General features: G+C 44.4%; 6 protein-coding genes and 1 long non-coding RNA gene across 11 annotated transcripts; 3 read left to right on the forward strand and 4 right to left on the reverse strand.

The window, feature by feature from the left end:
- Nucleotides 1-21,161: 21,161 nt before the first annotated feature.
- On the reverse strand, nucleotides 21,162-25,266 carry LOC134524107 (uncharacterized). The gene is made up of 3 exons (XR_010073495.1): nucleotides 24,469-25,266; nucleotides 24,079-24,173; nucleotides 21,162-23,313 (listed from the first exon to the last, which is right to left on the reverse strand). It is a non-coding gene; the product is annotated as an uncharacterized LOC134524107 (long non-coding RNA).
- Nucleotides 25,267-32,572: 7,306 nt separating this feature from the next.
- TTLL10 (tubulin tyrosine ligase like 10) lies at nucleotides 32,573-52,753 on the forward strand. Its single transcript, XM_063354117.1, has 11 exons — nucleotides 32,573-32,878; nucleotides 36,073-36,238; nucleotides 37,164-37,282; nucleotides 38,518-38,638; nucleotides 39,286-39,371; nucleotides 39,589-39,760; nucleotides 42,168-42,339; nucleotides 44,112-44,252; nucleotides 45,555-45,671; nucleotides 51,321-51,414; nucleotides 52,353-52,753. The coding sequence occupies exons 1-11, from the start codon at nucleotides 32,683-32,685 to the stop codon at nucleotides 52,751-52,753; spliced, it is 1,785 nt and encodes a 594-aa protein (XP_063210187.1). The 5' UTR covers nucleotides 32,573-32,682.
- Nucleotides 52,754-53,838: 1,085 nt separating this feature from the next.
- Nucleotides 53,839-62,146, forward strand: LOC134524225 (uncharacterized). Its single transcript, XM_063354058.1, has 11 exons — nucleotides 53,839-54,122; nucleotides 55,340-55,418; nucleotides 55,914-56,060; nucleotides 56,554-56,640; nucleotides 57,060-57,132; nucleotides 57,787-57,923; nucleotides 59,207-59,353; nucleotides 59,930-60,016; nucleotides 60,170-60,245; nucleotides 60,697-60,773; nucleotides 61,781-62,146. The coding sequence occupies exons 1-11, from the start codon at nucleotides 53,905-53,907 to the stop codon at nucleotides 61,853-61,855; spliced, it is 1,203 nt and encodes a 400-aa protein (XP_063210128.1). The 5' UTR covers nucleotides 53,839-53,904; the 3' UTR covers nucleotides 61,856-62,146.
- A 3,048-nt stretch (nucleotides 62,147-65,194) lies between these two features.
- Nucleotides 65,195-73,209, reverse strand: TNFRSF18 (TNF receptor superfamily member 18). 4 transcript variants are annotated; one of them, XR_010073519.1, is made up of 7 exons: nucleotides 72,920-73,209; nucleotides 70,537-70,671; nucleotides 69,928-70,015; nucleotides 69,339-69,427; nucleotides 68,687-68,827; nucleotides 67,843-68,072; nucleotides 65,195-66,160 (listed from the first exon to the last, which is right to left on the reverse strand). XR_010073519.1 is itself a non-coding variant. In XM_063354069.1 (7 exons), exons 1-7 carry the CDS (start codon nucleotides 73,092-73,094, stop codon nucleotides 66,148-66,150), a joined length of 849 nt encoding a protein of 282 aa, XP_063210139.1. In that variant the 5' UTR covers nucleotides 73,095-73,209; the 3' UTR covers nucleotides 65,195-66,147. The 4 variants fall into 4 exon arrangements, 3 of the variants coding, with proteins under 3 accessions (XP_063210139.1, XP_063210138.1, XP_063210141.1); XM_063354069.1 differs by having other exon boundaries at nucleotides 67,843-68,050; XM_063354068.1 differs by having other exon boundaries at nucleotides 65,195-68,050.
- Nucleotides 73,210-80,793: 7,584 nt separating this feature from the next.
- TNFRSF4 (TNF receptor superfamily member 4) lies at nucleotides 80,794-92,793 on the reverse strand. Its single transcript, XM_063353566.1, has 7 exons — nucleotides 88,997-92,793; nucleotides 87,052-87,174; nucleotides 86,583-86,684; nucleotides 86,088-86,154; nucleotides 85,329-85,558; nucleotides 84,898-85,014; nucleotides 80,794-84,167 (listed from the first exon to the last, which is right to left on the reverse strand). Exons 1-7 carry the CDS (start codon nucleotides 89,253-89,255, stop codon nucleotides 84,097-84,099), a joined length of 969 nt encoding a protein of 322 aa, XP_063209636.1. The 5' UTR covers nucleotides 89,256-92,793; the 3' UTR covers nucleotides 80,794-84,096.
- Nucleotides 92,794-94,016: 1,223 nt separating this feature from the next.
- On the reverse strand, nucleotides 94,017-108,178 carry SDF4 (stromal cell derived factor 4). Of its 2 annotated transcripts, none has more exons than XM_063353561.1 (7): nucleotides 107,878-108,178; nucleotides 105,731-106,096; nucleotides 100,470-100,606; nucleotides 99,872-99,985; nucleotides 97,177-97,335; nucleotides 95,889-96,064; nucleotides 94,017-94,263 (listed from the first exon to the last, which is right to left on the reverse strand). In XM_063353561.1, exons 2-7 carry the CDS (start codon nucleotides 106,036-106,038, stop codon nucleotides 94,087-94,089), a joined length of 1,071 nt encoding a protein of 356 aa, XP_063209631.1. In that variant the 5' UTR covers nucleotides 106,039-106,096; nucleotides 107,878-108,178; the 3' UTR covers nucleotides 94,017-94,086. The 2 variants fall into 2 exon arrangements, with proteins under 2 accessions (XP_063209631.1, XP_063209632.1); XM_063353562.1 differs by lacking the exon at nucleotides 107,878-108,178 and adding an exon at nucleotides 107,504-107,659.
- An 83-nt stretch (nucleotides 108,179-108,261) lies between these two features.
- On the forward strand, nucleotides 108,262-114,656 carry B3GALT6 (beta-1,3-galactosyltransferase 6). The gene has a single exon (XM_063353565.1). The coding sequence runs from the start codon at nucleotides 108,562-108,564 to the stop codon at nucleotides 109,603-109,605; it is 1,044 nt and encodes a 347-aa protein (XP_063209635.1). The 5' UTR covers nucleotides 108,262-108,561; the 3' UTR covers nucleotides 109,606-114,656.
- The last annotated feature ends 219 nt before the right edge of the window (nucleotides 114,657-114,875 follow it).

Raw genomic sequence — 114,875 nt, forward strand, 5'->3', positions numbered from 1 at the left:
TATTCTCCTCTCAGCTTAACTTTCTTTAGGACTCTGTCCTCTTTTCTCTTCCTCCTCCTTTCCCCAGGTAGATTAAAGAGGGTTTTGTTATAGGTATCGGGTTTTGTCTGCTCGGAGTTATGGGGGATGGGAGAACAGCGCATGAATTCAAACGTTCATTTTACAACTAGCCAAACCAGTCAGGGCAGGTACGAGCAGAACCGAGAAACTGAATAGGAGGGAGCCAGTGGGGGAAAGCTGGTTTCGCCAAGGTGTCATGGTGAGCTTAGAAAAAAAGACCTCTGCGGAAAAGGTCTATTGTGACTAAAATGAAACGAGTAGAAAATTAAAGAGGACTTTCTGAGAAGAGAATCCTTGCATTTCAAAGAGGATCCAGCTTCGGTACTAACAACAGTGAGGTTTCTAAATGCAAATACGCTATCGGCTCCCTTTCAATTTCTGTGTAATGTTTGCCATTTTTCAGTTAGTTTTTTAATTAACTGGCATTTTAATGTATTTTATTGCAATTGCAAAACGCCCAGTCCTCTAGTTTTAGTTTGTCTACTACTTTGGAGCCAAAATTGATTCCTCAGATAGGGTGCTGGAAGTGAAGGAAACAGATTTGGAATACTGCTTTTGTTTGGACGAAGTGGAAGTCAAGGAAAGATCTTGTTCTGCTTTAGTCGTCGGTTTCCGCTCATGGCATGGAGGAGCCATTTTGGGTTCATTTTGTTTATTCTTTTATTACCTGAGGTTTTTTTTTTTTTTTCCCCTAGTGCATGACAAAATGAGCATAATTAAGTCTTCTCTTCGCTCTCGTGCTAGTTCACTCTCGTTAGGGAGCAAGCCGTGCCAGCTGTGACTAGCCTTTACTTGCGCTGGCTAGTTGGACACCAAAGAGAGAGAGAAGACAAAACAAAGTGGTTTGCTTCATTTTTGAAGTGTGAAGTCTAGTCGTGGGTTGGATGCGATGGCTCTGCTGCTTTCTCAGACTGGGAGATCGAGGTGCCTCAAAAAAAAGCCCCTTCTCGTCTCTTTTAATTTGGTTGGCAGCTGGTAGGTGCTACTGTTGATGTGAGAATTTTGGATGAGGAGTAAGAGGTGTTTTGTAAGCAAGCAGCCTTCTTGTATAATTCATCTGCCCGGATTCAGGAAGAGGCATTAGCCTGGCTTTGTAGACACTGAGGGAGTCAGCAGAAAAATGTTTGCTCACTCCTGCCCTCCACCCCTTTAGTAAAACAGCCTTCTAGAAAGTTCGGCGAGGCACAAAGCTCGAAATAACTTTAGCTTTCAGCTGAAAAAATTTCAGAGTATCTAACTCTTCAGAAACAAGGAGGCAAAGCTAAATACTCTTCCATTTATGTAGTTTCAAGAAGGTCTTTAATAGCTCTTTTCTGAAAAATTTTGTCAGGAATACATGAAATATTGCTAGTTTATTTACCTCATTTTCAGTGAGGTTAGCTCTTGATTTGTCCGCCAATATTTTTTTCTTGTAATTGCAAGTATTTAAATTCAAACAACTTAACTTTTTAATGGAAAAAAACTACGATTTAAAGATAATTTTACTTTATTCTAGACTCCTCTGTAGCAGAAGCTTAGTTTATGCTTGCTTGAATCTCAGAGAACAGCATTAATACCGAAAAATCGTGTGCCGTTCTGTCTGTACGCAAATACCAAAAAACTCAAGGCAGCTAAGAGGTTTGATCGGGAGGACTAAATATTTAATTTCAACTTTGCAAATTCAGGAATGGTCTCAGGCTTTTTAATTGGTTTTGGTACCTTTTTTTAATTTGAACTCACATAGCAGCTCGCAAATGTGGGTGTCTGAAGTTAAGTGCCTACTCGGAGCTGGAGGTGATGCGTGACAAGCCTTTCGAAAGCGCCTTTCCTTTGTGGGTGTCTCAATCGCTCTCAATGTTCATTAATTTAACTACTGAATTGTTATTATTATTATAAATTATTACCGAACGAGAATTTGGGCTGTTAAAAGACTCTGTTTGGTATACGGGCAACTAATTTCAGGCAACCCAAATGTTACAGAATTGTCGAAAATCATAGAAATGCCAGGAATTTGGAAACTGTTAGTTTAACGTGGAGTTCCATCTCCTCTTCCCGTTCCGCATGGCGAGCGATGATCCCAGTGAAGGCACAGGTATTTCTCCCCTGAATTAACTTATTTGCAGTGGGAATCATGAACACAACCTCGGCTATTTTCCTACGTTTCAGGAAAGCTAACAATCAGAACTTAAAAATCTGGCTTCTTACAGAAGTCGCTGAGATCTTGGGGTCACCGGCGTGAAACTCGAAATTCCAGATGCAGCGATGCCGTTCAGTTCTCCGAATGGAGCAGGGGCGAAATTCCTCTGGTGGTTATACTGGGCAGTCCCGGTCTGGAGCTGCCCCTCTTTACCGCTCACTGGAACGTAGGTCCACGCAGTGAATGAGTTCAGAGGAGGGTGAGTCCTGAACCTGACCTGGTGACACAGTTTTACTGGTACGCACTGCCGTATAAAAACGGACTAGTATTTCTTTATTTCAGAAAGACAGGAAGAATCCTCCCTGAAACGATGCTTTTCATTTAATCAGACTCTCAACCAAAACCAATGAAAGGACACATTAAAATATATACCAGTTAATGATGGTGTTTGAAAATTGTTCCAATATAATATTCGTAAAACTTTAACAATTCTCTTAGGCGTCCCCTTTTTTGTGACGGTTTAGTTATGCAGGAAATAGGGTTTTCTTGGCGTCCTTAGTCTAAAAACCATGGAGGAGGGCTGAGGTGATCATTTTCTGTGTTTCTACCAAAAAGGCACATAATGAGATTTAGAATTACAAAAATGCAAGCTGCACATAAAACATACGTGCCATCAGACGTTCATTTGTTAGACATTTTCTTTGCAAAACAAGTTAATTAGAATGTTCTAACCCTACTTTGGGCAGGGGAAAGTGGCCCGAGGAAATTACATTTTACAACTGGGATGCGCATTCCACTTTAATTAGTTGGGGGTTTTTTTGTGGGTTTTTTTTTTTTTTCAAATGGCTCTGTCGTTAGAGCCAGATAAGTCAGTTTTAGGGTCTTACTTTTCTCTAATCTTAGGTTGTGGCAGAAGTAATCATGAATCAATAAGCAGCCTGAACTCTAAAAGAGAACTTAGTTTGCTTTGCTGCTTTTAAGCTTTCAAGTAAGCCTGCCTGTCCTTTCAGACTCCAGGTAGAGCTTTTATCTGATGGAGCTCGAAGATATAAAGGCTTAAGTTTCACATGCTTTGTTCTTTTCTTCGTCGTTGACTGTTGATTAAGGCTCAGCCCTACAGGTTAACTAACCAGTTATTTTTCCCCCCCCACTGGAGCCGCGTTCTTTGTCAGACCTGCAGCTACCTGGGTAAAAACGGGCATCGGGATATTCCCGCTGGCGGGAGAATTGATACCCAATTGTTTTAAGGCTGCTGGAACTTTGTCCTTGTACTTGAGGAGTGAGTGGGGGAGGCAGGTAAGGAAGTAGAAGAGGGGAGGAGAAAGAAAGGTAATATAGGTACAAAGCTAATTACTAGTGCTGTTTAAAAAGAAAAAAAAGTGGGGGTGGGGTTCATTTAAGTTCCTTGTTTTCCACTCCTCTTCAGTCATTCTTTCCTTTTTTCTCAAGGCCTGAACATTGGTAATAATGGTGATGATTAACTAAATGAAGTCGGTAACCTGGGCGACCATTAGGGTGGTTTTATATTTCATGGGTACCGAATCGCCAGAGAAAGCAGACTATTGAGGACTCCGAAAAATGAGATGGGGCGTTTGGGGTATTTTGGTGGTGGGTTTTTTTTGGTTTTTTGGTTGTTTTGTTTTTTTGTTGTTTTTTTTTTTTTTTTTTGCATTGTGGTTTTTTACTTTGCATTTTGTGCCTTGATGTTTCACAACGGTAAGGTTATAACCGCCTTCTTCCATGTCTCCCTTCTTCTCCTGTCTTTTTCATTCCTTTCCTTCCTGACTTGCCACTTTTGAAAGATTCTGCGTGTGACTGAAGGGTAGTTTCCCCCCGCTTGCAGGCCCACCTGGAAAATATTGTCTTGGGGAGAAGAAAGGAGGCGAAAGAGAGGATTTCTTTCTCAGCGTATTAGGTGTATGCTAGATTAATTGGCTTGGAGATTTTATTTTGCTTTTTTATGATGTATCTTAGACTTGTCCTGCTTCTGCCGTAATAACTTAGTGTTATTCTCTCCAGACAAAGCATTTAATTACTTTTAATTGTGTGTTATTGCCACACTTGTATTGAGCGTACTAAAAGCAAGTGTCATCTTCTACGGAACCAGAAATTCTCCTAATTCTCAGGCCTCTGAATTGCATGTTTCACTGGCAATGCTCATGTAAGCGGCAAGCTGGTTGAACAGTTTGCAAATTTTTTTCCTTTTTTTTTTTTTTTTAGCAAATACTAATAATTCCTGTGCTTGCTAGGAATTAAGTACATCTTAAAACAGACCTAATAAATGAGGTGAAATTGCTTATTAGCCCAATGGGAAATAAGCATGCCATCAGCTTTTAACTATTTTTATTTGCTGAACTAAGGTAGAAACAAATATGTGGGATTTAGTATTAAAAAGGCAAAAGCTCTAGAATTACTATTGGGTGTGAAATGAGGATTCGTCTGAGAAATGCGTGCATTAAAAGAGAATGCTTCCATGTGACTTATCTTTACGCAGGTTGAGCCGGTTAATAGAATCCGTAATTCGTGTGTACAGTGTGCCATGCCTTTTGGGGGCTTCTGTGCCTTATCATTTGTCATCGCGAGCAATAGCCCTGGCTAGCAGGTGGCTACGGTATGGTGATTATATAGCGTTGGCTGTGTCTCTGAGTAACCTTCTCGGGGAACACTAGGCAAAGCATTTCCTTAGTTTACGAAATTCTTGGCAGCTCCTGTAGTAAAGAAAAAGAATTGTGAGTGTTCTTTCCATCCTGTGCACAGGGTTGCACATGCTCCATGCACTAAATCTGCGATAAAAAAAAAAAAAAAGTTGTTAGTTTTCTGATCTCAATTTTATCATAAGAGCTATATAAACTCTTTATTTGATTTTGTGGATGTATAGCATCTTATCAGAGAGGAAAGTTTGGTTGTTCGTCTTTTGCCTGTTAATACAAGCAGAAAATTGCCACGTTTTTGTATGGAGTGTAAGTTTTCCTTGAATTTGTTATCTACAGTTAACTTGTTTTATATATAAGCTATATCCTATGGTACTAGCGGGAAAGGAAGTTAAACAGATGCAGTACTGTGCAGAAGATGACACAAAGGCGCTTTCTCTTGTGCTGTGCTCTATTATTGACAGCAGTTAGGCAAACCAAGATTATTATTATTATTATTTCAATGGATTAGCTCTGAAAGAGTTCCAGAAAGAGCCCAATGAAGGGCTTAGGTCTTCTTGGAAACTATTTCACAGTATCTTGCCTGTTACGATGTAAGATTTTAATTTGTTTTGTTGTTGTTTTTCGCAAGAGATGTAATTTCCATCGCACGGTGATGATGGATAGGCCTGAAGTTTTGAAAAGAAAATTCACCAGCCATTGTCAGGTTCTATAATGATTAACGCAACGGCAAGGCGCAAGAATTGCTTATTAGAACTGCATTATGCAACTAAGAAATATGTGCCTTTGTAATTATTGTGGCACGCTACCATTTCCCAGCTTAGATATGAAACCTATGCAGAGGTGGGGGCGCTGGGTTTGGTTTGGTTTGGTTTTGTGGTGGGGTTTTTTGTTTGTCTTTGAGTTCTTGGGGGGGGGGCGTGTTTTGGTTTTGTGTTGTTTTGGTTTTTTACCTCCAGATGCAGGTTCTACTGGTTGATTTAGTCTTCAGGTATTTAGCTCTCATGGAAGTCAATACAGGACAGGGCCTTAAGAAGGGACTGTTGAAGGTCAGTGTAGCACGGGGACGCAGTTCTGGTGCACTGGTGAAGGTGGTGTTTTTAACTCGTTTGGAAGCGGCAGTGTGACCTACGATGTGCTAACCATACTCTCCTGGTACACACTGTACACCAGTAAAGAGTCCGTATTTTCACTGGAAGCAGATTTGGAGGACATTGCAAAGACCATGGTTAATGCCAGGGCTTTCGGGAGCCGCATCTAGGGCAGCCCTAATCCACAGGAATCTTTTGAGAACAGCTCTACCACGGGCCAGACGCGGAGGAAGGACTGGATGACTTGGCAGGTCTGCTCTAACTTCTGATTGCATAATATTCCAGTATTGTCTGTTCATAGTAACCTACTGTGAGTCAAATCCTGCTCTTGGCAGATACACCTGCCATGGCAATGACTTGCATTTTGTATCGGCACTAGCTGTGGAGGCAGAGTGTAATTGGCCAAACCTCCTCGCCCAGTGGTACCGCATCGAGTATTCTGAGTTCTGGACGCAGATTGTGGATGGCCATCTAGCATGCCATCTGCAGAGCAGAATGAATGAGTTGTACACATTTTCAGTGGAGGAGATGGTATATTTTAATTAAAACCACCTTTTTTCCATTCCTACAAGGAGATGTAAGAAACCGAATAATGCACTGAGGCCTTTCACCTTCCTGCAGTGAATTTAATCCAGACTGGTCGGGGTTTTTTTTTGTCTCTCTCTTGGCATGTGTGAAGGGAATTGGCTGATCCAATTTCATTTCTTTTGGAACAGGTGTATTTGTAGCAGCACACCCCCTCACAGGGTACTTAGCCTTTTGTTTGCAATTGCAAAAGGCAAGGTAAGAAATGCAGGAGCTTTAAATGCAGACGGACAACTGTGTTTCTCTCCAGGTCGTTGGAGAACTGCCTGAACACCTGGGCTGAGGGCTACTGACTGTTGTGTAGGACTGATGAAAAATGGCCATTGGCCCCTTCACGTACCTTGTGGGTTTTTTGCAATCAACCCATCTAATGTACTCGCCTTGCTTTATGAAAGAAACTTTGACCTTCCAAACAGCTTTAGTAGAAGGAAGGGCGTTTCTAGTGAGAGCTAGAGTTAAGCTTTGAGCTAATTTGACCTGAAGGGTTTTTCTCTATCACAAAATGTGTCAAAGTCAGGAGCGTGAAAGAGTTCTTAAAAGAAAAGTCCATAAAAAAATTCCTCATTTCCTATCCCTTTAGACTTTCCCTTTTGCCCACACCTACTGTAGAAAGAACCAACACTTTGCTTTCCTATTGAAATATCTCTTTATTTTAGGTGTTTTCCACCTCTGGAGAGCAGGAGGCATGAGAGAGATGGTATAATACTGCTCACTAGGTACCAGAGCACTGGGACAGTTTTGTACATTCTGGACACAGAAAGAGGTGTCCTGTTGAATCTCTTGGCAAGATTTGGATTTTATACCCTTTAAGCTTTAGTTTGTGGCATTTATGTATGTGTGTTTTGGCTTGAACGTGCATCTGGGTCAGTTGAAAGGTTCCCATAGTAGGAAACTGGCTTAAGGTACGATCCCCTGAGAGCCAGGAGGGGCAGGATTGCTGCTGAAGGCCTGAGATTTCTTCGCTTAGAGTCTGTTCCTAGGACAGTGTTCTTCTCGTGCTCATAAAAGCAGGCGATGTCACCTTCTAGCTAGGCCACAGATGAAAATACTATGCATGAGGCTGAAATATTCCTGCAGCACTGGAAAATAGTAGGATCACGCCAGCACCTGTTCCTATTAGGGTTCCTCAGAAATGAAATGGTGATTGCCTTGAGTTGCCCTTATGGCATCTTTGAGATGTCATCAGAAATACTAGATCACAGAAAATGTAGTTTGGGTTGGGCTGATAAAGGTCATCTAGTCTGAGCGAAAGCTAGATCTGGTAGCTCAGGGCCTTTTCCGACTGAGTTCAGAAATCAGCAAGGATGCAGGATTCACAGCTTCTCATCTCGCACTCGGTCTGATAGTCTGTGACACGCTTAGCATCGCTCCGCTCCATGTCACGAGAAGGTGAGGCAATGGCAGTGCACTTCAGTGCTAATGTAAAATATTTTTCCTTTTGCAGTCACTATTTTTAAGTGAGAAACTAGTTTCCTGGCAGCTTTCCAAGGTTACTGTGGTGTAAAATGTTAAGATTAAGCAAAGGCCCTTTTATCAGCTGAAGAGGAAATCTTAGGAAAAAAAACCCAAACCCTTTATGTTCTCTACGCTGACATCTCAGGTATTTTCTACTCCAAATTCAAGGCAGAAACAGTCCCTTGCCCCCCTCAGTTGTAGGAAGCATCGGGGAAACTGTATCCATGCAGCAGCTTCCATTTGCAGCAAAGGGAATTGCACGTTGCATGTGAGGGCAGAACTAGATGGATAAATTCAAGGATACGAGCCCACGCTCACTCTGAAGTGGTGGGATGTATCATGTTATAGTGCATATTCAAGGGACTGAGTTTCATGACTTTAGGCAAATCTATGAACGGATTTTTTGAAGAAGTGGCTTTTGGGGAACAGCATCCTTTGCTGTAAGTCTGTGGTGTAACAGCTCTTGTTTTGGCAGCTCTTGGATCGATGCCCAAACCAAGGAGCTAAAAAAAGCCTTTTTGTCACTTGACAGTGAAAGGGATGGCAAGATTCAAGTGCGGCAACAGTAAAACTGGTGTCTCTTCTGAAACCCCCTCAAAATATCTTATTCACAGAACCGCAAAACTCTCCCAACAGACAGGAGACCTGAATCCACAGTTAGGAGCTCTCCATGTGTTTCTGGCCTGGGCTTCTGCGCCGCCGGATGGACTTTTCCATTCGGTTCCTTTGTTAGGAGTGTCAGGTCTGACAACCCAGGCCTATTTACGTGTGCTCATCACCTTCAGTCCCCAAGCAATTAATGAAAATTCAGCTGTTTAGCCTCCAGTACTGACGCCAAATAGGAAGGAGTCACTTCTCAAGGAATGAAAGACATCTTGTTTGCGCTATTAACAACCTGACATGTCATCACCAATGGGACGCCACCAGAGGATGTCTTTTATATCAATAACTTAATTCTGGTCATTAAGTGAGCCTTGGTATACTCTGGTTCTAGTACAATCATGCAAACATCTACTGGTAATGTACCTACCTTACTTGAACACCATCTGTTAAGATTTAATTTTTCTTTTCATTTGAAAAAGAAAATTGCCAGACTGCAAAGAGACATCCCAGCCAGGAAAGAAAGTGGGGGAGGAAGCCACGAAGCCCTCTAAAACAGAAGTTGAAGCAAGAGAATGAGAACTTCAAACTTCTGGCTGCTTCTGCCAATATGGCAATAAAGAAAAAGGCTCACAAATTTCACCCTAGCATGACACTAGACCACAGGCAAAAAGGGTAAAATTAGGCAGAATCTTAGCTTATTCTCTAAATTATTCTTGTCAGTTGGCTAACATTTCCTAAGTCGTGTGTAATTGAATATTTTTGCTCTAATTATACCTAAGCATCATGGGATTTTTTTTTTATTTTTTGTTTTTCTTTTTGTAAACTGTGATCATTCTAGCAAATTATTATCCTCCATATTAAATGGCTAACAGATCTGGTTGCTATGTATCAAAACAGCGTTTAACACAGCCCGGGGCTTTATTGTCCATTCTGCCTACTTTTGTTTCAGCTACAGCTATCGCATCGACCACGCAGGCTGCGTTAGACAAAGAGCTATTGTCTAATTCTTCTTGTTGACTTTCTTTATGCCATGTTATTGATGTAGAAAGGACGGTTTCTGTTGCAACGGTGAAGTGGAGCATGTCTGCTTGTTAGCGCTGCGTTAGTGGGGCTGATGAGGTTCAGTGTCGTCTTGTTAAAAAAAACAAAACCCAAAAAGCACAAACACACACCCGCCCCCCCCCGACACACACCAGGTTTTCTGTAGTGCTCTACTTAGCTATCTGCAGAACGTCAACCTGAAATGGAGTGGGGACTCAAACCTGCATTCGTATTCACATGCCCCTGTAAGGTCATGGGACGCATTACAGGACTTGAAAAGCAACCCTGGGGGGGGTTGCCTCACGGAACAGCTCTTTTAATATAATTTATTTTCATCAGAATTTGCCTGGAATTTCTCTTAAGTGAATCTTGAGGAGGTTATAGTGACCCAGCTACACTCTCGGGTACTGTACGTAACGCCACGACAGATGTAGGCATCTTAAACCAGGATGAGATTCGAGTTGCAACAAGGGTTTTATTTGTCGTTTCACCCCATTTTGTTCTAGCTGTTTTTCACTTCATTTTCACCGTCTTTTTATTGAAGGCGGTCCTGCTGTTCAAATGGCTCCCGTGCAGCCGAGCAGTCGGGAATGGCCCTCACCTTAGGGCAGTTTTGAAGTCATCAGTGCAAGCAGTCAGGGTGGGTTTGGTCTTGTTGCTTTTGTGAATTAAAACACTCGCTCCCTTTATTCAGCAATTTCGCCCTTTTTGACCTGGAGTTATCTGGAACAGAATGAAAATTTCTCTTCCCGTTTTTTTAGCGGCACTTTTTGCATCCCTCAATGTTTGTTGGGTTGGAGGTCGTTTTATTGTCGTACCCTATCAATCACTGCTCAGAATGGTGCGGGTTTGGTTTAGACGCTCAGCAACTGCGCAGGTAAAGGAGGAAATGGGAGGAGGGAGAGAAGGACGAACACCGTACTGGAGCCACTGGGCTGGGGAAGGTTTATCTGTCAGCAGGGTCTGGCAAACAGAGATTTCCAACGGGTTTCAGAACGCGCTGGAAAGTATCTTTGTCAGGTTCCAAGTCTTTTCTTTTCAAGGGTATTAACTGTCAATGCTGAGTTTCTTTGTGGTGAGCAAATTGTAGTAATTTGTTTAGTTGCTCCGGAGTTGTTTAGAGGACTAGGAGTATTTTTAATGTATATGAGTTAATATCGTAAAAAAAACCACGCATGCAAAAATCTTGTGAACGTTAAGAGATGATGTGAAGAGTACGAGGCTCCAAACATTCTTAGCATTTAAATAGTCGCGGTTTCTTTGTAATAACTCTGCTCTGCAAGATCTTTGGCCTCCCCAAATATAAACCTGATTAAAAAATGATTGAAGGAATCGGCAAATATAAATTGCCTAATAAAAACATAGATAAAGCTTAAATTGTTAGAGGTACTGGAAGAAAGGTAAGAGTTATAGACCCGTGGTGCTTCCTGGATTTTGCATTTCCCCACCTTTTTAATTTGCAGTAGCAGATAGGGCATAAGGGTGGCTGTAATTCCCCAGGCCTCAAATTTTTCAGTTCGTTAGTGTGTTTCGTTAGGTGTGAATATAAATAAGACCACTTCCCGGTAAGTGACGGTTCTGAAGGTGTGCGCAGGGAGGCGGGGATGGTGGGAAGAGCCAGGACTATATGACCCTGTGCAAATATCACTGGGATAATTTTTCAGAACGTTGTTGCTTCCGCCTCTCCCCGATGATAATTGCTGAAGTCACACAGAAGAGGCAGCTACAGGTGGTTATTGTTCCCCCCCCAACACACAGCCTTTTTCTTTCTACTCCAAATAGTCAGGCTTTCTAGCGTGTGGTAGATCTGCTGTTTGTAGACCATGATCCTGAGATGCCATTACCATCTTACTGGGCAGCATTGGATGTTTTCAGTTTTTCTAATACTGCCTGGTAATGATGATTATGGTGTTTCGTGTACAACGTGGAAAAGTTCAACAGCGAATTTGGAGACAGAGGTTAGTGGCCAGCAGAGAAATCCATGCTTGACTGTCCGATCTTCCCAAGCATAAGTAAATTTAAAATTAAATGCTTTGGGTTCTAGAATAGAGGTCAAAAGCAAACGTAAGAAAATCTTATCCTTATTCTAGAATGATAAAATAACGTTAGAGCGAGCCTGTAAATAGAAAAGCGTGCAGAATGGGGATCAGAGCACGTGTTTGACACGGCGACAACAGAATACGTTCAAATGAAAATGTTGTTTTGTAGCAGTAAGATGAACGTAGGAACTCTTCTCCAAACATCTTCTTTTTATTGACTTTTAAACATTGGCTTTCCAGAGAATGAAAAGTAAACACTTTATTGAAATGTAACATTCGGGTTTTCTTGTTCGTAATTTTCTCTCAAAATCAAAATGTTCTTTTCATCTAAAAATACGATAATTTAAGAACTAGACTGCCAAAATGAAAGGTGGAGTTTGTTTTTTCAGCTTTGCTATCGTAACTTACTCTTTTCCTTTTCACAGCAATTTCTCTAGACTGCTCCAGTAGGATGTTCTAATAGCAAAGCCATTGATTTTAAAACTTTCACATTTTTTGCAATGTGTAAACTTTAAATTTTATTTTTATACAGATATACTTTAACACCCGTTTGTCACTTCTCTGGGGGGAGCTGGGGGGAGAGAGGGAGAATGAGACTTCACTCCCATTCCCCTTGATTGTTCCCATTACTTCAGCAGACTGATACTAGAATACGTTTTAAAATATGATGGGCTTGCTTCTTATTCTACGAGGTTTCTTTCCTCGTAGAATCAATTATACTAGTTAAAGTCACCTTGGAAGAACTAGCTCAGTCAAAACGGACTTAGTGGAAGTGAGAATTTTGTCTTAAAAGGTTCACGGAGGCTTTTTGTTCTTTCCTGAGAATTACAGGAAGCTGCATTTCCCAGTTTTCAGATACGGAAGCTACTGTGAATAATGATTTAGGCTATGACTGAGAAAGGGTATTACTGCTGTGAGATGTTTTTCTCTGACACGTGGCTGTGCGCGCAGGCGTTTCAGTGTACCCGGCAGGTGTTAAGCACCCAAATGCAGCAATGGCAGCGTCCTGGGGGGGTCCCTTACCTGCACCCAGGAGGCTGGTTCTTTCCTTGCACCCTGTTCTGAAGCATCAGCCGAATGGCTCACTGCAGCGTAGCTTGGATGAAATGTATTCCTTTACAGTTTAGTTTGACGGAAAGGCTGTATATCTACCACGTGAAATACTGTGCTGGGTCCACAAAGATTTATCTTCTGGCTACGAGAAACGTTATACGCAGTATAACATCACCCACGCAGCGCAGCTCAGCTCAGGGCTCTCTTAAGCTATCGCATCGTGACAGGTCGTGACTACCCCGAGACAGGACTAACAAAAAGGGGTGAAGACAGGAAGACGAAACAAATCAGCCTGGGCCGTGCGGTGGGTCAGGGGCAGAGTCCGAAATCTGGAGTCCCTGGAGTCACAGCCCCACTCAGACTGGCGCAGGGCTCTTGCATGGGGAAAAGCGTGCGCTGGATTTTTACCTTCTCCGTTGCGTGATGCGCTACAGCAAACTTCCCCTTCTGCTGGAAAAAAGGAAAACCAAGCAGAGACAGGTACCTCATCATCTTTATTGTTAGCATTCACTATGCTTAATTACATTACTGTTTAACGACTGCATCCCCAAGTCTGTTGTCACCGTCACTTTTATTTAAGACTCAAATTTGCCTGCACCCCTTAAAATAAAGCCGATACAATAAAGTATTTGTTGTAAAAGCAACCGACTGTGTTGAAGGCAAGGCCATCGTTGTCACTTTTTTGTGCCCTTCTTAGCACTGTTTTCTTGATATCCCAGCTCTCGGTATGTCTTTTTAATGACTTGAATCAGTTGGTATTTTTGTGAATCGAAAGGGAGGAGAGTGAGGAAGCCAAGAACCAAACCACAAGAAATCTTACTGCCTTTACATCATGTTGAAACAGAACTTAACCTTGTGTTTCTATTTTAGATCTTTATTAAATCAACTTTTTACACTATCTTTGTCTCCTGAAATCCACTGTGCTTTTCAAACGGTCCTTTAACATCAAATGTCTTCCTTCTGCCCGTCACATATTTGGTAAATTATTTACACCCCAGTGATGTAGGGCAATCTTTCTCGAGCCATTCCTGTTAGTTTTTATGGAACGCTGACATCCCGAAGAATGCGGAATCATTAATAGATGCTTCATTTCTCCAACTGCTGGACAGACCGTGGTCCTCTGTGGGCATCTTACTAGACAGTGCTGGATTTTTTGGATCTACTCTAACACTGTCTGGTAACGATGTTTAAAGGGTGAACCAAACAACAACATGCCTCAGGAGGAGCTCTCACAGAAAGACACTGTGCCACAATTTAGGCCAAAGTGCAACATTTGGACAAGAGGGTAAGGATGTTGGCTATTGTGTTAATAAATGTATTAGTAAAAGGCTATAATCATAAATACTTCCCAAAAGAAGCTGCTCCGTTAGGTGCTACCCAACCTCCATGTTGCTGTGAAGGAGGCGAGACGGGACTCACAAAACGCGTGTCCTGGCAGAGGCACAGTAACGCGTCCTTCTCTCCAAACAGCGCTCCGAGCTGTGATACCTTTGCGTGGCCCAGCCCTTGCCCAGGGGGCTGAAGGATTGGCTTGTAGGTTGCCGTGCCTGGCCGTGAAAGGTGGCCAAGGCGGGATACTGGCTGTAAAGGTCCTTCTTCCCAATTGCAGTGCAATTATACCTCCATGGTTGAACGGCCTATGAACTCCCAACCTTATACCCTGCCCTGTTACAGGCAGTGCTTTCAGCTTCTAGAACAGGTGGGTTAATCACTCGAATCATTCCACTAAGAAACAAAGGAATTAACCCAGGCAAGGAACAGCCACTGATTGCTTCCCCTGCTCCACCTCACCCAGCAGAGGCACAGGAAGAGCTACCCCCTCACAAGAATTCATTCTAATTGTGCAGCAGCTCCCGCAGGAGTACATCGCTGCACGGAGTGGGAGAATGGATGAGGTTTGGATTAGAAGCTGGGACTCCTTCAGGAAATAAGTACTTCTCTCAAATGCACAGAGCTCAGACTTAAACAAGCCTCCTGGGGTGACAGAGGAGCTTGAGGAGACCGCTTCTTCCTGTAAGAGTATTATCTTCGTGACCCGCCACGTCGTATTGGAGCCAGATGGTCCAGCTCCATCCGCTTTACTGAAAAAGCACAAGTTTCCGCACTGCTAGTGGTAATATTGCTTGCTGTTAAAGATCTGATTCTGCGAGCAGATTCTGGGGTCGCTCAAACAGCGGAAACGAAGCAGGTATTTGCAGGGCAAATTTGGGGACTAAATTGGGTCAAGGCTTGCCCTCCTCTAGTGGCGCTTAATGCCTCCTGCCTGAACCGCACGTACGTATTCAGGGCCAGTCTGTGCTTACCCCACAGGCCTTTCCTACCCCTTGGATTAACCTAAATCAGTATTTTGCAGACAGCCTGGTCCAGCTGTAGAGGACAAGAATTCATAATAACAGTCCACTATACGAGCTGAGATTCATCTTTACACAAGGAGCTGCCTGCACTTCCAAAAGACCACAGAATTTTTAGTTCTTGGAGATCTAACGAGGTGGGACGGTGCCCAGACCTTGTACTGGTTCTTCAGTCTTGTACCCGTCGGTTTTCAGCTCCTTTCCGTGAGAAATGCAAGGCCGTGTTCCACATGCACCCTGACCACACGCGCCTTGCCCCAGAGCTTGAAATGGATCCCAAGGACTGATTTGTGTTGGCGTCCCAGCACCAAAGGGTTTTCCTCACCCTCGACCTCATGTTAATCCCCTCCCTCGCTCCAAAACGGACCTGGCAGAGCAGCACTGGGGTACACAAGCACATTCTGTGTTCTCCGCCTCGGTCACTGGAAATCTCGAAATATTTTTTTCAATACTTTGTAGTAAGCTGGGCGTGTGATTCCTTGCCAAAACCAGTAGGTCACACGCAAGAACAGTAGGAAAAAATGAACCAATTCGGATAGAACTTAAACTTATTCCCATCGCAATGTGTGAGCAGCTTGAAAGGCGCTGGCTGGGCCTGCTTTAGCGCCAACCGGACGAGCTCAGCTTTGTGTTTACCCTTGCAGGTTGTAATTCTCAGGAAAACGAGAGAGAGAGAGAGAGGGAAGAAGCAGAGAAGCGGTCTTTGCTGATTAGCTTCTGCGTTAATAAGTAACTGGTTCACGAGGGTCGGAGGAAATGGTGTGAAATTTGAGTGACTCTGCAAATTGGCTTTTAACAAGCATTTAAGTAAGAGGAATTGGAGCGCACACCCACCACCCATCCATCTTCTCTTCTTAAAGTATGGGTCCTAACCTTGGATGGAGCTGAGTAAATAAATAAAAATAAAAAAAAAAAAAAAGAAGATAACTAATTGAGCATCCATGGCAGGCACAGGAATGTCGCCTTAAAAAGCCGAAATGGAGACCGGGGAAAGTCCCCCTTCCCGCCTCCGTGATGACGTACGCTCAGGAAAATGTCCCTTCAGTCTTGTCTCAGAGAGGGACGGTCACGAGAGCCAGGGGCAACCCAGGAAAATGCCCTTCTGCCTCCGCATCTTTCTCTCCCTCCCCTTCTCCTACTGACTTTCCTCTCGCTTCCATCGGTTTCGCAGGATTTCACTTCCACTGATTCTTAGGACGGGTTAAGAGCTGTCTGAGGCCTGCTCCGCGTCAGACTTAATTCTGGAAAAGTTGTCGGGCTGAGGGGCGGTCGGCTGTTGCCGAGGGCAGAGCCTCTAGAGCCTCTAGAATCAGCCGAGGACGGCTGCGCCCCCGCGGCCACGGGGAGCCATTCCTCGGCGAGGGACGCGGCGGACACAGCTGCTGGTAAGTTCTTTACCATTCATTTATTATTTTTTTTTTTTCAACTCGCATACCAGTGAACTGGAAACAGTTGTGTTTTCATAATTGTACTGCCCCATAATCAGCAAGTATTCCAAGTTAAATATTTACCGGTTATTGCTTTGTCTAAGGGAGAGGCCCTCAGCCTTCCCCTATCTTTTTAGTCCTGGAGCTGGAGAAAGGCCTTTAATGGTGGTGGTTTCCTTTAGCCTGAGCGCCTGCTGATTGCTGTCTTACCAGGCAAAGTTAGATCTAGCTATTTTTGTCTAATACTGTCTGGTAATGCCGTCAATCGCATTGGCAAACCTCTTCGTCTTGAGAGAAATACGGAGAAAAAAAGCTTGCCTTTTTCAGAAGAATCGATGGAGTCTGGTGTCTGGCGCCTTCTCACCGGAGCTTGGGCTTACGCCGAAAGCTTGCGCGCTGGTTCTGCGCCTCGTCAACACCCAGACAGGCCCTGTAATGCCTGCAGGAGCGTAGAGAGAGAGATGAGAAAAGTCAAGAGCTCGCATGTCCATAATACCTAGGTAGGTCAAGATCTGTTTTCTGGACTTGCTTCCGTAAGAAACGAGGCTCCTGCGCTCGTTAGCCGTCTGTACGGCAGTGACTTTGGGACCTAGCGTCAGGCTTCCCTGGAGTCTGATGGGTGCAGACGCAACAACCCAGTAGCTTTGAGAATTACGTCATCCAATTAAACGGGCCAAGCAGAGGCCCTCGTCGCTCCCTACGGTAGTAAGTCTGTAGAGTACGCACGGCTGAAAACGCCCAGCGCCGTGGCATAGGGAGCTGAAAGTTTCTAAATCTTCCAAACTTCATCATACAGAGTTACTCCTATACTCAGTACAGAAAACTCTCAGGCTTTTTTGCTGTTGTTTAAGAAGAAGAGAATTTTCCTGGGTAAACTCGGGCCATTTAGCCGCCTGAGGTTGCCGTCAGTTTAAGTAGCTGCTTCTGTTTGGAAATTATTTGTTAAACGAGCAAAATTCAGCCACAGATCAGTGCGCCCTGTTACTGTATCGAAACTCCGAATGAGGTCTGCTTTATTTTCACACGGACCGAAAAGTACTTTTAAAGGCATCTTATAAAAAGGGAGGGTTTGCAAAGCCCTCAGTTCAGCAGATCTTCTATTTGAGATGCGGTTAGCCGAACCACGCCGGGAGAAGGGCGGCCTCCCCGGGAAGTGCCCGGATTCCCCGCACGTGGCGGCCAGCCCTTACCCTCGCCGTGCCGGGGCGCAGCACCGGCCTTGGCCAGTTGCTGGGTTGAACGGAGCCCCCCCTCCTCGCGCAAGGAGAGGGAGCAGCGTGACGCCGCGTGTTCCCGACCTCCGCTGAGCACCCTGCGCCCCGAGGCGGGGGAACGGAGGTAGCGGCGTTCTCCACGACCAGTCGCACTCAAGTGTCAGGAATTTCCCAGTTAGGAAATCGCCTTGCCCAAAACTCGCTCGGAAGGTGAAGATGGTATCTATGTCCCGCTTAAAATGACTCATGCTGGCAAGTCTCACTTTGCAGGGTCCAAGCGGCAGTCCTTTCCATCGAAAAGTTACGGAAAGGCGCTACTCGGTCTGGTATATTGCCGTGTCTCACCGAGCTACGAGGCCACTACATTTTACGCTTCTCCCCGTGCTGCCCCTGAACTCCAGCTGCTGGGTTCCTTCTGTCCCGTTCCTCTGTACGCCTCCCTCTGTCCAACACTCACCCTTGGGATTTCGCAGAAGCCACAGTCTCTTGCTGGAACCTTCACCTTCTATTTCTGTCTTCGTGAGATGCTCGACATGATGTTCGAGGGTTTTTTGGAGTTAAGGTGTTCCCGGAAATGAAACAAATTTGACCTTTCAGCAACACGTTACGAATTATCTTTAAAAGAAGTGAAAAAACAAGAACTGCGTGCCTTTTGCTGAAATGTTTTTTGGGGAAATTGGTAATAAAAAAAAAAAATTCCGTGAGATGCCCGATGCAATCGATTTTAAAGGGTAGGTATATGCACAAAGCGTTCCCGGGGAAGGCAGAGAGATGAAGCTGTGACTCTAGTCCCTAATGCCGCGGTCAGTAGCTTACAGCTCACTCTCCCACCAGGAGCTTGATGTAATTATTCTGCTGAATATTCTGCTGACACCGTTTTTATCACTGGCACCCACGCGTGTGGACAGGCACCTACGTAGAGATTGTTTTCTTTGTAGAAGCAGGAAGAAGAGTTTCACTCGCTGCTATTGTACAGATACATGTTTATATCTTACACGCCGTTTAATGTGCTATTTCGCTGCCTCATAGCTCACGTTACTCATTTTAGGATTCTAATAAAAAAAACACTCGTATATTTAATAAAAGATGTTGAATCTCAGCCCAGCTCTGAGCTGAATTTATTTTGAAGCAATAGAGATTTCTGAGCGTTTAAACCGAGCCTTCCCCGACGCTGGAGCAGCTCCAGCCCCGGAGCAGTACGTGCTGCCCCGCGCGGCTCTGGGGGGAGCCGGAGCCCAATCCCCGGCGCGTTCCCTGCCCGTCGGGGTGGGATGGGTGGGATGGGGCAGGGGTACGGCGCGGTGCTGGGGCACTCCGGAGCTCTGCTGCTCCCGCGGTCGCTCCCCACGGCCTGGGCTGGGCCGGCACAATTTACAACCAACTCTTCCAAGGGGTCGCGACCGCTGCGAGGCTGAACTGGGGGCCGGACATGGACCATCGATGGAACGCCGCCTTGTCCCTGCCCCGCTCATAAACCTCTACCCAGCCACGTGAGACCGAAACCAACCCAGCAACATTTCGTTATCCTTAACATTGAATATCCTTGATTCCTAAGCGAAGGACCTGCCATCGGGTGGGGTGGGTGGGGAAGGAATTTCTCAATAAGCTCCCACCAAAAAAAAACCCCCTTAATCCAGAAAAAATGGTCCTTAAACAAGCCAGGAGCTGGTGTCTCTCACAGAATACAAGCATTAAACTCCCTTGTAACGCCTCAACATATATATGTGTGTATATGTATATATTTAATGTTACTTGTCCTGCTGATCTGTAGTCTGGAACAAGCCAAGGAGACTTTTGACTTGAAAACCCTCTTATGATCGTGGCAGTAGCAAGGCACATTCCGTCTTCACAAATCCTAAACCACATCCCCCTCCGAGGAGAGCAGCAGGAAGGAAAGAAGCAACATCTATTTCAGCAAAACCAGCGTTTCCCGTCCTTTGACCGACCAGCCAACACTCCGGGCGGGTTTTCCGAACTGAGGAGCAGGAGCAGGAAGAGGCACCGCAACCGGAACGGCCCGGGCTCAGCCGGGGGAGAACTGAAGCAACTCATTGCTGCCCGGTGTAACTGTAGCTCGTGTCGTTGATTGAGGACTTACCGCAAGAGCAAGGCAAGTGGGAACCTTCCGACTACTTGCAGTACCTTCAGCTGGTACTCCACATGGAGTACCGATACCGGCTCTGCTTTCCAGGTACCGCCACAACTTCTTAATCCCTGCTTTCAGTCTTGGTACCTAGTAGAGTATTTAATTTTTTTATTTTTTTTTTTAAACAAACCTTTGTAAGCAAATTATTACATGAGGGGCCAAAAAAAATTGGGCAAACTTTCATTTCGGTCTGCTTCCCTTTTGTTAATCTTAGACTTTGGTACTCAAAATCTGTAAAAGCAGCGCCAAACATTGGCTTTACAGTTGTGAAAAGGATATTTTTTTTCAGCCTTATTTGTTGCTCTGAAACCCTGCGGCCCTTATTTCCACCTTCTAAGGTGAGCACAAGTCAAATATCCTTTTCCCAGCCTACGGCTCGTGCTGTGACGTACAAAATAAGGTCCGGGGACTCTGTCGCGATGCGCTTTACATTCCAGTAGGTAAAATATGGGAGTACGCTCCACACCAGGAGGCAGCGGTCCAGCGCGCCTTTGCACGATCAAGCACAGCGTCAGCGGGGATCGTGTTTTACCAAACAGCCCTCAAATATCTCCTGTTTCCCTGCCTCCCACAACTCCGTAATTAGTATTGATGCTTCCTACTAGGCTGGGTGTCAGAATTGGCTCTGTTTGCTATCGGAATGCTACGTCGCAATGCCACCGGGCTGTTAATGCCTCATCTCACAGCGTCCCTCTCTCCCCCCGCCCCGGCACTTCCCAACCACCATTGGCATTGCAGTCGCGTCGCTGTGTATCACCCACAGGTTAAAATTGGGAAAACTCAGGCACACGCAGAGAAAATAACTCATCCGGGCAGCTGCAGAAGAAAATAACCAAGAGACTTTGCTGTAGACTCCAAGTATTCAGCCTTATTTGTCTTTAACTTACTAACATTAACGTTTAACACACTGGCATGGCAACATATGGCTTTAAAAAAAGAAAAGGTGAGCACCTCCTCTCCTCTCCTCTCCTCTCCTCTCCTCTCCTCTCCTCTCCTCTCCTCTCCTCTCCTCTCCCTCTCCCTCTCCCTCTCCCTCTCCCTCTCCCTCTCCCTCTCCCTCTCCCTCTCCCTCTCCTCTCCTCTCCTCTCCTCTCCTCTCCTCTCCTCTCCTCTCCTCTCCCTCTCCCTCTCCCTCTCCCTCTCCCTCTCCCTCTCCTCTCCTCTCCTCTCCTCTCCTCTCCTCTCTCCTCTCCTCCAATTACCAATTTTAACAACAAGCGAAAAATAAACCAGGGATTTCTAACAGGGAGCTGAGCAGAGACAAAGACAAGACATTTAGCTTTCCCAGTATTTTGCAGAAATCAAAAGATTTAGGGGGGAAAACCAGCTTGAACCCTTCTAAATACTTTATTAGTCGTCATGCAGCAATAAACTCCAGCGCGTTAAACCCACGTCACATCACCTGTACGCAGGACGGAGGCACCATCAATAGGAAGGAGGGTTCTCAACAGGGTTCTTTACAGCTGCAGAATATCAGCCCCAGGTGTCGTGTGGAAGGCGATTTAGATACTTAGATGGTAGGGAAGAAAACCGTAACACCTCCCCCCCTTTACAAACGGCCTGGGAGAAGCTCGTTTCATATTCCTTTGTGGGTTTATTTTAGGCCAGGCGAGGTGGGGGCAGCTCCCAGGGCAGTAAATTTAACAGGCACCTCCTGGCACAGCCCAAACCCGTTCAAGAACAAAGTTCAAGCCGTTTAAACTACAGACATATGAACACATCATTTGATAATAAGCGGATTTAAGTATTAAAGAAGCTGTTTAATGAGTAATATACAATTCTATCAAACTATGTACCTTCTTCAAGGTGGCAGCAGCATTATTTATTTATTTTTTTCCCCGATAGTGTCAATTTGCTTTAAAAGCACCCGGGATCCAAACCGCCACGTTCAGGTTGGAGCATCTTGTGCAACTTCCCTGGCCCCTCCTGAGACCCACGGCACTTTAAAACCCTCATAAACACAGGTCTAAAGGGGGGGTTGGTGGTGGTGCGTGTGTCGGAAGAACCAAGTGGATCTGATATTTGATGAAGATTCCACTTTAATTTTGGTGTCTGAGTGCTTAATAGACTGTATTAAACCATTCCCTCAAGCGGGAGCCACGGGCAGGGAGAGGTTCAGCAAACAGCCAGGAGACGCGACCGCGCTTGGATCGCTCGTGTTATTTGCACGGCAAACACCGCTTTAAACAAACCCACTGCTGTGCGCGAGCTTAACTCGTTATTCACTGCCTGCCGTCTGATGGCCGATTCTGAGCCTGCCCTGTCCATAAACGGAGGCCACGCGAGAGAAAAAGCCTTGTGCGCCCATGAATGAAGGGAAACCTGAAAAACCGGGAGGAGTTAATAACGTGCGGCTCTTTCAGCTCGCTCACTTGTCTTCGGCCCTTATCTCCCGCAGAACGGCTCCCAAAATCAGGGCCATTTTAGAATAAAGGAACTGCCTATAAATATATTTTAAAAAACAGCAAGACCGGGAAAAGTCTGAGCTAACCGTGGTTGTATAGTGACCAAATTGAATTAGACACAGCCGGCATTTAACTCTCTTCCTGATACCTCATCTAAATCTTCCCTCTCTCAGTTTAAAACCATTCCCCCTTGTCCTATGGCTCCCCCACAGAGTCACGGAACGGTGGGGGTGGGAAGGGACCTCTGGAGATCACCCCGTCCCACCCCCTGCCAGAGCAGGGTCACCCACAGCAGGTGGCACAGGAACGCGTCCAGGCGGGGTTGGAATGTCTCCAGAGACGGAGACTCCCCCACCTCTCTGGGCAGCCTGTGCCAGGGCTCTGCCACCCTCACAGCAAAGAAGTTCCTCCTCACGTTTAGGTGGAACTTCCCGTGTTCCAGCTTGTGCCCGTTGCCCCTTGTCCTGTCACCGGGCACTACTGAGAAGCCAAGTTCTGGAGCGCTATGAGGCAAACTTTCCTCATCTGAAGCTATAGCTGGGGGGCATGTAAACACTTGGCCATGCCAAATAAATGGTTAAGTTTGCCGGGTTGCTCTCTGTAGTGATAAAATAAAATAAAAATAGCCAGCAGCATGGCTCCGTGGGATGGTCTTTGTGGTTTATAGAGAACATGACTGACAACACGCATGAAAATTTGGCCCCATCCGATACTGTGAAGCGACCGCGTGTTTGAACGGCAGCACTCGGCCAGGAACTCGCAGCAACGGATGGGGCCCCGTCAGGGTTTGAATGGAGAGAAGTAACCGGAGCGATGCGTATCCCATAGCAATCCGACTGCCAAAATACTGAAACGACAGCCACAGTTTGCCCTCAGACTACTGGAATTTCATCAGAAATTCATTTCTGAGGGCATCTGGGCATCCCTCTCACCTTCCCGAGGAGGGAGACCGCGGGGCCATGGGCGGAGCGTCCCGACTTCTCGGTTCGCTGGCAGCACTTCAGAGTCCCGCAGGCATCCGAGAGACGGGTCCAGGCTTGAGCAGCTGCGGGTTCTGAGATGAACCAAAGGCATTTCTGAAAGAGGACACACATGCCGAGTGAGCCTGACGGGTACGGCCACGGGGAATTTGTTTAAGTCTCAGGCAAAGTCCTGCCAAGCAATGGTTTGTACTTAGAAAGCTTCTGAGACTCTCCCGAAGTTGTGTATGAAATAAAACGCCCGAAGAAAATACCGCGGTAAATAAAAGAAGACTGAACCCCATCTAGGGAGGCAGCGGTACAGAGCTGGGCATGGACGGGGATGGCTTTGGGTCTGTGACAGCCTCAGCCCCTACAGACCGGCTCGCGGCTGGCTCTGCTGCCGACGGCGCGGCTGTGTTTGGGCAGGTCAATAAGGTCACTGCGGTTATTCCAGCTCCACGGGGATGCAGAGGGTGCAGACAGGCCCTGGGAATTTACAGCTGGTGGTCTGGAAAAAAAGCCAAGGCAGCAAAGTGCCCAAATCAAACTGGAATTCAACGGGCTTTGGGTGCTCAGCGCCCCACGACCTTTGAAAATGCCACAAATGATGTGAGAACCTGCACCGCTCCGCTTGTGAATCAGCCCGGGCGGCTGTTTTACCATGGCTTCATGCCCCAATGAGACGGAATTCCAGCCTCACCCCTCCCCTGGAGTCTGACCGCACACATGGAGTGACCAGAGCAAGAAAAGGCAAATGGGGGGGCTTTGAATGACACGGTCACCCTTTGCTGCAGCAACAGGCAAGAGCAACTCCTTGGCAGTAGTTTGTCTTTAAAAAAAAAAAAACAACCAAACAAAACACAACCGTTTTTCACTCACAACTGCTGCTCCTGCTCACGTCCCTCTCGAATTTCCTGCAAGTTCTGGAAGTCGGCTCTGCAGGTACGGAACGGGAGCCAGGGCGAGTGGTTCTCCTGTAAAATCAGAACTTGGGCCTTGTGCCTCACACGGCTTCTTTTTTAATATATTAAATATATATATTTGTATATGTTAATACACTATAATATATATATTATTTTATATATTAAAGACGGTGGGCCAGGAGGACATACACACGGCGAGAGGAGCACCCGTGGATCCAGCGGGAGACGCTCCGGCGGGGCGGCTGCCTCCCGCACGAGGAGCTGCTGGGTCTGGGACTGGGCAGCGGGAAACCCGAGCCGCGGGAAGGACCACGTGCCACGGCTGTTTGCTTTACTCCTCGCTCACCTTTCTTTTTCCCGCCGCCACGCCTCGGACGGTGGGTTGGATGTTGCTGAAGCTGGGATGTAACGTCACTCCGGGGACTCGCCGCTCCTTCAGCTGCAGCTCCAAATCCACACAAGGCAGGAGAACGCAACACCAGAAAGGGTTCAGCACAAAAACAAAGCAGCAAACCCAAATGTTGTGGTTTGGGCACCAAAGCCACGTGAAAAGGGAGAGAAAGGGTGCGCATTTTCTAGGAAACACTCCCAGTTCCCTCAAAATACCGATACAAAGCCAGATGAAACCCTTGGAAGTTTTCCACAGCCTTCACGGGACTTCAGGCCAAATTCCTTTTTCCACGATTGACGGAGCCTCTCCTCTCACGGAGCGACGTGCTCCCGCCTTTCTGCTGATTTCAAGCAGGACTGTAGGTGCTCAGCGACGCCGACAAATGGGCCTGTTTCAGGAGGAACTGGCTTGACGAAATCGCCGCGCGGAGGATTCACCTGCTGCTGGAGGGGCGCGTTGGGCTTGTCTTCTCCTAACGCCACGGCTTCGCTTCCAAATTTGGGGCTTAATCATTAATTTCCACGTGTCTGCGGGCCGCATGCCTGCTGTGCAGTGAGCCAGGGCTGGGCTGATAAACGCCTTGGGAAAGCTGGTGCCTGCCCCCGTGTTCCTACCGCTTTCCCTCTGGTACCGACATCAACCCCCCCCACCACCCGCACTCTGTGTGGGAACCACAACTCGCCACCGGGGAGCCCAAGCACGCATTGTTTAATACACCTATCAAAGCAATTTATAATTATCCATTACCGTTAAAGTCCGCAACATGTAAATGTTGGGGGTTTTTTTTCCATCGCACAGGTGAGTCTCCCCGTCGCTCTCTGTGGCTTTCTTGCAGAGCCAAGGGGAGATGATCCTTCCTGGCCCCTACAGCAGCAAAAAACACGTGTACGTGACGGTGCACGGTCCTTCCGATCTGCCTCCACACGGCCGGTTTCTCCCTCCCTCCCTCTAGAAGCACTCTCCGTAAAAAACACTACTACTGTTGGAAAATGCCGATGCCAAGCTAGGAAAAATACCCTGGAATTGCAAACCCTGGAAAAAGCATTGGAATTGACCTCGTCCCAGCTCCAGAGGCGGTTTGGGAATGACCCCGTTTGTGTGTGGGGGGGGGGGAACAGCCTCCAAATGTGATTAAAACATTGCTCCCTGGGAGACGTGCTGTGCTCACCCTCCCGTTTGCTACGGAAAAGGCCGCTGGGAGCACACGCACCACCGGCACGAGTCACCCCTAAAATATCCTTGAATGAAGGCGATTGCGTAGACAGGGCTGCACTCCCACCGCCAGCACGGGGTGAAACCTCATGGCTGCAGCTGGTACCCAGCCCCGGCCGCGCCGATCCCAGCCCCGAGCGCCGGTTTTGGTTGGAATAGCGCTGCCCACCCCAACACCGGGATGAGCAGCATCAAGACTTTACTGTGTCCAGCTCCGAAGCCCGCAGCACAAGAAGGGCATGGACCTGTTGGAGCAGGGCCAGAGGAGGCCACGGAGATGATCCAAGGGCTGGAGCCCCTCTGCTGTGAGGACAGTCTGAGAGAGCTGGGGGGGTTCAGCCTGGAGAAGAGAAGGCTCCGGGGAGACCTCAGAGCCCCTTCCAGTCCCTGAAGGGGGCTACAAGAAAGCTGGGGAGGGGCTGTTTGCAAGGGCATGGAGCCATAGGACGAGGGCCAATGGTTTAAACTAGAGCAGGGCAGGTTTAGGTGAGACATCAGGAAGAAGTTCTTCACACTGAGGGTGGTGAGACACTGGCCCAGGTTGCCCAGAGAGGTGGGGGAGGCCCCATCCCTGGAGACGTTCAAGGCCAGGCTGGATGAGGCTCTGAGCAACCTGATCTAGTTACAGATGTCCCTGCTGTCTGCAGGGGGGTGGGACGAGATGGCCTTTAGAGGTCCCTTCCAACCCAACACAGTCTATGATTCCATGATTCTAAGACCCACTAAAGCATCTCTCATAAGCCACTGAAACTGTGTTTTCTGTCCTCAAAGCGCATCTATTTATAGAGAGAGACACATCAAAAAGCATCACATACCTGCAGTAAAGCAAAGATTGTTTTCTTCAGCAAGAAAATATTAGCAGGTGTTTACGCAGCTTGCTTCCTTGCGCAGTACGCTGTGTGACATCAAGCCGTCGGGTGGTTACAAAACCTGAGAAAAATTCAGGCCCTGGGAGAGCTGCTGTCTCTTCTACCGGCAGCACTGTCGGCGTGCGACGGGAGCGCTCGATTCCGTTCTTTTCCTGGAATAGCAAGGCTCAGTTGTTTGCTTCAAGGTTCTGCATAAGTAACGATGTAGAACATTTATTTTCTTTTAAAAAGGAATTTTCTGCGGATTAATATTTGAGCTTTCACTAGTTTTTGTTTCATACAGCGCTCCTCGCTTTTGTAGCTTGGATTTCTCGTGAACCTTGAAAAAAGAATTATAAATTTATTATTGCATCTTCTATAGCCAAAATACATTCCTTATATAAATCCTGATATATTTATCGTTTGTTAGACTCGTATTGTGCATGGATCCCATGAGACTTTCAGAAATAGGGAACGCAAATGGGCCTTTCACATCAAAACGTTCCGACTTTGTACACTTAAACAACAGACCAAATGCAGCACTGTCTGACTCCCAACAGAGATGACGCGAATGTTGCTTGTAGAGATAATGAAGTCACAGAAACTCTTTGGCAGAACTACCTTGAATTAAACACGCGCCGTCTCTGGCCGTACCTGTGTTGGCGGTACGCGTTCTTTTTCTATTGCATGTTATTTTTTGAGCCTGGTTTCCCAAGAGAATAAGGATTACACACAAACGTCTTTGGCATTTCTTACTCTAAGGACTTTTAAACCTTTTGGTCAAGTTCTACAACACTTGGTTTTTAGAGGCCTCCTGCATTGGTGCGGGTTTCGGGGGGCTGGGTGGACGACGGGGAGGTGACGAACGCTCCTTCCCCCTCGCCGCCAAGGGAAAACCTTCAGCGGTCTTTGACCGACGCGCTTAGCATTGGGGATTCAAACAGAAAAGGTCAGGAAAATAGGTGTCCAGATAAAATAGAGCTCAAAACACAGGGCGAATACCTAGTTCGGTCTTCTCTGGGAATTCTCTGAGGAATGTCTCATTTCCCTGGATGCAGAGGAATACTGAAAAGCCGCACATTTCGTCGTCTCCGGTGAATGAAACGCCTCCTTTAGCTCTGCAGCTGTCAGCCTCTCCCCTTCTCCAACAATTAGGCAATATTTCCTAGAGGGTGTAACGTTTGCTGAAGGTATTTGCAGTGCCAGTAGGTTGCGACACCGCCGTGTCCTCCCACCCCGGGCTGTTCCCAGTATGACCAGAGAGAGTAGGTTGGGCGGGTTGGCCGGGAGAGGTAATCCAGGAAGGTTGAAGGTAAGGCAAGGACAGGATCCCGACCGGCGCTGCGTGAGCACTGGAGCTAATCGGAGCCATTGTGCACCGACAGGAAAATACGGAGAACGTTCCTGAAGGTCGCCGTGACCGCCGGGGAGGAGTGCCAGGGTATTCACACGGCCTTGGCACGACCACCTTGGGAGGACGCAAGGGCCAACCCAGAGAGAGATTGAAGCGAAGCCAAATTCCGCCTTCCATCAACTTTTCTCACGCCTTTTGGTTGGGGTGGGGAGTTATCACGCACGAAAACACAGGTTTGCTGCTGGGTTTTCATTCTTCCGCCCTTGTAGTTTTAATTGCGATGCCCCTGGCAGGGGATCTCTCTCCTCAGGGAGCAGATTTCAGCATCTCAGGTGCTGCTGGCAGATGTGGCCAAAGTTTTCTGGGTAGGCCAACAATTGGACTGTTTTACCTGCAGTTGGAAGCGTCAAAGCCTGGCAGTAAATGCCGAGTTTTCCAAGCTTTATCTTCTGATGTGAACCCTGGAAACGACCTACTCCCTGTGCATATTCAGCTGAGCTCACCAAAAAAAAAAAAAATCACCTTTATTTTTTTGCTCCTGCAGCTGAAGGACAGAAAATACATAGAGAGAGGAATTTAGGCCTGCATAAATAAGCCTTTCTATCTTTAGATTTTTGACTGGGGCTTCCTAAGTGTCAAAATCCTTTATTATAGCTAGTTCCCCTTCCCTTCCCACAATTAATCCCTGGGTTGTTGTAGACTCAGCTCACCAGTAGCTGCAGCTTAGTGACACAATACAACTATTCAAGGGATTCGATAACCAGTTACAGGCAGTCTGCTAAGAGAAATCGCCGTATTTGGCAGTTATCTCACACTATCACGACCTTATTCCCCCTTTTAAAAATATGTTTGACTTTATGCTTTTTCCCTAAATCAGTGTCATTTTGTATCCGTGTGAGCTGACAGCGTCACCGCTGCCCTCTTCGGTGGCTAGGGGTGAGTTTGCAGGTGTGCTTTTGCTCACATCTGGCAGGCAATTTCCACAGAACCGCCCCGATCGCTGCTCCTCGGGGTGCCCCGGCTCAGCTCTTGGGTGCCCTCTGAGCTCGCAGACTGGATTCTGTCGCGATGGAGCTGAGCTAGGGAAGGCACACACCCTGCCCCACCAGAAACGGGGGGCTCTGGAGACCCGGTGTCCGCAGCACACACGTTACGGGAAAGGCGTCCTCCCTCTCTCTAGAGATCCACTTCTGTTGAACAGATGTATTTGCCGGGGCAGACCTCACCTTGGCACCGAGCAGCTCTGGTGGGCTCCCGAGGGCTGCTGCAGCAGCTGCCTTCGGCCTCCGAGTTGCCCTTCAGAACACCGCAGGAGGAATCGCCGCTGTTCAGTAATGAAACAGAAGGACTTAGGAGGATTTAGGACGCTAATTTTGCCCTGTTACCAGTTTTCACGGTTTGATCGTAGACGCCCCATCCCCAGGTTGGATGGGGCTTTGCGCAACCCGGTCTGGTGGGCGGTAGGTGGGACAGGATGATCGTTGAGGTCCCTTCAAACCTAAACCATTCTGTGATTCTATGATTAATCTGGCAAATTTAACAGTGCACCCTGCACCGGGCCGACTCCCGGACTCGGCATTAACCAAGGCCAACAAAGTACTGAGCTGTGCAAACTCTGCCTCAGAAAGGAAAACTACATTATAGACAAAAATCTATATTTTCATGTCTTTAACCTGTTGGCCTATTGGTGATTGTGCCTCAGAGAGAATGAAACCGGACTCTGTGGTTTGCTCCTCGGGGCGAGTGGGAAGGGTGTCTGCAGCAGACGTGACCTTGAGAAGACTTGAGGAAAGGCGCAGGAGAGGGAGCAAAACTGTGTCAGCCAGCAGACGCTCAGAGAACCGAACTGGTTTTCCCGTTTTTCTGTTACGCAAGCCGACTCGGATCCCCGCGGGCCGCTCTGCTCAGCAGCCCTCCTCTAACACTGCCGTTGGGTGGCTTTATCTGAAAGCGCACACGTTTGCGGAAATCCCGTCGCATTTTTCACACCAGAAGCCCTTGCGTGATTACCAACAGTAGCCAGGCAGCAGTTGCCAGGGGATCAGCCCGTGTTTATAGCGCTGAAGCCTTTCCGAGCCTCCCGGACAGACACAACGCGATCTCGGTATCTATAAAGCAGAAAGAGCCCGGGTTTCTGAGCCTCCGCTTGCCGGTGCGAATCCACCGTGCTTCAGCCGATGGAATAAGGCAGCCTGTGCTCTCCCAGAGCGAAACCAGCTCCAGCGCGGGATGCCGGTTTCTTTAGAAGCTGTTCACGGCCCGACTAGAAGTCAAGTGCAAGTTCTCCAAACCGCAGGCAGGGCAGGGAGCAGTCAAAGCTCTGCCGAAGCATTTAGAAAAACCGCCGAGCGAAGGTTAGAATTTCCATTTCTTTTTTTTTTTAGCTTAAGGTACGGTTTTAGCCCCCGAAAGAAGGGGCTAAAAGGCAAGAAGTCGTGGTTGTACAGAGTGCCTCTCATCTCCGAGGAGATATGGTACAGAGTGATTTTTTTTTCAGTAAAATGCTGAAGTGATTTTGTGTCGTCTAATGCCAGCAGTCACGACTTATAAGCTAACCAGCTATTTGCAGCTATATTATGATATTTGGAGCGAACGTCGCAGGCCCTTTCCCCAGACACGGCCTGGCAAATCCCCTGAGATCTCATCAGATCACCAAAACTGGGCAACCTGCTGCCACCAGATACACCTTGGTAAAAACACTGCACTGTGTTGTTGAGTTGTTGCAGAACAACTACCGCTCCAGACAAACAAGATGACGCCTAAAATGTTATTCTTTGCTGTAAAAGGCTTTACATACATTCTGGGTACGGCAGCACCATCATTATTACCGCCAGCGATCGGTGTCTGTCTTGGTACCTGTTAGTAAGAAGGTGTTACAGAGACACACGTCACTAAACAGACAGGCGTAAGGAGGAGGCTTCTCACTTACTGCAGGCTTTTCTTTCTGCTGTTTTAAAATGCTTTTGCTTTGCCAGGAGAGCGCGTAAAACAGCGTCCGCAGGGCTTGGTATGGGGATGCAAAGGCACACACAGGCTGCGAGGCCACCGTGTGCGCTAATTCCTCACAAGCAGTTGCCGGCTCAGCTCGAGTCCTTCAGCCTCAGGGGACAGTGACGTGTAAGTGCTCAATAATATGGGAAGAGAAACCTCTGAGAAGCATTTATCCTAAAATGAAGCTACAGGAAGAGGCTGGGATAAGAAACAAGCAAACAGCAGAACGCCCGCAGAATGGAAGAGCTGCTTTTGCCTGAGAGGAAGATTTCTGCTTTTGATGTTCACGGCAGGGACAACTGGAAGAGGAACACAAACCTAAGTATCTCCTCAGCGTGATGAGGATTTTTCAATGTGTTTTTCAATTCCATGCTTGAGCCTCACTCCTTTCCTGAGCGGTGCATTCCGAGTGCGGGAGAAAGCAGCAGGAGTAGCAAATGCAAACCCACCTGAACGTCAACCACCCCTGAGGACTCCTGGTCCCCAGTCCTCACGTTGCCTCCACCCAGACACTGACACACGTGTCTGCCTTCCCTGCCGACCCACGCCAACAAATCACCCGGGGAGGACAGTCTTTAATGGGAAATATCCTCTAAATATATCTAACTGTAGAGTCAGTAGCTCAATATTGTAATTCAGCTCGTTGCATTATATCTTCCTACATAAGAATATTTACAGTAACTAGCACTTTCGCATTTGTCCTGCTTACGGACGTTGAACTACACAGTATGCGTGCTCCACTTACGTGGTGTTCTTAGACTATTTGTTACTTTTGCTTGTAAATAAAAGCAGCAAATATCTATTTCCCTCTCTAATTCTAGCTGATGTTTCAGTTGCCCTGTGCTTTCTAAGGTAAGCATCCTTCACAGAATCACAGAACGGTGGGGGTTGGAAGGGACCTCTGGAGATCACCCCGTCCCACCCCCGGCCAGAGCAGGGTCACCCACAGCAGGTGGCACAGGAACGCGTCCAGGCGGGGTTGGAATGTCTCCAGAGACGGAGACTCCCCCACCTCTCTGGGCAGCCTGTGCCAGGGCTCTGCCACCCTCACAGCAAAGAAGTTCCTCCTCGTGTTGAGATGGAACTTCCCGTGGTCAAGTTTGTGCCCGTTACCTCCCGCCCTGTCACTGGGCACCAAGAGGTAACGGGCACAAACTTCCTGCAAAACAGTTGCAGCCTTGACTCAGAACAAATCCTTTTTTCACAACTGATTATTCCAAGCATGAAACTTGCTAAAAACATTCTGCCTATGTCCAACAACTATCCGGCGTTATGGTTTTTGTCTCCAGATAAAATATCTCATTTGTTGTTTTCATATCCATTGCAAAGACAAAAAAAAGAGTCTCGGCTTCCCAGCTTCCTGAAAAGGAGCCTGTCTTTTATCCCGAGGCTGAACAACTGGAGCCTGAAGATGCCATAGACAAAGAATGCCAGCTGTATCTGAGAACAACTCTTGGACACTGCGCCACCACGAGCAGCAGACTTCGGAAAAGCACCTGAATTTATTTACAAGGCAACCCAGGGGCTGCACTGAGCGTTATCGATGGGAAGGAAGCAGAAGGACCACCAAGATTAGATACAAAAGCACGTGGATCCCAACACAGTCCCCAAGAGCTCATCACTAGAGACCACCGAGAAGAAGCTACAGAGGGAAAGTAGAGCCTGTGTATTTCCAGCTAAACAACTAAGTCAAAACAAAGATTCTGAAGAAATGAAAGAACTGCAGAAAATGGTGGAAAATGGCATCTACAATCAACAGAGGAAATGATGACAAAGAGAAAAATACGTCTCACAGACTGTCCCAGAGCATTCCTGACTCGGGCAAAGTGGCTGACGATGGTCTCTCCCTTTGCAGGCTTGGCTGCGACGGCCTTTGTGCCAACCAGGAGGAAAAAGAACATCGAATCCACGATGCGAGGAAGTAACCAACAACGGGCTGGATCCTTATCAGCTGACAGAGGTGAATCTCGTATCCTTGTTTTTCAGCTATTAATTGTGCCAAGTCCTATGAGCGGGTTCTCAGCTGATGCCAGTATCAAGGGATTTGTATCTCCTTATACCTGCCAAAGTGCCGGCCACTCACTCACCTAAAATTACAGTCACATTGCACGTAATTTACACCATTTTCATTTAAACCCTGTGACAATACAAGCCCATCCCTTTGCTTCTAAAATAATTCAAGACAGAAATTATCGATATTGGCTGACAAATATCTAGTGAAATTAATACATTTCACACTAACATTTGAAGTGTTTTGTTGAAGACACGAAGACAAAAATACAAGCAGTTGCTCTGCAAATAGACCGTTACATTTTTATGGAAGAGATAATTTGGCTGAAATGCCACAACCCTCTCAATGACAAAAGGGACAGTATTATTTTTCTGAGGTATTTGTTGTCAAATTCAGCTCTGTGTACCGGCAGCAAAAAATACATTCGTTTCACATGAAAACCTTTTTAATACAGAGGTAACCTTTAGGGCAACCCTTGTCTTTAGAAAGATGATTAGATCATTTCGTTTTCTGAAATGAAAATTTCAGCTAGATTTAAACGCTGGATTCTAGAGAAATCAGTCAGTGACTATTCTGTTAAACCTTCCTTTACGTGGAAAAGGGGAAAAAAAAAAAAGAAGTTCTGTGTTCTAAACTCTGTTGGGTTTTTTTTTTTTTTATTTTTGGTAGGAAATGACACAAAGCAGGCTGCACCTCCCTGCCCGCGCGTTTATCCCCGTGCGTGCTGAAAGCAGAGCTGAGATTAGACGGGGGCTTCTCGCGCAGACACCGCCAACACACCAGTCCCAAAGAAATTAATGAGCCGAACTCAAAATCGTCTCAAGCAATGCAATTTGCTGGCTGCTCCCGGTGCGAAGACGATCTCTGTGTGGGCTCTCTGGAAGGGAATCACGCTGTTTAATTTCATGCTGCTAGTTTACGGGAGGAGTTAGAAGCCCCTTTCCCCAGGGGCTCTCCCCACCTCCCCTCCCGAAATGACTTCGGGGCACTTGTTTTTCACAGGACAACGTAGAACTGAGTTCAGATGCACAAGCTCAGCCTCTGAAATATCCCCTCCTGGCGGCTGATCGGCTCTGCGAGCCAAGCCACCCTGCCTGTTCTTTCCCAAGAGCTCAAGTCCCAACAAGCGGCTAATCCCACCCCTGATGATAAACAAGTGAAAAGGCCTGAAATTTATGCAATCAGGCAACGGGAATAACCCACCCCCCCCACCCTCACCCCCCTCGCATCCCTGTTTCTCCTCGCCTCTTTAATAATTAGCCATGTAAGGATGCAAACCACGCAAACAAATGGAGGCTGAGGGGACTCACGCTTAAATAATACATGTCGAAAGATGCAATGAAATGAAGGTTCGTCTTTAATACTGGGAGATTCCATAATTAGACAGAAAAGAAGATAAAAGGCTCCCACCCCCTGGGTCTCTGTATAAAGATTAGAGAGGGAGAGACAAGTATGTCTTCAGACTAATGGAAGAATATCTTACCAGCACTTCAATCATGGCAGGCTATTTCATGTGTCCATGTCTCGGGATAAATGGGACTGGTTAAAATTAGTTAATTTCTTAGCAATCCAGGCACGGAGGGAGGTGATAAAAGAGGCAAAAGCTCTGGCAGGCAGGAGGTATGAATGAGCAATTAAATGTTAAAAATAGATAAATATTTACATTCCCATATCAAAGAGTAACGAGAGCAGCAGTATAGCACCCCGTGCTGAGGCAGAGGAGAGGGATCAGCCTCCCTCGTGGGAGATGCCAGTAGCCGGAGGGGTGGCACCGCTTTGCGGCACAACCTTTCCAGAAAACACACCGGCTCTAGGGAAGAGTTGAGCTGTGTCGCGCTTTTCTGCGCGTCTTTCAATTTGCCTGACGCTTACGCGTAGTGCATTAACCCTGTCTTCGAGCTGCTTTTGATCTGTTACACTGAGTGGCAAACGACAGTCACTTCTGCAGGAAGAACCCAATTATGTGATGTTTTCGCCCGGTTTGGGTGCTGTGGTGGCAAAATGAGAAGGTGGCCAAGGTGCCCGGCACCACCGGAGACTCCTCCCCATTGCAGCCCTCCCACCGTCCCGCAAGGAGCGAGTGCGGTCTCGGCTCCGCACAACCAGTAACGGGCAGCTTGAAATTTCACGGTGGAAAAAGCTCATTTCCGTGGGTTACGCGACACCGCCGAGGCAGCGTTCTCCACCATGGACATCGTGCCCTGGCTTGTTCCAACTGGTTGTTTCGCATGGTGGGTTTTTTTGGTTTGGTTTGGTTTTAATTTAAGGAGGAAATTCAAGGCAGGAGTCCAGGGGTTAGCACTGATAATGCTGCAGTTTGTAACAACGCTGAGGCTTTTGCTGTCAGAGCCCTTTGGTGCCAAGTACTACCTGACGCAGAAATTTAAAGCAAGTCCCGCCGCAAAGCGTTTGCAATGTGTTCGCTCTATTCCAAAGCAAACGGACCCAGGTGTGGGAGCCTGCTGGGAAATCCAATAACCGTGGGCACACAGTTCCCCCTGGACTGCACCTGTGTTCATGGGTGGAGTGCAGCGAAGACATAAAACAAGGGCTTGTAAAATGAGAGATAACAACGTCCAATACCTTTGCTCCACTTCAGTCAAAAGAGTTTTGTCATTGAGATGGAAGGTTTTACTCATGTGATCACTATAACAAATAACAATAAAAGAACAGTCCAAAGAGTAGACTCTTGTCATCTCCTTGCTTCCTGCTCCCTCCTTCCCTGTTCCCAGTGGGCACAGAACCAGGACGGAGTGGACTTTTTCTTCTATTCACAGGTGCTTTATTGTTGCCAAAAGTTCTGTGCATAACCAAGTTGAAGAGAAACCAGTGGCATAGCTTCGCAGCCCCTGGTAATATTAAGATTTGTATGTTTTCCATAGGTTTGGAGACAGTGATTTGGGTATCGATATCCCAAATGTTAGTTAAATAAGTAGTCATGAGCGCTTAATACCTGCTACCAGGTTACATTAGCAATAGTTTCTGAATTGTTTAAAGACAATGCCCCTAGTGATGGCTATGAAACCAACTGAAGCGGTCCCTTACCTTACAGTATTTTCTTCTGTAACAGCTGTCGTTCTAGATGTGGATTTTATGGAGCAGATCCCGGATCGTCTGAAGTTTCTCAATTTCCAATTGTGCAGGTACTTCTCCCAACTCTGGAGTGGAGCCTGACAAAGCCAAGGCTAATGAGAACAGAACGCAGGGTAAGGCATGCCCTCAAGAAAAACAGCCAGAAGAAGAGACACCAAAAGTACCAATGGGACCAGGACCGTATTTTTATATCAGTGGATCTAATGGAGCGGGGCTGTAAGTAGGTCCTTTTACCGGACTCTTATGAACAGCAGTGTGACCATATACGAAGTCATGCAATGTTATTCATTGCCCTTAATTTTCCTTTGGTGTGCTGTCTTTTTGGAGGGGTACACCTGGGGAACCGTTTAAAGACAATTCAAATAGAAAGCATTGACTGGAAGGCCACCCGTGGTAAAGTAGCTAACTACTCTGTCTTTGCAAAGAATGAAATACTTCTGTTTGTTTAATATAAGTTTCTCTGTCGGGGCTGCTCAGAAATCACTTAGCTACACCATATAGCAAATGTGCCAGCACCATCCCTAGCGCTAGGCACCACCGTTGTTGAATAACATTCTGTTATGCCAAATGTAAAACAAGCGAAAAATAAGAAGAGATTTCTGCCCAGGAAAAACTGTCAGATCAGAAGTTCCATTCCTTCCTTTCTGAGTTCTTTCCAGCATATCGGCATTCTTCTCTAGATGTTGTCACCAGAATCTCTGCTGCAAACAGCACTTTCTTTGCTATGTTTCCATAGTTTTGTCTACAAACAGCTTTTCCTCTCGCTACTTGTCATCTCTCCCTAAACTCCTCCGCAGAGAGGCTCCTTATTAAGACTAGACCCTCAACATTTCTATTCCATGGGTATCAGTTGCATCCTAATTGGACAAACCCTGCTGAATCGGTACAAGTTCTCGGCAGAGCTGCTGAATCACAGTGTTCTTCGCATGCTCAGCTACTCCCCAGCCGCCCTCTCGAGTTCAGACCAGCAGGTCCATCAGCGGCCATCCTAATTAGTGCTCCCCACTTTATCCCCCACCCAGGGGCTTCTGGGCATGTTAGGTCAGGCTCCCAGAGAAAATTATTAGGAGTTCAAGGGATATGCGCTAAGTATTTATTAATAGAAGGGAGGCTACTTTGCTATTTTATTTTCCATGTGCAGTGTGAACATCTATTGCCAGAGCAGAGGCTGGCAGCGTATCTATGACAACAGAAGAGAGGATTATGCACTCAAATGGTGTGAAATCAAGTGCCGAGAGACCTATTACCATTTCAAAGAAGGTAGAGGTGCCCGTGGGCCTTGGGTGGGAGAGGGGAGTGGGAAAAACTTGAGAATGCTGGACTTTTAACTCCCAGGGCTGAGGAGGTCGCCTGGGGGTAGGAGGAGCAGGTAACCTCAACTCCTTGGGAGACCTCAGAGGGGAGGGATATCAGAGCTGGATTGCCGTGGTGATTAAAGAAAGGGGTTTAGACAAGAAAACAGCTTTGGGAGAAAAGATACCATCGAAACGAACTAAGTATAGTAAAATGAGCAGCGTGGAGATTTAAACGCAAACCATCGCAATCACTTTTGAAAGGCCGTCCTCCCTCTTTGAGCGGAGGCTGCAGTAGGATGGACACAGGGCTGTAGCACAGGACCAGCACCCAGCCTGCTCTGGCATCTCTCGAGCGCTACGGAGGGTGCCCTGCAGTTCGAGACGTTCCCACAGTGGAGGTGGGGAGAGGAGAAAGGGAAGGAAGGGTGCACCTGGAGACAGAAGTCGAGTAAGCTCAAGGTGGGTCGCCCCACACACCCCAGGCCCAGCTATCTCCATCTAGGGAGAACAGAGTCACTAAAAAGCCAAACTACTCCACTGTATTAGCCAGCAACTTCTGGAATTGTGCTCTACCCTTCATCTCATCAGTACATCCTGACTTCTCAGGGCCCAGCTTTCCCACCAGAAAAGCATAAAATCAAGGACTCCCAGAGCAATACCTCTGGCTGGCACCCTTGGAGCGGTACAACTCCCAAAGCACAGCCCCTGGCGCCATTCTTTTACTTCTGGGAGGTGGTCAAAACCTGTGCCCTGGCAAGCCTGAGCATCGGGGCACAGACCCGCTGGCTCTCCTGTGGCAGAGGAACGTGTTATCTCTTCCCTACCAGCCCCCTTTCCCCTCCTGCCGGCTCTGATGGCAATGCGGTGGCTGTTTCTGCCAGGCTGCACCATTTACAGCCGTGCAGATGTGTTTCAATGCGATCCTGCAGCTGGAATGGTGTGAGGGCAGTGGCACCTTTGGAGCAGGCAAGGGACGCGCTAATTTACGAAGCCCCATCAGGTCGGTCTGTTCCGCTACAAGGTCAGACAGAAATACATTTACAGCACGTGATTTCACCGCTCTGTGGGTTATCACTACAGCCTTAAAGCAAATTGGTGACAGTCAGTGGTGACAAAGTCAGCTTCATCCTGCAGATTCTGCTGCATGGGACAACGAGGGCAAGCTGCCTTTTTTTTTTTTTTTTCTCCTTTCTCATCCAGGTGAACAGCTTCTCTATCAGATTCCCAACAATGGAGTGCTGACCAGTAAGATAGGGCTTTTATGCTGCCTGAGAGAGCAAGAGCGAGCGAGGAAAAAGATCAGTAGGAGCTCTAATTCCAAGTAAGAACTCTCACCTTTGAGCCTTGACCAGAAACGTGCCAACAGAAAGTGAGAGCACATAAACAAAGGACCAGTTTCTTCTGGACGCGTAACATTACAGAATACGAAGTATTGGGGTTTTATTTCTTTCTTATCTTCCAGAAAAATCACTTTTTTTTTCCAGAAGTACATACATCAAAGACAGAATTTCTTCCTTTTCTGTCTGGAGTCGTAGGAGTGCCAGGTCCCCCGCAGACCATAGACATAGCAATTCCCCTATTTTGGGTACATCGTCCTACTGGAAAGGCCACAGTTTCTTGTGCCACAGACACTGTAAATGTAAGAGAAGTTTATTGCCATTTCTGCTCCTATATTTTTAACTGATCAAAAAACCAAATGGCGATCCTGTACCGTGGTCACCTGCAGCCATCTCAACTGGTTTTCAAAAAACTGAGCATATGAAGAATGTCTTAAGGCTCACATATATTCTTGAAAGCTTATGGAATGAGGTAGCTCAGCAAAAACATACAACAAACACACAACTGTCTAGAAGCAGGAAAAAAAAAAAGGCATTCCTTAAGTTTTTACTCGCACCCATCCTTTCTGAGAGTAACAGAGGAATGAACGTGTTGGATGGGGTTTTCAACTTGTATTTGGTTCTCCCACAGGTTCCTGAAGATGGAAGAATTCTTCCCAGAATCTTTTCGCCTGGACTTAGAAGATGAGAGAAATGCCTTTTTTGAGCTTTGCAAAGGTAGATAGTCTTAATCATGGTGGCAACCAATTTAAATAGCTACATGATCCTCTAAAACGTTCATAGAAGTATACGTAGTAAAAATAATTCATATCTATATGCACGTGTATTTAGGTATGTACACAGTCGCTCAATGAGCAGTTTTCAGAGCCCACTAACGGGCGCATCGGCATTTCCTAGCACACAAATTACTGTAGTGGACTCATTCTCTCTGCAGAAGAACAGATTTGGATCTGCAAACCGAGCTGCTCTAACCAAGGGCGAGGAATTTTCCTGCTTAAAAACCCAGCTTCCGTCAACACCCTTCAAGCCAAGCTCCACAGCGCTGAAGACCACCTCCTCCATAAGAGGGTGCCATACAAGGCTCCCAAGGCAAGGATAGTGCAAAGGTAGAGACTGAAGCCTGGGAACTCACGTGTGAGTAATGTGCTTGATGAAGAACAGCGGCCTCAGCGAGCTGAACTGTTCCCATAGGTACTTAACGTGGTTGCACCACATCTCATCAACCTAGGAGATTTCATTTTGGGGGAGGGAGGCTATTTCTCTGGTTAGTCTCTCTTGCATCCACGCTGCGGTCCTTTCAAAGTGGATCTTTGTCATCAGAAAGATTTGCGTTTCCCTTTGTCTGGAAATTTAAGAATGACTTCAAAAGGCCAGGTCCTGCAGTTCTGTACATGAATGCTAGACAAAAAGCCTTGTGCAAAGCAATTCAAATTAGATATTATCCCAGCTTCTTATACAAAGCTGGCATTTTACAAATTGTACAGCTACAATACCTGTTCCATGCAATCTAGTAAAGCCTCCCAAATATCTTCTTAACTCTTCCTCAATGCTGCAAAAGTCTATACCTCAGTCAACAGGCAGTGGCTAAAAGTCCCTAGAATTTTGGGTTAGGGTTGTTTTCGTTTTTTATTCCTTTCATGAATAAAAGAACCACGATGGTTCTTTGTAGAATACATACCCTCTCAGCCACTGCTAGAACTTTTTGTCGAGTAGCAGAACGAGGAAGGGAAAAATAAGGCAGTAAAAGCCACGAGAACGGTTTCAGCCACTGGACGTTACTTGCATACTCTTACACAAACTCACTTGACTTCCCTTCGCCCCAGTGGCCCTCCCTCAATTGAGGAATGGATTACAATTAAATCACTTCAGTGCTTTGAGATGAGTGAATAAAGAGAGAGACATGCAAAACAGATGTTTTCTGTATTTATCCTAGGAGCTGCAGCTCCCAGATGCCTTTGATGCTGCCTCTGGTGTGCACAGCCAGGCACACGGGGCACTCTGAGGTGCCCGTACATGCATGGCACCGCCTGGCGTTGTCATGACGTGCCAGCAATGACAATGCCATACGCTCGTGACAACGCTGTAGTATTGGCATAGCAAAAGCACATTTTGCTGTGTAGTGATCACTGCGTGGACCTGTTGGAGCAGGTCCAGAGGAGGCCATGAGGATGCTCAGAGGGCTGGAGCCCCTCTGCTGTGAGGACAGGCTGAGAGAGCTGGGGGGGCTCAGCCTGGAGAAGAGAAGGCTCCGGGGAGACCTTCCAGCCCCTTCCAGTCCCTAAAGGGGGCCTACAGAAAGGGCGGCGGGACTCTTAATCACGGAGTGTAATGATAGGATGAGGGGTAACGGTTTCAAACTGAAGGAGGGCAGATTTAGATTGGATATGAGGAAGAAATTCTTTGCTGTGAGGGCGGTGAGCCCCTGGCCCAGGTTGCCCAGAGAAGCTGTGGCTGCCCCATCCCTGGAGGGGTTCAAGGCCAGGTTGGACGGGGCTTGGAGCAACCTGGGCTGGTGGGAGGTGTCCCTGCCCAGGGCAGGGGGGTTGGAATTAGATGATCTTTAAGGTCCCTTCCAACCAAACCATTCTGTGATTCTATCATTCTATGTCCTGGCAAAGCGGTGATACCAATGCCTCACGCTGACCCGGTGCCACTTCCCTGACACTTTGCTGTCATTTGGCGTCTTTGCTTTGCAAGAGAACACAGTGACCTTCCCAAGAGCTGCCCTAGCCAAAACAAGCAATATTCCCTGCTTACATTCATCCAAACATTTCTTTTCATCACAACGGGATGGTGGGCCTCATTGAGAAGGATAAGAGAGATTTGTAAAATGGCAAACTCGAATGATGATCTTAAAATCTTTCAGGAATAGGCTGGACTGTGTTTATGCAGCAGCCAGTATACAGAGCAAAACAACAACTGCCTGACAAAATTAGACCAAGGGACTTCGTTAGACCAATTCTTTGACATGGACAAGCAGCAGTGCCAGGGGAAGAAGTGGTTGGACCCTATCTTAGATGTCACCTTGATTTCTAGTAGAATGGCTTATGCTCTGCAGAACGAGGCTCCATATTCCTTTGAAAACCGTCGTTAGCGTTGATTGTTTTAACAGCATATCCTCGTTATTTATGTAGACATCCAGCAACCTTTGATGATAAAGGGAAACAGTTCCCAGATTACATCACGCTGGCAATAAAAGCAATGGTGCTGTATGAAGGGCTCTTTGTGTTCAGACATAAACTTTGCATATTCTCCAGTAAATATTAGTAAATCTTTAATTACCTCCCGCTCCCAAGACTCATAGCGTCTTTCCCTCTTGAAAGGAGATACTCTTGGCATTTCTAACCTCTCCTATGAGCGCCCTCTGCTGCCATTCACCTTAAAACCAGTGCTGAGAATGGGACAAATAGATGAGTTCTGTGGTGAGACATGAACTGGCTTTTGTGTGAGCTTGGAATTGCCACGTCTTATGGCTACTTCTTGGTGACGCGTGTTGAAATACTGCTCTGACAGGTATATTCAGCAGCCTCTGCTCCTGGAAGGGAAGAAGTTTGACGTCCGGTCTTACCTCCTCATTGCCTGCACAGCGCCCTACGTGTTATTTTTTGCCCAGGGTTATGTCCGGCTGACCTGTGTCAATTATGATGCCGCTTCTGATGATCTGACTGTCCATCTGACCAACCAGGTAAACGAAGCGCACTTAGTTCAGAAGAAAGGGAGGCTGTGGTTAACAGAGGTGGGAAGCAAAAAAGACTTTAGAAAGGCTAAAAATAAATGCCTCGTACAAGCAAAATCCATGCCCCCAGGAAAGGGAGGGGGGCTCATGGTCAGGCACGGCAACAGGAGTGAACAGAAGCAGTACCGGATCAGGTTCCCTTCTCTGCCACGGACCAGTTCTCTGCTTAACCTGACAATTTTTTTTCCCTGGATCTCTTTTTCCTGCTGTTGTTCTCTCATGTATCTACAGATTGTAAGCTTCTTAGGGCAAGAAGCCTTTGATTGCAGCTACCTAGCACAAAGGAGCCTTAATCTTGGCGAAGGATTTTGCGCTTAAACACAATAATCATAACGATGTAAGATGCAGATGTGTTCTTCAAGAGCCGTCATTCCTAAATCTCCATCTTTGCTCGCCTTGCTTCTCAAATGAGAGCTATAACAGAACAAGACTGCTCAGGCTTGTACCCCCGTACATCTTTTATCATACAAAACAGAAGCCTGCCTTGCTCAGGTCTCCCTGCGGTTTTGCTTCAAATGGGGCCCTTCTGTAGTTAGAACTGGCCGTGATGAAAGAGAATTAAAAGAATCAGAAGGAAGAAAGCAGTTTGCTTTTAAAGCCCTTCTCTCCTCCCAGTGTCACACTGTGCTCTGAGAACGAGGGAAATACACATTCGAGAGGTATCAGACAAGCCCACTTCAGTTGGAGTTTTACGGTTCCTCTGGAAGTGCAGTTCAGGACAGCAGATTACAGCTGCTTCCTGCAATATATGCTATTATCACAATATATGCTATTATCACTCTGCCACTTGTTTTCCTGGAATAGTTTGTTTGCTCAGCTAGAGAGCTAGCCACACGGGAATTCAGGTGCTCGGGTAGGATCCCATGGCACAAGTGATATTAAACAAAGGACAGGTGTTTATTAGCAGAACATAAATTACGTGGGTTCCTGCTGGGAGGAGGGAAACAAAATTTACAGGAGTGGCTGGTTATTACCAGACTCCTTCAAATTACAGTTGATTCCGCTCTCGTTCCCTTCCTACCCTTTCATCCCACCTGGAATCAGCCATTCTCCTACTGTATTTCCAAAAGACAAGAGGCAGCATCACTAACCTCGCAGGGACCGTCCCAAAGATGGACGTGCAGCCCAGCCCAGCTGTTTCGCAGGGAAAGGGGACTTGCCTATGACTGAACAATATAAATACCCCATTATTGATAAACTCCAGCTGACATAGGGATTAATGAGACGGTGGAAGAGAGAAGCCCTCACCTTGGTTTCCTATGGAAAACATCCATACACCTCTCCCAGACGCGGTCTCCTCTAGGAGAGGACCAGACACTGGAACTGGATTTAGTTCAAATATCATGACTATGACTTGAAAGCACCTCTCCCTGTCTGCCAGCCACTGGTCCAGATGTGTGATACACACGCACACACACACAGAGAAAACACCGCTTTGACGGTGACCTTGGCAAATTGTCTCTCCAAGGGCCACGTGGGTCAGGCACACTTCTGCCTATGGCACTCTTGTACGATGGGAGTCGGCACATTTCCTCGGGTTTAGCTCCGCTAGTGAGGGGCTCTATTCCCTCCACCCCTATAACTTGATCCTGGGGTTCTCCCCAACTCCAGATGCCTGGAACAAGTGAGGGTGGTTGGATGTCTGCCATGCAAGCTGGTTCCCAGTTGCCCTTCACTGCCAGAAATCTAATGCTCCCTTTGCTCTGTTCCCCACCTCTCAGCACATGCAGAAGAAGAACTCCCTGTACAGCCAGCTGAAAGACGAGACAGTTTGGCGGATGGAGCACTTCAACAGCTACGTTAATGAGAAGTTCAGAAAAACCAATGGCCTCCCCAAAGACTGGGTTTTCACTGTGTTTACCGTAAGTGCAAGCAAGCGCATGGTGTGCTACTCTGCCTAATTAGGGTGACAGAAATAGGGAGAAACCCCGTCAGGTCACCGGAGCCCCCAAGGAAACACATACACCGAGTGAGAAAGTCTTGATGGCCCCATGGTAACCATTTCTCTGCAGATGCTAAACACAGAAGTGAAGACACAAAGAGATTAACTTTAATAAAATGGGTAAACTGCTGACAAAGAGAGTGTGAATGTAAACGCTAGCTACAAAAACGCAATTATGGTCTTCACGTTCCTTGCCTAATGCTGTGATCCTGCGTTAAAAAATAAAGTAGACGTTAGAGAGCTCCCCAGCCTGACAGTCTTAGTCTGAAAAGGGACTGCACTTTCGGTGGTCTCATTCATGTCTGACTTGGTCTCACCCTTCACTTTCCACCTGATTTTGCCACATGAAAACCACGTCAGGGCCTTAGATCTTCTCGTATCATGGAGGAGAGATAAGAAGACTCAACTGGCCTGACTTCTTACCATCTTCCTGTCTCACTGGAGAAACAGAGAAGAAATTACCTGAGTCCCTGAGACTTCATTTCATCAGCCTGAGTCTTAAAAATGCATCAGCTCTCTACATGACTTGCTGGCGTGAAAATGAAAAGGGCAGAGGACACAGCTTTCTCAGGTTAATTTTGGAAATGCTGTAGTTTAAAGTCAATACAAAGAAAAATAAAAAGCTAAAAACTTTGTTAAAATATATTTTTGTTTAGAAAAACAGCTCAGAAGCAAATCTAGTTGTGTTTGCCAAGCTTCTCAGGTGATCAGAAACTTTTCAGCCAGCTTTATGGTATCGCTCTTCATGCAGAAATTCCCCACTGGGCATTTCAACTCCAAATGGAAGGAAACTTAGCATCACCTACCGCAAGTTGCGTAGCTCTTTAAAACACTATGTCCAGCACAGCTGTGAGGGGGTTGCAAGTCATCACTGTCAGAAATGGCTGTGTTCAGCTCACATCTAGGTACCCCCATAGGAGTAAATGAAAGAACACCACTAAAAATTCTTCAGACAGCTCGTTCTGAGTAAGGGACAAGGGCCGAGATTCCTTCACATGCCACCACACCGAGTTCAAGAGGGGGTTTCAATCAACTCAAAGTAGACAGATAGGCGGTCTGCAAAATACAACATCCTCCCAGGTCTAGAGAGGAGCTCTGATGGAGGCAGGGGAAGGAAAAAGCATCCCTAAACCAAGAGGGCACCTATGACTTACAGTCACGCCCATGCCCTTGGCATTCACAACGACCAGCTACCACCACCGTTCCCTCTCTTCCCTTTCAGAAAAGGATGCAGCAGATCATGTTGCAGTGCTTCCTGGCAGCCAAGCACAAACTGGATCGCAAACTGGGCTACTTTGATCTCATCGGCTGTGACTTTTTAATTGATGAAAACTTCAAGGTACGAATGCCATATCGTCAAATACTAAGTGTGATACTGGCCAGATGTCTGACGCCAGCAGTATAGCATGGTTGTCACAGGCTCTGGTGCTAGGAATGGAGTAGAGTACTCAGTCACTCAGGTGTGAAGCGCAGGATTCGATGTTTTTCTCCAGTTCCATATTCCAGCATCAAGACATGGCACCTGCACTGCCTGAGCATTTACTGCACAGAGAAACCCCGGCATTAACAGCTCAGGATGGGAAGAAAAGTATTTACTGCAGCTGAAACTGTTCTGGGCAGAATTTTCACAGGGCAGTGGAGTTCGTAGTCAAAAAAGTATGGGAATTTTTATGCCCACGCAGTTTTTTCTTTCTCCGCAAACCAAACATGCCAGATGATCAGCCAGCATAAATCAGTGTGCAATGCCTTCGACATCACACGAAATACACTGATTTACGCTGGCTGAGTAGCCATCAAAGGCAATGAAGGACCTGCCCTCACCATGCTGAAGATCAGTCATGATCGATTCAGGCGCCAGCATCAGCATCTCCACGTTTGCCGCGGGTTCACCATTTAGCAATAGGTCAGCCCAATGAGTCTATAAAATCTGCTAGAATTACAACTCAAACTTGTAAAGAGTGAATGAAACACAGGCAAGAAAAGCCAGAAGAAAGGGAAAGGAAAATGTTAAACACAGCGATTGAGGTGGTTTCAATGCAGCACAGTCCTTCAAAACCACCTGGCCTGAACATAACAGAAAGCCATCTGGCAGATTCTGCTGTTGCTAAAGCAGAAAGGAACTCAAACATATTCCAGCCAAGGGCAGAGTGGGAACAGCAAACCCTACGAAAGAATGGAATTAATGTATGCAGCAGTGGGTAAGGCACCCGGACAATAGGCTCCTTTGTACAGGAAGTCAATGGCAAGGGAGAGTAAATGGCAAAGACACAGAAACTGGGGCTTCTCAGATTTCAGTGGGAATTGTCTTTTGCAATGTCGGCATGCAAAGCCCTGGCTGTGTAAACTTTAAGTAGAATAGAAGATCCAGTATCACTCTATTGTGGCAATTCCTACTTGGCTAGTTAAAAACTTCGGCATTTAAAGACCATTACGTCCCCATGTATTTTACATATGGAGAGATAAACAAAATCTCTTTCTTGACAGGTATTATTTATAAGAACGATGAGGATTTCTGGACGCTTAGTGGTGACAGAGTCAGTTGGAACCTGGAACTTCCCTTAGAGAGAGACTAATGTGGAAATTTAGGCATTTAGGTTTGTCTATGTTTTCTTGCCCCTGCTGGGGAGCAACAAACCTACTTTTTTCTTGGTGCAGTGCTGCATCGGGAGACACCTGCATACTCCCCGCAGAGGCAGGACTGGCAGCTTCAACCCACAGTTAACACTGGTCGGAGCAGCAAACTCCCCGTTTTCTGTGGGCAATTAGACCCAGAAATTACAATTCCTGGTCTGATGTCCTGCCTTCTCCACCTGTAATACACAACAGCCTTATCCTCCCTGTCATCCTATTTCACAACGCGTGTACAATCTGCTTTATACTGATTTAACACGGTCTTATACATTCAGTCCTATAGCTTATTGTGCCATTCCCTCTTCCTTAGTTGTCTGAGATATAAATGCCCCCAGCATCATTCCTAATAATTCTTGAAGGCCCTGCAGCATCCTGATTCAGTCTTTGGAAGGTGTTTTTCCTGCCTCAGAGTTCTTAGAAGCACAGACTGTGAAAGCAGGGCTTGCTGAGAAACCACAGCTTTCTGCGGAGCTTTGCATATTCACATGTAAACTGAGAAAAGAATGAAGTACTTGAAGAGAAGAGGGAGCAAAAGCGACGGATGTGGTTTTGCTGTTGTTGGCTTTTTTCCTACTGTTTTCTGGAGCTTCCTTGTGCTGCGCTGTAAATGCTGAAGTCACCGCGCAGCTTAGGACAGTGTCATTTAAATGCTCAAGGAACCTGTTTTCAGAAAGCATTGCATCAGCCGAGCAAAAGGCCTTCTCTCCAGAGGTATGCTGGGAAGACAGATGTGTACATTTTTTTATCAGTCATAAAGGGATCCAGCTATCTACCAGCAGAGAACAGACTGAACAGAGATAAGCCATTTGCCAATTTGTGGTGGATGTACATAAATGAAGATAACACTCAAATCCCCAGTGAAAGCAGGGACGGTTCCTTTGATTTGAATGACACAGCTTTTCATTCACCCCGGGAGTAGGAGGTACCACATGGATACTGTAAGATTTGGTTGTGACCACTCCAGGTCACGACGATAAAAAAAATCTGATAAAAGCTTGTTAAGACTGTGGAGAACAGAACCCTGCTGCCTTGGGCTGTGGTCTCCGCTGTCGCTAAGCCGGTCTCTTTCTGGGTCAGCAACATCCGAGCAGCCCTTCCAGGGCTTGGTTTGTGACTGTGCACGTGGCTTCAGCTACGTCCACACAGATGAGGTGATTTTATTCCTATTTCTGACTGGTATTTCAGTGCTGCTTAAAGCTCCAGCCAGAGGTCAGGCTCCCTGGACACCTGCTGCCACACAAATGCAGAACAAGACAGCCCTGCTGTGGATAGCTTTGGGCTTTGAAGCATGGTACAACCATCCCAGGTACAAGTTCTGATGGAGACAGATATAGACATTCCCATTCAGTCTCAGCTATCACGTCAGTCGTCGCCTCTGAGAGCAGGGACCGATGCCCCCTCCCTCTCTGAGACCCCAGCAGGATGTTCAGTGTCCACATGGTGAGCTCCAGCAAAGACCCAGACAGTTAAATAAGCGAAATGCTTTAAACAGAACGAAACTCTGGCTCAGTCATGCATTTCCTGCACACCAAAAAGTCCTACCTCTGCCCGTGTCGGCAGGGAAAGGACCCCTGAGACAAGTCTTATGCTGTTTGTTAGCCACCATGTCAACACTTGACAGAGCCCAGTCTTGTCACCCAACGCTCCTTTGAAAGACATTGAGCTGCTGCTGTAAGGACCAATGAGACTACAATAGTAATTAAACTAGACGAAAATAAAAAGTATGCGGCAGATGCTAATATTGCATCTAACACCATACAAAGAAGAAGAAATGAGACCTCAGATCCCGGTGTAAATGCATGATCCGGTTTCAGTCGGCATGCTGTTCAAGAACCTATGGAAAAATCCTAATATTTAAATGTTTTAAGCCTACCTGTGATGTCTTGACAGAGTGAGTTTAAGATGCGACAGAAGATGGGAGTTGTACTGGCAGGCTGCAGGGAGCAGTAACCTCTTCATCCCCGGGAAACACCCAGAGCAGCACTTCTGCCCAAAGCCACACGGCACTCGTTATTGTTCTCATCACTTGAGATGCCTAAAGGAAAAGGACCATCCATGGTTAGGAAGTCGAGGACAGACATTCTGGATTTTGGTTTCCTTTCTTTTGCTAGGAAATTTTGAGCAAGCGTGGCCTGCATGCCAGATGCAGGGGGAAGCACAGGAATTTTCATTCTACATGAAATTCCTGTGAAATTACTGATATTCACACAGATATGGTGAATCTTGGCCTTGTTCTCTCTTCTCCTCTTATATTTCATTATGCTTATTCTCCGCTCTTCCTGAAATAGAACCAAGGGGATTTATTAACTTGCCCTGGTTGTTGAGAGGTTAAGAACATTTAAAAACTGAGACACACGGTACAATAAATGGGGAACGTAGAGGATGAAGAGCCTGAGAACAGAGAACTTTCTTCCTCCTCTTTGTCAGTTTTAGTTGTTTCAAAGGAGAAGAAACCAAAACCTAATCAAGACAATTATGAAGGTTCACTGAGTTTGTCTGTCAGCACAAAATCTTATGAACTTTTAATAGGAAAAAGAACACATACTCAGAAGATGAATGAGTTTGCCAAGAAAAACGTATGTAACTCAGGTGCCCTCTGTTGGCATCTGCAAAGCAGGTTTTTTTGATCAGATGTTCCAGTTCTCTGGAAAAAAAAAAAAAAGACAATTTACTGTCCTCACTTACCAGTCTTTTCATTTGTTTAATGAAGTATTTCAAAGAAGTGAAAATTATTGTTATATATATCATATTGCCAAAGTATACCAAACACTTAGACTTCATTTCACAGGTACTTGCAAGCAAACTCATTGCTGCTTCAGAAAAAAAAAAAGGCATTTTTTAGAATTATTTTTTTAAAACAATTAAAAGGGAGTAAGATTCTCCCGGGCGCTGTTATAAGATTAAATATCCTTCCTTATAGAACACTGAATAGTTCCTACGTGTGTTATACAGAATCATAGAATTGTCAGGGTTGGAAGGGACCTTAAAGATCATCTGGTTCCAACCCCCCTGCCATGGCCAGGGACACCTCCCACTAGATCAGGTTGCTCAGAGCCCCGTCCAGCCTGGCCTTAAAAACTTCCAGGGATGGGGCTTCCACCACCTCTCTGGGCAACCTGTTCCAGTGTCTCACCGCCTTCATGGTGAAGAACAACTTCCTAAAGTTCAATCTGAATTGACCCATCTCTAGTTTTAATCCATTTCCTCTAGTCCTACCATTACCGGACATCCTAACAAGTCCCTCCCCAGCTTTCTTGTAGGCCCCCTTAAGATACTGGTAGGCCACTAAAAGGTCTCCTCGGATCCTTCTTTTCTCCAGACTGAACAACCCCAACTCTCTCAGTCTGTCCTCCTAGGAGAGGTGCTCCAGCCCTCTGATCATCCTCGTGGCCCTTCTCTGGACATGTTCCAGCACCTCCGTATCTCTCTTGTAGTAGGGGCTCCAGAACTGGATGCAGCACTCCAGGTGGGGTCTCACAAGAGTGGAGTAGAGGGGGAGAATCACCTCCCTCGACCTGCTGGCCACGCTTCTCCTGATGCAGCCCAGGATACGGTTGGCTTTCTGGGCTGCAAGTGCACACTGACGGCTCATGTGGAGCCCCTCGTCTACCAGCACCCCCAAGTCCTTTTCTTCAGGGCTGCTCTCAATATACACGATGCAGCACCATATGGTGGAGGCAGGAAATGAACAGATGAGTTTCTCTCACTACAGGGAAAAGGAAAAGAAATAGTAAACAGCATTACGTGCAAGTCAGTTGTTTGGTTTCACACAGATTGCAACTGGACCACCACGTTCTGCACTTGTTGCTTCAGAGCTCGGCATTTCGAAGGGAAACAGAGATGAGACTAGTATAGATATGGAAAATCATGGCTTCTACCTGAAACTAAAGCTTATCCAGGAAATCAAGGGCAAGGGTTCATTGAAAACTCAGTGCCACGTTTGCTTAGTGTTGATCCCACATCCATCTCAAATCAAAATGATTCCTAGATTCCTTGTAACTTTATTTCATGATATCCAAAAAACTCAACTAGAAATTGTTACGGAAACTCATATGTTAAGAACGACAGTGCCTTTACACACCTATAGAGCAAGAGTTTATTTAAAGAGAATCAGCTGGAGACACAAAGTAATGTGTAGTGTTGTTCTCAAGGGCGTAAATGTATGCAAAAAGGGATTTTGTTTAATTCACCCAGTCCTTATGAAAATTCTGCCCTGCCTGCGCTTTGCGTTATGGGATTTTGTTGGGATTTATTAGCACTCCCACCTCTCAAGGTGCTCACTAAGTCAGTAAAAGGGCATCGCTCTGACTCTGAGGAGATCCAGCCTAGCTTCCTCATTGGCATTCATCTTTCCTAGGTGTGGCTTCTGGAGATGAACGCAAACCCAGCACTGCATACCAACTGCCAAGTCTTGAAAGACATCATCCCAACTGTAGTCTACGAGAGTCTTGGTGAGTGAACAAGTCACGGGGTGGCCAGCAGCAGAAAATCCTATCACTCCATTGCGTGTCAGAGGAAAGACTCCTGTTTATATCAGTTGTAGCTCAAAAGCAGTCTTCAAATAAAGATAACTCGCTGCTGAGTTTGTAAGCGATTTAGAAGGCACTGAAAATTCTAATCCATGCAGACCTGGAAAAGCTACAGTCTTTTTAGCCATGCCCCCATTAGAAAGAAATAAGCGGTTAAATTTTTTTATTATAATTATTTTTAAGAATATTTTCTTACATATTTGCCTACAAAAGGCTAAATCTTAATACGTGACCCTATAAACTGCACCTGCACATTTTTCTCATGCCTGTTGTTCTGAATGTGCGGGAATTTGGGACGGTTTTTACAGCGCGCCTGACACAGCTACACTTCACAAACAGAGCTGGCAGCTCTTATGTGAACTATACAAAGACTGAAAAAATCCTGATGTAGTCTGATATACATTAACTAGAACTGCTCCTGCCTGGAGGGCCAAAATCTCTGATTTTCTGTGATATCCCTGCAAGAAGTAGTAAAGGGAGAGTCTATGTCTGCATGAAGGGGATTAGCAATACCCTACCATGCTTACTTTCATACAGTGACCTCCCTGGGCACATGTATGTTTCTTTTGGGGTTTATTCATATCCTATATGGCACTGTAAGCCATTTTACAATATTTTTCCTACCAATCTCCTAAAATGCTTCCAGTGGAGCTGAAGCTGGCTGAAGTGAATGCAAGAAAAGTGTAGTGTTCTTTTTTTTTTTTTTTTTTTTTTTTTTTTTTTTAAATTGTCTTAATAGCAGTAGTCCCCAGAGGCCACAGATCACAGGTTGGAAACCACTTCCCCTCCCACATGACAGCTCGGGTGTATTTTAGTGTCAGAGCGTTTAGACCATCTCACAACCACATCTTCTTTTCCAGATTTGGTTCTTGAGGTTTTCAAAAAGCGCCTCAAAGGCCAGAGAGTTTTGCCTTTAGAGACGCTCGGCCGTTTTGTGCTTCTTTATCATGAGGATGCTGCAGACCTGGGCCAGAAACAACCCTTGAAGTTCAGAACTGGACCGTGCACAGGCCGATTTCTGAAGCCACAAACCAGCATGACCAGCCCCTTCGGTCAGAGCCCTGCCAAAAGGCTGGAGAACTCTTCCAAGAAGCTTGGTTGCTCTAGAAAAAAAGTTGCCTTCTTGCCCAGAAAGTCAACAAACCGTCCCAACTGCACCACACATGCAGCTCTTCGACCATCATGGAAAAACCCCCGGAACCGTTACAGAGCAAGGGGGCTTTCACAAGTTCAGAAGACAGAAAAAGAAAATAAAAGCTAAACTTGTGTGTGCTGTGCATGTCCAGCTCTTTTTCACCTTAGAGAAACAAAGAGCTATCAATCAACTTCAACTGGAAAACCAGCGACTATTTCTATACATTCTTAGTTCTTCTGTGGAAAGTTAAACTTTAACCAGCCAGCCAGAAATTATAGGAAAGTTACAGAAAATGAGACAACCGTTACCACATGAAAACTCATCCCTTTTAAAAACAATGTTAATCGACCGGTGCAATCCAGAAACAGGCCAGACTCATTACACACAAAGCCCTTATAGAAAAAGGCAGGGAGAGAAGCTGCAAAGACTAAACCTAAGGCTTAGCAGCGGAAATCCCCCCGTTTGTCCCATCATTCGTAGCTGTATGTCATAGAATCACAGAATCGTTTTGGTCAGAAGAGACCTTTAAGATCATCAAGTCCAACCTGTTAACCCAACACTGCCAAGTTACCACTGAACCATGTCCCTCAGCACCGCATCTACACATCTTTTAAATACCTCCAGGGATGGTGACTCCACCACTTCCCCGGGCAGCCTGTTCCAATGCTTGACAACCCTTTCCAGCTCCCTCACTCATAGAATCATAGAATTGTCAGGGTTGGAAGGGACCTTAAAGATCATCTAGTTCCAACCCCCCTGCCATGGCCAGGGACACCTCCCACTAGATCAGGTTGCTCAGAATCCCATCCAGCCTGGCCTTAAAAACTTCCAGGGATGGGGCTTCCACCACCTCTCTAGGCAACCTGTTCCAGTGTCTCACCACCCTCAGGGTGAAGAACAACTTCCTAAAGTTCAATCTGAATTGACCCATCTCTAGTTTTAATCCATTCCCTCTAGTTCTACCATTACCTGACATCCTAAAAAGTCCCTCCCCAGCTTTCTTGTAGGCCCCCTTAAGATCTCGCTAGATCGACTCATTAGATCCTCTGTCCCTTGCACATTTAACCTTGTTATATTAAGACTCTCCTTCATTTTTCATTTGGTTGTGGTGACAGCTGAGCAGCAGCACGTACTTATCGCATCAGGCCACCATCTCAGCAGGAAACCGTGACGCTTGGGGGACCAAGGAGACGGGGAGGGAGGGAGAGAGGTTTAAAACCAACAGGAAATGCTTTTACATCTCAGACACTGCTGCTTCTAACCCAAGAGGCATGTAAATGAGCAGTAAGTTGAAGGGTACATGCGTGTTTCCTTCCTCTCCTGCGCTTACTCTAACTGACCGCAGCTCAGGCACATTCATGCGATCCTGCGACTGCAGCATCAGTTTGAAGCACCTGTGGCCAAGCATGGGATGCTGCGGCCTGAGCGCCGGGCAGGCGGGCTCTGCAGGGGCAGGGCAGGGTGAGCTGGAGCTCCTGGAGACAGGCAGGACCAGGTAGGTAGAGATTTCGGGGGCACGTGAAAAAAGCCAGTCAGCTCCAGCCAAACAGAAAGATACTCGGTGCTGGAGACTGAAACGCAGTGGCTGTGTTTGCTTTCCAAATGTGATTCCCTTCAAGGCAAAGCTTTCTCTTCTTCCCTTTCTCTAGCCAGAATTTACCATAATGCTAAGCGTTAGATTCGTTTAATCTTCTCACTAGAGCCTGCTTACTTCTCCTCAACATATCCCCCCAGGTGTTGCAGTCTTTTAAGATAGAGGGTCAGCATTTGAGAAACCGAAGGTGGAAACATTCCTTCCTGCCCTGGATGTAACTCCGTTTTGGGCGGACAATCACAACTAACTCCTGGGGCTCTGGCAAGCACCGCTCGTGTTTTGTCAGAAATGGATGCTTTCAATCAGACTCTCACATGTCAGAGAGAGATCGGAGGCCTCAAAAGAAGCTCAGGAGGCCTTTAGTCCTGCTTCCACCTCTGCAGCAGCCTCAGCTCTTCCTAAATCTTGCTTGTCAGACTCTTGTCTAACCTGTCCTTGAAAACCTCCAGTGATGAATGTTCTGCAATGTCCCAGGCAAGCTCTTGTTTTTTCCTAATAGCTAATCTTTAACGCAGGTAAGGCCATTGCCTATCTTACACACCACAGGCAAAAAGAAAAAAATCGATCCCCTCCTCTTTCCAGTGGTCTTTTACATATGCGAAGACGATACCACCACTATGTTCTTTACTTCAGACCAAGTGTTGAGCTACATTATGCGTTTCCTTCCACAGTCTCAGCATATTACAAGAAACGGTGTTATTCCTTCTTTGTCCATTAAGGCAGGCACACTGAGAGTGCCTTCATCACCCCTACACTCTTTCCTGTGTAACGCCAGGGGAAAATTAGGAGTCTAAGCGCTCTGCTGAATTTAGGACCTGCTTAATGCGAGGGGGCATTTAGTGGTATGTTGCCCAAAAGTTCAGCTGTGTTATTCCCTGACATGCCTGCTTTCTGATTCCGCATCTGTTACATTTTTTGTCCCCCTAGAGTTCACTGAGCTGTTACCAACCAATATTCCTGTCAAAAATAGCATATTCTAAAATACACCAAATTTATGCCAGAAATCCATACATTTATCTGCTCACTGAGCACTGATATCTCTCTCTCTCTTTTTTTTTTTAAAAATACAACTCACGTAAGTGCTTTTCTGTGCCTTTTCATATTCTTTTCCATTTCAGAATGTGGTCCAACTCAGAAGGCCAGAGTCACGCATCCCTCCATCCTAGGGACCCTGCAATCCCAGCAGAAACAGAAGATGTGAGTATGAGCAGGATCGTGCCAGCAAGGATTTATACATAGAGCCAAGGAAGAAATCAGAGGCCTATTCACCTCCCCCACCACGGCATCATCCTGACGCTGGATCCCATTACAGTAAAGTGCCAGAGGCTGCGACATGCCCTTTGTTTTGAAAGCAAGTAACCAACAGGTCTCTCTGTTTTGAGGCCCAGGTGTAGGTTTTCGGCCGTTGCTCTACAAATTCACATGCAAGGAAGTTTGCCGTCACAAGTCAGTTTGGGATTTTTTCCTGGGACCACGTTTTATCACCATTGTTGAGAGAAGATGCTCAGAGGGAGGGGAAGTGATTTATGCAAATTCACATGGTTGGTCAACATCTGGGCTGCAAAACCACCCCTTCTGTCTTTTACCTAGTGTTACAAATAATTGTTTGGCTCTCGTTTCCATTTTTCCAGGTCTAATTGTCTGGTAAGATTACCAGAAGAAATGCGCGTTAATGTTTTTTTTTTGTTTCAGCCAGACGTACTGTGGGGAAGAACACGGGAGGAACTAGCGAACTTGCTGAGCACACAGCCTGTCAGGGGCTGGGAAGGGATGAGCATTCGCTCTCTTGGGGAAATTATTTGGTCCTCCCTGGTTTTTCTGGGAACTTATTACATGGAGGTAATCATCCTCTTACCATAACCACTGAGTAACACACAAGGGATAAGGTGGGGGTAAATTTGGATTTCACACATCCTGTCCAAATTACTGTTAAATCCTAGGGCTTGACTAAAGCTATAATTTATCCTGACCTTTGTTTTTGAGAGTTAATTCTAATACATTCAACTTTTTTCACCAGTGCCAGCAAAAGCTGAATGGGTTTCATAGCCACTTCCTTGATCAACGTGAATCTTTTCATTCATTCCCTGGGGAAACAAAACCATTTTTTTTTTTTGTCAGGAGTTTTCTGTATTCTCTTCCCCAAAGAGATAAGGACTGGTTATTATGGTTGCAAATTTGTATGTGCAACAATCGAGCCCTCTCCACCGGTGCTGGAGGTGACAGCAGAAAGGAAGGGAAGGTGAAGAACTTTGAGGAAATATAATTTCCCTTTTAAAGGAAAAAAAATTGGAAACATTTTGGAGGGAAGATATAATTGATCTTCTTTCACCAGGAGATGTGTGAATGCTACCTTGTGCTGTCCTCCTTCCACTTGCTGATTCTTTCAGTGGATCGCAGAAATAAGGCATTTGTTTATGAGGTAAACCACGGGAATCCTTTTGTGTCTGTTGCATTCGTGTTTGTATTCAAGATTTCCTAAATATCTATTTGCTCAGAGGAAAGGCAGATGAAAGTCCACCTTGTTCATACAAAGTACTTTTCAACACCAGCCTTGGTCTATTGGTGCCGCTAACTCCTATCTCTCAGAGCACTTTATGAAGGAGGACAGTCATTTTACGGGTAGGGAAACAAGAATAAACTCCCCATTTCCTACGCCTTGAGCCAATGAGCCGAGTGCCATCCCACACAGACTTCCTTAAAGTCAAAGGGTCAAAGGATGGGAAATTCTTTAGCCTTGCTTGCAGAAAAGCATTTCGCTGTGCATCAGAGGGACTGCAGCGGGACACAGAGAAGTCGTCGTTACCAATCAATTTCTAACATAATTCCCTTCCGTACCAGGGTCTCCTTCCTCTTGCTGGGATGCGTCTGAGAGAGATTGCGAGTGCAATCAGCCACACATTTGAAATTTCTGGTAAGCCATTTCCTGAAAGGCCTGTGATAGTCACAAAGCAGGTCACAAGCATGATACCCATGCTCTAGCCTTCAAGGACTGGCCCACATGGCTAGAAGATGAGAGGGGTTACGCAGCCATGCGGAGGACTACTGAACAAGGGACGTGCCTCCGCTCCAACATTCAGCCATGCTGGAGAATATGCCGTGCCTTTCTGCACTGGACTCTCACATGCAGCACACGCTACAGTGGCACAGAGGGATGAGACATAGCTTAGATGGAAGGAATTCAGAATCTTAGTTTTTACAGGTAGACACAACTGCTGCACAGCCTTAAACCAGGAATGCCTTTGGGTTAACTAGAATTCCTCCCGTGCAAGGCAACATAAATTATAGGTTGCCCTTGACTCTAATTTTCTACTTAAACTAAACAGGGGGCAAATGCTGATGTCTGCATGTAGAACAAGAAACTGTCCCAGCGCCAACCCAGTGTCTGCCATCAAGAACAATGCGAGACGCGTTTCATCATGAGATATCACAGCACAGGTGGAATATGGCTATGGAGATAACGAATGACAGAGTGGAGGGGCAGCACACAGAATTCACCCAACTAGAGTCAAAGGCAGATCCCAACTGCCCTTCCCCAGACCCAGGGGATCTCTGTTTCTTTGCACAGGGTCCATGATAGAATCCAGGCTCGTTTGCTGCCAGAATTCAGCTGACTTTGACATGTGGGTTCAACATCTCCAGCACCAAATCAAGATGGCAAACGCTCACTGCCCAGTCAGGCCCAACAATAATATCTCTTTTCTGGTGAGTCGCTGCAGAAGAGATGTAAAGAGAACGGGATGAAAACAGGAAACAGTGGCAGCTTTGAAAGCGGACAGGGTTCTTCAGGGATCTTTAGAAGGCAGGGTGGAAACGAACAGTGGTGTTACCTGAGGATGCTGTTCTAGGCAAGTAAACTTGCTGCACGCAAATCTGCAGCTGAGAGATTTTAGAAAAACTGATGATTGTTTTTGTTCTACTACAAATGTAGCAGTAGATGCAGGGATGTAACTACTACACTCGTTAAAAAAAAATAAATTTCCTCTTAGTTACAGTCACCGAATAAAGACTTTACCCTTCAATACATGCTGTCACACAAGCGACGCACTGCAACATCCACCAGGGTCACCAGATGGCAGGGTTACGCTGCCATTGAGAACATCCGCACAGCTGTGCCGTAGGGAATTCACAGACACCAACCCAACGAGTCCTCCAAAGCCTCTGCCCATGGGGTGGTACGCTCCCATTCCTACAGGGTAAGAGCCAACTGGAAAGCCAGTCTTTCCCCTCTCCCTAGTGTTATTTACTAACAGTTCTGCTAAGGTTTCCCCTTTTTTAAACATCCCCTCCGCTGTCCTTGTTGGCTAGCGTGGCACAGACTCCAGGGCAACGCTGCACCTTAGTTGTGTCCAACGCTTGTCTTCAGGCTGGGGGGAGAAACTACAACCCAGACCAGCCACCCTTAAGAGCTGCTGATTTCTGACGTTCCCTACAGTTCATGTAATTGTTTGTAGTAGCGGACACAAGCTAATTTTGCAGTAGTCAGCCCAGGTGGTCCTGCTCTAAGGATTCGATATAGATTGCAGAAATCCATCCGGGACTGAGCACAGCCACGCATACCGAGCGCCCACATCAAACCCCACTCTCCTGTTAGCTGCACAGCACTGCTTCGAAGGAAAAGGAAAATATCCCCAAATAAAGGGACCTGAATAGCAATCTGAAAGTGCTTTGAACTAAGATGAAATTCTAATTCAAATCAAACCAGTGTCTCAAACAACCTCCTCTGAGGGGCAGAAGGAAAATGAGAGCTTACCCTTTTAATAGATAAAGCTGTTTGGTTGTCTCAGTTGCTTCTCATGGAACCACAGCACCCATGATCTTCTTCAAGTAGGTAGGAAACCTACAGCAAACTAGGAACTTCATCCTGGGTTTCACAACTTCCAAGTGTATTTCCTAGATACCTTTTCTTTTATGACTGTATAATCCTGAAAAACATCATACTTGTAGTTTTATCTTATTTCATTCTGTCTCAAAAAAAAAAAAAAAAGGTGCCATGTGATGAACAGTGGAAGAAAAGGGAGCTGGTGAGACATCTGTGGTGTAACACCATTCTGAAGTGGGAAGGAAAACCTATTCAGCATCTGGGAAGGATCCAATATTTGACCATGGTGCAAGTGACTAGTGGCTGCGTGGGGGTAATGTACACCGAAACCACTCTGACGTGTGGGTGGCTTTAAGAAGGCTGGAACCAGTGAAAGTTTAGGCTCACATGATACTGTTGCTTAAAGAAAAGGGGAGGGAAAAAAAAATACAAAAAAGAAGGTTAATTATGTCAAAGATTCACAGTATTAAAGAGACAAAAGGAGATGCTTTTGTCTGAAAGCTGCTTCTGACAATGTGTCCAAAGAGTTGCACTCAACTCCCAAGGCAGTAGAGCTGGGAGGGACAGTCCCCCCCTTTCCCATCACACAGGAAGGTCTCACCATTTTCTAAACACCTCCTTGCAGACGTGTAACTGACCTATTCTAAAAAAAAGCTCGGCACTTTGTGATACCCTATCAGCTTTCTAAGCAATGAATAGCCAACCTGAATAAGAAATACAAAGCAGGGTATGTGTGGCTGGCACCAGAGCAAGTGGGTGCTGCAGAGTTCCAAGTTTTGGGGTATTGTCACAGTCATTAAACTCCCTATTCTGCCTTTGACTGAGACAGACGCACTGAGCGGACGTCATTGAAAGTTTCTGCCGTCTCCAAGGTGCCTCTTTTCCACAGGCCCCTGAGGAAAGACTGCTGATCCTGTTTCCAGAAGATCTGCTTTTCCTCTCTGTGGATAAGGACAGAACTGCAATCACATACAAGGTAACAGAGGAAATACTGGAAATGGTCAAATAAGCGAAGAACTAAAAGGAGCTGGAGCTACTGAGCAGCACGGGGTGATGAAAACATCTGAATAGCAAGGAGAAATGGGAGGAGGCAAAGGAAAAGCACATTTTTTTCTTTTCTTCTTTGAAGGGAAAACTCCCCCTAACTGGAATCCAGGCAAAGGAGAAACCTGCTATGCTGGGGAGGTTACAGTTTGAAATTACAGGTATGTAACTGAAAAAGAGAGATGACAGCGATGAAACACAGGAGTTTCTGGCTGAACACTGGGAAACGGTGTTTTACTGTGAGGGTGACTGAGCACTGGGCCAGGTTGCTCAAAGAGGTTGAGGAGTCTCCAACCTTGGAGATACTCAGAAGCTGCCTGCAGACGGGCCTGGGCAACCGTCTCTGGGTGGCCCTGCTTGAGCACGGGGCTGGACCAGGTGACGTCCAGAGGTCTGTTCCAACCTCAGCCATTTTGCGATTCTCATGAGAAACTGTGCAATACCGCTCGCTGCTCAGGCTTGCCTTGAGGAAGGGTTGGTTATCTTGTGAAGTTGTCCTCCCACAGGGGACAGTCCCTGTGACTTTCCTTGCAATGGGCTAATAAATTGTGTGTCATGGCAAACTTTGCACACTTTTCCGTCACCAAACTGTTCCCTGCTGATGTCTTGCAGGAAGGCTGACAGAACCAATCCTTATCACCTGTTCCACAGCAGAGGACTATGAAAAATGCCTCTTCTACCTACAGAAGGTATTTTTCAGAGAACTTTAGAATCAGCAGCAATACTGCAAACTTTTCTGCAGCAACATCTCTTTTCAAGCCTGGGATTTTCCCAGCCATAGATTGATCTAACACGTATCAACCTCCCAACTTTTCTTCTCCGTTTGCACAAAAGATTCACCTGAGTGGGGAGTTGTCTTCAAGCCTATCCACCTAAACATGAGGAGGAACTTCTTTACCCCGAGGCTGGCAGAGCCCTGGCACAGGCTGCCCAGAGAGGTGGTGGAGTCTCCGTCTCTGGAGACATTCCAACCCCGCCTGGACGCGTTCCTGTGCCACCTGCTGTGGGTGACCCTGCTCTGGCAGGGGGTGGGACTGGGTGATCTCCAGAGGTCCCTTCCAACCCTACAATTCTATGATTCTTCTGATAAGACTCATCCATTTGGCCAGTAAAATATCAGTGGGTATTTACAAAGAAGAAAAACACTCAGTCAGCAGGGACTGCATTTGGGTCCTCTTAGACAAAACACCTACCTACTCTAGGAGTGAAAGACTGATACCTAAGCACTCAAATTGCACTGATTTCAATAGAAATTACATACTGAAATAAGCAGAACTACTGAGGGGAGGAGGCAGGCCATTGGACTCTATTTTATGAAGCTAGAGAGACACATTATGTCACACCTACTTCTAGAATACTCATGACTGCACTACCAGCTTATGACCTGGTTCCCTGCATGTTATACTCATCTAAACGGGAGTTATTTCCAAGTAGGTCCTTCAAAAACTCTGCTTTTCAGAGTCAATCATTTTTTGTTGGCCAGCACACATAGCACACCCTACCCAGTGGACAACCCTACTTGGGCTCAGAGGAGAGAAAGGTGAATCAGAAGTGGATGTTTTAAAAGCAGAAGGGATTTGGGCTGTGAGTATTTATTAATCAATATAGTTATTCTATAGTTAAGCATGGCTATGTTTATCTAGTGTGTGAATTCTTGGCAGAGCTAGGATATTCATGTGCTGAAAATATGTTCCAGCCACGGAAAATCCTTGATCCTCTGACTCTCCAGCCACCACCAATCATCCCTAAGAAATCCCGGCAACATCGGTAGGACGTTAGCCTGCAATGACAAGGAGAAGAGATGCTGAGTATGATCCTGACAGAAAGCGAAGAAGCTGCAAGAATGAGTAAGAGTGAACTGGAAATAGGAAACCAAGCTTCTTTCAGACTGAGAGGCCAATAAAGGTCTGCACACGAACTGCTCTCCACTGGCCACTCTTCTGAACGGGCCATTGCAATCAGTGTCGGATCTTGTAATTCTGATCTCAGCTGTACACATGCCATAAGGAGAAATCTTTCTCCATTTTCTTACTATATTTATTGCCTGATTCTTATCAGAAAAAGAAACGTTGTAAAATACTGTGTAAATAGTACAAATAAAACCCATTTACCTGAGCTCAAACCATGCGTAAAAAGCAGCATTCGGGTGACTGTTGGCTCGGAGATCCATTGCCTTCCTTTGAAGTGACAGGCACAGCGCAATTCTTGATGGTGAACAGTCCCTTTTCTACAGCTTTTCTTCTCTGCCCAAATCAAGAAGAAAGGTTAATCCTGGAAGTTTTCACAAAACAAAAACTGTTTCCCCAAATACTCATTTCTGTCCACTAACCTCCAAGAAGAGCAACCCAAAAACCTACAGGCTGAATCAAATTCTGAAGAACTGTAGATCCAGAATAATTTTTCTTTATTAAACTTTTGGAGAAGGTGCACGAAAACAAAGATAACTCCTCTCCTCTGCTACCTGCCATTTGCCCTGCCCTGAAATTTTGCCATCGTTACCCTTTTTCATTTTAGAAGTCAAAATTCAGGAATACAGATCCAGATTAGAAGCACAAAATGCTAAACGGTAACACTGGATCTGGCATCAGGAAAATAATATACATCACTCAGAGAAAAGCTGCTAAATTTGGTTTAACTCCAGAGCTAGGTCAGGCCCTTTTCTGGGGACAGGCAAGGGAGCCTCGGGCACAGTCAGTTTCAAAGAAATCACAAAATATCTTAGATTAGCAGCTTCGTAAAATTTGTCAATGGTGTTCCTTTCTAAGTATAATTAAAGCACGTGTGCTAAAAGAGATGGCTCTTAAGCCGGTGAAAGATTTCACTGATCAGGTCTGAGACACTCAGCTTGCGAGGCTGCCTCGAGCAGGATGGAAAGCAGAACGAAAGGGCACACTTTTCAGCACATAAGAGGCTTCTTCCACCTCTGCTGTATAAACGGAGCTGTTCCAGAAATGTCTTAGTTAAAGCTTTTCAGAGTCCTCGCTCACACGTAGGCTGCAGCAGGACACACCTGTGCCCAACACTCTTTTTATCTACCATTTCCTCAACAAGCAACGGCAGCAGCGCTGGCCGCGCAACGCAGCCAGGCAAACCCTGGGAGACGCTGCCCCAGCTGGAGGCAGAGCCCTCCGAGCCCGGGAGCAGACAGCCCTCCCCTGTGGAGCAGAAGGGGTGCAGAGACATAACCCAACCTCCCAGACAGACGGACACCACCACCAAACCCAAAACACTACCCGAGAGCTCCTTCTCTTGCAGACGGACACCGCCAGCGGAGGTCCATGTCACCCCAGAGCCAGGGCTGATCTGCAGGACGCGATGGGACACCCAGCCCACGCCTGCCATGGGGCAGAGACACAGCCCTCAGAGCAGCAGCTCCCTCGGACCTTGGCACTTTGGTGGCCGCAGCAGTGGTGGCAGCACAAACCCAGCTCCCACCCCCGGCTCTCTCTCAACCGAGTGATCCACCTCCTTACCTCTTGGATGGATTCAAGTCAGGGACACGACTTGCCGAGTCATGCCAAGCCAGGGACAGCATCAGGGCTGCTGGTGAGGGCAAGCACGCCCCAGACTGATATCACAAAATACACGTCTAAGAAAGACTCCCCTTAAACGGCAAAAGCCTTTACTCATCACTGGCAGCTCAAGAACTTTTTTTTAGATTCCTCAGTTCATAGGACATCTCAAAGGCAAGTTTAAGATAAGTGCTGGACAACTCTAATAAAACAAGGACTAAGTGCTACCAACGGTCCTACCAAAAAAATTGCATTTTTTTTTTCCATAAACACGTAATACACCTTTTAAGCTTCACCTACGCAAAGTGTAAGACTTATTATGTCCTCACTTAAGCCGTAATTTGATATTGTCGTTTTGGAGCCTGCATATTTGCCTTTTGTTAGCAATGTGAAGGAACTTTTTCTTGGTTTTTTTTTTTTAGATATAACCACGTATCATATTTTAACTATTTGACATTAACATTAATGAAACATTGCATTTCTAAATTTGCTTGATCACTTAGCCTCTAGAAACTTCACGATATTTTTCAGGGATATTTCATTTTCTCTTTTGAAAAGAGATTCAAGCAAACCCAAATCTTGTTAGAATCATTTCATTGGATGTAAACGATTTGAGGGAGAAGCCTTTTTTTAACCTACAGTCTATACACAGAGATCAAGCAGAAGTTCAAATCAGAACTTGAAAAACCCCATAAACTCTGGGATTTGAGCTGAAAATTCAGCCATAATCTGATTCAAATATTGCAGTAATTGCACACTGATAAAACACAGCTATTGTTCTTTCTGACTGGAAACTCATATACAGTGTTTTCTTACAAGCTCACTGTTCTGAGCCAATGGCTTTCATTTCCTTTGATGCAAAGAACAGCTCTTTTACTGAAATTCTCCGAGGCTTAAATGATTCACACGTTGGGTTTTTCCCTCTAAATTGGAGCTTTAAGAAGTCAGGAAATTGGTTGCTTTTCCCATCAAGAAGCAGCCGTAAAGTCAGGTGGTTAGGTAAGCAGGAAGTGGAACTGTTCTTCAAGGTAGGCATATAGAAACCCAAAGGCCACTGTGCAAATTTCCAATGAATAATACGGCTCTGCTCATCCTGTTTCAGTATTAACTGGCAGTAGCGTCGGCTATTCAACACCCACCGCCCAGAAAACCTTGTACGCCTCACCAAGATTTGCCACACGTTGCCAGAGGCGCAAGACACTCCACTAGACACTCGAATCTTTCATTCCTCAAATCATAAGCTCTGTTGAATTATTTTATTTTTTTTTTTGCCCAACATGTTGCTGCTTCTCTGCCATCGTCAGGAACGGAAAAAAACATCAGCCAGAGTTTCCTGCCGTTTTGGTAGTGGGTAGCTTAAGAGCCGGTTTAGCCAGGAAACATTTAGCAACTTGCTTAAAAAGGGAAAAAAAGTGAAAGTGCAGCGATCTAAAATTCAGTGACAGAAGAATTTGGTTGGGGGTATGTTGCTGAAATAGCCAGAGTTCTGGAAGAGAGGGGAAGTGAACGGCGAAAGTAAAACTAAGAACACTGGGACAACCTAAAAAATAAACCCCTTCCTTTCCAATTTGCTTAATTATATCACATAGGCACTTAACTCAATTTTCAAGTTTATTTTACCTTTACAAAAGGTTACAGTCAGAAATCTTGTTGAAAACTAAAAAAACGAGAAGGGTCAATACAGAGCCGGGACTACACATGGCCAACATAGAAGGAGCAGTGTCTTTACTAGCCAGTGTTTAGACTTCTGAGTATATTAAATCCCACAGAGAAACTCCTTACAAGACAGTGACAGTCTTACACTTTAAAAAAGTGATCCTTTTTAATCCAATCCAATGCTTTCACCTTTCCTTGGCTGAACCTCCAGTTCACCTCCATTAAAAATCTGCACATTACTCAAAGCAATGGAGGAAAACTCACTCTGTAAGTGAATTTCACATAGGGATACCTATGCGAAAAATTATATCAGTAACACAAGAATTAACAATAAGAGGATCAAAGAAGGTATAGGGATGTCTCTTGCAGGAAACACAATAACAGAGAAGCTTGAAGATTGAAACTGGGACTATGGAGGAATACATTATAGTGAATAAGGATAACCCCTTGCACTTCATTTTTCCTTACAATTACTTCACCCAGTTACAAGATTCTATAATGCACAAAAATAAAAAAAGGCACAAAGCAAAAAAGACAGGATAACTCCTCTTGACATAATCACTGAAGAAATGTTCAGCAATAAAACCATGTCCATGAATCACAAAATTGATCCTTCGGCTTTACTCAAGCTTGCCAAGACCTCCTCCAGAGAAGGCTTTGAGAAAGACCATCTGGAGAGAGCTTAGAGAGACTAAGAGTACTAGAAACCACAGCCTGTGAAGCAGGATAAGAGTCTAGAGAAAACAAGGATAGATCCATCATAATGGATAATGTATATTTTAACCAACAAATTATCTCTTCTCCTCTGATTTGAAATCAGTCACAGCACTGGATTCCCTAGGGAGGTCATGGAGTCACCTCAATGGAAGTCTAACGGGTAGGTCGTCGTCCAGTCTCACCAAGCCTGTCTGGGAGCAGAGAGGATATGTGACTTGCTTACCAAGGGAATAACCTGTCCCACTTCCGAGGATTCTCTGTTCAAGTGCTTTCGCAACACACGTCTGTGGAGGCAATAACTTCTGCTCTGCAGCTACTGTAATTTCACAGAGCCCTACTTAAAACAGCATGTCATTCAGACTTGGAATAATCCCCTCTGAGCATTTAGTAAGGTGATTAACAGAAATTTCATTATTCTGTTAGGATTTAATTTAGAAGCCCTGTACAGTTTAGGTTATCTCTAAGAAATCATGAGGAAGCTGATGTAATGGCTGTACTGTCAGATATTTATAACATTTCATGTGAAGGCCGAGTCAAAACCCATTTTTGGCCAGAGCTGATTCGGTCATAAAAGAGTCTACTCTAAGCAGCTTTCACCAGAAGGACAAACCAGAAAGCATTCAGAGCTTTGAAGCTATTACTGCAGTCACAGAACACAAAAATAATTATATAAAAAAAGACACGTTGAGTTTTAACTAGTTGAAGCCACAGGCGAGATTATTTGAAATCGGCGTCAATTCACAGAAAGCAACCAACTCTAGCTGAAACCCTGCCCCTTTAAATTGGGGCAAAAGAATTAATTCTAGCCACGTTAGAGCTCTGAAACTGGAGGACCACTAAATCAACATTAACGAAAATCCTCCATGGTAGAATTTCAGTAAGGGAAAACATCTTCCAGTGATGATGAAGTCACTGGAGCTATGCTGGTACACACCAGCAGATGCTCTGGTTCTTTTTGTTCTGGGGTGAGGGAAAAAAGCATGAAGAACAAATGCTGGGCTTTTCTCTGTTTTCCACTGTCTTTTCCCCCTCTATAAACTAGGTTAGACGAGAGCATTAAACCAAATGTCATTCTCTAAACAGTGTGATTCTCATTTGAGTGCGTTAGAAGTCTTCCTTTTGTAAGTCAGTATTTCAAGTACCCAGGATTGCCGAGTTATAGAAGAGGAGGAGGATAAACGTTACTCCCTTCTCCCCTTAACTTCCCTGGAGGGGACGAGGGGATCACAGAACTTGCATACGAAAACCTCTGCAAGCACAAGTGATGCGGCCATGGCAGTCTCACCCTGGCACTTCTGTGAACCGAGACTGGCCAAACCAACACCTTCTGTCGAGACTGGAGAGAGGATTTCATGGGTGAAGAGTGATGGCCTTCTGCTGCACAGCAAAGAGAGCCATTTGGCATGAGTGAAAGGCACCGTCTGCTCAGGGAAGAGTAGTAGATAGGGTTGCTAGGCACAATGCCTTATTCCCTTAATATGAGCATCAGGACACATCTTGGAAATACAGAGAGCCTGCGAAAGCTGTGAGAGTGCCCTGTAGGAACTACTGTATTTCCTGCAGCGGGACGCCAGCCTTCTACGTGCGTATCAATCTGTGGGAGCATCACAGAGACATGTGCAGAAGATGCAAAGCGGAATAATGACAAGAAGGGTCCTTGGTCCCAAACACTGTTGAAGAGAGCATCAGTGAAAACAAAAGCCCCAACCCAACAACCCAGGAAACTTGCAATAATGCAATGCAGCTGAACAGAATGTCAGCTTGACTTAGCAGTTTTTCTGTTTCTAAACGCTAGGTTTGTTGAGAAGAAACAAAGCGAAACTCCCTCCAAAGCCATTCCTTGCTGCTATCTATATAACGATGCTTTACGCACCCAGCCCCTCCCTTCTTTTTTCCTTGAAAAGCTGAGCTCGGCTTCCCATTCTCACAGCATATTGCAATTGAGCTGTTTTCATTATGGACTCTGAGGGTGGAAAAAGCAAGGCTTTTCTTCTGGTGTTTTGTCTCCATGTTCTTCTTCTGGAAACTGGCAGCTGTAAGTCTCTTCTCTATGGTGTGACAGTTGTGGAGCCCCCGGCAGCCTAGGGAAGTTATGTTCCAGATCTGCGGTGAGAATAAGCAAAAGCACTGCACATACAAGAGGTCTTCACACATGTCAGTCTGCTGCCCGTGACCTTTACCAACACAGCCTCTCGCTGAGGAAAGGGCAGAGAGACAGGTGATGCACTGCATCTTAATCAAACTAAGTAACCCGCCCAAAATTGCCGAGTAAATCCGTATTTACTCTATTTATTCAACTTAATTTATTCCATTCTGACTGGATCAACAGAGACATTGTTCTCCACTGAAAGATTCTGGAGCAAGTCCAGAGAAGGGCAACAAAGGTGGTGAGATGTCTAGAGGACAAAGTCCTGTGAGGAGTGGCTGAAGGAGCTGGGGTTGTTCAGCCTGGAGAAGAGGATGCTGAGGGGAGACCTTATCGCTCTCTACCTTTCTTCACCGAAAGGGTTGTCAAACGTTGGAACAGGCTGCCCAGGGCAGCGGTTGAGTCGCCACCCCTGGGGGTATTTAAAAGATGGGCAGATGTGGTGCTGAGGGATATGGTTTAGTGATGGTTTGGGCAGTGCTGAGTTGATGGTTGGACTCGATGATCTGAAAGGTCCCTTCCAACCTCGACGATTCTATGATTCTATAGAAGTTCACAAAGGTGCACTTACCATCAGCCGTGTGATATTTTTCCTTCTTCAGAGACCATATGCAGAAATGCAAGAAGAAAGTCAGCAAGATGAGAACAAATACAGCCACTGCAGTAAGGATGGCCAGGATGGTGGTATATAGAGAATCTTTCGCAACAGGAACTGCAATTAAAAATATTTTAATAAAGATTAAGCAATCATGTGCCCAGACGATTGTTAAAATACTCAGTATCTGCAAAGCCTGTACCCACTTATTCGTATCTAATTTGATCCACAATAAAACATGAGATTTCAGTCCCGGGTGTTGTGGACTCAACCAATACTTGTAAAGGAACTGGATAACTAACTAAGCTATTGTCTCCCTAAGAAAATCTAGCAAAACAGCAAGAGCAGTTCAACGGAAGACTCTGACAATTTGCCAAATAAGCGTACTCTATTTAAGGACAATTGTTGGGTTTTCTCTACTTTTATTACTGACAGCGCTTTAATGGTGGAACCTTTGCCCGGGTCAACAAATCTACTTATATTAATATCACAAGAAATACAACAGTAATTGTCAAAGCAAATTTTCATGACAGCAAACTCTGGATGATAATTATGCAGCAAATCACCAACTAAGGAAGCGCAGAGGAAAGTTATAGGCTCAAAGAAACAAATCATTGTGAGAAGGTACCTTGCTCCACATCTTTAGAAGGGAAACCACATACTGCATTATGTGTACTGTTGCCTTGCTTGATTGTTAGAAACCCCGAACTTTCACAACTAAAAGAAGAATAAGAATCACATTTAGAACATCCCTGCCTTTCCCTTCATTCCTCTCCAGTCTTTCTCTTGGCTCCCTTTCTTCCTTCTCTCCACTCTTTCCACTACTTGTTTCCTTTTTTTCCTTTTTATAGCAGTGCAGGTAAAATTATGGCTGTTCCCCAACAAGTTAACACTACATCACAATTATTTATGCGCACATTTTTTTGAGTCTCTTGTTTCAAGTACTGTCCACTTTTGGAATAATTTTGCATCAGCTTAAGCTTGACTTGGAAGCAAGTTGAATACACAGCAGTTTGTCTTAAGTTCTGCTTTGAGACTGACTATTTATAAAGCCAAAGGAGAGTGAAATATCCTATTGCTGAATTTAAAAAATTCATCATTTAATCTTATCGGTGATCTCATCTTTAACCCAATTTTATTTTCTAATTTAAGTATTAATCATTTGAGAATTTTATCACGCATTTTTCCAAAGAAGGAAAGTATCAATAAATACATACTCAGTCCAATTACGGCACCAGCCATTCTTAACATTAGAATAGGTTCCAATCTCGCACGGTTTACATTTGAATATGAAGTCTAAAATTCCTACAAGAAAAAAGAACATGAATTATTAGTGGTCAGTGATTTACTGGAAGATGGGAATATAACAAAATAGAGCACAATGCATTCCCTCTACGCTCTTTCATCATTATGAATCACCTCCCTAGAGAAACACGTAAGCAATTCTTGCCACCTTTGTGTTTTGGGAAATGTATGGGTGGACCCCTTACAGAAGAGGTACAGAATAGTCTGAGCTGACAGCAGAGGGTGTAAAGTTAAGAGGCAACACAGAATAAAACACTCTTCTGCTGACAGTTCTAGCAGCTTGGAAAAACAGTAATACTGAAAGTCTGAGCATGAAAGTGAAAGCCGCAAATTTAGGAAGGGAAGACTCATAAAACAGGGAAGCAAGGGTTTTAGTCACAGAGGTCACAGGACAAATGACATTTCTGTCTGCATCACAAGCCTTCCCAAAAGCAGGTTGTAATAAGTGAAGGAAACTGCTGCTCCACTACCCACTTATATTGAACTCGGCCTTTTAGAGTCATTTGTGTTTCTTTAGTTACCAAGCTTAACCAGCTCCTCGCCTTCTGCACACTCAGGCAGTTTTTCACAGTAGAGACATTCGCTATCACTACAGCTGTATCCCTGACGACATTTGCAGTCAGGGTCCTCAACATTTTGACACGTGCTGTTGTCTCCTGTCAAGAAGAAAAAAGTTAGGTTTGCCTTTGTCATAGAGGCCAGAAATTAACTTAACTATTAGTCTTACCGGCTGACAGAGGTGAAATAGTTCCTTACTGTGCTGTGGCAGAAAAAATGGATAACAAAGATGTCACTCCCATACATACTGGGTAAAGTCTAGAGTACTCAAATTCACATCACTCAGCTTTTTACCCCGTGGCTATCTGAGGACTGCACGACTTACCACTGTAACCCTTCTCTCTTACCTGGAAAACCAGCATTAGGTCACGGCAGACAGAAGTAAGGTAGCAGATTTGCTGGTTTACATTAGCAGGTTTGTGCAGGTTTAGACACTGTGGGGTGAGGAGGGCACTGCCAGTGCCCCAGAGAAGCACTACGCATTAACTAGCCATCCAGTCAGCTCTCCAGACAGTGCCAGAGCTCTTCTCAGTTAGGCACATGTTAGAGGAGGGATGCCCAAAAGATCCTTGGCCAGTGAAGCTAGAGCTCCTTTTTCATGCTTTTCCCAACAGCTGCTGCTTCCTACACTCTGTTGGCAGAACTAAGTCTAAATCCACGCCATAAAACCAGCACCCTTCCTACCCTCTGTCCTTGTGTTTCTAGAGGAGTTCTGTTGTGAACTTTGCTTTCACTCAAAATATACCATCTCTAATTCTGAGACACTCCTGAGTTCACGAAAGCAAAGGATTTATCACACATACTGATCCCATCAGTAAACAGTATCAAGCAGTCCTTCCGGCACTTGGAGACCAGTTAAAAGAAAAGTGCTGTTCAACCAGGAAGCTGTACAACTTAAAGGAAAAAAAATATAGAGGGAAATGCTGGGTAGTTCAATAGCGTGCTTAAAACCCCACAGTGAGTAGCAAAGATCAAGAAAACATTATTTCCTGATGTTGCTCATGGAACGTACAGGGCCCCCAGGAAACTCCCCACATCCTCCTCAGCCCACTGGCCTCCTCCAAAGCTTAGTGAAGTCTGTCAAAACTTAGTGAAGTTCAGCAAAAAGGAACCAGCCTGGGGGTGCTTCTTTCTGCCCATTACTAGTGGGTGATTCTGTAGGTGATCCCACCGAGCGATGACTCTCCTACCTCATGCTCATCCCACTTTATCTCAGTGGGAAGGGTTATACCCTGGGGTCTCCACACTCCCGAGGACTCTATAGCTCTTCACCTATTTATTGCTCATTCCCGCAAATCTCAAGTGTCCGCTCCTTCCACAGGGAATTCAGATATATTCAAGCAGATATATTCAAGCTACTAATAGGAGGCTGACTCCTATGGAGGCACCAATGAAAGATGTAACTTCTCAGCTAGTCCTGTGGCTAACCTGCAGGACACCAGCCCTACCATGCTAGCTAGACAAGGCTTCCAGCAACCCTGTTTCAGGATAAGCAGAAAAGGAAGGTGCATTCCTTACTATAAGGTCATACAAACAGCTGCATGTTCCCTGCTGTTCATCTCTGGCTACCGTTACGGACGACACTAGATTAGGAAGAATAGTATGATTGCTCCTGCGACCACGGAAGAGGCCATTGGAACCACCTGTTCCGTCCTTCAGCCTAACAGGCACAGAAACATCACCCAGCAAGTCCTGCAGCTAGTCTGTTCCACCTCTAGTGTCTTAATTTGACTTAAAGTTACAGGCAAGTGAGAAGCCATTACCATCTCACCACCACCCTAAGATCAGGCAAGGATACGGGTTAGAACAGGCTGTTGAAACCAATGACCACCCGAGACATTGTCTGTGCCTTCACTTCTGGGACAAGCACAGGACAGTGGAACGGAGGGATTGAAGTGGAATGTTTCCTACTCTTTAGGACTGCAAATTGCAAAGGACAGCCTTACAGGGAGCATCACTCCCGGTATTCCCTCTGTAGTCTGAATGGCACAGACAAACTCTAAAACCACGTCAGAATGGAGCAAGGGCTCAGAATCGGTGTTAAGTGAACGCTTTCTTTCCTTGTGAGGAAGACCAGCCCACAGAAACTTCCTTTCCCTTTCCCACTACAGAATAACAAGTAAAAGCACATAACAAATCTGAAACATGAGTCCACTCTGAAGTTTATAGCTAAGGCCCATTATGAGTTTGGGGGGCAGGAGGGAAGCCCTTGCCACTTTGTTTTGCATATACAGTTAATCAAGATACATTTACATACCCACATGTCTGTTCCCCACACTCGACTACCCTGGTTGACATAAAACAATACTGACAAACGGAAAGAAGACAGACACATCATTCCTTTACCTGCGTCTGAGCTGCATTTGGGGCAGCATTTCTTTTCATCTTTACCGATTATTCTCAGTTCACCATCCTGGCACGGTGTTGCCAGAGTTTGCTGTGTCCATTGCCATAGGCACGCCAGCAGCAGCAAGCACGCTCGAATCTTGAGGTGACCGACTTCGCTTGCCAGGCCAGTCATGTCTTGAGCTATACAACCCCAAAGCACACCTAGGGTGGGCTTGTATCAGGACTTTTCTGCAAAAGCTCTCGTTCCCCTGACACCGTGGGAAGGCACTGTGCTTTTTGTGGCTGCACTCTTCCTGTTTCTTAAGGGGCGGGGAAAAGATTTTATTTTACGTCATCAAATTCTTAAAAAAGTAGAGCTAAGCAACCATGCACCAGTGACTCCATTAAGAGTGCAGCAGGTTAGGAGCAAGATGTAGCATCACGTAATTTGATTTTCAAAGGATTTTGCAAGTTGATATACAATTGAAAATTAATGCATATTAGTGTGTGAACTTCAGCGCTCTCAGACTATTTCATTCTGACTTGAGTTCCTAATAAAGTTAGAAACCTTCAAGGATTTAACTATCAGATTGCAATGTATAGTAAGTCCATCCATCCACTCAGATTTTCTGATTCTCATTCTGTTAATTGTTTTCAACTTCTTTCACTCTGGATCAGGAGAACTCTTGAATTACTTTCCAGAGCTGATGTAACTCCATATGGATACCATGAAACCAAGAGAAAGAATACCGTCATCCCCACAGGCTGCAAAATCAGCCCTGGTACCAAAACTGAAAATGGCTGCGATGGGGTCTTCAGGGGCACGTACAGCTCCTCTGAGCCCCAGATCCCTGGGATTTAGGTAACAAAAGACTCAGTAAAATTGTAAATAGGCACAGAGATGTTGCCTATAATCATCACCAGCTGATGGGTTTCAATTCCAAAATATCTCGCCTTATACAAATGCATATGCAGACTTCCATCTCTGCTTTAGGTGTAGACAGCTTTCTTCCTTCCCCCCCCACACCTTCTGTCTCCACTGCACCCCAGGGTTTGCTTCTATTCCTCTAGCTTGTGGTTGCTCTTATGCGTGCACAGCGAGGGTAGTATTTTAAGTCCAACCTCATTCTCAACTGAACAGATGAATTCTGATGCAGAAGCAGCTTTTAACGGATTCTTTTCCACACTGTATGTGATGACAAATAGGTCAAGGCAAGGGAGAGTCAGACCCACGAAGAGAGATGAGCGCCTGTAGAAAATGTTATGCCTACAGAATTTGACACCTGCCCTGTTAATTCTCCTTAGCTTAACACACAGCCAATGAAGTCTCAATTAACTTCCCACACAGACACCAACACTCTTCCTTCAGTGTGTTCTATGCTTTCTTCCTGAAGATTCATCTATGGATCGCAAACAGTAGGTTAGTCAACACACCCTTCACTTAGCCTTTGGTCTATTCAGGAATCTCGCTGTGTTCCTATTGTGGGTTGGAAACAATTGGATAGGTTTGGTATGCAACAGACCCTTCTAGTTTTAAAAATGTATGCTGCAAAGCAGCGTGTACTCTTAAATGTGCTAGGTAAAACCCTTCTATCAAAAGATGACATCCAAACTAGCTGCAAGCAGGCAAGAGACACAGATCTCTGCCGTCACTTTTTCCCACATAATGGCCTAGAAGGCCAACTGCTAATTTTCAGAAACTAAAAGCCTCCTACTCTGTACTTCTGCCACACAGGAGATCCCCTCCTCTTCCCACACAGCACAGCTCCTCACACTCGTCACAGCTTGTACCACTCACGCTATACTGGAAACACACACTGCCTGCTGCTGCCCAGCCGGCCTCCGAGCGCCCTGGACACCACGGTTCTTGGGTTCAGTCCCCCACACCAGGATTCCTTTCACCGGCTCCTCCAAACAGCACAACCACAACACCTGGGCAACACAGGGAAGCTTTACAGGTACTGGTCAGGGTGCTGGCCCTGTACACAAAACACGGTGCATACAGAACTTTGTCTCACCTTCTTCAGAAGTCATACAATGAAGACAAGTTATTAGGCAAAGCACTAATTGCAAAACACTACAGCACCACACTCTGCAGACCCATCAGTTATGACCATTTCTGAATTGCACACAAGCCCTGACCAACTCAGAGGATATTTTTATTATTCCTAGCTCTTATAAGAATAGGCCAACAATAAGGAGAACTTGTTTCAAGATCCTTATGTTAAGATTCACGCCAGGGCATGCTGGCTGCAATACCATTTGAAAATACCCCTCCTCACATAATAGGGCAAGGAATACCTGGAGCACACTCAGCCCCACCACCTTACTGTGGCTGCAGCCAGAATTCCTGGGGGCAGAGCACCCCACATCTGCCCAGGTAACAAGTGCTGCTCCTGCTCTTGTAAATGGCGTGCACGCCAAGCTCTCCCTTACACCTTCTCCAACCCTTTGTCCCTTCCCCAGCACAGGCTGGGACAGTGGGGAAATGTGGCATCAACCACTTTTAGAAGCTTCTCAACGCGTGCATAAAGTGATTGTGGACAGGAGGGGATACACCTTTCCATTCAGCCCACCACTTCCCCTGGCTCTGCAAGTCTTTCTCAGAGTCTGTGAAAGAGGTATTTAGTCTCAACCGCATGAAGAAAGCAAGAACAAAAGACCCATGAAGGAAAGCCAAATTACTTGAAATCAAGATTTCTTCATTGTCCCAGCAGCACCTGCCTTTGAGGTCAGGTGCTTCCAGTTTCATTAAAAGACAGTGTGTAGGCTCCCTGCAAATATAAAAGGGCTGCAAACCCTCTTACAGTAGCTGGCAACACTGACACAAATTGTGGGACGTCACAAATGGTCTCAGGAGCACACTGACAAATCTTCATGAAGTGTGCAGAGAAAAATGTAACCCAGGAATAGGAAGAAATGGGATCAGCTCTGTGCGTTGCTGAGAGACTCACCCAGAGGTGCAGCTCATGCTCCCCAGAAACTCCCCAAGGCTTTGTTAAGCGCACGTGGATGCTGGGTGCAGTCCCACTGCCAGTACTGACGTGGAGAAGACAAACCCTTTGGGGACGCTGACAGCTGTTCTGATGCCAAAGCTGGGGTCCTGCAGAGCTGAGAGTCATTCAGCCTCACTTTCTGGAAATTACACCTCAAGGCCATACCCCAGGAAACCTGGCATGCCAGTCACCAATAACTAATGCTGCTGAATAACCAACGGGAAGAATTGCTACTTCCAGCAATAGCTGGGATGAGTAATTTTATAACGAACAGAAAGACTTGAATGGTAAAAGACCAGGTCTCTGATTAGGCACCACACTTAAGTCTCCTGATACCTTACTTTCTTCATCTTTAGAAGAAGTCTAACTGTAGCAATAGACTAGACCACGTCTACCAGAAGGGACAAGGACAGTGTAGTAGGACAGTAGAGGAACTGGCCATGCCCTTGATGCTCAGAGATGAACATTACTAAATAGCACTGCCTAAATACCAAACATGAACGTTAATCAGACATTTGCTCAGTGTCATAAACACAGCAATAGAGAAGGGATCTCCAAAGGCCCTACCAAGACAACTGGCAGTTGGTATGCAAGGGACCCCCAGGCCTGGTTGCAGACAGGCAGTTAGCGTATGCGATATCTCATACCTGGTGTTTGTCAGAATAGGAATTAATAATTTATTACCCTCTATTTTTTTTCAATGTTGGTATTTTCTGAATTGGTCTCTACGTGTTTTCATTCTTGTTCAAGCACCACAGTCGCGCACAAATACTGCCAGGTGATGGAAAATTTACAGTCAGATCACAGACAATAGCTGCACATGCCAAGGCTAAATCTGTAGAGTCAGCAGCGACCTTTCAGAGACAACTTGACTATCTGGCTGCAAAATCTTTAGGGGTTTTTTCTAAAGCTAACCTTACCTGTCTCTGACATAAGGAAGTGACATTTCATCTGTCAATCCCTTTCTCACTCAGTCCTGCACGTGATGTACGTCAACGCTGCCAGGTTCCACGCTGCTGCCTGATCTAGTACGGCTTCCAGCTCTCTCTGCACCTATTGATAGAACAAATGCCTATTTCACTCATCAATAAGCAGTAATTCTCACCTCCTCATAACCTGTTTGGTGGTTTTATTCAGCAGCAGCTACAGGACTAACTAGACAATATTGGACTGAGACTTTTCAGAAATGAGGAATCCTTACAGTCTTTACCTTCACGCGCAAGCAGAGGTTCTGTGGCCTGCACAGCTTCTTTCAATCCACATCAATCTCAATGAGCCACTGGAAGCAATGTGGTCTTTGGGGTTGTCTGAGCACGTACGTCACGCAGTGCATTCTCAATGCACAAAACAGGAAGACATAGCACAGACATGAAGAGGCAAAGAGAAGAAGCGAGGGGCCGAGATGCTCAGAAATGCCTCAGGGTTCAGAGTTCCCAGTTGCCACTAAAAAGTAGCATCCAAACGCTGATGCTGCTGTGCCTTTGGAGACAGACTCTGCAAGGGCTTGTGTGCTGGAGTTTGAACCAAAGGGTCTCTTGCGTGCCAGGCTCTAGTTTCTCAGTCATGGATGAAGAGGCCTTAATCTTTTATGATTGTCTCCAATAAATGAGCTCAGTTCTGAGTGTGGTGCCTCACTCTATCAGGAGAACTGAGGAAGACGGGTTTTTTCTCCTTCCTTCAGCAAAGGAAGGGACAGAAACACATGTGGCAAAAGACCCCAAATGCAGTGGCTCAGGGCAGATTAAGGCTGAAACATAAGCACACACAGTGGTGGAACAGAAGAAAAAGCGTTACAGATCTCCTAATCCCTTCTCCCTCCGCTGTGCTCCATGACCCGCACATATCACACTAGAAGGAGTGCCCAAGGATGAGATCCGAAGGAAGAACCAGTGGATTCTTCCACCCACCGAAGTGCACTGATGAGGCAACCTCTACCTGTCTTCAGGGCCCACATTCCTAAGAGTACTTACAGAACCAGCTGAGAATTCTGCTTCTGCCCACCTTAAGGATATGCAGCCATGAGCTGAACATTACACACATCGCCAGGAGCCTCATTTTACAGCTTCCTTTTTGCTTGGGGCCACAAGAGCCGCCAGTTTGCTGAACTGTCCAAATTACTAACCTGTTGGAAAGAACAAAAAACAAACAACCAAACAAAACAAAACCCCAAAAAAAGAGCGTCACCATTTCTCAGACATGCAGTTAGGTCTTGCAAGTCCAGTAGCTTTACTGACACTCACACAGAATCACAGAATGGTTCGGGTTGGAAGGGACCTTTAAGATGATCTAGTTCCAACGCCCCTGCCCTGGGCAGGGACACCTCCCACCCAGCCCAGGTTGCTCAAAGCCTCATCCAGCCTGGCCTTGGACTTAACGTCATTAACAATATACTGTCGTTGCCAGGGAGAGTTACTCAGTTTCCTGACATTGAGATTTTACTGATTACCCACAATGAGTGACCAAAGAAGCCATGCAGTTCTCCTAAATGTAAGAGGTTGTTCACATGAAATGTACGTCATTTCTGACTAACAAATATGTAAGACTGATGTACAAATTGCCTTGTAAGCTCCATCTCATAAACTGATTCCATCCCATTGCAAAAAAGAGACTCCATTGCTACCTACAGGATTCACATTCTGTCGTACAGAACTTGTCTATGATCTTGGGAAACAACTGTCAGTCTGTCTTTACTTAAAGAGCCCTTGGCTATGTCGTGACAGCTACAAGAAACGTTCCTCACACCAGGGAACCAGGGGTAGAACCGCAGTTCTGGTGGGCTGCAGAAAGCGTGGAGGAACAGCCAGTGCACGGGGTGCAGGTCAGTGCCGCAGCAAGCAGACGGTGAGGCTGGCGCCAAGGGGACACAGGGACATCAACTCCCCAGAAGGACACCATATGAATGGTGACAGCTCACATAGTACTGTCCCAAAGACTGGTGTAAAAAAAAAAACAAAAAAACCAAACAAACCTTAGGGACAAATAATTTATCTGCAGCCTGAAAGGAGAAGACGGAATTGTGTTCCTTTGAGCTCTGCTGACCTTTAGGCCAGCCTTGAGGTTTTGCAGTGACAAGGACTGGCTCCCCTGGGGGTTTCCAGATCCGGGGGTATTTGCAGCACCTGTCTAATGCCTGCCCTCTTTTGGCCCACTGGGAGAATGACTGCCCTGCAAACCTGCCCCAGCTAAGGCTGGGGGCACAGGAGTCACACAATGTGGCAGAAGCACGTGTGATTCAGGTAGTGAGTGCCACAGGTAGGTTCCTGAGACCAGTTAAATTCTCACCCCAAAACAATTAGGGCTTTGCAAAGACCCCCGGATCCTTCCTTCGCGCAGCACTAAGGACCCTGCAGCACGCACCCACGGGAGCCCTGCCTTAGCCCATGGAATGAGTCTCGCAGCTACCTCTGGGGGTTGTTTGCACAGCCCGGCCACCAAGAGTGGCAACTCCTCGCAGACAATCCCAATGGCGCAGAGGCCAGGTAGTACCATAACTGACATTTCATAGAGGGAAACCAAACCAGACAGAACGCAAAAACCTCAAGTCCCTGACGTTACCAAGCCGTGTATTTCCTTCCCAGCTTAGCACCTGTCACAGCGTCTATCAGCGGATGTGACCTTTCTTAAGTCTCTCATGGCAAACCTGAGTCACTTTGATGCACTTCTAAGTCACAGGAGAACATGAAAGAAGAGAAAAGGCAGGAGATAAAGGATCTAGGGTAGCTGCAGTAGCAGAAGCTTGTCATATATTTCAGGGGAAGACCAAAAAAGACAACGGAGGAAGTGAACATAAAAAGCACAAACTTACGGATCTGTGGGTTGGGTTTTTTTTATTATAACAACCACTGAAATATGAAATACGTATGTTAACTGCCAAATCTGCGGTATGAAAGGAGTGTTCAAGAACTGCAAAACCCAGCTCATTTATATGATTTTTTTCCAACGTGGCTCTCAAATACCATCTGTTCTTGTCCTAATCCTTCTCCAAAACTGAATATACAGCAAAGCAATTAGCAAAACAAACCTCCCTTTTAACCAAATTGCCTTGTTAAAACTCCAGGCGATATGGAGTTAGATATGGAGTTAGATATGCGATAGCCTCGCATGTAAGAGAGGGAAAAATACTGTAGATGGAAATCCCAAAGACAAGAGGGGTTGGTTTTTTGTTTGGTTTTCCTCCTGTAGCTAATTAGAAACAGCGTAAGGGGCTGGCCCCGTGGCGCGTAACTCATGAATAGTGCAGTTGAAAAGTTAAATTATTCATTTTCACACGGATATTAGTCAGTTTTACAGAGAGTTCTTAAAACAATCAATAGGTCAAATTTCAGTGACAACATTCATACAGACAGTTTTGCATCTGCACAAACGACTTCCTGAATCAGGGCTCTATGGCAACCAAGAGGCATTTAATTTACAAATCACATCGGTTTACCAAGTACTCTAACTGCCAGCAGAGTTCACACTAAAACCAGAGTTAGCACTGGTTTGCAGAATAAAAGACAAACTGACACCTCAGCTTACTGCATTACACCGGAAAAAGTTTCCAGTACAGCCCTATCTTTATCAGCTTAGCTGAAGCTGCACAATTCAGACTGTGTCTCTCTCAAGTGCCCAAAAACGGGGAAATCTGAATGGTTGAAAAACAGGAACTTGCTTTGTGACACAGGCCCATACCTTTGAGAAGGGAAAGTTTCATTTCTGGCACGTAGGAAGGCAAGCGTGGGCAGAAGGCAGCACCAATTTGTTCAAGATTTTCTGCCTATTTTTAACTACTTTCTGCCGTTTTAGGGAAGATTGGAACAAAAAAATCCAAGCAAGTTTTTCACAGAAAGAGTGACAAGACTGAAGATGGCAATTAAAAAAAAATGTTATTCCTTTATTTAGAGTGAAATACCTACATCAGTTTATTTAAACTGGCAGTCTACCAACACAGAAATCCTCAAAAAAAAAAATCAAATCTTAAATGCCTCCAGTCCTATCAGATGTTATTATGGTTTAACTCTTCTGATAGGATTATACGTCTTGGCACAGCAACTGGATACAGTCCTCCAGCAGGGCAGCCGGCACAGACAGGCTCACCGGTATGGATTAGCACAAAACCCAGCAATCGCAGTCTGGGAGCGCTTGCTATTACAGACCTTCAGCCACACAGCACACCGAAGTGGCTGTTCTTGTCTTCCAAACGATGAGCAAATGCAACTTGTTCTCCACTACCCTGCTGTGCCCTTCCACAGCCAGCGTCGGTTCATTCTTCAGGCAGAGGGAACCCATGCCCTAGTTCGCAGGACATCTCCTGATGGGGAGGCTGTAGGAAGGCATGAGAACACAGTGAGTGCACTCGGGCATCTTCCTGTGCGGCTGAGCCAGAGGGCAGAAAACAAGTAAGATTCGCGGAAACAGCTGATGAGCCCACACCACAGAGGAGCTCTGCTGCCACAGCAGCACTTCTGTCAAGCCAACAGCTCATCTGCTCCTGTGGGCTGTTTTCACCGTATAACCCACAACCTACAATAGCTCGCTAGTTATCTCTGCCTTGCTCAGTTACATGGAAACATGGTACTTGCTTTATTGCCTCGGAAGTGGAGCCTACAAACTTGATAAGTTTCCGAGAATCTGTTGGGGTTTCCCTGGAATGCATTTCTCAGATTCATCATTTTGCCATCCAGTTCACCGCAAGATAACAGCATTTAGGCCACAGCACACTTCCAAAGACCTCTACGTTCACAACAGGGGCTCTACGATTTTGAAGGGGCTGAGCCTCATCATCTTGGCATCAACCATGGCAGGGGGGTTGCAACTAGATGATCTTTAAGGTCCCTTACAACCCTAACAATTCTAGGATTTTATGATCTTGAGCGTCCCAGCAACTCTCAGGTCAGAAATGCTGTCAGGCCAGATTCACAGAGATAAAACACTACACGCGACTTTCTCAAGTCGCACAGAAAGCCAAGGAGCAAGGCAGCATGTGAACTCAAAGCCAGTTAAGCCACAGGATTGACCATTTGGTGATCCTGCTTTCTGTGAGAATTATACGCACCGGAATAACTTTTTGCTCATTTGTACTCTCCAATCATACACATCATACAAGCACATCTAGCTGCTACCACAATTTATTTCAAAAAGTCACTATCACACTTCGTATATAATACAAATACTTATATACATTGTATATACGCTTCAAAATAGGAAATCACTGCTAAGTACACCATATGTATAACATATAAGAAAACATATGTTTAAAAACGTGTTTCTAGACACCAGTTGTATTCTTGAATACATTTCCTGTTGCATATTTGGGCATATGCTTTGGTACTGTGCTTATAAAATACCTACCTCTAATGAATAATCTACTAAGGAGTTACATTTGAAGTGAAAAACACTTCTCAATTATACAACTCCCAAGTTTTATTACTTCTTGAATTTTTACACGGAGGCATTTCAATTACAGCAAAAGCTATTGACAGTAACACTTCAGGCTTCTCTCAGACACTTCAGATGTTGCACTTGCCATCTAAAATGTGAACGCTTTCCAAAACTACAGACTGATTAACTTGCGGTAAAACGTTACAGAAGTAAAATTCGTTTCATACAGTGTAAAGGCAAACAACCAGGCATTTTTAACTGCACAGAGACCAAATCAAGAACACTTCTTGAATGAAGATTCCACTGACAGCATGCACAAGGTGATCATCCCGATGAATGGTCAGAGTACAGTTTAGGCATCTATCCACCGTTACACCATCTTTACACGCCTTTGCTAAAACGCAACCCTTGAAGGCCCAGAGAGTCAGCACTGTGTTCAGAGGTCAGCTCTTGCCTCTTATCAACAGAGAACATCTAAGGCGTTACTCCTTTCTAAACCATCACAAAATTGTCATTCAGCAGCAGAAAAACTCTGCATGTCCATGTACATGCTCCTAAACCTAAGACATAAACAGACTTTCCCCAAATCCAGAGCACGGTCTGGAACCAAACTTGCTTCTGTGTTTCTCCCTACGTCCCAAGCAATCAAGTCTCACAAAAGTGGTTTTAGCTAAACAATTTTACTGTGGAAATGTCCAAGCTTGACTGAAGCAGCCTTGCTGATGACAGACACAACAGGATGTCCACCAAGAGGAAGCACACAGCATGTTGGTTGCACAGGGCTTATAGATAAAACATGAGTTATACATGGCAACTACTGAAGTTTACAGTACAGACAACTGTCACTCTACCTTTCCCCCTATACTTTGAACTACAGTTTCCACTAATAATGTTCTAATCAGAAATTACCACCCCCTTTGCCTTCTGGCAATCCACATATTCTACTTTCCACACACATGAAGACCTCCGTGGAGATTTCCAAACACTTGGACATCTGGAGCTACCTGGTGATCATTAGTAATTCCATTTTTTAGCCGGATAATGGATACACTGTTCACTATGTTAACATGACAATTTCTCAATGGGTATGTTTGAAGAAATGCATAACAGAGACAAGTGGCATTGAACAGCCATCTCTTACCAGTCACTTAACAACTAGCACCAGAACTCTGGTGCTATTCTGGCACACGGCCAGCACGAGAGTTACCAGCAGTGACAGCTGCCTCTGGAGGCACAGCTGACATATGCCACTCTACTTGACCAAGAAGAAATAACTTGAAAAAAACAGAAGCACAAGGGACACTGGCTAGGTTCATCGGGGGAGATTCTCCACCTAACGCGAGGAGAGCTCATTTGGTAAGTAGACTGAAACGCTGGAGATACCTGCACTGAGAAAAGAGAGACATGCTCTGCTCAGCATCTCAGAATTGTATGACAAGACAAACTCAGCCATAAAGCAAGTCTTTTGATTTCCCTTTTTTTCCGTCTGCTCAATGATCAGCTCTTACAGCTTCACAAACACTTTCTTCAGTCCAAAGACAACTGCCCATCACTACATACAGAATTGGCTAGAAATGCAGAGCAGACTATTATCAACTCAGTCTGGCAACAGGGATGCTGTGCACAGGATCTGCCAAAGAGAAAGAATCACATGATTTCAGCAAGAACAGCTACTCCCATGGGTCCTAATGCCAAAGGGGCCACTCAACGAGACCAAAGGAACCGAAGTGCAATTAAACAGTTACACACATCCACGCATACAGCCACAGAATGCTCCGTCACATTACTTGTTACAATTGATCGGCTCAGAAATGCAAGAAACAGAAGCGTAATGCGGAGTCAGTTTTTGATGAGACTAGAATTGGAGTGAATTTGTTCTTCCTGGACAGGGTATCGACAGCTCCCTCCTCCTGAAAGACAGATAATAATAACAAAACATAAAAAAATACTATACAGAGTAGGAAGGTCAGGAAAAGGGAAGTCAGGGACTTTTCTAGATTCATAAAAGACTAGGGACCTGAATGACATTTGGGATAGTGCTTGCCTTTCCAGCCAGTGCTAGGAAACATTAAGCATAGGGAACAGTGAAAATACACTTTCTCATTGCTCTGTCAATGGAACACGAGGCAGCTGTGGGCTGATTCAGGAGCCAGGCTGCCACTTAATTCTCACTATAGAATTCAGCTCTTCTCAGTCAAACATTTCCTGTGTTTGCAGGTGACACTTCAAGACAACTCACTTTGCGTAGGCAAAAAAGTTCACCATATACTCTTTAAAAGACTGTTGATTCTGGATCCTGACTGTACTGAATAGAATTCCCTGCACAAAATCATTCCATCATTTTTGCAGGGACTAAGGGAGGAAAAAGCTAGAAGGAGTTAAAGTTAGAGAAAGAGAGAGAATCCTTCTGCCGGGCAACAAGTTGGGGAATCTTTGCTCTGTAAGAATGCAAAACTTGAGACACTATGACCTCCAGTGCATCAGGACTACACAGAGGATGAACCACTGGCCTTAACTGCAGATGACACTGTGCTACTTAGTCAGGTAGCCTTCATTATGATTAGAAACAATTATCAAAGTTCAAACACAGGGCCCTGATTATTATTTTCTGTACATTTTTCACCATAAAAAGAAACTCACCTTGACGGTTTTTCCTCCTCTTGGTCTCTTTTTTGGCTGCTTGGATAATCAACAGAAGGATGGACATTCCACTCACCATGAGCAATATCAGACAAACAAGGATAAGTGATAAAGACCCTGGAAGGAAAAATAGAAGAATACACTAAAAAAGGTGCATGGTTCTAGCTGCAGTTTCCATGGCTTTCCAGCTTCAGAAGAAGGAACCTAGAACTCCAGAAGCACCCCTGAACCACAAAGCCTACAAATCTCAGCTGCCAAGCAGACTAGCAAGAAGTCTGGAATCCCGTGCATGTCTCGCTGAAAGACTGTGTAAAATACAGATATGGCTTCTGAGAAAGAGTGTGATTTCATTTCCAATGAAATCAATTTCAGGTGAAAATTACTGAGCAGCTCTAGTAAATAGACTAGACTTGGTTATTCCCTCTCCTTACCCCAGTTAGTCTCTGTGGGGCTGTTTGTATCCGTGCAAATGAAAGGAATCACACTAGATCTGGACGGTGAGAACGTTGCAGTCGACATCTTATTCTTGTGGTCAGCATTGGAAAGATTCAAAGCAGGTGTTGCACTCTGCGAGGTAGCTGGCTGTGTGACATGGTTGCTGCAAACAGCATCAGCTGTTTTTGTCCCTGGTCGAAGAGTGCTTTTCCCAAGAACGCTGCAGCTAGAGACACAACATAAATTAGTGTAGAGTTTCAAACAGTTGCAGTATTGCACTTTAAGTAATCTCCATGGAAAAAGCCAGTGAATATTACAATACTTTTTTTATCAACACAAACTCAGGCTTCACCTTTCCTAGATTCTACAGAATATGTAAAGAACAACTAAGCTAATCACAGTTACTACTGGAAAAAACCTGACATTCTGTTTTTCTTTGCAACCGTGTACCTAACAGCCTTGAAGCACATCTGCATTTGGCAAGGGAACCTTTTGCTAGAGAAACAAAACATCCAGACCTTTAAAAAACCAAAAGGCTGAGAATACTGTTGTTGCTGTAGGCGAAGAAAGGGTGGAAGGCAGGCAGATGCTTCAAATCAGTACACAGACTGCTCAAGGCTCCTGAGAGCCATGAGAAACACAGTTTTGTCACACCTACTGCAGGTTTACTCTATACACCATGATTTGGGCATCAACTGCTACCGAGATAAACCCAAAAATGTTGCTCTGGGCATGTTTAGATCAGTGATACATACTTGGTCCAAGGTTTGCAGTTTTCATTTCTCCCTGTGGAATAAGACCCTTCAGGACATGGTAAGCATGCTGGAAAAAAAGAAAGAGAGAGAATCTGAGTTCAGTTAGCAACATAACCATATGACAACCACGCGTTAGTTATACTAATAGCTTATTCCAGTAGTCTAGCTTATGGAACAGACCAAACAAAACTCACATAGCCTCTACAAACCACACTCATTGGGTCAGAAGTAATACAACATGCTCAGAGGCTCATTTTAGCCTGCAACTGGCAAGGTTTCCCTTTTCTCTACTGGCTATGGATATTAACAAGGAGAGCATTAAGATTTCTGACAGCTCAGGAATCAAAGCAACGGTTTGCACAACTACCCTGCTATTAACACTTGTGTGGAGACATCAGTGAGCCAAAAGACAAGCAGCTTTTACACTAGAAATAACAAGCATCTCACCTGAAGCGGAGGCAAGAGTTTGGAGAGTCTGACACATCACTAACTTACCGCTTCGCAGTGGATGGCTGTCATCTGGCATGTAACCTGCATCACACATGCAAATTCTGTCAGAGGTCTTCTCACACTTCTTCACTTCCTTGCTCCCCTTTGCTAGCAACAACAGAATACAGGGCATGTGAGAGACAAGAAATAAGTTAAGAAAGGCACAAAATATTAATTACTCGGTGCCTATCTGTTGTGTGTAGAAACAACCGCGGAGAGCAGAGTTCATTAACAATTCTGAAGACACCCGTTTTCAGGCAGTGCAAGCCTGCTTTCCTTTGAAGGCTCTACCACCAGTACCAACCAGGAGTTATCAGCTACTGCAGTGACAACCCAGTGTTTGGGCTTGGTCATCTCAAGTGACAGGCTTTAGGACATCAGCCTTTGAGGAGCACGCAAAGATATGAAGACTCCCAAAGTTGTATGAACTCTCCCAAATTTGTATCAAGAAATGACTGCTATACAGCTGACTTACTAGTGTCACAGATCGTACAACTCTTGCAGAAGCTGTGGTTGTGCTCACTATTAAAGTATTCGTCTTGACAGGGAGCGCAGACTGTGTCTGTTGTTGTTGTGCAGCGGCTTCTCATTCTTTCACCTAAAAGAAAGACCACATAGAAGGAGGAACTGATTGTTATCAGAAAAAAATCCTCTTCGTTTTCATGCATTAGAATGAAAGATTGCCCAGAAAGCAACAGTTCCACTTACAACTCTGACTGAAAACATTCAGCAGATTTAGATACACCAGAATCCCTAAAAGCATTGGCCCATAGCATCACTGTAAATTATGCAGCCAAAATGAGCTAGTAGGGGCCTGATAACTCACTAAGAGTTGAGGCAATGCCCCAAATGATTCTCCCAGTGGATTCCAAATATCACTTCTCCAGACCACCTTTTCATATGGTTTAGACATCACAGTTTGCAGCCAGTATCGGTTAGGGAAAAAAAGCAGGTTTTTAAGCACAGCAATAGGTCTGATCTCCAGTGTAATACAATGGCTCTATCACAGATCCTGCCTTCCCTTCTGACATAAATCATGCAATTCAACCCAAAGTAATCCCAAACAGGTACAAATGATGGCAATGGACTGCTCAGGTTTGCAGAAAATACATTAGTGAGGCAGTCAAGAATATATGTTTGTAGTACCTTTCTGTTGGCATTCTGAAAGCCCATTAGGCATGAAAGAATGCGGTTGTATTTTGATATGCATCTGTATCGGCGCCCAGCAACATCAAAGATGTTACTAGCTCCACTTCATAAACAGTGAGACACAGCGCAAGATGTAAGGCAGGCATTTGTTACTATTCCAAACAGCATGTCTGTACCACACAGTGCATTTAGAAACAAGCTCTGAATGCTTGCACCCACATCCTCCGACCTGTACAATACACAGTGCTTCCACAGAAGTTCACATTGATGCGCTAGGACGACAAAGTTCGTAAGCAAAGTAACTTGCCCAAACCGAAACGGCAAGTTACCAGTGGATTCTGGAAAAGAAAGGAGTCAGATATGTTTCTTCTATCTCACAGCTTCCCTCCATTACAGCACAGGCTGCAGGAACTATACAGACAGCTCTAATGACTAGGGTTTTTACACTTGAGCTTAAATACATCTTTCTTCTCACAGACTGCTTCTTTCGTTTTGGTTCTCCATTTTCCCGTTCTGTAGGTGAACAACGAGCACCAAGTCTCTCGATCACTCTAATTTTCTCTGCATTTTATTAAGTGCTATCAAAATACAGGAAATTTTTAGTGATGACCATATATGCAGTACACTTCCACATTTTTTACCATTTACCAATCAGGAAGAGACTATGAAGAAATGTCTCCCCAACAGCAGCAGATTTGCTAACAATGCCTAAAACCTGATAAAAGTTCTTTCAGCTCAAGGAGGAACAAAAAACTTTAGAGATAAAGGAATATCTTTACCTGCATACAAGTATGCCTTTCTTTAAACTGAGTTCAGAAACACTTTTTTTTCCTTAAAAAAACCACCAAGTCTTAAGTAGTAAAACCTTGCTACGAAAGAAAGCTTAACAAGCCATCTTTAGAAATAGAATTAATTACCTAAAGTTTTCCAGTACTATGCAAGATTTCTGAGCTTCTTTATGTGATACGTAAAGGACAGTAACATAAATGCCACCACCTTTTCTCAGCCAGTACTCCCACAATGAAAACGCACCAGACCAACACATTAAGAAAGCTGAGCCACACAAAGTAAGTTAAAGAACATGTAGCTCTTTCAAAAAGGTGGATTCCTAAATGTACTACGTTATAGAAATAATCTCTGTCAGTCCAGACTGATAGGAAAGTCTCCTCAAACGCTTTTTTCCAACATGCTGTTTTCTACCACCTGTGGGTTATTAACTGATAGATATTACATCGCGCAACTATAACCAACATCCAGTGAAAATTACTTACCAGGGGCACAGTCCTTACAGCATTTTTCACGGAAAAGATAGTGATGTTCTTTGCATTTCAATACCAAGCAATGGCTAATAGGGACTGCCAGCAGCAAGAACGAAACAGTAGAAAAATACGAGTAAAAACCTACAGCTACCATAATGCAGCCCTGTTGTCCCAGCAAAATTCTAATAGTGGCAAACTTTGAGAGAAGTGATTCTAAACTGCTGGCAACCAGAACAAATTCATATGTCAGTTGCTGGGAAACTCCCAGCATGTACTCCACGCCCCCATCCTTTTTTCCACACCCTGCAAACCTATTTTCTGCAGTTCACAGCTAAAATATTCACAGGCAGCAAGATGGCATGCTGAACAGCATTATGAAAAGGTTTCTATTTACAGCCTTAAAACAGAGTGCCTCCAGCCAGGTACATACCTCTCCACATTGTATTAAAGCACAGGCGCCTTGAGTGCCAGGAGAACCAGAAGAGATGATCCTTGTTATTGTAAAGAGGAGTATTAAAGCAATAGAGGGGTAATGCCTGAAAACCTTTACGGATGAGAGCCGTAAGTAAAATGAAACATAGCCCACACAGGTTTGCTCCTTAAAAGAAGTACAGACAGATGCTCTCCCCTTGGTCTCAAGGTAACGACAGACCCGTGACTTTTATTGCTGTATAAAAACCAGTGTTGTTAATACATTTCGCTTCTCAGGGAAAGTGTGGAATCACAAATCATCAGTCATCTCATTATTGCCCTCAGGAGCTAGCAAAAGCTACGGATGAGAAGGGTCTGCAGTCTCCATTTCGACTCTTAATATCAGACTCCCTGCATTGCCACTGAAGAAAAGTAAGCGCCTGACTCCAAAACAGACTTTGTGTCACCCCTACCAGTTGCCCCCATGGAAATAAAGGCTTCCAGCACAGGTGTGCTCTATGAAAGCAAAGAAAGCAATATTCATGTACCAGCTACTTCTGATGCTAATTTGTTCCACAGAAGCACATTAACTCTGGAATTCAAAGCCCCAGAAGGCTTCTCCATCCAGGTGTGCGCACCAGCAACAACCGGACGGCAATGGAGGAGGCCGAATAGCACACTGGCACAGCAGTCCTGCCCCCACCTAACACAAGCATGTAGAGCAGAGCAAAAAAGTGGTCACACTAGGAATTAGCATGCTTTAACTTTCCAGGGTCACTATTGATTTTTACTAATTTGATCTTACTGATCTAAGATGTAAATTTTCAGTCTTCCCGTTCTAAGGGACTCGAGCAACTCTTATGCAAAGGCACAAGGAAACAAGACATCCTACAGTAATCAAAGATGTTTTATTTAAGTTAGTTAAAAAACATGGCCAGACTTCCCAGACAAAGCAGATCTACAGTCAAGGTACATCTAAATGCAAAGGAGATTTGACTGGAAGAGAAGTACATTTGGAATCCCAATTAGCCTGCAATATTTGGGAGGACTGAACAGCAACATTCTGCCCTTTTTTATCCAGAACTGCTGCTTTTCATTTCTTTCTTAAATTTCCGTAAGACTGTTTAAGAGTGGAAGGGGAGACAAAAGCGAGGCAAAACAATAACTATTTTTCTACTTCTATTTTCCAAGCATTTTGGAAAACAACCGCTATGGAAAAGAAGTTATATCTTAAAGCTACTCTTTCCAAAAGGGATCAAAGCTGACAGAGCAAGTAAACCATCCCAGCTGAATTTCAACTGCCTTCACACTCAGTACCTGCACGCAGGAAATAGCCAAATCTCTTCCCATTGCAGTATCACACTCAATGCCACTGAAGTAGCTTTATGCCTCATAACTCAGTCATTCCCTCAGCAATATTTAACCAGGCTTTTTTTTCCCCAATTCTCTTTCACAAACAGTAGAAGACTTCACCTATTCAGTAAGTCAACTATTCAGTAAGAAACTGAAAATACAGACTCCTATGATGTTCATAAACAAGGTAAGGTTAAAATTCTGCTATATGCACTTAAACTGAAAACTCAATACTAGCGCGGTGATGATGAAACACTGATATTCTTCTTAAGGATACTTTAATACAAATTAAATGCTCTTTTAATAAAAGTAGTTCACACAAACTTCATAAACCATCTTGAGAATTCAACTTTTATGTATGGCACCCTTAAGTGTTGACAGGCTTCATATTGCCAGATTTCTTTACCTGGCTATATCGTGCAAGTAACTAAAACAGGGAGAGAACAGTGATAATCCCATAGCGTTCCACAACTAGCACACTCCTTGGCTGGATTTTTACCAATGCAGATTAACCTCTCCCAAATGCTGCTTGGCATTGCTGTGGGCATCATGGGCTGCTTCCAAAAACCAGCCTGGATGCAGCTACTCTGGTCGTAGTAGGAGAGGGGAGTTCCAGAGTGGCGAGTTGAGCCACGCTACAGGACAGAAATAAGACCTTGCTCTGCTTTTATTTAATATACATGTATCATTTTTGACTACAGATGCTTATCCCAGATATTCCATGCAAGCTTTTGAATTCTGGAAAGATGAAACATGTCCATGAGATAGCAGCTCTCAGATACCAAGTCCTATTAACAGTAGGCAGATTGCCTGTGTACATCAAAAAAACCCAAACTACCAAACATGGAATTCGAAACTAGTGCTTAATAAAAGGCTTTAAAGAAAGAGTCACTAGATTCCTTAGGGATTACAGCCAAGTAAGAGTTCCCCTACGGGAAAGGGCCTAAAACAATCTGGGAAAGATTGAGTGCATATAAAATACTTGAAGAATTTTTAAAAATAAATAAATCTATGGACAAATTAGAATAGTTCGAACTTCTAAAATTCCAAAACAGGAATAATCTCATGTACCTCCAAATTTCACCACGCAGTCCGCTTTATCCTTACAGCTGTTACTTAACATGTGATCCTGATTTCTGGCAGAGAAAAACAAAACACATTAAGGGGCAGAACTCTATGCATACATTAAAAATTAATTTTTCCCAGTTGCTCCTCAAGTTTCAGATTTATCAGTTACGAGGCAAATACTGCAACAACAGTACGTACTTCAACATTTTTGCAGTTGCTAGTTAAATACTGTGTTGCCTTGTATTTTTCAAGGGATTCCATGCTTACATTACCAGAATATTAAACTATGAGTGTGTATGCAAATCTTTGCCTCTATTGACAGATAAAGTCCCATATTTCATCATCATATTTCGGCTGCTGAAGAATCCCTCTGCAAACTAGCCCTTGCTTCCTGAGCGTCAGGTGTGACAAGACAGAACTTGCCCACTCAAATTATATCTAAATAATTGAGCTGTGCAAACAACTAGAGTATAATACAAGAATGCAGGCAGGGCATTTATACAATTATCAACTAATACTGCTACAACTTTTGTCTTAACCAGACTGGCAACAACCACATTGCAAAAATGTATGTTTACATGTATAATTTTGTGACAGTTCAAAGCGCAGGTCATTGCATATTTTTGAAGCCCTAGTTAAAACAGCAGCAAAGCAAAACCTAAAGCTTTTGCCAATCAATCTAAACCAGCCGTACTTACGACTTCCGCTAAGCACCACATGTTTAGACACAGGATTTTGTTCTGAACATCTCCAGATTCTAGCCACATTAAAATCTCACCACCCTGCAATCAAGTACACACGGGGCGTTGGTAGGGGGCAGAGGGGAGTGGGGGCTGACTAATGTGGCAGACGTTCTAAGTTCACTTTAACGCAAGATTATCAGCTGAACTGATAACTTACAGTTCTTTCAAAATCATATTTTAATTTGTCTGTCCTCTGAAGACTTTCAGTTTTTCCCCCACTCACCGACAAACCTAAAACCAGCAACATTTCCAAAGCATGGAGAAAAATATTTAATGAAAAAAGATATGTATATAAAAAGACTCTGATACAAGCCATTTAACAAAAACAAAAAATAAAAAAAAAAGGGAGAGAGGGAATACTAGAACAGAAACAGACAGCAATACTTATATTTACATTATATTAAGAGAATAAATTTAATCAAATATAACATCTCACTTGGATTTTCAGGCAACCCTTCAGAAAGAGGAGTTTTTACAGTAAAGATGGAACCAGGGTAAAAATAAATTTTCTATTTCAGACAGTAGTGGATATGACCCTTCTGTTGCAAGATTTTTTTTAGAGATTACCCAAAACCAGACTGATTAAAAAGCTTCCCAAGCGCTGACTGTACATTGCTCCGGCAAAAGCAGTACAAAAGCAAAGCCTGTATTTCCCCCAGCTTCATCATTCATGAGTTCATCAGCATCATTAATTTGCACAGAGGCAAGTAATTATACTAGTTTTAACAATGAATTTTAGTTAAGCAGTAACCATACTCCTAAGGTGAACCACACTGCTGTCTCCAACATCTTTAAGTCCACAAAGAAACCTTCTGATTGTTTAATTTCAGTATGCAATTTCATTTTTTACGACATAAGCAATCTCAAGTCACTCACATTCCCAGTGCAGCTGCAAACAAACACAAAACCTGTCCCACTATAACCAGTTTTCCTTTTAAAGTCGATGTATAAGTTCTTCCTCACAGCTCCTAAAGACAGTTCAGTGATGGAGGGAGAACTTCTATTAAATCCTCAACAATATATAAGTAGGTTGAGATGCTGGAAGATTAGCCAATCAGTCTATGTACGGATATTCTCACGAGGCCAGAATACACGTATTTGAACCACAATCCCCTTTACAAAAGCAAACATCTTTCAGTGTCATTTTTGATTTCCATGGATCAGCAGCTATGAGGGCAACAAGAACAGTTAAATATTTAAGAAGCCTCCACCAAATATGATTAGCCAAAAGCAGCTGAAATTTCAGCTGGGTTAACTGTACAAACGAGGGCAAACTGATGTAGTCCAGTACCTGCCCCATTATTTATGGACCTCTTTTTTTCCCCTTATACCAAAGGCAACAGAGCTGTAGATCTTATGTATGGACAGAAGTTATTTTAAATCTAGGACAACACACTGTAGGCATATAACACAAATAGCAGCAAAGTAACTTTCTGTCTGTTTGGGGGTTGGATTGTTTTCTTTTTTTTTTTTTTTTTTTTTTTGAAAGAAAGAAAGTGCTTCAGAGCTCTGGAAAAGTGAGCAGAATCAGAACTCCTCATGGACGTTACGTGCATAGTCCATAAGCTTGCTGCCTGTGAAGTATTCACTGTATTTCAGGATCTCCTCCAGCTCCAAGTGATGGTTTTGATTTTCATCTGCTACTGCTATCATTTGCTTCGCTTCATTTAGGGCATTGTATTCATTCATAGGATCCATATATTCCTAAAACAAGTAAGAAAATAATTTTTAACTACTAAGTACACATTTCCACACATCAGGATTATGAACCTTAGCTCTGTGTAACCTTCAGCAATTATGAGACCAATATAAGCCTTCACAAAGTGAACATAAGTCATGGAAAAAGGTGTCAGCACATCTTTTTAACAGGCTTACATGTGTATCCTAGCTATTTTTCCATTCACTGCTTCCTTGGCTGTTCCAACATAAATCCAGATTTTCTCAGCTGATGCCAGTATCTACAATAAAAATATTTTTGACATTTTGGTTGCAAACTAAACTATCAAATCTAGTGGGTTTTGTGAAGAAATATCAATTCAAAATTAAAAAGTGGTCACAATATCAATCTGTATAACCTCATTATTTTTGTTTCTGGAAATAATCTTTTTAGAACAGGTTCAATTTAGAACTTTCTTGTTCCATTTTAAACCAGCAGGCAGACATTACGGAGGTCAGAAGTCTCAGAAACAAATCATTTTGCTTCTTCACCTAATTTGAAATAGATTAAAAGATTTCAAGCAGTGCACTTTAGATCACGATGTAGAAGACTCAAGATTATCTTCGATTTCTTCCCAGAAGACACGACACGTGTGTGCGTCTACGTGTGGATATGTACACAAAGACCTCACAAATAAAACGCCTATTTTTAAAAGAAAATTCTCAGTAAAAAAAAGCTATTGTCTATGTCACAATATAACTGTTTATCCATACTACCGCTACCGTTAATACCCACATATTTGCATACTGAGAAAGGCAGGAATTTCAGCATTCATCCTGTCTCAGGGAGAAAGCCAACATTTTAGAGGCTCTCCTTTCACACCGCCTACGCTGCAGTTTGAATTCTGCTAGACAAAGTACATTCTTACACCCAGAAAGGAAAAAAAGCCAGAAATGAGCCATGAGCCTCTTCCATTGGCCACGAAACTGCCACAACTGTAGGGTGCAAAATATTTCACGTCATTTGGTACACTTGTGCAGGCAGAATTATTAGAAGAAAGCCTTACTCCTGCAAATCAAAGTCCAGAAAGGCCACAAAGTAGAATCCACACTAATCACTTGCGTTTTTAAAAAAGAAAAACACCATGAAAGACAAGAGATCTCTGCTATTTTCTAGGCTACTGGGGCCCCAGGGTTTGTTGGTTGTTGGGTTTTTTTAGTTTGTTTTATTTTTGATTTTGGTTTTGTTTTTTTTTTAACTTAATATATAGGTTGCCAGTTACTCTTTTTGCAACTGAAAGTATGACTCGTTGTCCCGTTAACCAGCGCACCTAATGAAGTCTGTGACTTGCTTTCATGCACTCCATATCCATACAAGTGTCTACGTGTCAAAAAAACCCCAAAAGCATACCTATGAATAACAGTTATGCAAGGAAAACTCCCCCTCCTCTTTAACAAAAAGCTTAACACCACTATCCACAAGCAGTACAGAACAATACTACATTCCAAAGTTTTGTAAAGTAGACACTTTACTATTGTAGTAACAATAGACATTGTACTATTAATTCAAATATTTTTGGTCTTCATATTCTCTAAAGCAGTTTCAATCCTGTATTTAAAAGCTAACTGTTGGTTTTAAAATCGCTAGAACTAACCATCTGAGGAAGACTCACCTCCAGCTCTTCCATTGTGACAATACCATCGTGGTTAGCGTCGATGACCTCCTCAAATTCCTTCCTTCTGTCTTTTACCCAGTCATCATCAATATCTTGAGCTTGCTGGTTCTCTACGGTACCAACAGGTAATGAAATGAACTCTGACAGGGTAAGTTTCTTATCTCCGTCTTGATCTACAACAGAAGCACACAGTAACTGAGAAGTATTTGCTTAATGCCCATTAAAAATGAGAAATTCCTTTGTGTCAGAGATGTCATTGGTACAGTCCGCCTGGTTTCACCAGTCCACAATCCTGACTCTAGCAGAGAAGAACAGTTACCATTTATATTTTTGGTTAGCCAAAAACTAACTGTATTATGGTACATACGCAATGTTTTAGAAGGCTAAAAAACATACACTCATCAATACACTAAACAAAAAGAATTTTACTGGACCTGAAGGACATATCAGGTGGTAAGCTGGGCTTTTTTTTTTACTGCAACAGAAACTTTCTTATAGCTGTATCCAGTCTCCCTTGTATTAACATTCAGGTAAATTAACCCTCATAAAAGACTGTACTGGAGTTGTTCTGTCTGTGCGTGTCACACACTCAAGTATCACTGGAAACTCTTCATATTTATTAAGCTAACAACTAGCAAAGTCATAGTAGTTGGGTTTTTTTTAATCCAGGTGTTGTAGCAGTTTTAAATATGCATCACTATTGACTCAATAGAAAAAAAAACAACCATGTGTACCAATACTTATGAATTTTTTTTAAAAAAATATTATTTTCTTAGAAACCTCAACCATTTATTTCCACTTTCACGACTGTACGTCACAATTCTTACATGGTTGCTGTACTGGGGAAGTACAAAGCAATTAATGCCCTCCTCATGGAACATTCACATCAGTATGTTTTATAATATTTTACTATTCACCCAACCTTTTCTACTATTGCTACAATGACCCTACAATGCAGCAGCACTTCAGTGTGAAGTAGCGTCAGCTGGTCTTTTTTGTATGAAGTACTCAGAATATCTTTATACGTATAATATTGTGCTGTTCTTTAACAACCAGAGACTAAATTTAGTCTTGAGATGCAGACAGCTCCATAGATATGTCAGCACATGTACTAACAGTTTGTTTTTCTTACTCATCACACTGGAAGATTGTGTAGAACAGAGCAAACAAGATGTGCCAAGATTTCAGACTGACCCATGACAATGCAGTGACCTAACAACAACTACCAAATAAAAATGATTTGCAAGCAAACAACTCCCACGAAACATGTTTTAAAATGGCATACCCAAATCTCGGATGATTTCTTTCACCATGAACTTCAGCATCCCCCTACTGTGCTCTGGATGAAGAAAGGACAAGAATTCTTCCTCGTTCAACAACAGATCAGGAGGTGGGTTGTCAGCTTGGTACCACCGATCCTTCAGGTTATCTAAAACTTCCTGTGCTAGAAATTTAACAAAAAGATTAAATAGAATGAACATGATAGCTCAAAAGTTCTTAAAATATACCTTCCCTCGCTAACTCAATTGTTTTAACAAGGATGGCCTATGAATCAGCTACTTTACAGTTCAGCTCCCAGGGAAAGCAGGTCCTGAGGGGAAACAAGTGCAATTAGCATCATCTAGCTTGTGCTGAAACACTATGAGAGATCCTTTAACCAAACTACTGAAGTGAAATTAGGAGATAAAAATAAAGATTTTGCTACACTTATATCAAAACTTCAATGTATCAAGTGAAAAGTACTGTCGTACCAGTACTGTTAGTCGGTTCTGGTAGGAGGTATGAATAATCCAACTTCATTTGGTACTTGTTTTTCTCCTTCCTTATTTTTAGATTTTTGAAGCCCACTACCAATAGAAACCTTTCACCTGCCTGAATACCAGTAGTATTTTAGCTACCTTTAGCTACCTTGTCTATTCTGTATCAGAAAGCATTCTGACTCCAAACCTAAACCCTGCATACGTTCTAGTTATCACTATAATTTAATAAAGGGAAATATTTTTGCTGCAAGCAGCAAACACGAGTTGAAGTACCCGCGTACGAGCAGATACACCAGCACCAAAATCACATTTCCACGTCTTTCATTTCGTCTTACAGCATGCAGACAAGCACTTTTTAAGTGAGTTTTTCCTAAACTCAACTGAGAATCATAATTTGTACATGAGTTTCCACTAAAACCATGCATCTGATTTGAAGAAAAAACCACCCTGCAACACACAAAGTGAATATCAGGTACACCTAGTGGCCCTGAACATAACCAAACAGAAAAAAAACACCTATATAGAGTATTCACTTTCTGGTGTAGGCATTTTCTAAATGACACACTGGAAAAAATACTGTCTGTAGCACGCCCTGCTATCTGCAAAATACACTAACAAACACAAACCTGAAGCATTTGCTTTTCACAAGTTTTAAAAACACGCTGAAAGACTACAGTGTTCAGATAAACATTTTTTTTTCATTTAATAAACTGTCTTAAATAAGTCCTGCATGCTTTTGCTTGTTAAGTTACAAGAGACAAAAAGCCAAAAACCCAACAGTCACATGTACAATTTTTGAACTGCTTGTTGCAATTAAGAGTTAAGTTATGGTTTTTTGCGAAGAGTAAAGAAATCCTTCACAGTCTTAATATGAACCTTAGGGCAAGTTTGTAAACGGCAAATTCTAGTTTTATTAAGGACACAAGTAAACACAGACTAATCAAATCACTTGCTTACAGTTTTCCACTATAGCCAACCCCGCATGTTAGAAGTCACAAGTCAATCTCCCTTTCCTACCTTTCTTACTCAGTCTTCAATGAAACTCAACTGTCAATCATCAGCTGAAACTGTCATTATCTGCATAAGTTAAATAAAGTTGCATCACTAGTTTTGGATGGCATACAAACTGTAATGTGCTTCTGCGCAAGACTCAGAACATGCCTTCAGATCCACATATTCAGTTATTTTTTATTATACAGACTGAAAAAGAGTACTTTTACACTGCACTAGAGTATGAAAATAAGTTTTGCCTATCATCCTCAGGAAGCGGGTAGATAACTAATCTGATTTTCCCAAACAAGGCTTTTTACCTAGGTAGAAAAATGATTATGTACACACTTCCCTTATTCAGCAAATCTTATCTGATGAGCATTCCTGTAAACTGTAGTTAACCACACTGCCATAGAACACGCTGCACAGGTGTTTTCCCTGCCATAAAATTCAAAGGCCCATTTGCATTTTAGTTGCTTTTTGATAAATGGAAAATATAACATAACCCACTTTTAAATGACTAATTCCTGCAAGGAAAGGCTAAGGCTTTGTGTTTTACTTAACAGTAAATTTAAATACTTTCAGACGGGGGAGAGTAGGGAGATTACTCTGTTAAGTGTTGCTATGTCTATACCAAGCCAGATTCAAATGAAAGTTTCAAAAGTAATAAGGAAGAAATGATCAATCTCACTAACCTAAAGAGTCAATCCATCTCTACAGAGAGCTCAGATGAAACAATTGTTCGGCAACCTTCTGCTATTAACTTCTAGTATGCTCTGCAGTGCCTAAGCATGTACCTATTTAAACACAGCACTGTTTGGTAGCACATACACCCCTCAATTTTAGAACAGGAATCCGGTATAGCAGCTCCCCTTCATTTGGAGCAACAGGGGACCTGGTTCCCGCATTAACAATACAATGGTCCACAGACAACTCAGGTCTGACCAATTTTAGCAGACTGTTAAACATAAATAACTGAAAACTATTCAAACAGGCAGTAACAAATAAGCAACTGAGATTTTTCAGCATTAAATATTTACATCAAGAGTGTCGGGAAGGCAGATTTGGGTTGGAAAGAAATAATAGTATTTCTGTCTTATGACTTACACATTCTAAGTTTGCATAGAAGCAGAAGAACTAAAACATTCATCTTACATTAAGAACAGTTTTGACATTCAGGATATAGGAAAGTAAAAGAAAAAACGATGCACACCAACCGTCTGCACTTACTTTCTTCGTCTATTTTCAACTCTTCGTTGTTTTTTATCTTCTCTGCAATCTCTTTTTCATTAAAGCCCTTACTTGCCAAAAATTTAATTTTATATTCATCCCAGGACACATGGCCTGTAAGAAAGAGCCATATCTCAGACATGACATAGTATGCTTAAATAACTTTTGGTCTCATTACTTAAAACAGCATGCGCTAAAATCTTTTGGTTCAGCACCATAACCATCACACTAAGCTTTATGAATGGCAATATGAAAGCTATCACCTGATTCACTTTTCTGTTTCTTTAGACCAGATGGGCCTTGTGAAAATAACCTATTTATGTCACCATCCTCACCCCATCCCTAGCAAAGCCACTTGTTACAACTTCCCATGACTGCAAGTGAAATAACATAGCAGTCAACACAGAACTACAATGCTGACTGGAGCGCATCAGTTATTTGCTCCATTGTCTTATGTATGGATCAAAACTATTGTGATTACATGCAGTGCAAAAGAACTTGGATTTTGTCACAGCATATCTAAAGAGTAACCTGTAGGCTTGGCCACTAGCAACTGACTTAAGATGTCATCAGGAGATGAAGGAATCATTCATCTTACCATCGCCATCAGGGTCCACAGCTCGGAAGTGCATTTTATTCTCCTCCACAGCTTCCTGGAAATGTTCATCTGTCTTTTCCATGATCCAGCGCTGCATCTCTTTTGCACTTATCTTTTTATCATTATTTATATCCACCCTATGGATGAACAGCAAACAAGATTTACGTTTGGGGACTGGGGGATGTCTTGATACCTTGATCTCTGGATCTGGGATACCTTGATACCTGTTAACGCATTACAGCTGATAGTTTTTAATTCTTAACACATTTAAAAATTCTGCACGTACATTTGTTCCCCATTAGGTTTCTGAGTTATCGGGCTCACTTTGCTTTGTCAAAGGACATGCTTGTACTCAGTGCTATGGAGCTACTGAGCTACACAAATAAGCTTTTTCTACCTGCCTGAAATTATCAGTAAATGTCCAATCTGACAATCCACTGTTCTCCTTATTGTACTGCAAATACTGCTTTATTGTATTAAGACACACTGCCATACCCTCAATTCTATTAATGCTTATTTCATTAAAAATAAGTTAATATAAAATACAGTTGAAGAAAAAATACAAAAAACAATAACATGCCACTTTATGGGGCTTTTTAGCATATCATTAAGTATTTATTCAAAAAAGACATACCAATATTTAAAACTGAAAAGACATCACTAACACTCAGAAGGCAAGATTCTATTTAAAGCATACCAAAACCACTCTTGTTCAATTAAAAAAAAAAACCAACAACAAAGAAAAACACAACAAAAAACCCCAGCTTGACTCTGGCTTTCTTATCTGTTTGTATCGCTGTCTTAACAGGACTGAAGTGTTATCACTGAAACTCAAGTTATTAAATATGTGATTTGCCTTTAAATGTCAACTAAATGTTAAAAGCTTAAGCCAAATAGCAACCCTAGCACCTAATCTTCTACAACACTTAGCTGTATTATTAAGTGCAGTATTAGTGGGTTTAAACATCTTATCGCATCTTTCCACATAGATATGCACAGCCTCAGTATTAGCAACTTGTCAGTATCAACGGCAAGACCAGCAAAATGGTCATGTTCCAGTCATGCCACCTTGCAAGTGAACAAATGTGGGTTTTGAGAAGGAATAACTACTATCAAAAATGAGAAGGGAAAACAAAGTATTTTCCCCCTCAACATTGAACATTCTAGTGTCCTTAGATCAAAGCTATCAAACTTACTGCTTCCTAGCTGTACTTTCCATCTAAATCACATGGTAACTAGGGAGAAAGGTAACAAACGTCCCATTTATTGCTCTTCTAGCTCATGAAAGTACACCTTTGTGCTGCTACCAGAGTTCACAAGAAGCCTCCAATGGCTCAGATTTTCATGAACCAGCAGGCATCCACTGTACAACGCGAGCTGAAATCCTTTCAGTGTCCATAACCAGCGCTTCTGCTTTTGAGAGGAATATTAAGTACTGTATGAAATATAAGATACGGTCCTGACATGAGGTTACCATCTAAGGCAATAAAAGCAAAAAACTGTCTGTGCTTCCTTAGATAAGTATCTCATTCAGAATGGATTACTGAAAACATTTCCACTAAATACAACAAGCTTAGATAATTACGTGTTGCTGAACAAGCTAATACTCACAAATAATGGAAACCTGGTTTTATAACACAGCAATGGGCAATCAGTTTTCTGAGGCCAGAACACTCAAATAGATGTTAGTAAAGAGCGGTACATTCTAATACAGTCCTTTAAAATAATTGCCAAAGAACAAGTACTGGCAAGAAAGAATTTAAGTTCAAGAAAACAATATGAATCCAAGCAAGAATATCATCTCAGATTACAACTTTGCTCAAACCTTCCTTGGCAATCTGCGTATAGAAATCTTGTGACCATTTCTCAAACTTCCTGATATACTAGCTCCAAAAAAAAAATTTAAAAAATCTTGATCGTTCTTGCTCTTTTCCTCCAAGAAGCATAGCTTTCTGATACAGTATGCTATCTCAAATTGGGAAAAACTTCGGTATATGATGTATATCCTGAATTGACAGCAAAGAAAGTTTTTGTAAAAGCAGGGACTACCACTAGCATAAATTTGAATTAAAAAACCAGACTACTGAGAGCAACCACATTGTTGCTTATCTGTCTCATTCCAAAGAAAATTATAGATAAACCACAGCCCAGACAGCAGTTGATGCAACATGACAAATACCATTAGTATTAATACATTTCAGTAACAGGCAGCATCAGGCATAACAGCTCTTTATAATGTCTAAATTCGAGATCAACACTTCACTGACTATTCAAACTATGTTTCATTACCTATTCACAGCCTAAATGTTAATACTACCTTTGAGTATGGAACAAGCAAATATGCTACTTTGTAGGATAACTGTAAATTTTTCCTTAATAAAAGCCTATAAGGGTTTCCTTAACCCCTGTAAGGGTTGCATTGAATACAGACGTCAAGGCTGGAAGAACAGGTTTTAAACACTTCAGCCCAGTTTCTCAACCACAAGCCATTAAAAATCAGATTTTTGTGGCCACCTGTCAAAAGGTCTACATATGAAAGCATTATCAATAAACACTGGCCACTCAGGTTTTCAAATGCACATTTTCAGGTTCCTAAATGACAACCTCGCAATGCTGCCCGAGGTACTGGGGGGAGCACGAAGACAGTGTTCTTACCTAAAGGACTACAGATAACGATATCCTCGAGCACCTGATGCATAACACACTAGAACTAGTTTCTGTTTCATCCAAATAATAAAAAGCAGATTCAGAAAATAATTTTTAATAACAGAAACAAAAGCAAAGCTCTAGTTTACACAATAGGAGGTATACAAAATTTATTAGATGTATATTTAAAGGTACAGGTTAGGAAAAACGTCAGGGTGTACACACTACTTAAAACCTTCCAGTGGCATACAGCATAAACAGTTTTTTACCTGAATAATACAAATCTGTAACCTAAACTGAAGATATCAAAACAGGAAAGCATAAGATGTCGCCTCTCCTCGTTTTCTATTCTACCTGCTACTGTCCAACATCAGCTGTCACTACTAGCATCTTCCTGCCATAAACAGAATGCATACCAGTAGAAATGAATACTGTGTTAGGCTACGAGACAAACCTGAAATTAAGAAAGGGAGCATGGATCTTGCCCTATGAGCAGTCTGAACACGAACAGTCACAGCTCTAAAGTCTAAGAGAGCACTGCCGGATTCAGAATGAGTTCTGATTTACAAAAGGATAAGTTCAGAACTTTTAAACACGGGGAAAAAAAAAAAAAAACAAATCAAAAAGCTCCTGTACGTGGTAGTAGTTAACAGAAGGTGTATTTAAACCTGTGACCTGATGAATGGCCATCAAGGTAAGGCACTCAGCTAACACAAAGATTTTAATCTTTAAATCACAACTAGGGCTTCCTCTAAGCAGATGAAAACATCAGCAAAATGCAAATGCTAGAAGGATACTCAACTGTCAAACTCACAGAGTTAACTCCACCACCACAAACACCCTGACAGAAAGCCACACACATCACATTCTTCTGTACTTGCATTTATCTGTTTTGTTCAGTACACGTAATTTCATTGAAAAGATAACTGACCCTTAGAAGCAAGGCTCCCCAAACTGAATTCTAGTACCCAATGCCACAGATTTAGCGAAATCAGCATCACCACATTAAAATTAATCCTCCACTTGATTGCTTTCAATATCCTTCCTCCTTCCCTCCCATGAACACCCACCTACACAAGCTAAACTACACCATACAGGAAAGAATTTTCTATAGATTCCGGGCTAATTTTAACTGTTTAAATAGAGACTACAGCAAATTTTTTCCGTCACTTACAAGAAGTACAACAAGAAAGGATATCAAGTAAGCCCCTCTCACACATTTTCTTGACCTGAGGATACCTGAACACTTACTCTCGGCACTGAAAGACAACTAAAAAGATGCACCCAGGATTTCCTGCAGCTTGCCCTAATTTGACAAGGAAAATTGGAAGTACACGATAACTTGTAAAAAACCCCTTCTATAGACAAGTTAGGTTTGTCTTCCCAGTAAAGAGTGACTTCTGAAACTGAAATACAGAAGTATGAAATACCACATGTTCTTTCAGTCACAGATAGCTTGCTTGCCTAGAAAAACATGGTTTGGGGAGCTTTACTTCCATGTTTCAACTTTATTTTCAGTAACCCTAATAGACAATAACGCATGCTTTGAATTGACTACTTTATATCATACTGGCATGCCATAGAATCTCACCTATCGTTAATTAAAAACACATTGCGTTTTCTTTATGTCTTCAAAGAAAATATTTCCAAAGCATCTGGAAGCCTGCGGCTTACTAGCTTTTCACAGAAGTTTATAGTATTTCTCTTTTCATCAGCCTTTAAAAGTATGTCTAGAAAGCAAGCACATTCCTCAGAATGCTTTTCTACATTTCTAATCCAATCATCTGACAGAATGCAATTTTAAGTATCTGAGTGAAGCTGATCTTGAATCCAATTGCTTTAAGCTTCCTAAGACAACCTCTTTCGTAACAAACAGGCAGAAATGAATGGAGGTTGCAATTTGTGAATGACAATTGACTAACCACCAGTTGAACATTTCCAACAAACACACAACAATAAAGAAAATGAAGCCTTCTAAGCACCATCTTAATATTTGTATATAACCTACCAATGAAGTGAGTGGTCTGAATAGCAGACACAGTAATAAAGGATTCTACTCTAATGAAAAAGGCACTCTGCTTTGCCTATTTGCTTTAGCTGCCTTTAGTCAGGAGAACACCAGAAAAAAAATATCCAATGTTATTACTGATTTTTTTCCTTGTTAATGACAAGTTCACAGAAAAAAAGCTTTGTTAAGCCTCCTCATTTTATCTCAAGTATACGCCCACCATCACACCACCATCAGCATTAAGAGCACCAATGTAATTTAAGGTGCTCGAATAAAATTAATCCTCCACTGCAAAAATGCAAATAAAGCCAATTCTGCCACCTACTGTCTAAAAGTATGCACTGATTTTGATTTCCATTTCTGTTATGCTTACTGACATCTTAAGCGGTTATTAGCTGACACAAACCTTATCTAGCACAAGAAGTGCTTTATAAAAGGGAAAAACACTCCTGAGAATGCCTAGAATGTTAGTACCTTAATAACATGAACATAGTTCTTACAGTATGATGCTTTCCCCCTCATCAACACAATTTTTAAATATTACAGAAAAATTTGCTAATTTTACTCTGAAGATCAGAGAAAGAGGATGCACTTGGCAATAACTTACTTTGAAAAGATGACCATGAGCTTCTTCCTATTTTTTCTGGGTTCTGAATCTTCCTCAAACTCTTCCATCTCTTTTCCTAGAAAAACTTCTTGATGAAATTCTTTGTTCAGATGTCCATCCATCTCCATTTTGACCCCATTCAAGTGATCTGGGGGCAAGATCTCATTTTCATCTTTACTGTCAGCTGGCTTTTCTTTGAGGGCAGAATTATTTGCAGGCCTTGCATAAACATCCATTAGAAGAAATACAAACAGAAGGAACAAATACAGAGATCCCAAACTGCAGAGAAAGGCCTGCCTTGACATCATTTTTTCCTTTTTATTCAAAGTATTGGCCGATTAAATTACTGTGAATGGATTAAATGTTCTAAAAAGAAAAAAAAAAAGGAAAAAACACAAGCAAATTAAACTCTAGAATATTATGTCACTAATAAAACATCTCATAAAATTCAGAAGAACTTACACACACACACAAGTATTTGCTGTGAAAGAATAAAAAAGCCTGTTAAATAATAAATATATGACAACAAATTAAACTGTGTCAGTTTTCAATCTGCACAATTGTAACTTCTGTCAGAGGACTCTGGAAGACAACATGTTTTAATTGCTTAGTTCTGCTCTGAAAACCCTTTTCAGGGGTTATGGCATGAGCTGATGACAACTGAAACCCAAACATTTACTGTGAAGCCAGTCCAGTGCCTGGAACACTTACTGTCCCAACGTGCAGCCCAAACTCCGCTGTGGCAATGTCCCTCACATAGCACCGCACTTCCCAGCAAGCTGCAGAAACAACCCTGACAGCACAACAGTTTCGTGGAATCACAGAATGGTTAAAGTTGGAAGGGACCTTAAAGACCATCCAGTGCCATCCCCCTGCCCTGGGCAGAGACACCTCCCACCAGACCAGAGTGCTCAAAGCCCCGTCCAACCTGGCCTTGAACCCCTCCAGGGATGGGGCAGCCACAGCTTCTCTGGGCAACCTGGGCCAGGGGCTCATGACCCTCACAGTAAACAATTTCTTCCAGTTTACCAGATATCTCAACAGACCATCTCTTTAGAAAAGATGAAAGATATAAAGGTCTTTTGCGGAAAAGATGACTGAGGGAAATACAATTACAAATGCCACCACATAAAGCGGAGCTGGAAACACACAGGAAACAGCTGGCAGGAAAAGCAACCCTGGGGCGGACCTGTCATCACCTGCTTGAAAATTGAGTTCATAGGACAGGGGAAAGGACCGCAGACCAACAGACAGAGCACTGAGGTGCACAAAATCCACAGTCCTGCGAGCCAGCACAGCAGAGCCTTGGGCTGGGAGTATTTGTGGCAGGACTCATAGACCGAGCAGCAACAGCTAACTCCCCACCGGAGAGGGGGAGCCCAGCTGGGGCTGCCCAGCCCGACTCGAATCATAAAATGTTTTAGGTTTGGAAAGGACCTTAAAGATCATCTAGTTCCACCCCCTGCCCTGGGCAGGGACACCTCCCACCAGCCCAGGTTGCTCCAAGCCCCGTCCAACCTGGCCTTGAACCCCTCCAGGGTTGGGGCAGCCACAGCTTCTCTGGGCAACCCGCTCCAGTGCCTCACTACCCTCTTAGTGAAAAATTTCTTCCTGATATCTAATCTAAATCTACCCTATTCCAGTTTGAAGCCATTACCCCCCACCCTATCAATACACGCCCTTGTAAAAAGCCCCTCTCCAGCTTTCCTACAGGCGCCCTAAAGGGGCTGTGGCGGTCTCGACCCCGCTCCAGGAATGGCCACACACACTCACCGACAGCTCCGGCTGCCCCTTCTTCCCTGCAGCCTCGGAGAACCGTGATAGGTGGCGGGGAGGCCCACCTCGTCCCCCCTGCCCCTCGCTCCCCGTGCGCTCCCCTCACAGAAGGAGGGCCCCGGGCCCACTCCCGCCCCAGCGGCACCGGCGGAGGGAGGAACTTCGTCACGACGCGCCGGCGTGCGTAAGGGACGGGGAACGGCCATCTTGGAGAAGGGCAGCAGCGCGCCCTCTTTCGCTCACGGCAGCCATTTTCCTCTCACAGCGGGGCGGCCGCAGCTGGCGGGGCCTGGCGGTTGCCGAGGGGCGGTGAAGGGGGAAGGCAAAACTCATAAAAATCTGAATGTACTTGCCGACGTTCTCTTCCTTACCTCAATTTATAATAAAGCAGCTTTCCTCCAAGAGCGAAGGAACCTTTTTAATTCCCTGGCAGGTCTCTTTTCCTGGCTATACCTGAGTCTATGGCCCTGTGCTTATCCATCTGTTTTGCTCGGCGGTCCTTAAAATGCGTGACGCCGCCAGCAACCCGTATGAAATCAGAAGAGCAGGTAGCTAGCTAACACACGAGTGCTTCCACCAGACTACGTGCTCCCAACGAGGCGGCTCCACAGCGCCCATCCCCGCTGGAAGCTCAGCCCGCCGCGGCCCTCACCCGGAACCAAAATGGCAGCGCCTCGGCTTCACTTGCCCGGCTGCAAGATGGCTGCCGCGAGGCACCGCGGTGCGCCGTCAGGTGGTGCGGGGCCCGGCCACGCCTCCTGCCCCTTCTCCCACAAGGCAGGCGGCGAGGGGAGCGGCGGCGGCGGCCCTCACCGGCTCCGCTACAGGTAGGCAGGGACGGAGCCGCTTCTCCTCCCGCCCCGAGCCGGCGCTTCCCCGAGGTAGACGGGGGAAAAGGCAAGGAAGGAGACATGAAGCCACCTCTGAGGGACGGCGAAGCGCGGTGAGGGCTCCCACAGGAATCTTGTCTCCTCCTGGCGGCCGTAAAGCCGTTCCTGCCGAAATAAACCTTCGGGGCGGCACGGGCCGGCTCGCCCCGTTGAGGCCCCGCGGCCATGAAGCTGCTGCGCTTGCTGTGCCGCCACAAGACGGCCCTGGGCCTGGGCGGCCTGTCACTCTTCGCCGTGGTCCTGCTTTACCTGGCCAAGTGCACCTCCGAGGGCCTCCGGCCTCTGCCAGCCCCCCGCGGGCTGCCACACAACCAGCCAGCTGCCCTGCCACCACGGGGTGCCAGGGGGCCACAGCCCCCCGCCGCCCCGCCATCTTCCCCTGAGGAGACTGCCTTCCTGGCCGTGCTCATCACCAGCGGCCCCAAGTACAGCGAGCGTCGCAGCATCATCCGCAGCACATGGCTGTCAGCCGCTGGGCGTCCCCCTCACGATGACATCTGGAGCCGCTTCGTGATCGGCACGGCAGGGCTCGGGGCAGAGGAGCTTCGTAGCCTGGAGCTAGAGCAGAGCCGTCACAGAGACCTTCTCCTCCTGCCGGAGCTGCGGGATTCCTACGAGAACCTGACTGCTAAAGTCCTGGCCACGTACGTCTGGCTGGATCTGCACCTGGACTTCCAGTTTGCCCTGAAGGCCGACGACGATACCTTCGTACGCTTGGATGTGCTCGTGGAAGAGCTGAGAGCCAAGGAGCCACGTCGCCTCTACTGGGGCTTCTTTTCTGGCCGCGGCCGGGTGAAGTCTGGCGGCAAATGGAAAGAGAGCGCCTGGGTGCTCTGTGACTACTATCTACCGTATGCTCTGGGTGGTGGTTACGTGATTTCTGCAGATCTGGTGCACTATTTGCGTCTTAGCAGAGACTACCTGAACATGTGGCAGAGTGAAGATGTCTCCCTGGGGGTTTGGTTGGCTCCCATCGATGTGAAGAGAGTGCACGATCCTCGTTTTGACACTGAGTATAAGTCCCGAGGTTGCAACAATAAGTATATAGTAACTCATAAGCAAAGCATCGAGGACATGCTGGAAAAGCACCAGACCCTGGCTAAAGAAGGAAAGCTCTGTAAGGAGGAGGTTAAGCTCAGGCTTTCCTACATGTATGATTGGGGAGTGCCTCCTTCACAGTGTTGCCAAAGGAAGGATGGCATCCCGTGAAAGTCTGAGGAAGGAAAAGGCAGAATGTTGGTGGACTTCCTGAGCTTGGTTGCTGTTACTTGGGAAGAATCCCAGTAACTAGGGCTTAAAAATTACTCAAAAGATTTTGCACGATTCATTATGTCACGATCAATGAAACCCTGAAACTGCTAAGAGCTACCAATGTGGCATGATGTTTAAAAAGAAAGAGATGACAGAGCCTGGAAAGGCTCATACAACAGGATTCAAGGCAAATAATAGGTTGCAAAACATGGATAGCACAGAAAATTTGGGGGAGATAACTTGGATGAAAAGTTGCTGGAAGATTTTTAACCTAAGACCCTAAGATTTATTTGCTAAAGATCATGACAGGCCTTTCTGCTATCTCTAAGATTGTGAAACTAGCATCTGCCGTTTATTTCTTGGCAAGGAACGAGTGTCAGTTTGGCAAGTCTGGAGATTCTAATGGGGCTGCAAATCAGTTGCTAATGCCAGTGGGAACAGGTGGCTAGTTATTGACACAAGCAGTCAAGTGAAGGGAACAATTTTACCTAGGATATTCCCTCCCTGGGGAGGGAGAGAGAGGCTGTACTTTGACAAGTGCTCTGATTTACAAAAATGGAATTATTAGACCTTCTGTGTAACTTGCCTCTAAGCTTTTTGTTGTTTTAAAGACATCATGTACATAAGTTATCTGGCAGCTATGGAATAAGTCTGTATTTAGACAGGTGGATGAGTTATGGTGTTTGGCAGATATAGAATATATTCTCTTATTTTGGGGCAAGTAGTTATGCTACAAAGCTAGCCTTCAGTTGTTAGGCATAGGTGTTTTTTAGCTTATCCTCCAAGCACACTGTGTATGAGGAAACATTTCCCCTCGCAACAGTAAGTAAGCTCACTGACTACTACGAGGTCAGACATTGTAAGTCTTCAGATTTATGTTGTTCTGGATTACTTCTGTAAAGTGTAAATTAGGAAGATTAGATCAGTGGAAACTATTTGGAGTTCAGACAAGATTGCCCTAACACGGGTACCTCAGCTAAGAAAGTAAATTCTCTATGTAGTCAAGAGAGATAGGAATTTTGGGGGGTGGGGGAACCTGTTTTAGGAGAACCTGGTCCCTTTTCAAGAGCTACATTGCAACCTAAGGAGACTAATCCCCCAACAGTCACACTGAGATGCCCAAAGCCAGGTTGTGTGGATTCCCTCCTTCTCTCCAATAACACCATAGAGTGGAACTAAACATAATTTTACAGGAGGTCTAAGTTAATTGCTCAAGTGATAATGTCAGTAAATGGTATTATATCCATTAGTCCCGTCTACACTACAGATAATTCTAGCACTGACAGAGCTTGTCAGCATCAAATGCAGTATCGAACAGTAAAAGCAGACAAGACATTCTTGGCTGTAGAACAGATCACTTCCACAATTTCTCCATGTTACTTATCTTCAAACCTTTAGGTAAGCCTGTAATTCGGCATTTTTGAATGGCAGGTGCTCTAATACACAGAAATACTTCTTTTTCCAGTACTAGTACAGGGCTGCTGACTTCCAGTAACCTTTGTCAGCTACAGATCTTTCAGTATAAGCAGAATTTTACTTTTATGCCCAAAGGGCATTCATAATTATCAGTTTTACTGTTTGTTGCACACTGCACTTTCATACAATTTCATTCCCTCCTCTCCCTAGTTCAGTGTCTGTTCCCACCTGCAGGAAGAGACAAACTGCAAAGGAAAAAAAAAAAAAAAGGGGGTGCCAATGTCTCTGTATTTTTGCTTCTTAAATTAGCAAGTGAGCAATTCATACCAAAGGAATCAAGAATGGGGTTTGGGTTTTTTTGTTATTCTTGTTTTGATTAAATTATTGAGGATTAAGAATAGTCTTCTACAGAGGCTGATAATTCTCTTTTTTTTTTTTTGAAAACTTGAACGAATCTTTGACTTCCTTCTAAAACAAAGTTAAATTAAGATACTGAAAAAAAAGAAGTTATTTTAGCGTGTGTCCATTCTAATGCATGCTTATGTATTGACGGATAGGCAGATGTTCTTTTCAGCAAGGTATACTATTCCAAAACAAGAATTTAACGAGATTACAGGAAATTTAAATTGGCTTTAGCATTTTAAAAAAATACCTATTAGCTATTTGGGGTTCCCTAGTATTGTGTATATATATATGTGGTTAAACGCTTGTAATGTGAGTATTTATTTATAATTATTGAAAATGTATTATGTATAGAAAAAATAAGATAGTTAAATGTCATTTTACATTTGTTGAAGGAGGTACTGTAATGTCCATGAGAATGGCATATCAAGCAGTGCTTGAGTTTCTTGGTGTAGAAGCCATTATTTAAAGTACTGGGATCTGAACTGCAGACGAAGAGTCTACTGCATGTCTCTCAAGCTAGTAAGAATGTACTGTTTATCCATTTTTACCAATAACTGTGTTCATGGAGGTTGTTTTCGTTGTTGACTTTGACTCTCCCTGCCCGCAACCCCCATCCCCACCCCACCAAAAAAAGTATTTTTCATTGTTGGCAAAACTAATGGCAGAGAAATGCTGGATCTCCAGCTGATATTTGACCCCGTGGAAGACATTATGCATACAAATACTTAAGAAATTCCCTTGAAGAGTTTCTCACACAGGTGTCAGGAATACGACGTGCACCCCGAAATACCTGGCACAGCAGATCCCTGGACTGTGGCAGAGCCGGTGCCTGGGTGCGCTGCCTGCGTGCTGGCGAGATGGAGCGCAGAACCAGCAGTGACCACTCTTAACACTCTTGATATCGGGTCTGACACAGCTTCGTTACGCCCTTTCCTATTTAAGGTTACCCGTGTTTTGCTCTAGTTGCAAAACAAATCAACATGGAAGGTTTGACAGATTCTTTTCTTACGGTAAGGGGGTTTAGTTTTCAGTAGGCACCCCCTTACTGCAAATATAGCACTTTGGCTTCAATCCCAGTTAATCCCACAAAAGTAAAAGATGAAGTTTTTAGACTTTTTTGCTATTTTAAAAGCAAATTAAATCATTTGGGAGAGAGCAGACATCCCACATGTTGTGTCAAAAAACACAGAAAAACATTAACTAGCACAGGATTTCTTTTTTATATATATATTACAAGAAAGAATGTGCATGTGAGAGACCTATTGGTGTTATTTTGAATAATCAGGAAACATCCATCTATTGCCTGAGTGAGTCACCAAGGTTTTAAAACTTACAGTTTCAGTCCAAAAATTCATTTTTGAGCGCATTTTTTCTAAAGCAAGATATAAAGCACAGTTTGAACAACATATGGATTGAGTATTTTAGTAGTAGTAATTAAAGGCTTATCTTTCATACCTTCTCAGGACCGGGTCCCGTATTTCCTGACATCATCTCATCTAGTATATGATGTTTTTATACTTGAAAACTGTGGTGTAATCTTTGTCCTTCTTGAAAGTCAGTGGGTCCAGCCTTTGGAGGATGTTGAAGTGCTGCTGAGTCTTTATTGCAGCTATATGAAACTGGAAAGTTTTGTTCTGGGCCTTAGTGAAAATTAAATTATCCAGGAACAGATTTATCTTCTTGTTTGTAGCCATTCTTAGTGGCAATGGGTTAGCGATATGTTGGCCTTTTTATTTAAATAGCGTTTCTGATGGTTTCCAAGTTTTCATAATACTTTGCATTTTTAATATTATTGTTAGTACAAGGAAAAATTATCACCTCATCTTTTCTAGATATCGATGTTACACACTCTTAAGTTGGGCAGCTGTGTCAAGTCTGTGAGGCTATGTTGGCATCCGTTCAGGACTGCTGTTGAGCTGATCGGTAACACTCTTCAGCTTTTTATTATTTTTAAAAAACAAAAATCCATAATCAGGCATTTAGCATTCTACCAGAGCTAACAGATGCACTAGAGAAATTAATTGTTCATGACATGTCCCCTCCATGATCATATCTAAGACTTGATACCGACGTATTTAAAGCTGACAATGGCATAAACTCAACTGCAAAGTTGATTTTATTTTCCAGAGAATTTTTTAAAGTTATGTGCAACATGACTTAATTGCTTTAGTGTGTAAAAATAAGTAACTAAAACATTAATTTCCATACTAAATAAACCAACAGTTATATTTAAAAAAAAACAACCCTCAGGCTTCCAAGAATTCCTAGTCAGTTCAAGATTTTAAAAAAACCAAACCCAACTTAGAAATTACTATTCCTGTAAGTGAATCCTTTCATTTCTCAATGTCTAGCCTTGTTTGTGTGAAGTTTGCTCAAATCCAGCTTCTACCTGTCATACTTTTGACAAATGTTACGTTTTCTGTAGTTGAAATGCCTCTTTTTTGAGCACTGAAACTGGGATTTCGTATCTGTTAACATTAATGTTTTGGGGGCCGAGGGTGTTGGCTTTGCAGATTTGATGAAACGCCCAGCAGGAAGGGGGGGGTGTGCGTGATTAAGGGAAGGTGATTAAGAATTGCATTTCTGTTCCTTTCTGTTCAGCATCAGAGTTGAAATACGGGTTTGGTATTGCTGTACGCTTGACAAACTGTCGACACCTTCCCTCCTCTATATTTTATTTAGAACACACTGCCTGCGAGACTCAAATCTGTTGCTACTTGTACCGGTGTAAGATATGCTTTTACCTTGGGACTGGAACTACTTTATGCCAACATAATATGCCAGTTCTTACTTTCTAATACAGACTCTTTAGGTAATGTCTAGTAAAACTTGGAAACGGATCAGTCTGTTACTTGTAGCCTGTCTGAAGCTGAAGGATACCGCGTAATAAGTGTGCCTTTATGAACCAGAATTCGCGTGGGGTACTGTGCTGAGTGTCTTCTAAACGAGTGAATGAAATTGCACATTTTTTTGCAGCCGCATAACTGGACCGTTTGGGGGGCACGGTGTGGCACACCCTTTATTTGCTCAGCATTTAGGTAGGAAATAAACTGCTAGAAACCTGAAGCTAGCTAAGATGATGAAAACTCTTGGTAATTGCGTAAGCGTATCGTCTATGTATTGATGTCCTTTCATGTATGCCTTTATTGGCCAAAGGATCTGTGTGCTGTGATTTTTAATAAAAGACTTTTCCTGTACACGTGGTTGCTTTTTCTAAGTAAAAAAAAAAAAGATAGAAGTGTGATTATTTTATTATGCCACTGCCTGAGAGGCACAGAGAACTGGCTATAATCCTGTTTTCTGTTAAAAAACCTCAAAATACTATCAACATGCTGACGAAGAGTTGAAAATATTTTCAATATAACATCTGTCCAAATCATTTCAACACGTCAGGCAGTTTAAACAGC

This window comes from Chroicocephalus ridibundus, chromosome 16 (assembly GCF_963924245.1).
Source record: "Chroicocephalus ridibundus chromosome 16, bChrRid1.1, whole genome shotgun sequence".
Lineage (NCBI taxonomy): Eukaryota > Metazoa > Chordata > Aves > Charadriiformes > Laridae > Chroicocephalus > Chroicocephalus ridibundus.

Coding starts and splice junctions, on each gene's coding strand:
- TTLL10 (XM_063354117.1), top strand. CDS start 32,683: ATGATGACAAAGAGAAAAATACGTCTCACAGACTGTCCCAGAGCATTC. Junction 32,879..36,072: donor ATCCTTATCAGCTGACAGAG/GTGAATCTCGTA, acceptor CCAATTGTGCAG/GTACTTCTCCCAACTCTGGA. Junction 45,672..51,320: donor TAATTGATGAAAACTTCAAG/GTACGAATGCCA, acceptor CATCTTTCCTAG/GTGTGGCTTCTGGAGATGAA.
- LOC134524225 (XM_063354058.1), top strand. CDS start 53,905: ATGAGCAGTAAGTTGAAGGGTACATGCGTGTTTCCTTCCTCTCCTGCG. Junction 56,061..56,553: donor TGGGAACTTATTACATGGAG/GTAATCATCCTC, acceptor TTCTTTCACCAG/GAGATGTGTGAATGCTACCT. Junction 60,246..60,696: donor GTTACAGTTTGAAATTACAG/GTATGTAACTGA, acceptor GATGTCTTGCAG/GAAGGCTGACAGAACCAATC.
- TNFRSF18 (XM_063354068.1), bottom strand. CDS start 73,094: ATGACTGGCCTGGCAAGCGAAGTCGGTCACCTCAAGATTCGAGCGTGC. Junction 70,016..70,536: donor CGAGGAGCTGGTTAAGCTTG/GTAACTAAAGAA, acceptor TTTTTCTTGTAG/GAATTTTAGACTTCATATTC. Junction 68,828..69,338: donor TTCTAAAGATGTGGAGCAAG/GTACCTTCTCAC, acceptor TTTTAATTGCAG/TTCCTGTTGCGAAAGATTCT.
- TNFRSF4 (XM_063353566.1), bottom strand. CDS start 89,255: ATGCTGGGAGTTTCCCAGCAACTGACATATGAATTTGTTCTGGTTGCC. Junction 87,175..88,996: donor CTGTAAGGACTGTGCCCCTG/GTAAGTAATTTT, acceptor TCTTTCTTTTAG/GTGAAAGAATGAGAAGCCGC. Junction 86,685..87,051: donor TTGTACGATCTGTGACACTA/GTAAGTCAGCTG, acceptor TGTTGTTGCTAG/CAAAGGGGAGCAAGGAAGTG.
- SDF4 (XM_063353561.1), bottom strand. CDS start 106,038: ATGATGTCAAGGCAGGCCTTTCTCTGCAGTTTGGGATCTCTGTATTTG. Junction 100,607..105,730: donor CTCATGGTCATCTTTTCAAA/GTAAGTTATTGC, acceptor GTTCATCCATAG/GGTGGATATAAATAATGATA. Junction 96,065..97,176: donor AGAAATCATCCGAGATTTGG/GTATGCCATTTT, acceptor CTTCTGTTGTAG/ATCAAGACGGAGATAAGAAA.
- B3GALT6 (XM_063353565.1), top strand. CDS start 108,562: ATGAAGCTGCTGCGCTTGCTGTGCCGCCACAAGACGGCCCTGGGCCTG.